The 144,179-nt window shown below is 43.8% G+C and overlaps 1 protein-coding gene across 1 annotated transcript; it reads right to left on the bottom strand.

Moving 5' to 3' along the window:
• Positions 1–38,029: 38,029 nt before the first annotated feature.
• OTOA (otoancorin) lies at positions 38,030–131,540 on the bottom strand. Its single transcript, XM_049788154.1, has 30 exons — positions 131,459–131,540; positions 131,115–131,143; positions 130,994–131,024; positions 130,851–130,878; positions 126,201–126,288; positions 121,021–121,152; positions 118,101–118,336; positions 112,914–113,029; positions 107,795–107,895; positions 105,986–106,125; positions 103,581–103,704; positions 98,242–98,457; positions 96,093–96,260; positions 93,978–94,118; positions 92,324–92,382; positions 92,042–92,159; positions 85,587–85,660; positions 82,651–82,786; positions 81,528–81,718; positions 79,452–79,545; positions 78,376–78,505; positions 75,171–75,358; positions 72,389–72,544; positions 62,830–62,972; positions 62,480–62,616; positions 61,920–62,017; positions 57,662–57,857; positions 56,213–56,273; positions 54,248–54,370; positions 38,030–38,102 (listed from the first exon to the last, which is right to left on the bottom strand). The coding sequence occupies exons 1-30, from the start codon at positions 131,538–131,540 to the stop codon at positions 38,030–38,032; spliced, it is 3,609 nt and encodes a 1,202-aa protein (XP_049644111.1).
• Positions 131,541–144,179: the final 12,639 nt, after the last annotated feature.

Below are 144,179 nucleotides of genomic sequence, written 5' to 3'. Positions count from 1 at the left end.
AGGAAGGCTGTAGTTTGCCTACTCTAAGTCCAAATAATCAAGGTGGAAGGTACTGGCTAAAATTCTTCAATGACTTTCCACAGGGAGGAAGATCTCTTCTACAATGCAAATTTATCTCAAAACCCCAGGTGCACATCAGTTTTCTGGAGCTCCAGATATTTATTTTCTCATCCACAGGGTGCTGAGGGCTAGAAGTCCCAGTGCCAGGAGAGAAACTAACTGTGTCTTCCTTTAGTCTTTTCTCTGCAGCAGGGAGGAGCTTCCTGCTGCCCTCCTCCACTGAGAAGAGCTTCTATCCTATTGGGTAAGGATTCCCTTTAGAATCTTGGCCATAATCACCTTGAAGAGTAGGAATTCACCATGAATTTGAAGACAGGATTCAGTCTGTATCCATAAGAACCAAACCCTTCACAGAAATCTGGTGGGACAAGCGAGAATATGAGGGTTCTCCACTGAGGAGGTCAAGTCAGAGATCACACCGTCCTCTCTTTCTCTCTGGCCTGGTCCTCTCCTCTGAGGAGCTACTCCTGGTTCTGTTCTGAGAAGACCATACATGGTACCCACGTTAAAAGTGGGATGATCTCATGCCAGCTCTACACCAATACTGCTCTACAATGTCTCTCTCCTTAGGCCATAAGTGTCTCTCTCTCTTCTCTCTCTCTCTCTCTCTCTCTCTCTCTCTCTCTCTCTCTCTCTCTCTCTCTCTCTCTCTCTCTCTCTCTGCGTGTGTGTGTCTCCCTCCCCCCCTTTCTCTACATGCTCTCCCCTCTCTCCATGCTCCTTCCCACATGCTGCCTTCTTTGTCAGAGGCACTAGAAGAGCTGGTGCTGTGAGAACACCACCACAATGGTGGATGGTCGTGATTCATAGAGGAACCCCACAATGGACCCAGCAGAGAACTGCTTCTCAACTTCCAATTTTGGAGGCCAAAAAGAAACACAAGCCAGACTAAAAGGTGAGAATTCCTTAGGCAGGAGAATAATGTGCAGCCTTTCCTACTTCTGTAGAGGGGAATTTATTTGACTTTCATTTAGTAAAAGCTGAATTCCCCTCCTCCATTAGAGGAAGAACAGAGATGAAGGATGTAGAAAAAGGGACCAGATCCCTCCTACACAAAATAAACCATCCAGTCCTGGTCCAGTGTCATCTCTTGGCATTCACATCTAAACCAGGAAGTCAGCAAGATGCCTTACCCAGCCACTTAGCAGCCACTTGTTATTTCAATGAGACCATGTCTCCTTTTATAAAGCAAGGTAGGTTTTCTGCCCCCTACTCCCAAAGACTTAACTGTAGGCCTCTTTCCTGCTGCATTTAGCCATCTCCCAAGAAGAATTTCTGATTAATAAAATTAATAGATGTCTGCATATTTTTTGAGGAACCTTTTTGCATTCTGTTCATATTTTAGGTTTCTTGATAAATGTACATTTCAGGAAGCTGACTGTCTGGCCAATTTTATAACCCAGCATTCAGGCACATATGGGATCAAAGAAGGAAGAAATGCCATCTCTCTTTCTCTCTTAACATCCCCCTCTAGGAATTTTACTAACCTGCTTTTTCTGGGGCCAACTCAGTTTGTCTGGGGTTCATCTTATTGATGAAAATCACTATTGCATTCTTAACATTCCACCCACTACCCCTCTTTGGAATAGTAATTTTCAAGTTTTATAGGTCTTGCTCTGTGACTCAGAGCATACCTTCTCTTCATCTAACAATAATAAAATGCTCCCAAGTGGGCCAGGGGGATAGTATAGCAGGATGGACTCTAGCCTTTCATGAGGAAACCCAGGTTCAATCCCCCGTACCTATATGATCTGTCAAGTACCACCAGGTGTGATTCTTGAGCACAGAGTCAGGAGTAAGCCCTGCGCATCACCAGGTGGGACCCCCAAATTTCTTCCAAAATAATTAAAATGCTCCCCTTCAGATTAGCCCTCCTAGTCAAGAACCTTGCTTAATTATTACACAGAATTCTATGGTCAAATGAGAAATCTAGAATAGCTTTGATATTACTGGTCTGGTTCTTATTATATGGGATGGAAAATATTAGGCGCCTGTCATAATTGGGGAAAGGTAAATGGTGGATATGAATTTTCAGTCATGAATTTAAAAGAGGAGACAAAACCCAGAACTTAATCCTAGAGAAAAAACTAAACTGAAAAAGTGGGCAAAGGAGCTGTTTAGTTAGTTCACAGGAAAGGAAAAACAATAGCTCTTACCTATATAGAAAGAGGTACAACATCATTCTTAATTGAGAAAAACAAAATAACTGCCTGAATATCAGTCCTCACCTATCATATGAAAAAGATCCAAAAGTTTGGGTTAAAATATTATATTTGGATAGTAGCCAGTCCAGACTACTATGGCATTCTCAGAAAGGGGAGGTGGTGGCAGGAACTACAGCAGCCTGATACCATTCCATACACCCTCCAACAGAAACAGCCCACCTCCACTACTTACCCTCATCAAACTTCCAAGTCACCGAATTTGTTTTAGATCTATAAATCCTGGACCATGCAGCCATATATGGCCGTGTGACACACCAATATCTTCTGTTTGTTTGTTTGTTTTGTTTTGTTTTTGTTTGGGGGTCACACCTGACAGCGTTCAGGAGTTACTCCTGACTCTACTCAGAAATTGCTCCTGGCAGGCATGGGGAGGATCATATGGGATGTTGGGATTCAAACCACCATCCTTCTGCATGTAAGGCAAATGCCCTACCTCCATGCTATCTCTCCGGCCTTACACACCAATATCTTAATGTAGTGTTATCCCAGTAAAATATGAAGATAATCTACCAACCTCAGTGAGCCTAGACAGTAAAACAGAAGGCTCCACTAGCACCAACCACAGCCCAGCTATCCTCTGACACTGACTTTAGTAAAACCACTGTGAGATAGAACAGTCATTTCTTTTTTTTCTTTATTTAAACATCTTGATTACATAAATGATTGTGATTAGATTTTAGTCATGTAAAGAACACCCCCTTCACCAGTGCAACATTCCCACCACCAATGTCCCAAATCTCCCTCCATCTCACCCCACCCCCACCTGTACTCCAGATAGGCTTTCCAGTTCCCTCATTCATTCACATGATTATGGTAGTTCTCTGTGTAGTTATTTCTATAACTGCACTCACCACTCTTTGTGGTGAGCTTCATGAAGTGAGCTGGAAGTTCCAGCCCTCCTCTCATTGTCTCTGAGGATAGTTGCAAAAATGACTTTTATTTTTCTTAAAACCCATAGATGAGTGAGACTATTCTGCGTCTCTCTCTCTCTCTCCCTCTGACTTATTTCACTCAGCATGATAGATTCCATGTACATCCATGTATAGGAAAATTTCATGACTTCATCTCTCCTGATGGCTGCATAATATTCCATTGTGCATATGTACCACAGTTTCTTTAGACATTCGTCTGTTGAAGGGCATCTTGGTTGTGTCCAGAGCCTGGCTATTGTGAATAGTGCTGCAATAAACAAAGGTGTGAGGAAGGGGTTTTTGTATTGTATTCTTGTGTTTTTAGGGTATATCCCTAGGAGTGGAATAGCTGGGTCGAATGGGAGCTCAATTTCCAGATTTTGGAGGAATCTCCATATCGCTTTCCACAGAGGTTGGACTAGACGGCATTCCCACCAGCAGTGGATAAGAGTTCCTTTCTCTCCACATCCCCGCCAGCGCTGATTGTTCTCATTCTTTGTGATGTGCGCCAATCTCTGTTGTGTGAGGTGGTATTGACCTGTGTTGATTTCAGTTTTAATAATTCCATTTGCCTTTATTCTGTACAGACAATATGAAGCATTTATTTGTGCCTGCATAAATACAAGCTATGATAGTGAGTGGAAAATTCGAGATACGGGTAAAGGGAAAATCACACTGAAGATGGGGTTAGTGTTTGTTTGAATATATAACACATGAAATGACTATATTATGAATATGTTGGTAAATCACTGTGTTATTATAAAATTAGAAAAATATAAATGTTATGTTTAATGACATATTACTGATAAGTGTTAGGGGAGACAGGCACTCCCCAATATGCCTGGGGAGAGTCTAACTTTGTATTATCACTCTGGTGAGCAATTTGGCACTCTGATATCATAACAGTGCATGAATTAGATTTGGGGAAATGTGAAAAATGTGTTTTTCAAGACTCCAACAGCTTGTATTGCTTGTATCTACTTCTGTACTTCCCTCTTTAGTGTGTCTTGCCTTAGCTGTCTTTATAAACCTGTGTGAGACCCAACTGGGGATTCAAGTTGGTGGAGACATTACTCCTTTCCACGTGCTGACACAAAAAAGTGCCTTTCTGACTTCTTAGTGGCATATTCTTCATCTGGAAATTTTCTATTAGGAATTTTCCACCAGACTTTTTTACTTCAAATTCTTTGTCTCTCCAATCCCACTTTGAGGAAAACTTATCCTAAGGGTATACATGCACATGTGTGAAATTACATTTTTATGAAGTGATTCATTACAAAGTTATTTGCAATGCAAGCCTATTAGCCAGGTTTCTCCAGAGGAACAAAACTTTTAGGGGAGAGAGAGAGATTTAGTAGAAGAAAGAGAGCATTTGCATAAAGAATTCTGTAATTATGGAAGTTGAGACATCAGGCTCTGTAGAGCAAATCGGTATAGTTCAACTCTGACTTTTAAGTCTGAATGAAGGAGAAAGTCTATGGCTCAACTCAAAGGCAGGCAGAGAGCTGTCTCTCTTATTCAGTCTGCTCAGGCAGTTCTTTTCCCTGGCCTCTCTCAATAACACACAAATACACACACACACACACACACACACACACACACACACACACACACACACACCTAGAAACAATGTTTGATCAAATAACTGGTACCTCATGGTACCATCAAGTTGACACATAAAATTAACCATCACAGCAAGTGATTAGAAACTCCTCAATGCCCGTGAGCAGGAGGCTGGTTAAGTAAACTCTGTGACTGCTAGGCAATGGGATACTCTGCAATTCTAAATTGGAAAAAGAAAAGACATGATGCATTTGTATGTACTGGCATGGAAAACTCTAAAATATATAGGAGTGGGGGATATCTGGCCCAAGGGCTATGTAAGGCCACGACATCATGGGAGTCTGGCCCTGGTGCATGATGGAACAGACACATGTGCTTCTCATCAGCTGTTCCCAGCCTGTCTGCCTGCATTGTGCAGCCCACAAATGCTGCTATAAATATCCAAATGGCCCTGGGCAGAAAATAAGGTTTGAGGGAGAAATTAGGTAAAGAAATAACTATACATTTGTAGTTTCTTGTATATGTATAAATAATCTCTGTCATGAATCCTTAAAAAATGAAGAGCAGTGACACCAAAAAGGCTACACCCAGAAGGAGATGATGAGAAATTTCACTCACTCTACAGTATGCTGATTATTTTCAATATAGTTCTTATTCAATTTTTTTAATAACAGAAAGGAAAAACAAGTGTTGGGCAGGTGGGAAGGAACAATTTGGAAGAGATTAGTTCCCAACCAACCTGTAATGGAAGCCACAAAAATACATATAGTTCAAGGAACCACTTTCCTGAGTGCATTATTTTGAGTTAAGGTCAGTTAACACTTTGTAGATGCAAGAGAAACTTTTTTGGGAGTTAGAAGGATGGTTTGGACCACACTCTGCAGTGCTTAGGTCTGGTTCTTAATTCTGTGCCCAGGGACTATTCCTGATGGGATCCTGGAAACCATATGGGATGTTAAGGTACAACCTGGATTGACCATATGGAAAGCAAATGCCTTATCTGCTATGCTGTCTCTGTGGCCCATTACTATTCCCTTAATTACTTTGAGAATAGAAATTTAGTCTGACTCAGATTTAGATTTATCTTCAGAAATGAACTTTCTATTTCTTGAGAAAACTCTCTAAATGGCAGAGCAAGCATGGCACACCAGAGCCCATTCCCATAGGTTAGCTCAGCTCTAGAGCCACAGTGGGAATGAATGTTAATCATAGCCTCATCAGCCCCACGAATCACGTGCTCTGGACCTGGTGCATGATGCAATAGACACACATGCTTCTCGCCAGTTGCCCACGATCCATCTGCCTATTGTATGACCCATAAATGATGTTATAAATATCCAAATGCCCCTTGGGAGAAAATAGTTTTCTCATCCCTGAAGAGACCTTTCATCTCCCATAACTCCCCTAGAAAACAGAACCTTCGTTCTCTAAATTGATTTGCTCTAAGTACATTCTTTTTTTTGGTTTTGGGGCCACACCCAGCGTTGCTCAGGGGTTACACCTGGCTGTCCTGGCTGTCTGCTCAGAAATAGCTCCTGGCAGGCACGGGGGACCATATGGGACACCAGGATTCGAACCAACCACCTTTGGTCCTGGATCGGCTGTTTGCAAGGCAAACACCACTGTGCTATCTCTCCAGGACCTCTAAGTACATTCTTTAAAAAAATTTTTTTTATTTAGCTAAAACACCATAGATACTCAGTTACAAGGTTGTTCTTGGATGCCAGATCGATAGATAGCACAGCTGGTAAGGCATTTGCCTTTCATGCAGCAGACCCAGGTTTGATCCCTGGCATCCCATAAGGTGCCCCAAGCCTGCCAGGTTTGATTTCTGAGTGCAAAGCTAGGAGTACCACAGCCCGAACACCAATGGGTGTTAGCCAAAAACAAAAACCAAACAAGAACAAACAAACAAACAAAAACAAAACCCAAAGTTGCTCTTAATTGAGTTTCAGTCATACAATGTTTCAACACCAATACACATTTCCCACCTCCGAAGTCCCCAATTTCTTCCAACCTCCCCTCACCCCAGTCCCTCTCTCATTCCCCACTTTTCTTTTTAGGCATTGTGGTTTGCAATACTGTTACTGAAAGGGTAGCAAGCATATCACTTTTCCTCCTTTCTTAAATTGAACCCTTTCTACTGCTAATTGTCTAGTGCTGATTTGTGTATGTGTGTGGTTTGGGGGCCATACCTAGTGGTGCTCAGGGATAGGACTCAGGGACCAGATGAGGAGACAGAGAACAAAACCTGGTCAACTGCATGCAAAGCAAAAACCCTATCTATGGCACTAGCCCCTGTCTGGTGCTGTTTGCATCAATTAACCAACCCAAGAAGAACTCCATGGGATGGAAATTTTTTTCTTCCCTCTCTCAAGATTTCTCAGATAGGTGCGACAAGGGAAGGAAACAAGGTCAGAGTTAGAGCCTGGGGAATATCCATATTTAAGGCAATGGGGAAGAGGCAGCATAGGGATCATCAGAAAGGTGGGGCACAGGAAAGGCAGGTGGTCTCAGAGGTAATATCACAGTGTCAAAGCAAGAATTATAAAGTGCAGACTTAAGCATTCAGCCCTGAGATCATTTCAGGGATGATATATTTAACCAGATAGTCTGTATTGTGTTTGTACCTTCTGTAGGAAATATATCATGTAGTTACATTTCTTCCCTGGAATTCCTTTCGCTCCTGTCAGCGCAACCTGATTTGAGATGTAAATAAAGTGCAGAGATAATGCCGGGATCTCTGCAGACTCCAAATTCTGTCACTAGCCCAAGACGAGAGCAATGATGGATGGTGCCAGGGCTGCTGCATAATCTCTTCTGTTTTAATACTCGATTATCAATGTCCCTCATCTTCCCCCAGAACCGCAACTCCCACATTAAAATCTCTTTGTTCCCTCCACAATGCTGGTATCTCCATCGCATCTCCAGGCTCCTTTAATATTGTTCATTATTGAAATGAACACAGAAAACCAATTACCCAGGTGGCAACATAAGTTGGTCATGTGTCCGCCCCCGCCCCCGAGTGCCTGGCTTCCTGTTGAAACAAGAATTTCCACACTACTGCCAAGCCCCTCGTCTGTCCTTTGGCTCGTAGGAAGGAGAGAGACACAGGACTTTAGATACTCGCCTTGGTGTTAAGTCTGTACCTAGTTGTGGTCTCCAGGTGTTGAGTGTCTGTCCTATCAGAGAAAGACATTGTGAATACTGTGCTTATGAGGATAGACTCCCCAAGTTCAAATGGTGACTATACTAATCAAGCTGGAGACTTTGAGCAGAGGCCTCTAATTTGGACCCACACTTATGAAGTGTAAAGAACAATGAAATCTGTTGTAGGTTAAATTGTACCCCACTCCAAAAAATAATAAAGATACATAGGCATCCTGACCTCTGGTTCCTATGAAAGAGACCTTTTAGAAAATAGAATCTTTGCAGATACAATGAAGATGATATAATGTATTAGTTGGCACAAAAAGGCAATGATGGGGTCCTTACAAAAAGAAACGTCAAGTCATATAGGCTCTTGGGGGACACTTGGGATTGGCAAGGTGGTAGTTTCATTCATACAATGTTTCAACTCCTATCCCTTCACCAGTACACATTTCCCACCTTCAATGTCCCCAATTTCTTCCACCACCCCCCATCCCAATCCCTCTCTCATTTCCCTCTTTTCTTTTTAGGCATTGTGGTTTGCAATACTGTTACTGAAAGGGTAGCAAGCATATCACTTTTCCTCCTTTCTTAAATTGAACCCTTTCTACTGCTAATTTGTCTAGTGCTGATTTGTGTATGTGTATGCTTTGGGGGCCATACCTAGTGGTGCTCAGGGATAGGACTCAGGGACCAGATGAGGAGACAGAGATCAAACCCTGGTCAACTTCATGCAAGGCAAAAACCCTATTCACTATACTATGGCACTAGTCCCTGCCTGGTGTTGTTTGCATCAATTAACCAACCCAAGAAGAACCCCATAGAATGGAAAATTTTTTCTTCCCTCCCTCAAGATTTCCCAGATAGGTGTGACAAGGGAAGAAAACAACGTCAAAGTTAGAGCCTGGGGAATATCCAGGTTTAAAGCAATGGGGAAGAGCCAGCATAGGGATCGTCAGAAAGGTGGGGCACAGGAAAGGTAGGTGGTCTCAGGGGTTCTATCACAGTGTCAAAGCAAGAATTATAAAGTGCAGACTTAAGCATTCAGCCCTGAGATCATTTCAGGGATGATATATTTAACCAGATAGCCTGTATTGTGTTTGTACCTTCTGTAGGAATATATATCATGTAGTTACATTTCTTCCCTGGAATTCTGCTCCCAGAAGATAGAACAGTGAAGGAAGAGTCCTCCCCTGAACCCTCAAAGGTATCGAGGTCCAGCATACACCACTAACTGACCTCGTTTCTTGGTGACTCAGAAAGAAGATATTTCTGTTGCTGGAAGTCAGCACAGGAAATAAAGGCAGCCCTGCATGACTCGCTATGATTAAGAATTAATTAAATGCACGTGCAGACAACAGTACTAGGTGCGTGTGAATCCCAGGGAAGTGTAGTGCACTTGTCCTTCCTAATTATCATTATAACTGTGAGCTCTTTAGACTATAAGTAGGCCAGGCCCCCTTGACATGCTGAGTAATATCTGACAATATCGGATCTGCCACCTCCACCTTCCCGGAAGCCAGGAGCTTCCTGGTGACAAGCAGGGCTCAGTGCATGGTTGGTATGTGTGTGAAGAAGCCACATGGTGTCCGTTACAGAGCTGGAGCTACTTCCGCAGGGGAAGTATATGAGTATTTGAGCTGGTTGGTCACTTGCCTCAAGTTTCTGTTATATAGAATCATACTGAAGTGAAGGATGGATAGTCAGAAGCATTGGATCTTGGACAATGTACTTTTGTTTTTGTTTTGGGTGGCACACCTCGAAGGATTTCTAATAAGTTTGAAGGACCATATAGGATGCCATGGATCAAACCCAGGTCAGCCACACTTGGGCCCAGATCTTGAAGTCAAGCTTGTGGGTCAAGCTGGGGTCAGGCATATAAGTGTCATACTCTAGCAGTCTGGTCCAAATCCCATTCTAATTGGCTCAATGACCTTTATTCCACTAATTGGCTCTGTGACCTTCAGCAGTTGCTTTATCTCTCTGGCCTCAAATTTCTCATCACTAAAATGGACAACTGGTTCACTCTTCAAGCCCGTGTTCCCCCTTGAGCATGCATACCACTTGTCTCTGTTTCTTCGCTCACTTATTTCTTCTCAGGAGAAGCCCATGTTCTCTGTTGAACATATACTTTTTCTCTTTCTCTCTCCTCACATCTTTCTAAGTAAGTATATTTTATAAAAACTTCTTACTTCACTGAAAAAATAATAATAGAATAAAGTAGATAACAACTGGCATTAAGTGCTTAATGATGTATAGCTGATTAATTCAGAAGGATACAGAAGGACAGTTTCTCCAGAACCAACACACACACACACACACACACACCAGTGGCACTTCTGAGGTTACTCTCAGAGATTATCTTGCTTCTCTTGGTCTCTCTGTGTAAACTGTGCTTGATCTAGAAGAAGAATATGCATTTCCAGCATTACGAATACAGAACCATGGAAAAAAGGACAAATATTAAACAAAGCAAAAGCTTCAACCATGGCCTCAATCATAAGTCAATTAGGATTTAGCTTTAGGTACCTGTTATCTTCATTTACTCCAGGAAGCCTTGTTTCAACAGACATTTCTCTTTAGTCAATGGTCAAAAAACACAGCCTACAGGTAAATCTGGCCACATTTATTCATGTACACCTTGTTTCTGGATGCTTTCATGCTACAAAAGCAGAACTGAGTCCTTCCAACAGAAACCATGTGTTCCACAAGACCAAGAAAGGTATTTTACAGAAACAGTGTGAGTGCTGCCATGAAGCAACACACTTAAGAATATAATGTGTTTCTTAAATCGGAAGCTTCCTAGAACAGAGTAATTAGAAACTAGCATTCCCTGCTATGGAGAGAAAGGAAGAAACAAATATGTCACTATCAAAATAAGCCACATGCCAGCTGAAAGTACCTGATGCTCCTCAGGAAGTCAGGTCACAGTGGAGAGGACAGAAGGTTGAGACAGGGCGTGACTACATACAGATGGTGAAAATGTGTAGCTGACTTCTTTACTTCTCTGTAAGGACAGATGGAGAGAGAGAGAGAGGTTAGAAAATGGAAGAAAATGTCAGTAAGTCAAAGAAGAAACAATAAGGGCAGCAGAGTATGGGAATGAGGAAGAGCACAGACAAGGGAGCTGTTAAAAAGTTGCTCTAGTTCGTCACAAATGCAAAGCAAAGGTGGAATGGAAAAAAGCAAACTGAAAACCACATAAAGGATTTCTTCTTAATGTCTGAAAGTAATAAGCATAATTTATAACTAGATTAGAAAAGAACATCTCAGCACATCTATAATGAAAACAGTGGATGCTAATGAGAACAATAACATTTAAATAGAAATCTGTTTACCTTTGGGAAATCCATGCATAACTCCAGTGATGCGCTGATTGATTTCAGGACCAGGGACTGGACTGATTAACCTTCCTGCTTTATAAAGGGTAGCTGGCTGGGGTACAAAGGCATGCTGAGAACTCAACAGCCGAACCAATGATTGGGAGTAATTGGAAGCAGGTGGAAGAGAGGTCAGAGCATCCAGCCTGGCCATATGCTACTGTTCTTTCCTTTATGAACAGCACAAACATGTTCAAAGCTGAAGCTCTACCCCTTTTTCTCAGAAAAAGGCACAGAGAGACAGTCACCAAAACCTTTGCATTTTTTTTTCAGTTAAAAGCAATCTTTTATATCTAAGTTTCATTTTATGACTTTTTTTTTAAGATCCAGGGTCTTTGTGAATGGTAGAGGGAATGGATCTAAAATTGCACATAAAACAAAACTTTTTTAATGGCTCCCCAAATCATGGTTTAATGAGATTGCTATGCTCGCCTAGCATGCAAAAAAAAGTCAAATTGGAAACCAGTTTTTGATATCAATACAAAATCAATTTCAAATTTTCTTTTAAATGGTACCAAGTGTCCAACAAGTATTACATGCAAGTGTGCATACTCTGATCATCACAAAAGCAAAAATGAAAGAAAGAGGGAGGGTTCTTAGCTCAGCCCACTACATTGTATGTCTTTCCTGAAAGAATTTTAGTTTTCTGTGTGTGAGCACACACACCTACATGCACACAGCTAGACTTTTAGCAATGTAGAAACTAAAACAAGATAAAGAAGTGAGGGGCCGGAGAGGTGGCGCTAGAGGTCAGGTGTCTGCCTTGCAAGCGCTAGCGTAGGACGGACCTCGGTTCGATCCCCCGGTGTCCCATATGGTCCCCCCAAGCCAGGAGCGATTTCTGAGTGCATAGATGGAGTAATCCCTGAGTGTCAAACGGGTATGGCCCAAAAACCAAAAATAAAAATTAAAAATTAAAAAATAAAGAGGTGAGAAAAAAAATTTCCACACTGCTTTTATTTTTATAAAAAATTATTTGAACTCAAAAATAAATATAAAAGTGTGGAAAATTTCTACCAGTTATTTAACCAACAGATTATACACCTATTCTTCCAGATAAAAACCTATTCTTTCAGGTTTTCATTTAGCCAACCATATTTTTTTAGTTCTATTATTTCTATTTGAAGTTTTATTATTTTACTCTCATATCCTCTGGCATCTTATTGGCTGTTCATTTCATGATTTCTTTGAGTTCCTTGAACATCCTCAACATTTTATTTCTTTTGAGAGGGGGCTGGACTGCAGCCAGCCGTGATCAGGGGTTACTCCTGGCTCTCCACTCAGAAATTGCTCCTGCAGGCTCAGGGGACCATATGCGATGGAGGGGATTCAACCCAGGCTCATCAGACAGGTTATATAGGTGGCTGATACTATTTGGGTCTTCAGAACTACCATAGTGGGGTTCTGTATTGTTTCCTCATTGTGGCCTTTTTACTATGGTGGTGTTTTTTATGTGTTATGGTGGGCTCACTGACTAAAAGAAATTTACAACCCTGTGTCAAAGCAGAGCAGCTGTGTTCTTCTTGGGGTGCACTGCTGAGGTAAAATGGTTCTTCTGAATCAAAGAGGACTCCACTGTTGGTCTCTCTGTCTGACTCTGTTTCTTCCAAATAGTTTTGAATTGAATTCTTGTCACTCTTTCCTTTGACCCTTGAGGAGACAGGCAGGTGAAGATGAAGATGGTATAAATATAAAGACTCTACAGGGCCAAAGCAATAGCACAGTGGTAGGGCATTTGTCTTGCACGCATCAACCCGGGACAGAACCATTTTCGATTCTTGGCATCTCATATGATCCTCTGAGCCTGACAGGAATGATTTCTGAGCACAGAACCAGGAGTAACAAGTGAGCACCCAGGTATGGCCCCAAAACCAAGAACAAAAAAAAAAAAAAAAAAAAAAAACGACTTTTCACTGACTTTTTTGGTGCTAGTAAGGCTTCTAACTTGAGCATCCCAAAATGAATAAGATTCTATATTTAGCTCCAGTATGGAAAAGCACTGTTCATCTTGTGAAGTATGGAGGATTGCCTATCTGCAGGGTAATTTGGCTGAATGAACACAGACTTTTTTTGCAATATGCATGGTGGTAAGTGAACGACCCTGAATAGGAAGATTTTTGTCACCCAGAAAATTCACTAAATCCCTCCTCATCAGATCTTAGTTGTGGGAAAAGAATTCATGACCTCAGCATCAGAGAGCTAGAGTGACAAAGATAGAGATAGTCTTAGAGAGTGTGTCAGAGAGATAGTACTTGCCTGACATAAGGCAGACCCTGGTTTGATCCCAAAGCAAAAGTGATCCTGAGCATAAAGCCAGAATTAAGCTTTAAGCATCAATGGGTGTTGGTTTCCCAAAGAAAAGCAGACTCCACAATGCAACTCTTCTACATAAAGTACTTTTATTCCTTCATAATAGTAAAAATTCTGCCCAATATTCAATCAAGAGCTTGGTGGAGAGTCTGTCTTCTGGTAAGATTATACAATTGGATGAGGGGGAGTAGGGGAGGAGAAGGAGGAGGTGGAGGAAGAGAAGGAGAAGGAAGAGGAGGAGGAAGAAGAAGAAGATGATGAAGAAGAAGAAAGATAAGGAGGTGGAGAAGAAGGAGAAATAATTAAGAATCCATTTTGTACCAACAGTTTTTCCAAAGGCTAGCTTTTATTGCTCTCAGCAAGTCTCCTTTCAAGATTTTGGCTGAGGCTTTGATGCCAATGTTGACGGTAATGAAGCATGTAATATCTTCACCAAATGCAAGAAGCCAGATGTGCTGCCAAGCCTGCCAGATGTTTTCTTTCAGGCACTGGCATCTTTGCCTAATTGAAATCGTTCCTTGAAAACAAAACAAAACTTTTTGTCTGTGAACATCTCCAAAAAGTTCCTGCCGAAAGACAACATTTCTTTTCATAGTATCTGAGTGCAATGTTGGCTTAAGAGTGGACAAAACTTCACTCTCCTGTGTAGAAAATATCAGGTACAGACTGAAGGCAAGAGCAATCACTGTGACTCCTGCTCTCAACTCTCAGGAAGAAAAGCTTGTCTCTTAGAGAATAGTTTATCTTTAGAGCCACTACTCCACATCGTAAGCCAACTTAATCACTACTAAGACAAAAGTCTCCTCCCCAAAATCCCTATCTCTGAGCAAGGTGAGAGATGTGGAGGATATTCCAAGATGGAGCTTTGGGGAAGGAGCAAAGGAAAGTATAGGTGAAATTCCATACAAATTCAAACTTCCTATTCTCAGGAAGCACATTGCAAGATACTGTATGAGGTTGCTGAGTTAGAAGGTCACCTTTGGCTTGTTTCCTGCTGCCATTGTGCGTAATCTGTTTTATAAGAACCAACTTGTCCTTAGGGACCAGTGGTGTTCAATGATGAAGGAAAACAGAGGGTTACATGAGTTGCCTTATGCTTTTATTTCTTGGTACTTCCCAGATGAGATGAGCTTATTTAGACAGGGAACTTCCTTGAATGACTATCCATGAGATAGTAATCTAAGCATTGACATACGATAGCCATAAACTTGGTTTAGTATCTCACCAAGCTAGCAACCCATTCCAAAGCACAGCTATTTGGAATGAAATAAAAACCTTAATTATATCAGTTGACAAAATTTTCTTCAGAAATGACTGTTGTTACTTCAGATTAACAAAGAAAATGAGAAAAGGGACATCAAGTGTATTCCAGAACATAACACTCTCCCACAGGGTTCACATCTGGCTGCCTCTCTTGTCCCACATCAAGAAATGCTACAATTAACATTGATGGAGGGGATATTTCTGGGGAGATGAAGATTAGGGTTATAGGAATAAGGGTACATGCAAGAAACCCTAAAATCAGGATCTATCCCACGACATGACCTTCTAAGCATCACTGGGTGTGACCATAGAGGCTCCCCAAAACCCAGCATAGTGGTCCTGGTGGTCCCTGGAACTGTAAATCCTGAAAAACACCATATTCTCAGATTCTGTCATGAAGAATCTGGCATGAAGAGACTGTGTGGGCAGGTACAATGTTGACTAGTCATTAGGCCAAGGTTTGACTCCCAGATCCCCTGGAAATTTTATTTCTTCAATAGTTCTGTGACACTTCTACTCCTCTTAGCTCTTGCCACATATGTTATGGAGAAATTGCAGGAGATAATGTATCTATAACATGTTTAATTCCCCTGTAAGCAAGAGGTTAACACCACAGGAAACCCTGGCATGAGGGTAAGAAGTCACAACCAATGACTCTATGCTAACCACCAGATAAAAAAGTTGATCTAAGAGCAGGTTGTCCTAACAGTAAGATGAAATCAGAAGACACAGTCACCCTTTGATCTGTGAAAAAAACCAAGATCGCCAACTACAGAAGACTGACTTTGACAGCCAAGACTGGGCAGTACTTACCCTGGAAGCAAAAAAAAAAAAAAAAACTTAGCTTAGGCCTCGGCCTAGGATCTGTACAAAAACCAAGATCTCAAATCCCAGAGGTCTGATTTTGACAGCTGTGACAGAACAGAACTTATAAAAAATAATGAAAAAGCTCTATCCCAGGCTTCGTCCTAGGATCAGTGCAACAAACAAGACCACCATTTATAAAATACTGAGTACAGCAACAGTGATAGAACAGAACTTTTAGAACTATAAAGATTCTATCCTAGGCTTTATCCTATGACCTGTGTAAATACCAAGATCTCTAGTTAGAGAGGCCTGACTTTTTCATCCACAACTGAGTGGAAAGTTGTCTGGCACCATAAAAAGATCTTGGGGTGTGAAAATGAGTGAGTATGGAGCCTGTTGTTGGTTCCATGACAGTATTCTTCAAGGGTGGAGAAAACCCGAAAAACTAGAAGCATTTCCACTAAAGTCAGGAAGTAGGCAAGGCTGTCCACTCTCTCCCCTCTTATTCAATATAATCTTAGAAGTCCTAGCAATAGCAATCCAACAAGAGACGGGAATCAAAGGAATCCAAATTGGGAAAGAGGAAATCAAACTATCTCTTTTTGCAGACGATATGATGATATACATCGAAAACCCTAAAGAATCCACAGTAAAACTCCTAGAAACAATTAACCAATACAGCAAAGTGGCTGGCTACAAAATCAATACACAAAAGACAGTAGCGTTTCTCTATACAAATAACAAAGTTGAGGAGCGAGAGATCAAAAATACAACTCTATTTAAAATAGTATCAAAAAATATAAGGTACCTAGGAATCAACCTTACAAGGGAAGTGAAGGACCTATACCAGGGAAACTTCAAAACACTCCAAAAAGAAATTGAAGAGGATCTAAGGAAATGGAAGAACATCCCATGCTCATGGGTAGGTAGAATCAACATAGTCAAAATGACTATCCTACCAAAACTACTATATAGATTCAATGCAATCCCAATCCAAATTCAGACATCATTCTTAAAATAATTAGAACAATCAATCATAAAATTTATCTGGAACCACAAAAGACCCAGGATAGCCAAACACATATTGAAAAACAAGAAGCTGGGTGGAATCTCCTTACCTAACTTAAAACTATACTATAAAGCCATAGTGATCAAAACAGCATGGTACTGGAACAAAGATAGGACCTCAGACCAGTGGGTTAGAACAGAATTTCCAGAGGAAACCCCCAGATATACAGCCAACTTATATTTGACAAAAGAGCCAAGAACTTGAAATGGAACAAAGAAATCTCTTCAACAAATGGTGTTGGTACAACTGGAAAACCACATGTAATAAATTCAAAATTGACCCATACCTCACTCCTTATACAAAAGTCAACTCAAAATGAATCAAAGACCTTGAAATCAGACCCAAATCTATAAAGTTTATTGAGGATAAAATAGGTAGAACACTCGAAGACCTATATATCAAAAAGGTCTTCGAAGATGGAGCACCAATGGCAAGAACTTTAGTGTCAAACATAAACAAATGGGACTACATCAAACTAAAAAGCTTCTGCATGGCAAAAGAAACCCTACTTAACACAAGACAGTTAACTGAATGGGAAAAAAATCTTTTCACTCAACATATCAGATAAAGGACTGATATATATACAAAGCACTCAGAAAGCTGAGCCCCCTAAAGTCAAATAAAGCCATAAAAAATGGGAAGATGAAACGAATAAACACTTCTCTGAGGAAGACCGAAAGATGGCCAACAAACACATGAAAACATGCTCACCTTTATTCATCATCAGAGAAATCGAAATCAAAACAACAATGAGGTACCATCTTACACCAGTAAGAATGGCTCACATAAAAAATAATGGGAACAGTCTCTGTTGGCAGGGATGTGGTATAAAGGCACTCTCATCCACTGCTGGTGGGAATGCCCCCTAATCCAACCCCTATGGAGAACAGTCTGGAGAGTGCTCAAGGAACTCAGAATTGAGCTGCCATTTGACACAGCAATTGCTCTCCTAGGTATCTACCCCCAAGTCGGAAGGACATTCATACCAAAGTATGTGTGCACCCCACTACTTATCGCAGCACTCAGTGTAATAGCCAAGTCTTGGAACCAATCTCAATGTCCAACAACAGTTGAGTGGATCATTAAGATGTGGTATCTATACACAATGGAATATTACATGGCAGTCAGAAATGATACAATCATGGACTTTGCAGCAACCTGGATAGACCTAGAACATATCATGTTAAACAAAGTAAGTCAGAAGATGAAAGATAAACACAAAATGATAGCACTATTCTGAAGCACCTATAACATACACCTTATACACAACTAATACTCAACAATCAAATAACAGGGTTTAATAGGGTAGAAACTCCAAAAACTGTAACAGTCAACATATACCGGGGAGCAGTGCCCAAAACACATGAAAGAGGAACAACAAAAACTCTTGACTACACATTATACCACAAAGAAACCAGTAAAAGCAGAAACAGCAACATAGAGAGAACAGGTATGTAATCTGCCTTCTCCTACAAAGACCCATAATAATCCCTTATGGATCTTATACAGGATTACAGGTAAAGAATACCATGGGAAATCACTGACTCCAACGGAAACATCTCATATGTTCTCAATATGTTCTAATGCCTTAATCTTTCTATATTTAAGATAACCTCTCAGCTTCTCTGTCCACAGGCATTCTTGGATACAAGGGGTGAACAAACTAAGATGGCATCTCGGGGCTCAGTCACACGAGATACCATACTCAGCTTGGACTACGAGAATGTCCCAAGAAAACTCCTTAACAGACAATTTATCTCTAGGTTATACTTTCTTTTAGGACCTGAAGCACGTGACCAGCCAGACCACTGAAGCAGCAACTGTGACCTACAGACTTATACTACAGGCCCTACTCATCGAACACATTCAAGCAAACTAGCATTCCTTTGCTCTTTTCTCCTCTCTTCTCACTACTTTCTTTTTTTCTTTTTTCTTCTCCTTTTCTTTTTGATGTATTTTCTCTTTTCTTCTTTCCTGCCCCTTCCATATATTTTCCCCCTTCCCCCCTTTAGAAATTCGACTACCCCTTCAATCCTCATTCTCATCCAGATTTCCCACCTTATTAAAACTCTTCACCCTTAGTTCTTAATCCATTAGGCATCAAGACTGACCTCCTACCCCAACAAACCAGTACCCAGCACCCAAGCGAAGGGACACCCTGACAAACCTCGTCCCCGGCAAGAAAAGGCAACCAACTCCCCTGCTGACACATGCTGCTCGACCCTGCTTACCAACTCTTCCTAACGTGGACTGTAACCTGAAACCGGACTTAGCTCTAAAAGTATCCCCAAAGCAGGAACTCTTCCCAAGACCTCCCTGCCACAAATCTTTTGCCAATCTCAAGAAGGTCAGGGTGTGTGATGAAAAAGCGCCTGGGAAACCACACACCATAAGAAAATCTCAAAAGACAATGGGGAAACCTATACTTCCATCGTAAGTATAAAACCTGTATTACACTACCTCTTTTTACCTGCTCTTCCTCAAATGGAAGGTAGTTTATTGCATCACTTTGTCCCTTTAATCACTTTGTTGTTTCATTTTTTTTAATTTTTGTTCTTTTTATATATATGTGAGCACATATATTTTTATTTATATTTTTATCTTTTTTGGGTGTGTGACCTGTTTCTGTTTTCTTCCCTTTCCATCTCCAAATACACCGGCAATATAATGTAGCACCATTTCCCCCTACAAAGGCACACTTAAAAAAGGGGAAATCTTACATATAAAAACAAGCTCTTATCTACTAGGGATAAGAACTCATACTTGTTTACAATACAGGGACATCTCCCACCTTGAAAATATGTCACGTGGACCCAACTTAGACCCAGATGATTAGACACCATCCGTCCAGCCTTGAACCCTGGGCCCCAGACACAGAAACAACACAGCTCTTCACAACAGCTACAGGAAACAAATCCCATCCAGGACATCCTTAATACTGCTAGGACACCAACAAGTGCCAGCTCTAATATGATATCCTGACAACGAGAAAAATGGGAACAACCTGACCTAAGAACAGGTTATCCTACCCCACCAGCTGATGATAAGACAAAATCAGAAGACTTGTCACCCTTTGGTCTGTCCAAAAGCCAAGATCGCGATTTACAGATGCCTGGCTGATAGAACCATGACCGGACCATATGTATCCTGGGATCAATAAAAAAAAAAAGCCCTAGTCTAGGGTTTGAACTACTACCTGCACAACAACCATGATCTCCAGTTCCAAAGGTCTGTCTGAGACTATTGCAATGGAATGGGTCTTCTGGAAACATAAAGACGCTATCCTAGACTCCATTCTAAGATCAGCGCAAAGACCAAGTCCACCAACCACAGAAGACAGATTAAAATGACACTGAGGGAACAGAACTTCTAGAACCACAAAGAAAGACTTTATCATAAGCTCCACTAATTGACATGTGCAGATACCGAGATCTCTAGATATAGAGGTCTGATTTTATCACCCAGGACGGAGCAGAAGTCTTCCAAACACCACGAATGCACCAAGGGGAGAGTAAATGAACCTGAACGAAGTCTATAGTTAACCCCATGACAATATATTCCAAGGGTGGAGAAACCCTGTATCTCTTAGGCCAAGGGAATTCCTTTTCGAATGACCCCAATATTTACTGTACCTATGCAGGAGGGAAAAAAAAAAGGCAAAAAGCACAAAACAATTTTTTTGTTTAGCTATCTAGCTTTTGTCAATTTCTTTGTTTTGGTGAGGTTATTGAAGTTGTTGTCTCCATTTATATTTATTTATTTTATTTTTTTCTTTCTTTATGTGCTCTGCCAGGTTTTTTTTGTTTTTTTGTTTTTATCTCAAGACCATAGCTTTTATGTGGTGCTTATCTTTATTGTTGGAGTGTTCATTAAATATTTTATTTGACACTTCTTTTTGTACTGTTGGGGTGTTTCACCTCTTTTTCCCCTTCGTCTCTCAAACCAATGATGAGAGCCTCTAGAAGGAATCTGCCCATTTTCGGCATATTTGATTTTTACCCCAGTTTATTACTTTTCTCTTCTTCAAACAAAACCACATAACTTGAACTATCTAGTCCCGCCTCCCAGTTAGAGGGGGAAATAAGGGAAGTACCAAGACCAAACAGGTGTAAGACCACTAAGTAGTAAGCTAGGCACAGAGGGGGCCATGTGTTTTAGCAGCCCCGGGGGTGAGGGAGGAGGATATGGGAGGTAGGACGGGAACGGAGGTGTAGGGAGGACAAATCGTTAATAGGAATCCCCAGATGTTATGTTGATATGTACCTAAAATATTATTGTCAACAATATGTAAGCCACTATGATCAAAATAAAAATTATATTAAAAATAAATAAAAAGAAAAGGGTAGAGAAACCCAATCTCTCTCTTTTTTTAATAATATATTATTTAAACACCTTTATTACAAACATGATTGTGGTTGGGTTTCAGTCATGTAAGAGGACACCTCCCCCATCACCAGTGCAACATTCCCACCATCAATGTCCCAAATATCCCTCCTCCCCTCTCTGTCCCCGCCTGTACTCTAGACAGGCTTTCTATTTCCCTCATACTTTCTCATTGTTAGGATAGTTTGCAATGTAGTTATTTCTCTAACTAAACTCATCACTCTTTGTGGTGAAGTTCATGAAGTGAGTTGTAACATCCAGCCCTCCTCTCTTTTGTCTCTGAAAATTATTGCAAGAATGTCTTTCATTTTACTCAAAACCCACAGATGAGTGAGACCATTCTTCATCTTTCTCTCTCCCTCTGACTTATTTCACTCAGCATAATAGATTCCATGTACATCCATGTATAGGAAAATTTCATGACTTCATCTCTCCTGATGGCTGCATAATATTCCATTGTGTATATGTACCACAGTTTCTTTAGCCATTCATCTGTTGAAGGGCATCTCGGTTGTTTCCATAGTCTTGCTATGGTAAATAGTGCTGTAATGGATATAGGTGTAAGGAAGGGATTTTTGTATTGTATTTTTGTGTTCCTAGTGTATATTCCTAGAAGTGGTATAGTTGGATTGTATGGGAGCTCAATTTTCAGTTTTTGGAGGAATCTCCAGAAACCTGATATCTCTTAGGCCAAGGGAATTCCCATTCTAATTTCCCCAAAACATATTGTGCCTTTGCACAAGAAAAGAAGAAGGAAGAAGAAGAAGAAGAAGAAGAAGAAGAAGAAGAAGAAGAAGAAGAAGAAGAAGAAGAAGAAGAAGAAGAAGAAGAAGAAGAAGAAGAAGAAGAAGGAAGAAGAAGAAGAAGAAGAAGAAGAAGAAGAAGAAGAAGAAGAAGAAGAAGAAGAAGAAGAAGAAGAAGAAGAAGAAGAAGAAGAAGAAGAAGAAGAAGAAGAAGAAGAAGAAACTCATACTTTTATGTAGTTGCTGTTTGGGTTTTTTGACTTTTTGGTTTTTATTTTGGTTTTGTTTTGGTTTGTTTGTTTTGTTTTTGTTGCTTTTTTTGTAGTTTTGGTTGTTTGTTCTTTGTTTTTTGTTTGTTCTTTGTTTTTTATTTTTGTTGTTGTTGCTTTGTTGTTTTTTGTTTTGTTTTGTTTTTTGTTTTGATTTGTTACCTTTTCTCCTTTTTTTCCTTGTTTCTTCTAAATTTATATTTATAATACCTAGACAGACTCCTCCCAGTGTTTTTTCTTTTTTTTTCTTTTTATGTCCAACAGAACCACATAACTTGAATCATCTTATTCAGCCTCATAAATTGAAGGGGAAAATGGATGATACCAGGACCAGACAGTTGTATGAACATTTAGTGGAGATAAAAATTATCAAACTTGAACACCAAACCCAAAGTCAACGACAACAGAATTGATACCCAATCTACAACAAGCTTTACAAGTGGGGACCAGTCACACTAGCATTCTGGGGGCTAAAAGAGGGAGATATGGGATGCATACTGGGAACAGGGGTGGTGGGAGGACAACAAAGGTGGTGGAATTGCCCCTCATTTATTGTCAATATGTACCTTAAATATCTCTGTGAAAGATTTGTAATTCACTTTTTATATATTTATATAATATATTTATATATTTATATTATTTATTTATTTTATTATTTATTTTTAATAAATTATTTTTAAATATTTTTTAAAAAAACATTGTACTTTCATTCTCTAATCAGGCACTCTGGACTTTCTAGGGAAGCCTGTTGTGCTCACCCAAAAAAGACTCATTATGAATGCGATAACCTTACCAGACAGGATCTGGGGTAGGATATACAGAATATGACTGATGTGAGTCCTTTTCTTGCTTTGGCCTGCTAACTGACCAGAGAGCATGCAGGAAGAACCATTGACTTACACTCTAAGCTGAGCTGCCTTTTTTGCATTTGCTGAGTACTTTCAAGTCTCTGTAACATTTAACCTATCTAAGATAAAAAATTTCAATACTGGGAATTGAGGAACAAAGAATGAGCCCTGGGTCAGGTGACCTCATCTGGACCCACAACTGTACATTGCTTCTAACACTAGTCAAGACTGTCACTGGGCTATGGTAGGGTGAGAGGTGTGTGTGACTCTGTAACTCTTAGTTGTCCTGCTCAATAAGACTTTGGGTCTCATTTGTGATAAGAGCATGCTAGGAAGACAGAGATCCTCTGCATTTTGTGTTCCATCATATAGAACAGCATCCTAAGGTCATGTGCCTAAAAGCACAAGGACTTTGCAATTGCTCATGCAAGAAAGATCTTGATCTTCCAGATCAGAGGGAGAGAAAATGCTCTTGAGTCCTCCCTTTAGTCTGAAAATTAATCCTAAAGCTAAATTTTTAATTCAAACACAATTTAATCTCAGGGTTCTAAAACCTAATAAAGAAGCCATTCCCCTTGGGAAAGCCCCTAAATCTGATGACATTAAGGTGAGGCTCTCTGGGGAAAAAATTCTAAGTATGAGCAGAAAAGAGAGAAGCCCTCACCTAAGTATATCTAGGAAATGTGACCAAGTAATAAGAATAATAATACCCATGATGATCTGGAAAGAAAAGGACAAGAAAGAGGGAAAAAAAGAGATCCAATCTGGCTCCATTGGAAATCCAAAATTATCTAAAAGTCAGCATAATAAAAATATAAAAGTATACAGATTGGTTTTTACAGTACATTAGCATAGGTTCTGAATTAACTTTGACATCTCTTGAGATAGACTACTTGACTTCATGGTTTAATCAATACTGAGGCTCAAATTATAGTTATTCCTGGAGAACCTACTCAGATTATAGTTATACCTGAAATCTCACTAACTGTAAAACAAGTGTTCTCTATAATCTTAGGGGAATTACTAACATGAAATGAAAACAAAAATCTTCCTCTCTCCTTAGTCATCAGAAATAGGTCTTACCTAAACTTCCCAGCGCCAAAGTGCCCTTTGCCTTCATGCATCCCACATAGGACATTGGATGCATTCATTCAAAACATGTTAAGTCCTTTGCACTAATAAAAACTTAACAAAAATGGGATCTCCCTTCCCCTGTTCCTTAAATTTTTTTTTAAAAAATCCTTTTTAACTTTATTTAAACACAGTGGTTTACAAAGTTGTGCATAAAGACAGTTGTTTCAGACATTCAATGTTCTGACACCAATCCCACCATCAATGTGACCCTCCCTCCACATTGTCCCCAGTATCCCAATCACTCCTCATAAAAAACCCTGACCTCTTCGCAAAAACAAAATAGTTTATTGTATAGTATTTTTATAACAAAATAGCTAGTGGAATTATAAAAAAAAGTATTAAAAGTATAGCACAAAAAATTTGTGAAAATTATTCAATCCCACATTGGGATCATTAAAGTCATTCTCTGAGGGTTCAATAATCTATTTGCTGCTAGCTGAACCTTCTGTATTATTTTTCTTGTTTATTGGGCTTAGTGAGCTTTTATGCTATGTTCCTATCTAATTTGATGTGATCCAACTGGGCTGTCGGTGGTGTGGAATTTGGAGGTGTCCAGTAACTGTGGGATATAGGTGAGACTCTTTCTTTTATATTTTTTACGACTTTTAAATTAACTTTTTATTTACAGCATGTGATTTACAGTTATTTATAGTTAAGTTTTATACATACAATGTGTCAACACCAATTCCACTACCCATGTCAACCTCTCTCCACCAATGTTCCCAGAGTCCATCCCATACCGACCACACACAATGCACTTCCATGCCCCAGTCTGTCATCTAAGCAGGTAACTTTTTAAGTTTGGTTGTTAAAAGTTTGGGTCTTGGGGCCGGGCGGTGGCGCTAAAGGTAAGGTGCCTGCCTTGCCTGCGCTAGCCTCGGACGGACCACGGTTCGATCCCCCGGCGTCCCATATGGTCCCCCAAGCCAGGAGCGACTTCTGAGCGCATAGCCAGGAGTAACCCCTGAGCGTCACCGGGTGTGGCCCAAAAAAACCAAAAAAAAAAAAAAAAAAAGTTTGGGTCTCGTGGTTTCTTTTTTTTTTTTTTTGACTTTATGATTTTGATATTTAATACTGTTCTTTCTTAACTAATACACATAAGTCCCCTTGACCCCTGTCCTCATTATTTAACTTCTATCTTTCTCCTCCACTCAAATTCTTTCCTCTCCTTATTGTATGCTGTGGCCAACAGCACAACCTCTATTTAAACCATTGTATTCCTTCATGCAGTTATTCTAAGTTTCTAATATATTCTAAGATATCCTTCCATGCTGCAGTAAATTGCATGACTGCATCATTCTTACAGCAAAGTAGTATTTTATTGTATATATGTACCATATCTTCATAATCCAATAATCATGGTTGGACATCTAGGTTGATTCCAACACTTACCTATTGTACTGAGTACTGCAATGAATAGTGGTTTGCATACATCCTTTTTAATGAATGTTTTTCTGTCATGAGGATATAGACCCAAAAGTGGAATTTCTGGGTAATAAGATAGCTCGATTCTGAATTTATTGAGAACTCTCTATACTGTTTTTCCTAGTGATTGACCCAGACATTTCCACCAGCAGTAGATGAGAATTCCTTTTCACCACATCCCCACCAACACAGACTATTTCCAGTATTTTTTTTCCTTTTTTGGTTTTTTGGGGCCACACTGATGACACTCAGGGGTTACTCTAGACTATGCACTCAGAAATCGCTCCTGGCTTGGAGACCATGATAGAACCAAGATCTGTCCTGGGTCAGTTGCATGCAAAGCAAATGCCCTACCACTGCACTATCACTTCTGCCCTTATTCCCAGTGTTTTTGATATGTGGGGTGTAGATGTTTTTTATATGTGAATATAGTAAGTATCTCTTCTTCTCCCCATCTGAGAGTCTAAATTTGCTTGTTTTAAAGAGTCCTTTAAAATCCTTCTTTGCATGTTGAAAAGAGGGAATGGTACCTTGCCATGGAAACCTCAACCTTTATTCCATATCCCAATCATTGAGGTACTCACTCAGTCCCAGGATTATTTAAACTACTGACTTCAAGCTGAAACTGGTAAAGTCATCACATTTATAGATTTGGTAAAAAAAAAAAAAATCTTTTCACTTTCCCATTTTAGCAGCTTCCCAGTTACAGTTTGTCTTCACTGTCGAAAGGACACCTCAACAGTCCTGCCATAGCATAGTCAAGATTGTAACCATATTCATAGAGGTGGAATATTCTAGAAAGCTGCTGCTATCTGTCTCTAAAAAGACATCTCAGAAAATGGAGGGGATCCAAGGGTCATCACAATTGACTGAGCTTCAGAAAGTTATCTTAGCACTGACTGCCCTGGCAAGTTATCAGCTCCACTTGCATACATTTATAGACTCCCAGACCCATTTCTAGTAGTCTGGCCATCTGGTCTTGCCAATGGCAGAAATAATTCCTTATGCAAGGTTGCCCCCTTTGGGTTAAAAAAAAAATACATGAATCTCTTGCCTCACAGAGCTTCAGACTCTAAGCCAAGGTCATGCGTGTCTCTGTTCCTCCTAAAATCGCAACAAGGCTTCACCAAGACACTTCTTACCCCCTTTGGGGATTTGACCAGAGCATTCATTTCATTTCTCAACATTCACAGTAATAGGCTCTTTAATGAGGCATTCACTGGAACCATCCTCTTCCTTACCTATCTCAAGATACAAGCCCATAGAGAACCATAATGGCTTAATTAAACAACTTCAAACTCAATTAAATGAAACATACCACATTTCAGTCATTAGTCAAACATCAAGGGTGAATTATAATAAAGTCTGCCTCCATTTTTGATGTTTAATTACTAACATCTTCCAAATCTACCCCCCCTTTCACATCTTCTAAATCTACTTTCCCTTCCCCTTCTGCTCACATATGAGCAAGCTGAAAAGAAAACCTAAACACATACTCCAACAAGAATTGTATTGCCTTAGTGCCCACTTAAGACCCTTCAGCCACCTCACCACCCTCTGAACGCCATTAATGCTCATGTAGTCTCCTTGACCTGCTCTCACAAGCCAACTTTAGGCATCAGTAATCTTCTCTGCTCTCCCTAGAAAGCTCCATTGTGTGAGCAAGAGACCTCCACCCCATCCATCCATATATATAGCTATAGATTCAGAGGTAAAAAATGATGAAGCCCCCCATATATATGTATATATATATATGTATATCATTTTTTACTCTCAAGCTATTAGCAAGGTAAGAGGACACATCCAAGTCACTTTTTCAGAATGTCAAGGCCTGTCATTTACATGCTTAATAAGGGTGTATAGGGCATTTGCCTTGCACAATGCCTATCCAGGTTCAACACTCAGTGTCCCATATAATTTCTGAGTGTAGAGCTAAGAGTAACCACCTGAGCCCTGGGTGTGGTTAAAAAAAAGTGCATGCTTAGTAAGTAGAAATCCCTAGAATTTTTTTATTTCAATGGATGGATATATATATACATATATATATATAGACTTGTTCATTTTCATGTTTATGGTGGATACAAATAAGGCAAGATATTAATCTAAGGGACACATTTGATGTCAGATTCAGAGATACCCTTCCTCACTGTGTCAACATCAGATACTTCACATTACATGTAAGAATGTAGAATGAATAAAAATATCTCCAAATATCTCAACGCATTGAGAAAGTTGGCACAGATTGTGCCTTCAATAGTTTAATTCATTAAGAAACCTAGTATGTATGGGGCCAGAGAGATAGCATGGAGGCAGGGTGTTTGTCTAGTACACAGAGGACAATGGTTCGAATCCTGGCATCCCATATGGTCCCCCAGGAGTGATTTCTGAGCATAGAGCCAGGTGTAACCCCAGAGCGCTGCCGGATGTGACCCAAAGAACAAAGAAACAAAACAAAACAAACAAACAAAAAGAGAAACCTAGTATGTGGGGCTTGAGAACTGCCAAAACAGAGAAAAGGAACAAGTAACAGTTCTTACATGAAAAGCTAGAGAGAGGGCCCGGAGAGATAGCACAGCGGTGTTTGCCTTGCAAGCAGCCGATCCAGGACCAAAGGTGGTTGGTTCGAATCCCGGTGTCCCATATGGTCCCCCGTGCCTGCCAGGAGCTATTTCTGAGCAGACAGCCAGGAGTAACCTCTGAGCAACGCCGGGTGTGGCCCAAAAAACCAAAAAAAAAAAAAGAAAAGAAAAAAAAAGAAAAGCTAGAGAGAGAGTACGGTGGGAAGGGCACTGCCTTGCTTGTGTCCCCAAGTTCAAGTGACTCAAGTTCAATCCCTGGCACTATAAATGATTCTCCAAGCCCCACCAAACATGACCCTTGAGCACAGAGCTCCTAGGAGTAAGCCTGATGTGTGATCCTATAACCAAAATCACAAACTTTCAGGTGTGACCCAAAACCAAACCACCACCACCCCCAAAGAAAACAATGTTTTGTTTGGTTTTAAAATCAGTAGTCAGACCTTCAGGAAAAACTATCAATGCTGGGGAAGCCTAGTTCTTTTCAGAATCCTGTGTAGAAATAATTCCAAATAGATTAAAATCAGGGTCAAAACCAAGGAACACTTTTTTTTCTATGCCATATTGATCATTCCAGTAGAACTGAGCTATCTAAGAAAAAATAGTGGTTCTGAATTGCTTTTGCCTCTAACGATGGACCTCTGTTCCTGGAGGATTGTTTCCTAAAGGAAAACATTCAACCAGAAAATTTTAGCACACCAGAATCTTTCTGAAGATTAGAAGTCTCTGTGAAGAACTGAATGTCTAAATTGAAAAGTTTTTTGCTGTCAGGCTCAGGTATAAGTAAAATAATGTTTCATACCCTCTTCCTTTCTTTTTGTAATTCACCTATGTAAACATTTTTTCTTAGAAATTAAATAAATTAAAGCTTATGACACTGAGTGTCAGTCATAGAGGGACAGATCCCCCAAGTTTTCCTTTATTGAAGTATTTTCACAGATGCCTGTCTCACAGGAAGCCTCGCTCAACTTCTTCCCTATTAATTTTCACATAATACCCAAGTCATAATTTTGATTCCATTTCCAATGGGGCAACCTCATTAGACCTGGCCACCTCTATAGCTGCTAAAAAGTCTTCTTTGAAGAATTCATCCCTCTCTCCAGTCTGTGTGGGTTGACTTCCTTCCCATCTGGGGTAGCTTGGCACAAAAATAACTACCTCAACTCCTTGTCACTAAAGGAAGAGGAGGTGGCTTTAGATTTCTCAAGACAAGATGTCAGTCAAGTTTTCCAGTCAGCAATAGGAAGATATATGTCAGACTGACCTAGCTAGCTACACAGTCTCTGCCTGTCTGTCGTTTGACTTCCAGAGTGTTGCCAATACAAAGGACTCAGGGTCCAGTCATGGAATAATGAAAGAACAGAGAGAGATTGACCCTCAATTACTGTGGTTCTACCAGTTTCTTTGGCTCCCTCTCAAAATGGCAGTCAGCCTTCTCTATATAGTTGATGTACTATAGTAGATAAAGCATCCTCCACATTCAACAGATTGACTGCTACTGACTGGAGTTCAGGTCCCAGGGAAAGGCTCAAATTCAGCTCCCCTGGTAACTTCACACACTAGTCTAGGAATGGGAGAGATTCAGGCCATCAGACCTCAATGACCTTTCTCTTTATTCTCTTTTGACTCTTTTTAGCAAACAAGGTGGTTTCCCCACTAATAGGACTATTTTGTTTGAATAGCAAGCAGACCTTCATTCATCCCTTTGAAACTTTCATTATTGCTTGCATAATAGTATTTGCTTGTTTGTTTCTCATCACTCTACACCTTGAGGCATCAAGGTCATGCACACACAACAGCATTGGAGAGTAAGTTCAGACCCTTATATTTGCCCTGAGTATTTTGTAAACCAGTTGGTCATCTTCTAAGTCCTTCCTCACAGCAAAGCTGTCAAGATTACATCAGCATGTACAGGAGACATCAAGGTTTAGATTTATAGTTTGAACTCATTAGTTCATGTACAATGCAAGTACTAGACGTCATTGAACCATCTCTGGGGCTTAGGCTTGCTACCCTTTTAGACAGCTAATTTTTCATTTATTCCATTTAATCTCAAGCCATTGTGTTGAATATGCTAAATGGCATATTATTTATTTTCACATACACATTATTCTAATATTCTCATTCAGATTATTTTTACTATTAAACTTAGTATAAGTTAAAAGAAATGTTTATCACTGACCTAACAGATAAGACCACAGAAATCACACAGATTTATCTTATCGTAATTTTTTAACAATATGAAAGAACTTAAAAATGTCAAAAAGCAATGCTGAGTTAACACAGAATATATATACATATATATAAAATATACAATATAGAAATACAAATTGTACTAAGGAGTTATCTTCTCAAAAGAACAGAGTCCAGATATAGGGGTCTGAGAGCATAGAGGATGGGAAGAATCCTCAGATCTAGGCCTCAGGCCTCTGAAAAAAATAATTTTGGACAAAGTCAAGTTTTGTGAGTAATGTGGAAGAAGAAACTTAGAACTGGAACAAGTACTAGAATAATGGAATGTCCCTCCTGGGGTAGAGAAGCATTGTTGGAGTGATGCTAACCTGAAGAACAAGTTAGTGTGAAAGAAAGTATTTCTGTTTCTTTCCAGTTTCTCTGACAGAACCTTCATAGAGAAAGGTGGAGGCTTCACAGAGTCTAAAAGATGTATCAGTGAGCTCTACCACTAGCACCACACTTCGTAAAATACTCCTCGAAAAGATGCTCTGAAGATAAATGCCAGTTGGGGTAAGCATGCCTATGTTGTGTGTGTGTGTGTGTGTGTGTGTGAGAGAGAGAGAGAGAGAGAGAGAGAGAGAGAGAGAGAGAGAGAGAGAGAGAGAGAGAGAGAGGTGGCAACAGGCTTTCCAGACCCCCTCCAGGCCCAACAAACAAATTATAATTTATGAAAATCTGGAACTCTTCACAGCTCAGCTTGTGGTGAGGGCATTAGCTTTGCAACTCCAAACAAGCTAAGCTGTCTTGACAAACCCTCTCCACAGCATCTCGCTGAGAAGCCTGCAGGCACCAAAGACCAGGAAGTTTATGGTTGTTTCCAGTCAAGGCAGCTGAACTGGCAGGTGGACACTATGTCCAGTTCTGGGAGCAAGACCACCACAGGTCTTGGATCCCAGTGCTCACAACCGACATGATAAAGGGACATGCTCTCAAAGGTTTCCATTACCACCATGTGTTAGCACAAATCACTTTGACCATATGCCCTGATTTAAAAAAAAAATTCTACTTTTTTTTTTTTTTTGGTTTTTGCTTGTTTGTTTGTTTGGGGCCACATCTGGTAGTGACGAGGACTTACTCCTGGCTCTGCACTCCTGATAGGATCTGGTGACCTTATGGGGTACTAGGGGTTAATTCCCATTGGGCAACCTGCAAGGCAAATGCTTTCCCCATTCTTCTATTGCTCCAGCCCTCTAGTTCCTACTTAAAAATCTCCTATATTTTTCAATCACACAAATTCCTTACTTAATTGTAAAAATTGCCTCAAGTGTCTCCTTTCCTGGATCTGCCCAACACAATGTGAATATTCAACTTGTTTCTTCAAGAACTGGAGTATATTTCTTCACCCCTTTCTTTGTCTGGCTGGGCAACCTGCCTTGACCAACAGAATGCTGCTAAAGTAAGAAAGTGGCTTTGAAGCCTGTCTCCTGAGGTCTGGCAGCTTCTACTTACTCTTAGAATTCTGCCACCATATGAGCTCACTACCTGAGCTAACCTTGTGGAGGAGAAAAACCAGGGGGAGAATAGAGCTTGAGTGCACCAGCCACCAGCTATCTACTCTCAGAAGCATAGGGAGAAGCAAAAGTGGGCTCATTCTAGAACTTAAAAATCATGCAGATAAGTTTAATGTAAATCTCAGAATTATTGGGGCCAGAGCAATAGTACAATAGGTAGGTCATTTGCCTTGTACATAACCCACTCTGATTTGATCCCTGGTATCCCATATGATCCCCTGGGCTGGCAAGAAGTAATTCTTGAGTGCATAATCAGGAGTAAGCCTGATTCTGCAGGAGTAAGCACTGCCAGGTATGGCACAAAAACAAAAAAATAAAGAAAAATAAATCTTTATGAACTTGCCAATCTGCTGACTCGTGAACCAATGAATTACTGTCATTTCAAGTCACTTCATTTGGGGACAGCTTTGCCAGTAACAGAAGCTGATGCAAAAGGCTTACAGCAGTATAAGCAATCTCCCCTACCTGTGCCCCTAGAGTTTCTCTCTTTCCTTCGTGGTCACCATTCTATTCTACCTTGAACACTATTTCCCTTTGCCTTTCATCAGCAACTATAAACATGTCTATTTTTTTTTTTAGATCTCAGCTTAAATTTCCTTCAAAATCTCCATCAATCCCTAATATAAATTAGACCCAAATGAATTTTTCTTCCTAGGAAAAATTTATGATCTAGCTATGAGGCTATTTAAAATCTGCTTCCTCTAAAGCCAGGTTTGCTTCTCTCAAAAAACAAAAACAAACAAACAAAAAATAAAACCCTGCCCACTCAAGCTCCTGGGACTCTAAGCATCCAGTACCCAGATGCCTAGCATGTAACAGATGCCATACTAATTATCTTCTGGATACAAAATAGCTCCCAAGTTAGATACAGATATATTCTGACAGAAGTTTCTAAGGAAAGAAAATGTATTGGAGGGGCCAGAGAGGTAGTACAGTGGATAGCACACTTGCCTTGCATGTGGCCAATATAGTTCAATCCAGAATATTTTCAAACCCCTCCAGCAGTGACTCCTGAGCTCAGAGCTGGGAGTAAACCCTGAATAATATCAGTTTGCTCCAAAACTCATAAAAGGAAAGATCAAAGAAAAAAAAGATGCCACCTCTTCTTCCTCTGTATTTTCCCATTCCTTCATTCAGTCAGAATGCTTAAAATAAGTACAAGTGATAGACAAGCAAAGAATTATTGCCTTTCCTGGACCATCATTTTTTTGGGTTCTGAACCATTTGATAGGGATAGCAAAATGTCCCCCAACATTTGTCCCTCTCTTTTTTTCCTTGTAGACTTCTTTTTTGTACTTCTTGATGGGATTTTTCACAAGACACATGGCCATCCTACCCGATTCTCACTTCTCTGCAACTGGGGATGGCCCTATGACTAAATTCTCACCAAAGAAGTGTGAGAGTAAATGATATAACTGCATCTTCCTCACTTTGCTTAAAAAAGAAATGGCTGGTCCAACGCCCTCTTGCTCACCCTTCCTGTGAGTCGGAACAAAGGTGCCATACAGATGAGTCAGCTCCCATCACATGAATAAAGACAACCTCCAGGGCTGACAAAGTGCTGAGACAGAAGATGCAAAACTCCTGGAACCGATGAACAAGCATCCAACTTGGGACCAAACTGACGTGGAATCCAGGGCAAATGTTTCAATCATGCTTTGGAGCCATTTCACTGAGGATTTCATTACAGCTCAATATCTAGGCTCACAACTATACCTCCCCAGATTCCCTCTTTCCCAGGCATCCAGAAAGGAAGATGAGTCTCAGAGCATCATTCAGATAGAATGGGAAAAACACATCAACCTGGGATCTGGGATCTGGGACCAAACCTTAAATCTGAATTTCTCTGCTTCCTCCCATACAGTCCTGTTATCAGACAAGACAAATTCCTCCTGGTCCTATTCCCCCAAAGCCATTAGATTAGAGATGAGAACTTGGTCCTCACTACAGAGTACATTTCAGAAATGGAGGATTTGGGACTATTTTCAGCACAAACCTTTATCTTGCTGAGGCTGAGTGTAATGGATGACAGGAATGACATTCTGACAACTAACTCATAAAACTAAATTATTTTAACTCATTGTTTATTCTAAAAGCATCCAGAGAGGTGAGTAAAAAAAAATAAACGCATCCAGAATGCCTTATCATAATCAGATTCAGTACTCAGTCAATTCCCTACACAGGTGGACATAATCTTCCCTGCATTGAAGAAAATCTCCCTTAGCTCATTGTGAGGGACTTTCTGTTCCAGTTTCCTGAACAGCAAAGGTACAGAGAATTGGTATCTAAAGATATCTGGGGACTTGGCACAAGGTCACCTTTGACAAACAGAGCTTTGTTTTCAAGCATTATTTTTTTTTCTTTAAATTCCAGGGTAAACTCTCTATATACACTACTGGTTTTAACCTGAAATAACATTTTCCTTTGCTAGCCATCATTTTGTTTGTTTTAAAGCCACCCCTGGTGATACTTAACTAGTTCTGCTCTCAAGAATCACTCCTAGTGTGCTCAGGGAACCTGGGTTGAGGATTGAACCTGAGTCAGCTGTAAGGCATGCTCCATAGCCATTATGCTATTGCTCTAGCCCAAACTTGCCTTCACTTTTTGTTTTGATTTGTGTCATACCTGGGTTACTTTTGGCTCTTTTCTCAGGAATCACTCCTGGCAGTGCTTGGGGGTCCATATTAGATGCCAGGGTTCAACCCGGGTTGTCTGTGTGCTAAACAAGCACCTTCAGCCCTGTTGCCACCATTTGTAAATCCATTGAAAATATGTTTAGCTTCATTCATAATAAATAGAATTCAATGACAATTTTTTCATATATAAAATTGGGAACATTTTGTTGTTGTTTGGGAAGATGGTTTTGGGCAGTGCTTAAAGGCTATTCCTAGCTCTCTCTCCCTCCCTCCCTCCCTCCTTCTCTCTCTCTCTCTCTCTCTCTCTCTCTCTCTCTCTCTCTCTCTCTCTCTCTCTCTCTGAGTTGCATAGTACTCGGGACCATGCAATGCCAAAGATTGAACCAGGACCTCCTGTATTCAATGGCTGTGCACTACTCTTTGAGCTGTCTCCAACCCAGGAATATTGTTCAATATGATCACATTCTCTGTCTGCAAGAATGTGGGAAAATAATTCCTTCCTCTCAATCTGGTCCAGTTCAAGACCCAGTACAGCCTCCTGGGAAGAGTCTGTAGTTAAGTGATGCACATTCATACTATTAAATTTAAACTGACTCCCCCAACTTGATCTCAGAGAGTCTAGCACATGTGTGTGAAGACATATGTGCAAGGATTTGCACTCAGTATTTTGTAATAGTAAAAATCAGGAGCTGCTATTGGAAGCAGCCTCAGTAGAGATCAATTAAAAATGAGTACATGAAATAAAGCATATGGAAATATGTTGAATAGATTTTCAAGAAGTAGATGCAGAGAAAAAGAAAGTGCGAAAGGTTTATCTGTGAAGGAAAGGAGGAGGGGGCAAGATTTAACAGGAGGATGCCATTAATGCAGAATTTAGAACTAAGCAGTATTGTACCCAGCCCAGAAAAAATAAAAATAAAAAGCCAAGATTGCCCATTAGAGAAATAGTTGGGTCTTGACACTGCCATCCTGTTTAGGCATGGTGGTGTGGGGAGAGAGCACTGTCACAGAAGTATCCCCAGTTCAACAGCTGAGTGACACCCTAAAAAAGTTCAGCAACTGGGCATCAAACTCTTCCTGAAAGGAGGATCTGAGAGCATTTCCAAGTCTGGTAGAAAGGGGAAGGAAAGAGGGAGAAAGAGAAAGAGGGAAGGAGGGAGGGAGAGGAGGGAGGGAGGGAGGGAGAGGAGGGAGGAAGGGAGGGAGGAAGGAAGGGAGGGAGGAAGGAAGGAAGGAAGGAAGGAAGGAAGGAAGGAAGGAAGGAAGGAAGGAAGGAAGGAAGGAAGGAAGGAAGGAAGGATGGGAGAAAGAAAGGGAGGAAGGAAGGAAGGAAGGAAGGAAGGAAGGAAGGAAGGAAGGAAGGAAGGAAGGAAGGAAGGAAGGAAGGAAGGAAGGAAGGAAGGAAGGAAGGAAGGATAGGAGAAAGGGAGGGAGGAAGGAAGGAAGGAAGGAAGGAAGGAAGGAAGGAAGGAAGGAAGGAAGGAAGGAAGGAAGGAAGGAAGGAAGGAAGGAAGGAAGGAAGGGAGGGAGGGAGGGAGGGAGGGAGGGAAGGGAGGGAGGGAGGGAGGGAGGGAGGGAGGGAGGGAGGGAGGGAGGGAGGGAGGGAGGGAGGGAGAGAATTGCCCCCCAGCTTCCCTGAGCTTTCCCGAATGTTCAAGTGCACCATGTGCCTTTTTGTGTGAAAAGTTATTCTTCACATTGAACTTTAATAAGTCAAAGTACAGGTCTAGACTTAATGATGATCATCTTCAAGCCATACTGAGGGTCTCAACTGTTTCCTCTCTAAAGCCAAATGTGGTTCAGATTTGTGAGAAGCGCTGTCAAGTCTCTGGCAGCAAGGAATAGGCAAAAGATGCCATGTTCAGAAGAACTGTTCATGATCTTCACTCAATGTTCTATTCATGTTCAGAAGAAATAGTTAAAACTGTTAATAATGACGTTTGAAGACTTTTTTTTTTGTGAAATCCCTTATGCGGCCCTGCCTCACCCCGACATTGCCTCCTGAGACCCCCCAGGTAAATTGAGTTTGAGACCCCTGGGCTAGAGGGAGGAAGAAAGGAAGGGTGGGAGGGACAGAGGGAGCCAGGCCATTTAACTTTCTTTTTTTCACCCCCCCCCATTTAACTTTCTACTGTGTAATCATCTCCAGGGTCTATTGTTAAGTGCAGAAAATAAAGACAGGGTGTAAGCACCATGTTTTGGTAACTTGTCAGAGGCGATGGCCACGCAGCAATATGAATCAACGAAATGCTGCTGAATTACAGGCTTTAACATGGTTAACTTTGTTTTGAGAATTTCACTTCCCAAAAAAAAGTCTTTGAAGGGAACACAGCGTGCTTACCGCGGTGTTGCTCTGAAAGGAACTGGATGTACACGCATGCAGGCCCAGAGAGGCATGGAAACCTCTGGAAGGAGCCTCGGAACACTGGCACGGTGCTTGCTGCTGAGGCGGCAGACCATTTTCACTGAACAAATTGGCGCCGCTTCCACTTTTACCATGTGCATGCAATTACATCTTTCTAAAAAGAGCATCATTAGAGTTGTTTAATTGTCCTGATGAATGAATAAATTCCCTGCCATCAGGAAAAACAAAATGAAATAAAAATTCCCTGAAAGAGTATCCTTAGCCAGACCCTGTGAGGGCGATGTCTCTGCACCAGAAAAGTTGGTTTCCGTCCAGGTGCCCGGGAATTGCACATCAGGCTCAGTTCTGTGCTCACCTTCGGGGTCAGAGTGCTTCCGGGGCACACGCAGTACATCTCTGGAACCAAGTGGTAAATGGGATGCTTGTTAGGCAAGGGACAAAATTCAATCTCATGGGAAAGGCCTTGGTTCATGGCCCCGCCACTGAACACTGAGCATCATGCCCCTTTTGACTCATAGAAGTTGAATAAACTGGTCCCCTTTATCAAAGGCCTGGATACCCTTACCCCAAATGTGCAGGTCCACGTTCCAAGCTTCATTGAGGTGCCTGCTCGCTTAACGGAGAGGGGGGTTGCTGGTTCAATTTGGCTGCCTCCTTCTGACCCAACATCATTTCAACCATTCCGGATTGCCTATGATTACAGTCACCTCTGCACTGTGATTCCGAACTGACCTTGAGTGAAGAAACAAGCCATTTTTTAAAATCTGTTTGTTTGATTGTCTGTCTCATTGTCCTGCTCCCGGCCAACACTTTTCTTTAGAGCTGCAAAAGAAAAGAAAACAAAACACTAGAGTTTTGCCTCCGAAGTCAACCAGTGATTTCCCAAAGTCTCCGTCGGGACTGGGTTTCCATCCCTCCCTGCCATCCTTTCTCAGACTTTGCTCCATGGAGAGCCATATGGCTCGGGCCCATTTTAGCAACTCCATAATAAAGCCAATTACAAAAATAAGCATCTAAGAATATCTCCGGCTTTGAAGATTGACGCTGCTGTTCACTGTTCAATTGCTAGTCGTGGCTGGCAGTGTTCTTGGCATCTTCAGGGTCAAGTCCGTGGTAGCAAACTCAGCAGCAATGCCACATCCCAGAGATCTCAGAACTCAGAAACATCAGGCACTGCAGGCCCTTCTTCGGGACATGGCATGTGCCACTAATTTCAAGTTTTCACCTCTGATTTTGATGCTTAAATGGGGAGGGGGTCTATACTCAGTGGCCTTCAGAAATCACTCCTAGCAGGCTGGGGGAACATATGGGATGCTGGGAATTGGAACTAGGTCTGCCACATACAAGACAAACGACTTCCCCACTGTACTATCACTCAGGCTCCTGATGTTGATGCCTTTGAGTTGAAAGTTCCTCATTGCCCTAAGAGCTCTTTAAGAAAGGAAATGTATAAACTAACCCTGAGCAACCAACAAACCTTTATATATGTATCTCTTTACTTATGTTGATTGAGAGCCTACTCACATGAAAGCCACTGTGAGGGTGGGGTCCTAGATATATCTTGGGGGACAATAAGGACAAGGTCCTGACCATGTGAAACTTTGGATCTCATTGAGAGATTCAGTTACTAAATCAATAATTATACAGGCACAGTGACATTTTTTGGGAAAAAAAATCCTTCCAAAGAAAAATATATCTCTTAACTTTTGGTGTTTAAAATTTGCTTTGTTTTCATTTATTAAGGTCATATACTATATTCTACGTGAGTCAGGAGAACTACTTAAATTTGGAGTATTTGAAAACTGATGCTTAAGGATAGGATCTGGCCTTAGACTATTCAGGTGGCTTATAATAAAATAGCGTAAACTAGGAGCCTTAAATGTGGCAGAAACGCATTTCCCAAAGTTCTGGTGCAGGAAACCTGTAAGCAGGGCAGGAGACCTGCATGGTTGCACTGTGGAATGGATCTGTTTTTTCAGGTTGTAGACAGCACCTTTCTCAGGGGGTGTTCAAAGGGCAGAGAGCAGGGAGAGGAAGAGAGCTTTCCTCTCAGGCCTATCACAGGACCTCAGCTGACTCATTCTAACTACCCCTCACAGTGTCATCTCTTGATGCTCTCCAATTGGGAGACAGGGCTTTAATCTGAATTTAGAGGGGACAGGGCAGTTCTGAAAGATACCTAATGTCCCTGGGACAAAATGGAAGATCAGTTCTCAATAGAGGAAACAAGGTAAGAGAGGAGCTTGTCCAAGAAGGAGAGGAGGTAGTCATGGAAACCACAGGTCAGCCTAGCTAAGGTAGAGGGATGAAGGTTTGAAGAAAGAAACCAAGATAGTGGCTGGGATGGCACCACCTGGGACTTAGGCAGGCAGAAAGGGTGGAATCTTGGGCCATGTGAGCATCTTTGAAGGTTGCAATAAAGGGATGCACTTTAACAGATAGAAATTGGCTTGGGGGGGCCGTGAAGGTGGCGCTAGAGGTAAGGGGTCTGCCTTGCAAGCGCTAGCGTAGGACGAACCACAGTTCGATCCACCGTTGCCCCATATGGTCCCCCTAAGCCAGGGGCGATTTCTGAGCGCATAGGCAGAAATAACCCCTGAGCGTCAAATGGATGTGCCCCCAAAACCAAACCCACCCCCCAAAAAAGAAAGAAATTGGCTTGAGGTTTCCTGAGACTGTGTTCAAAGAACAGGGGAGGTAGGAAGCAAACCAAGAAGTGGGGGATCGTGTGAGTCCTCTGCTATCTAGTAGGGAGAACAATTGGTTAAGAGGGAGGCCTAAGTGACACCAAAGAAGATATAAAAAAAAAAAAAGCAGCAAATGACCACCCTGGTTGGCTGAAAACTTTTCCAGATGCCACTGAGCACCGCTATTCCCTGCAAGAAACAGAGAGACAGACAGAGAGAGAGAGAGAGAGAGAGAGAGAGAGAGAGAGAGAGAGAGAGAGAGAGAGAGAGAGAGAGAGAGAGAGAAGCAGATGCATTAGAACTGGCTTTACTGGTCAAATAGACAATGCTGGGACTGAGAAAGAAGGGAGTCTGGAATGTGAAGAGAATCCCCCTTTTCAAGCCCTTGCTTCTGGTGTCTCCCACATCCCACAGAAGTCTTGGCCTTGAAGCCTGCTTTTACAAGTAGTGGGGTGACTGGAAGGGATAATGCCCGGAGACCAAGAACGGGTCACGTTGAACATAAAACTCAGGATTTTCTCCTTTGTGTACCACACCTTCAGCTCAACCCTTTATGGTTTTGCTATTGTCCCTCCACCTGTGCTGGACCTTTCTCTGCTTTTTGTGCCAGACAGTGTTTATTTCTTATCAGTCCACCAGGCCCTCGATTTCCATCAAATTTCTTGTCCTGGATAATTTTCTCTGCAAAGCTGAATAAAGAGCTGGGTCCCCTTCTGTTCTCTACAGGGCCTTTCATTCTGAGGGCTTATTTAGCAGTTCCTCATCTTTTATTAGTTTTGATGAGACAGAATATGCCAGGCAGGTTTTCACAGTTCCCATCATGGTTGCTGGTCCATTTGCACAAATAAATGGAGAATGAAGTTGCCCCTAGGAGTGAAGGCTACACTCGTTTTGATACAGGGTTTTCTCCCAGAGTCTCCATGAGGAAGAAACTCACGAATCTCATGTTGGCTTCTTACACTAAAAAGACAGCATCATGGAAAGTTCTAGAATAGAAGCTGTTGGTTCTTCTCCTAGCTTCTCACTGCAACTTCCTGGGCTATACATCCCAATGTGTGTGTTTTGTTCTGACAGTTTCTGAATAACTCCCTAAATCAATTAAGGGATTAGGAAATAAAGTTTTAAGATCCATTGGAATATTATTATGCCAAATGAGTTTCCTGAGACTGACCATGTAAATACATCACTGGGGATGCTGGAATGCTGAAAACATCTGTTCCATTTTGAGAGCTCGCCTGATTACTAGGTAAGGAGCCATTATAGGATGTTTCCTTCCTTCCTCTACCGCTTTGTTGCTCTTTCTATTATGATCATGAGTGATCCACACTCAGCTATGGCACTTGCATTCTTGGTTAGAGTGTTAACTGGGGGGGGTTGCACACCTTTGCTTGGAGTGCTGGTACACACTGGACCATGGTGCAACAGAGAGCACACTCTTTCTTCTGATATAAGGGATCCCAAGTAGAAGGACTGCCAAGGTCACACTAATGCATATGAGGGAGGAGGTGCTAGAAATTGAATTCCAAAGCCTTACTGGCTTCACTCATGCAAGATAGGTGGTATTTCTGTACTCTAAGGCCCAAGAGGTTATCACTTAAAAAATAAACATAAAAATGAATTAAGACAGATCGGAGAGATAGGACAGGGAATAAGGTGCTTGCCTACTATACATCTGACCTAGGTTTGAATCCTTGGTATTACATATGGTTGGTTCCCTGAGCACAGCCAGAAGTCACTCTTGAGCTCAGGGTAATAGTTAGTCCCTGAACATCCTAGGTGTGGTACCAAATCAAACAAACAAAACAAATTAATTAAGGCCATCCAATTTTAAAACTCTAATTGTATTTCTATTTACTTTAAGAAAGTATGATTTGCAAATTATTAAAATGCAAGTTCTATGAAAATCCAGAGATTGCTTTGTTCATAGCCAAACCATATGGACCCCCCCCCAAGAACTACAGAAGTAATTCCTAAAAGCAAAGCCAGGAGTAACCTCTGAACATTGCCAAGTGTGACCCAAAAACAAAAATAAAAGAAAGAAATAAAATCCCGAAAGACACAATACACATACTTTCATGCACAAATGGGGTGGAGTCAAACCCTCCTGCTGCCACCCACAACTGGAGACCTGGGCAGCCCCCGCCTACCTCCTCCATCTCCCTGCAGAAAAATGGCCCAGTTCTGTTCCAGAAGGAAAATGATGGCCACCAATACCACCCTGGTAGTCCAGTGCAGGCTGATAGCTTGGTAGTTTTCTCAGAAAGGAAGGAAGCAATTCTCTCCTCTTCTGCATGAACTACAGCAGCCCAACACCACCCCTTAACACCCTCTGACAGAAACAGCACCGCTTCTCTACTTAACCTTATCAAACTTCCAAGCCACCTAATTTGTTTTAGATCTATAATTCTTAGACTATACGGTTGCAAGCAGCAGAGTGACACCTCAATATCTTATAGTATCAGCCAGTAGTACCACAGGAAATCTGATAGGGGAATTACACAGTAATTTTCCCACCTCAGTGAGCCTAACCAGCAGCACAGAAGGTTCAACTAGCACCACAGCCCAGTAAATCCTTAGACATTAACTTTACTAACTCCATGAAGACAAATAACAATCACTTCAAATTGACCTGTGTTGATCTAATATTTGATCATTCCATTTGCCTTTGTTGTGACAAGAAATGTATATGTTTGTGTCTGCATGGAGGCAGCTATAGTAATAGGTGAGTGACTGGGGATACTGGTGAAGGGAAGGTCACACTGGAGGTGGGATTGGTATTTGAATACTTAATGCCTGAAATTACTTTATTATGAACAACATAATAGATGGATGATAGATCATGGTGTTATAATAAAAATTGGGGGAAAAAAACAATACCGTATTTGCCGGCGTATAAGACGACTGGGCATATAAAATGACCCCCTAATTTTGCAGTTAAAACATAGGGGTAGGCCTATATTCGCTGTATCAGACAGAACGTTCCTGTGCTGCAACTGTATGTACCACAGTGAGCCAATCACAACAAGCAAAGGTTCAAAGGTTATACTGTCATAGACTTCCTCTCTGACTCTGGCCAATCTGAGCAGGCTTTTGACAGTGTAGATCGGGTCCAGAACATTGTCTAATTTGCATGCATAAAAAGCCTGCTTGGATTGGCTGAGTTAGAGAGGTGGTCCGAGAAGCCTTGCAGTGATTGGTGCAGGATCGAGTTGGAAAATTCATTTTGTGGCAATATTCAGACAATTTTCATTTAGTGGCATATTGAAACATTTTTCGGGATATACTCGGCATATAAGACGACTCCCGATTTCGGTTGGCTTTTTTTTTGTTTGTTTTAAAAGTTGTCTTATACGCCAGAAAATATGGTAAATTTACAAAGAAAAGCAAGGAGTGAGAGTGGGAGATAGGCTATGATGGAGTATGATAACAATGATGTGGGAACTGACACTGGTGGTGGGATTGGTGCTGAAATATTTGTTTAAAACTCAACTATCAAGAATTTGCAAATCAAGTTTATTTAAATAAATTTTTATTTTAAAAAAGTTTCCATGCATAGATTGTGGGTTTCCATTCCTTTGCCCCAGAAACTAAATGGCACTACTCTTCCCTGGGTCTAGTGGCAAAGATTATCTGATACTCTGAGACATTCTACTCCACAGTAAGCACCTTCCATAAAGCTAACCAATCCCAGGACCTTCCCCCATGTTCCCAACCTAAATCATGAGATGTTCACTGAGGACCCAAAGGGCCACCACCCTTGTATTCTCCCATAGTTCTTGGCACAAAAGTCCTAAAACACATGCCTTAGTGAACCATCGTGCCTACTATACTGAGAGTTGCCTGCCAGAGCAGGCATTAACAGTTTAATTTTGGAGGGAGGTGGTCATGCCCGGCAATGCTGAGGGCTTAGTCCTGACCCTGCATTCAGGCTTCATTCCTGGCAGTGCTCCAGGAACCATATGGGATGCCGGGGACTGAATCAGACACAAACAAGCAAACACCCTTACCTCTTTACCATTACTCCAGTCCCAGGCAGGACACTTTGAGCCTTTATCTCCATCCTCCTCACATCAGGATCAAGCTCTCTGTTACAAGATCCACCACAAAGCCTGAAGTTCTACACCAGCCACTTTTCCAGATGTTCCCCTATATTAAAGCTTATCTCCGGGGCCGGAGAGATAGCATGGGGTAAGGCGTTTGCCTTTCATGCAGGAGGTCATCGGTTCGAATCCCGGCGTCCCATATGGTCCCCCGTGCCTGCCAGGAGCAATTTCTGAGCCTGGAGCCAGGAATAACCCCTGAGCACTGCCGGGTGTGACCCAAAAACCACAAAAAAAAAAAAAAAAGAAAAGAAAAAGAAAAAAAAAAAGCTTATCTCCCTAATTCCACCCCTTCCTTTCCCACCCTCCTGAAAGACCACTGGCCTAAAGCTTCTGAGGTCCTATCAGGTATTTATAAAAAATGGGCCCAGCTTTCTGAGCTGGAGAGGGAACAAGACAATCATTCCTGCTTTCTTCCAAGCAATGTGAGAAACTAAGCTTAGTCAGCCCTGAGATCAATGGTAAATGCCTTTGAAAGATGTCTAAGTCAAACAGGGTTTGTTCAGCTCTCTGCTCTGAGAAATTATCATGCATGCACCTGAGATTAAGTAAAGAAATCTCCTAAACAAATAAACCTAGCATCAAGACAATCCAGACCTAGAGATTGCTCCATTCACTCCAAGGGATGTCCAATTCCAAATCCTATTTTATCTTCAAAGCCCTCCCCAAGGTTCTTATCTTTGTTATCTTTCTGTACTGTTAACAAAAATATTACATCTTTGAAAAGAGGAAAAACATTATTCCCCAAGCTAAAACAGAAAAGGCTTTGAACTACTTAGGGATAAATCAACTCCTAGTTACCAATAAATCAAAAAGAAGAAAAGAGACTATTTCAAATCAAGTCAGTTTCTTTTCTATATTCCAGTGCTAATTTCCAAATCAGCCTTAAAATCCGCATATACACATTCAAATTCTGCTGGAATATCACACAAGACATTGTAGAAAGCATTTTTTTTTTATTTCTCTAAGGAAGAAAACAAGGTCATCAGAGACAAATCCTCAAGTAAAATGACTTGTCTCTAATTCAGATAAATAATACAAGTCCCCAATAACCTCTTCTGCCATAACAGCATTCCTTGCAAGTAGGTACAAAATTACCTCAAATTTATTTAAATATTAAGATCAGGCCTGTGACTCAATGGTCACCTATGTGCCTGGACGTGTGAAGCACAGGATGCAAGCACAGGATCCCAGCACTAAAAAACTAAAAAAAAAAAAAAATGTAAAGAAAGACACTGACTTGTGGAGAGAGTTGGGGGACTCCAGTCATCTAAGACCAAGCCATTCACCTGTAAAAGCTGATATTTCTCTGAGAAGACAATGATGGAACTGAGCTAATTATAAGTTGCCCATGGAGTCTGCAGCACTACCTAACAATGTGGAGAAAATGTACACAGAGATATCCACACACATACACATATATACTAGGATATCCGCCCCCCCCCCCACACACACACACACTCTCATGGGTTGCTAAAAATGCCATTGTGTGCTTCCTAGTTGTTAAGAACAGTTTTGTCTTGGATGTGCATTTATTCCTCCTGAAGACTAGGCAGGAACTGGATAATCCAATGATTCTTCAACTTCTTCATCCATGTGTTTGACAGCTGTAACTGAAATGTAGTTCTTCTACCCCACAATTCACTCATTTGGAGAGTGTCAGGTTCACCTACCACAAATTCACTCTTTTAGAGGGCAGTATGCCCATCAATGGATTTTCTCAGTTGGAACACAGATCTGTACAACCATTAGCACAAGTGTACATTTTCATTGTCCTCCCCAAAGAACTCCTCAACTCACAGACACTCCCCATTCCTCCAGCCCTAAAATCCTGATGACCACAAATCTCTCTTCTGCTCCTAAGAATTCTAGATATTTCCCATCAGTGGAACCATAAAAGCTTCTTGACTCTGGTTTCTTTCTCATGATATTTTCAAGATCTAACCAACCTGCAGCAGCATCTGTGTTTCATTCCTTTTTATGGGTGAGCCCCACTGGTTCAGCCATTCATCAGTAGATGGACACATGTGTTGCTTTTGGCTGTTCTAAGGAATGCTCCAACTTACCTTCTGAATATAGAATGGAAAACAGACCCATAAGAGACAAATCTGAGAGAGAAGATTTAGAAAATCCTAGTAAGGATCCAGCCAAGAGCTGTGTGTGGCCCCATCGGCATGGACATCAGCCATGGCCACATTCCCTTGTGTTTCTACATAACCCGTGGTCCTGGCATTTGCATTTTTAAAACCATTACTGCAATTATTTCAGAGTCCTTTTGCTGACATCTTGGATCTCACATTAAAGCCCCTGATGTAAACACGAACATTTTTTAAGTTCACTGAGTCTTAGCTTTCTTAGGATTTGGCCTGCATGAAGCAATTGAAACAGAAGCTGCAAAGCAAGAAATTCTTCTGCCTCTCTTCATGTTCCCTGAGATTATTTCACAGCCTCAGCCACTAAAATTATTTCAAGTTCAATGATACATGTTCTGGTGTTCTTTGCTAGCCCGTATTTTTTTCTAACAACACCGCTAACTATAATTCTGCTGCAGCCTTCTTGTCTAGCATAGAAATGTCAAAAAGCAGAGGGTTGGAAAAGCTTTTCTTCTGTGGAAGGCACTTCTTCATCACAAGGGACAAGTTTGTTTGATGTGAGCACTATCACAGGGGCATTGTCTTTGTTATATTAAATTATTGTCATGTCTTTATTTTTTCAAGAGTTTTAAGCTGTTGAATATCAATAGAGGCAAGAGGAAACAAAGATTTATGTAACTGTAACTGATTTTTATAGGTCTTTAACCTACACAGCTCCCCAGGGAAGGTAGCCTGGATAAACAAAGGAGTGCTTCTTTGTTTTGGGGCTTTTTTTTTTGTCAAATGATCACTGAAGTTGGGCAACCATTTGGAGTTGCAAACCTCAAAAGGATCTAGAATTGCCTGCAAAATGGACAGAGAGAACCAGAAACCTGGAGGAAAAAAAATAGCAAAGGAAATTGGGCATTACAAAATTGAAGAGGGATTTCAAAAGAGGATCCCCAAGTGTGAAGAAAGGTGAAGATGCAGAGAAATGATGAAAATTTGGTTTGTTAGTTCTTCCTTGGGAGCTGGTCCAGTCTCCTGCTCCAGAGCACCCCCTCGGAATCATCACTAAAATCTAGATCATTGCAGCCAAGTCTTAACGTCATTCACAGCTCTAGGAATCTGCACATTTGGTTTCTGAAGAATGTTGACATTTGTCAAGAAATAGGATTCTCCCTTCTGCCTTCTTTTCCCTTTGTGGTTGCCACCACTGTTTCATGTCCAGGGCACTTGTGACAGTGCTAGAACACTTGGCTGCAGTGCCCTCTGGTGTCACACACATGTGACACCCAGAATCACAACCTCAGTGCAGGACAAAAATCACGGCCTCACATGTGCAAGCCTAGGATTGATTATGCACAAAGCCATCTTCCTGGGCCTAACACTACAACTTTTATGAAATGACACATAACAAAAGTGAATAATGTGTTTCTTTTCACTTTGATGAGGATTGTTGGTGCTTTTTTTTTTTCCCTCTCTCTTTCTCTCATCAATATTATAATGTTGGGACTGGAAAGATAGTACAGCAAGGAACATACTTGCCTTTCATGAAGCTAACGGAGATTGAATCCCCAGGACGTATATGGTCCACTGAGCTTCACCAGGAGTGATTCCTGACTGCAGAGCCAGAAGTAAACCCTAATAATTGCCAGGTGTAGCCCCCCACTAAAAATAAACAATAATAATATAACAAAATAATGTTTCAAGAAATATTATATGAGCTTACTGTATTTGATATTTTTTGACATCTAACAGTTAATCCCCAGGCACAGGGAGGCGCAGCAGAACATTTGCCTTTATGTATGAGAACCCTAATTAGATCCTTGGCATCCAGATCTTCCCATTAAAGAAAAGAGAGACAAGAAAAAAGAGGGGAAATGGAAGAAAATCAATTACCCCAAGACCTGGCAGTGTATAACAACATATTTTTGAGGGTGAGAAAGTTGAGGCAAATGAACTCCATGAAAGAACACAAATTGCAATGCAGGTATTAGGTTCATCTCAAGAAGCCCTCTCAGCTGCACACACATCAGCCAGAGAGATAACATGGGAGAGAGGTCTTTACCCTGCACACAGCCACCTGATAAACCCAGGCTCCATTGCTACACCACTTATGGTCCCCCAAACAACTCCAAAGGACCTACTGAGCAGGACAAAGAATAGCCTCTGAGCAGCCCCTGAATATGTATCTTTATCTCTCAATCCCCCCAAAAAACAATTCAAATGTGCAGTAGTTAGCAGGATTCAGTCCCTGTGCATATCGGTAGAGGGTGCCCACAATAGCTTCCAACATGGAACTGGTTAACCCTGGGCAGGTAAGTGATAAGGCAATGGAAATTGTGAACCAGCAAGAAGGAAGGGCCCTCCTTTATCACTCTATTTCAGTCTCAGATGATGACAGCCATCTCTCTGGCTCTATTTTAGTTATTAAAAATAGGGGCTAGAGAGTATAGTAGTAGGGTTTGAGTTTGAGCCCATATGGTCAGTCCTCTGAACAGTGCCAGGAGTGTTCTCTTTCATAGTGCCAAGAGTAAGCCCAAGCATCCCCAGATGTGGCCCAAAACAAAACAAAGAAAAAGGTCTTTGGAGAACAGAGTGGTCAGGTGGTAGAGCACATCCCTTGATGTCCAAGACCTTAAGTTGAAGTTTCAGCACCACACACCCTGTTTCAGTACCTTCATATATAGTGCTGGTGGCCTCTCTTGGGAAAAAAAAAAGGGGGGGGTGGGGGAGTGATAGCACAGTGGTAGCACTTTTGCCTTGCATGCAGCCAATCCAGGACAGACCTTGGTTAGATCCCCAGTGTCCCATATGGTCCCGAGCCAGAAGCAATTTCTGAGCTCATAGTCAGGAGTAACCCCTGAGCATCACTGTGTGTGGCCCCAAAACAAAACAAAACAAAACAAAAAGAAACATTTGAATCCAGCCCAGACTCAGAAAAGAGGGCTGACTGGGGTGTGAATAGTAGGAATTGGGGATTGTGTGGTGATAGTCTTAGAAGCTGACACCCAATTCAGTGTGATAAATGTGTCTTGGATCTTGGACTATATGTGCATTTCCTGACTAGCTTGTTCAGAGCCAAAATAAGACTCATAGTCTCCATGTCTCCATGACATCAACTTCAACCCAGTCAGATCCAAGAGGGCAGTGTGGATGTCTCTGATTCAGCCGTAAGTGGTGTCTCCCCAAGTCAGGGCACTGGAGGAATTTCCCTGGGGTTCCCTTTGAAACTGGATGGCCTGCCAGTCCAATCAAGGCAGGGTTGGCCAGTACTTTTGCCTGGAGTCACTGAGGCCATGTCAGAAAGAGAATATAAATTTGGAGGCAGAAGAGAGGAAACAGTGAGGAGCCCTCACTCAGGCCAGGTCTAAGAGGTAAGAGAAGAAGCTTCTGGGTGCAGGGAGAGCTGTAGCCTAGAAGGTGCTTATACCCACCCGTTTGCCTGTGCACAATCATGAACAACTTTGTAATTAAATCTCACAGTGATTTAATTAAAAAGCTTATTTTGGGAGCCAGAGAGATAGCATGGAGGTAGAGCATTTGCCTTGCATGTAGAAGGATGGTGGTTTGAATCCTGGCATCCCATATGGTCTCCTAAGCCTGCCAGGAGCAAGTTCTGAGCGTAGAGCCAGGAGTAATCCCTGAGCTCTGCCGGGTGTGACCGAAAAAAAAAAAAAAAAAAAGCTTATTTTTATAAAATAAATAAATAAATAAAAATAAAATAGGGGCCAAACCAATAACACAACAGGTAGGGCATCCCTTATGGTCCTCTGAGCCTGTCAGGAGCAATTTCTGAGTGCAGAGGAGGAGTAACCCCTGAGCGCTACTAAGTGTGGCCCAAAAACAAGACAACAACAAAAATAAAATAAAATAAAATAAAATAAAATAGGGACTATACCCAGCTGGGCTGATAGGATTGGCATGTGGAATGAATAGATTTGTGCCTGGTAATGCAATGTTTGGGAGTGCCATATAATGCCAGGGTCCTCACTTGTTAGGCAAGAGCTCTATTACTTAAAAGATCTCTGTGGGCCATTGCTATTGTTTTGGGTGCAGGGGATTGAGTTGTTTCTTATACTCACAGACATGTGTTCTTCATTGAGTCCCAGCCCCAGTCACCACCTTTCTTCTCCCCTCTGTTTTACAGCCAGGGAACTACAAAGCGCAGGGTCCATCTGGCCTGCAGCCCTTCTCTCTAGGCACATTTTTATTGTAACTGGTTTGTGTCCTTATGTTCATTTGTGGATGGCCTATTTCTTCTTTGTTATATAGCAATGAAACTGTATAGTCTTGACAGAGATTAGATATAGCACATGAAGCTTAAAATGTTTCCTCTCTGGTCCTTGGCAGAAAGTTTATTGACACTGAAAACATGAGCTCTAAGCTGCAACTCTCCAACTTTGTGATGTGTGATGTGCAAATTGTCAGGGGGTGGGGTGGGGTGGGGGTTGGAGGGTGGGGATGACAACATCTGGGAGCACTAGTGATGGCAGTTGCCATTGGTGGTGGGATTGGTGTTTAAATGTCATATGCCTAAAATTCAACTCTCTAAAACCTGATGAATCACAGTTCCTGAACTAAATAAAAAAAAACTGTTTAATGTTTAAAAAAGAGCTGTTCAACGGCCTGAGAGAGCAGCTGCCCCACATGTAGCTGAGCCACTTCAGTTTCTGGCACTGCCCAGGGTCCTCCAGCACTGCCAGGAGTGATCTGAGTACAGAGCTAGGAGTAATCCCTAGATATTGCTGGGTGTGACCCCAAAACTCTTTCCCCACCTCAAAACAAAGAAAAAGCCATCCAGAGGTCTTCCTGGGGAGTCACAAGCACCCCCAGTCCTCAGACTATGAGAAGTAGTGCATGACTGTCACACCTCCACCTGTCAGAGTGGAAATGGGGGAGAGAGAGAGAGAGAGAGAGAGAGAGAGAGAGAGAGAGAGAGAGAGAGAGAGAGAAAGAGAGAGAGAGAAAGAGAGAGAAAGAGAGAGAGAGAGAAAGAGAGAGAGAGAGAGAGGGAGAGAGACTCAGGATGGGGACTGTCAGAGAGTCCAGGATATCAATCAGAAGCCAGGCGGCTTGATCTGAGCTTTAGAGAGCAGAAGTGAGAACAAATTTCTCCTGGGACAACAGCACCCCCCTGGGGCTCTGGGAACAGTGCTCTGATCTGCCCAAGAAGCTCTGGAGCTGCTAAAACAAAGACCTTGTCTGGGAGAGCAAGTCTGATGGCCTGCAGTCTACTAAGCAGGCTGGAAGGGACCCATCACACACACATACACACACACACACACACACACACACACACACACACATGTGCATACACAGATGAATGCACATACAGACACATGTATAGAAGACAGATACATGCACATATGTGCTCACACATTGCATGTATGCACAGGTGTACCCAGAGACACATGAACACACAGAAACAGACACACATGTACATGCATGCTCATATACAATGCACATGCACAATTCTCCAGAGTCTGGATAACAGTTTATTTTGGAGCCAGCAGAAGCACCTACAGCCACTACATACAGTTACTGGGAAGCGGATGGGTTTTGGGCAGTCCTTAACGATATGTAAGTGCTCTGAAAAAGAACCAACTTATGCAATTTGCAGGAACAGGGTTGAAACTAGAACATGCTGAGTGAGGTCAGTCAGGAGATAAACAGACACAAAATGATCTCATATATGCTGGACTAAAAGAGTCACAGCAAGAAAGCAGCAAAAGGCCAAAGGCAACACAAAGAGAAAACTGACCCACACAATTGAGTTGGGGAATTGAGAGGAAGGAGTGTTGAGGCCCTTGGGGAAAGGAAGTGGCTACCCTAGTGTTGGAATTATGAGCATTAAAAAAAATTAGTAATGATATTATAAACCACAAGATCTCAATTTAAAAAAGAAAAAGGTTTTCTTAAAGACTGCTGCAAGAATGCTGGGTTTTGGAGTAGAGATGGGAGGGGACAGAGGGAGGGAAACTCTAATGGCAGGTTCCCCAGGAATCAGGATTGGGCTCAGCCGTGATGCCTTTTGTCTGCCTTTTTATTCTTTCCTCTCCATGCCTGAGTATGGGCAGAAGGCATGCCAGTGTGCGGGGACAGGACTGTCGTGGACTCAACACTAACAATATGGAGCCAAGCCCCCTATCTGTGTGCCGGCCAGAGTGACCTTTAAACAAAATCTGTGACAAGGCACTACTGGATGCCACTTAAGAAACGGGGCTTGATAAGAGCAGGCTGTGGTGTGAGCAAAGCCAGACTACACGGCAGAGCCAATAATTCTGCAGCCTGGAATTGTTTTTTTTACTGATATTAAACTGGTGGCAGGAAAGTGGGAGGTGATCTCCACTGCCCAAGGGAACCAGTCATCAGTTCAGAGAATGGGGTATGGACACTTAGATAGTAGGCAGGTAGGTAGAATTTAGGTGCTTGGGGCCAAATTCCCAATAGGGCAGGCCCCCGGGGGTAGGAGGAACAAATCTCTGGGCTCTGAGGACAATCAACTACAGAACAAGCCCAGGGACCAGGGCAAAAACTTGAACACAATTTTGTTATTTTTCTCTGTGTTAATTAAGACAGTTTATAAAAACAAGAGCTCTGGGCCAGACAGTCTAGGGGTTAAGGTGCTTGCTTTGCATATGGCCATTCCCTGTTAGAATCTTGGTACCACATCTGGTCCCCTGAGCACTGCTAGGATTGATCTGAGCACAGACTCAAGTGAAAGCCCTGCACACTGTCAGGTGTGCACTCCCCACCCCACCAAAAAAAAAAAAAATCTCAGTGCTAGAAAGATAATGTAAGGGTAAGGTGCTTGCCTTGCTTGCAGCCTGCTAGGATTCAATCCCTGGCACCACATTACCACCTGAGCACAGAACCAGGTATAAGCCCCCAAAAATATGGGAAATAAATTAGTGCAGAAGTTAGGGGCAGGGTTAATCCTCAAGTGGTATAGGAGAAACACTTTGCAAAGAGGCTATTGTACATAATAAGAAGCTGGAGGAGGAAGAGAGGCAGAAAGCAAACCATCTTCCCTTTATTCAGATCAGCACTGAGCAGGACACTTGACTGAAGACTGTGTCAACTTTTACTGCTGTGATAAATAACCCCAAATCTCTGTAACTGGCCAGAGCACAACTATTTCTTGCTCAGGATACTTCTGGTTGGGTGTGGCACTGGCAGGATATGTAGCCCATCTCCTGCATAGAAAAGAAGCCACCAAGAGTTAGAAGTCATGAGAGCTCAGGGAACCTACGGCCATGGGTCATGTCAGCCAGCACAGAAGGAGTGCCTGTAAGAAGTGACCTTCTTATTTGGGCAAAGGCTTAGATGCATCATTGTAGACGAGGACATACACAGAGGTCCTGGGAAGAATGGCTTACCCTAGTCTGCAAATGAACTGGGGAGCGTGCTCAAAGGCTGAGGATATTTTTTTTCTGGGCCATACCAGGTAATGCTCATGGGGTTTCTCCTGGCTCTGTAATCAGGAATCACTCCTGAGCAGGCTCAGGTATACTGGGGAAAGAATCCAGATCAACTGCATGCAAGGTAAATGCCCTCCTCACTCAAGCCCTGGGTGAGGACACATTTTGCATGGACCCTGAGCTCCACCAGGAGCAACTCTGGCATCAAGAAAGTGGCCTTATGATCACCAGGTGTGACTCTCCAAACTAACCAAAAATTGAACAGTATTGATCAAGCTCCCCACACACACAGTAATGCCAGGATCAGGCCACCCTGGTTTCTTTCAGAAACTCTTGGGGCAGAAAGGCAGAGCAGAATGAAATGAACCACACACGTTGCAATCCAGGATCCAGGGATTACTGACTGCTCAGATGGAATCAGGGATTGGAACTCGTTCTGTATTGCTTCCAGACATGGCAGATCTGTCTGATCTTGCCACTCTGCAGTTTTTTAATACAGGGACAAGAGGGCAAGATGGATGTTGTTTTTTGATTATTGGGGTGGAGGGAGACAGTTTCCAGGTGGTGTTCAGATGCAACCCGGTGATATTCAGCTGAGCCAGACGTTCAACTGAGGGTGTGTGTGTCTGAGGATACAACACTGCTTAGGTCCAACCATGTCTGAAAATACCCAGAGTCAGTCAGGCGGTGCTGGGGGGCCTCTGGGACTGTACCCAAAGATGCTGGAGATGATGGAGTGCCAGGGACTGAACCCAGGTTGGGCGCCTGAACCTCTGTACCATCTCCTGATCCTGAAATGCTTGTAAAGACCCTCTAGAGGCAAAGACAGACAAAGAACTTTTAAGTTCAAAGAAATGCTTGATATGTAAATACTTAATATTGCTTACTGTGTTGGTCCTCTCTTCCAGAGCCTGTTTCTTGAAAAAAATTTGGATAAAAGTGCATCCATTGAGCCAGACTCAGCAGTACCTGGAATGGCCCTGTAGGCCAAAGCTTATGCAAAAGGACATTAGAGTGGGGGAAATTCAAAACAGTTTCTAAGCAGAACAGCTCAGGTCCAGACTGATTAGAAAACTGTGGCCAATGCACCATACCCACCAGTGCCTCGCAACACCAATAGGAGGGGTGACATTGAGAGGTGATGGGGAGCAGCTCTGCCCATGTGACCCGATGCTTTGCTGCATGCAGGAAACTGTGCCTTTGGCCAAGACCCCGAGGGTCCTGCAGGGCATAAGCTCGATTTGTCTTTACGCCTGAGGCAATCACCAATTATCCGTGCTGTGAGGAGACCAGGCCGCCCGCCAGAGGAGACCGGATGGGTTTGCAGAATCGTTCTCTGATCTAACTTTATCAGCTGAGCCAAAGGATTGCCTTCCCACAGGACTTCAAATCTCTGACTCACTCAGAGAGGCCTGACTAGAGCATCCAGAAGCTCTTGGGCTCAGCCCCCTCTTCTGGAAATTGGAAAAGAAGCAACAAGCACCTGGAGAGGTCTTGGGCCTGCTGAGAAGGTCTCAGCTATGAACCAGTTTTGGCATCAATATTCTCATCAAAGATGGGGTGGGGGATAGATTTGTAGTTGAAATAAAAAACTAAAGATAGAAGGGAAGAGGAAGCTCAAGAGCTCCTGTAGCATGGCAGGGCAAAGATTGACCCAGGGTAAATTGTTTTCTTTTATTTTCATTTTTCTCTCCGTTTGGGGGCCGCACCTGGTGGATCTCAGGGCTTACTCTTGGCTCTCTGCTCAGATATCATGCCTGGTAGTGCTGGGTGCTAGTTGACCAAGTATTATACTGGGTCTTTAACCCTTGTACTATCTCTCTAGACCTTGGTGAGGCAGTTTCATTGTCCTCTGCCTTCAGTTCCCTGACACAATACAAGAACCCCAAGAGAAGGGAATTAAAATAAGCTCCATAATCTTGAAAGGTTCCACCAGGGAACCTGCAAACCCATCAGCAGCCCCTTCCCCACCAGGAGGTAAAACAAACCAGACCAGACCCCAGCCCCATCTGTAAAGTGGTCCCTCCCAAAGATACAAGGCCACAGATTACTTCTCCCAATTTATCTCCAGATGAGACTGTGGCTTCAGGCCAGGAAAAGGGGAGCCTGGCCTTCCCATGGAGAAGAAGGTGGGACCCCTTTGCTGGGTCATGGCAATACCTCACATCAATGTGGCCCCCTTGCCTGAGTGCTTTCCGGAATGGACAGCCCAGGGCATGTCAGGGTGTTTCTAGAAGAATTGGCTACCCCACCCCTGCCTGGCCTCTCTAAGGCTGGGCCAGTAGCTCCCTGAGTTCACCTAGAGTCTGACTTCTCTGTGCTTTTTCTTTGATCTGGGCCTATCCCCAGTGCCCAGACCATCTGGGCAGGAGAGGTAGCACCAGCCCCATGTAAAAGGCTCCTTCTGGAAGCTCCAATGATAACTCCACGACCAGTCAGTCATCCATTCCATGGACCCGCCTGGAAATGAAAGGCATCTGGAAAATGTATTTAAAAATTGATTTAACGTTGAGCCATGTTAAATGTTTTAATTTCCAAGCAAGGCAGTGCCCAGCGCAACATCAATTAGCCCCAGCAATCAGCCTCGAATATTGGCTTGTGCGGAGGGATTCATTTATTTCAGCTCTGCTAAATATCTCAGAGGGGGGAAATCGATACAGCCTGGGGGCTCTGAGGAAGGGAAGGGGAGCCAGAACTGAGGCTGGGGCCTTTTCCTGTGCTTTTGGCTCCCCTAGCACCTCTCTCCAGAGGGAGGGAAGTTACTTTTCCAGAAGGTTCTCCGGATGCCCGCAGAAAATACATTTCCTCTTCACAGCCTTTCTGGTTTCACATGGAAAGAGTCAACTCGGGTAGAATGGATCCAAAAGAACTTGCAAGAACCATCATCATCATTCGCCTTCCTCCTGGGGCCTTTTCTACGTCAAGCCCCAGTCTCTCTGCTCTGGGGGAGACTCTGGGTCTGGGGGAGGGGTGGTGGTTCTCCCACTGTTCAAAGCATCCTGGTTCCTCACCCCTGGACCAGTTATGGTGCTGACACCAGGAGGATCCTGCTCCGATGCTCACCACGCAATCTTGGGCATCAGAGCCAGCAGCAGACAGCAGAACCTGAGGCAGGAGGAGAATCCTGCAAGGAAACAGCAGCAAGCCCAGTGCATGAGGCACCCTCAGATACCTGCAGAAGAGCAGGGGCTTAAGAGATTAAGAGATGTTGGGACAGGGACGCAGTAATAGTACAGTGGATAGGGCATTTGCCTTGTAGATGGCCAATCCGGTTCAATTCTCAGAACTCCATAAATTCTGGGGACCAGGTCAGGCAGGCCTAAAGGATCCATATTCAGCCTGCCATGCATGCTCAGGGGTGACATACTAGTCACATGCTGAAAAAATCTGGGGAGCTTTCAGAAAAGTGCAGAGACAACCTATAAAATTGTGGGTTCTTCTCCAGACACCCCTAAGGGGAACTGCCCAGACCCCTGATCACAGGGGGAACTTCTGGGGAAAGGAACTGAAGACTCTGAAATCACCAAAATTAGGGACATCCCTCTAAGTTCCTTTTTCTGACCACACATGTTTGAACTATGTGTCATCTATGATGCTTTTGAAAATATATAATGTTTAGGGGGGAAAGCTTTGAGAGGAGATATACTGCACTTTAATTAAAAGCTGAAAATCAGGGGCCGGCGAGGTAACATGGAGGTAAGGCATTTGCCTTGCATGCAGAAGGTCGGTGGTTCAAATCCCGGCATCCCATATGGTCTCCTGAGCCTGCCAGGAGCAATTTCTGAGGGTAGAGCCAGGAGTAACCCCTGAGCGCTGCCGGGTGTGACCCAAAAAACAAAACAAAACAAAAAAATGCTGAAAATCAGTGAAGCCAGAGAAACAGGAAAGTGAGCAAGGCATTTGCCTTGCACAGGCCTACCTGGGTTCAATCCTTGGCATCCCACAGGGTCTGCTGAGAGGGGGTGTGACCCCAAAACAAAACAAAACAAAAAAAACTGAAACATAGATCATTTCAAATGCAAATCAAAGGTCCGATTGGCAAATGCGACACAGCAGGGCTCCCAGTTTCTGCATCCAGAGTCAGGAATAAGCCAGGAGCACTGCTTGGTGTGGTCCAAAAACAAACAAACCCCCCATCCCACCCCCGCAGGTTTAGTACCTAATAGCACCGTGTGTGCGGGTCGCATAGATTGCTCAATTCTAGGCAGTGAGAAGGAGAGAGGATGCAAAGGAATAATGAAATAAATCAGTCCACAAGCACCCTGATTTGCTCAGTTCTGGGCGGGGTTCCCGGAACTAGCGGTTTTTAAAGGCTCCCATTGATTTTAAAGCTCAGCCCGTGTTGGGAATCGCTTACAAACACTTGGTAGGGTTTTGGTTTGTTCTCTGAGTGCAGTCTGACCCCTGTCAGAGACCCACCTTGAATCTTAGGAATCTTCAACCCAATGATCAGGACAGTAGACCAAAGGGCGGGGACAGGGGAGTAGGGGATCCCACCGCTGTCATGCTCACCTTGAAGAGAACCAGAATTAGGGGTCTCGGTGGGGCTGGCGCTCAAGGGTCCGTCCTGCCAGGAGCGAGTCCTGGCGCCATCTAGCGCCCTCTGGAGGCTCTGCAGCTGCAGCACGCTGAGTTGCCGGCGCTGGGTGGGGGTCACCGCGGCCGCGTTTTCTGGGCCCAAATAGGCGATTTGCTCTGGGGACAGCTCCTGCATAGACGAGAGGGGACAGGGCACACACACACTGCCACTCTCGGGTGCCATCTAGACTCCTCTTTAGCACTTTTCTTCCAGATAAGACCTCTCTTGGGCTGGAGAAATTGTACAGGGGGTCAATAAGGCATTTGCTTTACATGTGACTGATTCTGGTTAGATCCCAACACCCAAGACCCACCAAGACTGATATCCGAGCACGTCCAGTGCTAGGTGTGGTCCCCAAACAAAAATAAACGAATCAATAAAATGACTCATAACTCACAATTCATTTTAATAGAATATTTGCAGCCTGGGATAGAATGCAGGGTTTGGGGCATTTTTTTCTTGTATCAAGTTTGAACTAGGTGACCCAGAGCCCCCACACGCACCCTGATGAATTTTATATGGAAATTTCCAAAAATGGCAAAGCAGAATGACTTTCTATCCATAATAATAAAAATTAGATACACACAAAATTAATGAGTTTCAACTAGATTCATAGGCCAACAGCATCTGAAGATGTGGAATCTCTTTCAAAACAGGGCCAGAGAGATAGTATAGGGGTTAAAGCATTTGCCTTGCATTTATTTGACCCCTGAGCATAGACCCAGAACACAGATCCAAAGGTAGTCCTTGAACACTACAGGGCATGGCCCAATTACCTCACCATCAGCAAAAAAGAGGGGATGCTCTTTTTTAAAAAAAGGTGTTTTAGAAAGTGTTGGGGGGGGGGGCTTAAAAAACACCTTCACCTCACAATGAAACTTGCAACATCTTAAAAGAAGGTAGAAAAGAACCAACTGTGAGTTTCTCCCCATGTGATTTCAGGTGGGTGCTCTGCTTCGGGAGTCCCCTGCACAGGCCCCCCACTGAGGAAACACAAGCATAGAGGAGAGATGCCAAGCAGACGTGCCTCAGCCGCAACACTAGCCCCAAGAGCAGTGTGACCTTGTGCAAATAACTTCTCTGGGCTTTTTGCACTAGACAGGCAGGACAGCACTGAGAATTCTCTCCTGTGTGGATTCAGAACTTCTGTGTGGATGCCTGAACCCCAGGGGAGCATGCATCCTCTAAGGGCTCAGAGGAGGAAAGGGGGACTCAGTGTCTATGTGCAGTATCCTCCATGGACAACCAGGGGAACAAATAGTGCTGTGCACCAAGCTGTGTTTGAGATCTTGTATCAGACATTTCCTGGGTCTCATCTAGCCCATGGGGCTCAGTGACCAGCCAGGGGGTCTGGGATGTGAAAGGATGGCAAGATTTGTCAGGCAGCCTTTAAAGCTCCAGAGCAGAGGCAGCGGAGAGGAGAGCTGTGCTTCTCCATTCCTTCTACTCCTCTCCTGCACCCTTACCATCCCTGCCCAGAGCAGTGGGAGTCAAGTCCTTCTCCTGCTCTGAACCAGACCTGCATTGAATCCAGGTCACATCTTGAACCCCTGAACATGACAAGCGCTGGGTCCTGAGAGCTATGAGGCCCACTCACCTCTCTTTCTCCACCCCCTTCATCCCACTCCCCACCAGATTCTTTACAGGACACTGAGCTCCCCACTTGCCCAACCCATCACTCCATGCAGCATAGCTGCTATCATGCACCCTTGCTGGAACATAGCTCCTCCCTCCACACCTAGCTAGCAGGCCTGCATCATGAAGTTTCATCTTCTCCCTTTTTTGTTATTGTTTGTTTGTTTATTTATTTAGGGGGTTGGGGCCACACTCAACAGTGCTCAGGCATTAGTCCTGGCTCTGCACTTAGAAATCACTCCTAGCAGGCTCAGGGACCATATAGGATGCCAGGATTGAACCTGGGTCAGCCATGTGCAAGGCAAATGCCCTACCTGCTGTGTTATCCCTCTGGACCTTTTCATTTCCTTCCTTTACTAAGCATGCACGCACACATACATAACACACAGCCTACCAGTTCTCTGAGTTACACCAACCATGAATACAGTGTCTGCATCATACAGATTCTTTTGCCAATGGGGTTAACTAGCAACCCACAGGTCAGCCTGAATCTCAGGGCTTACTGCATCAGGGTTTCAAGAGATAAGTGGAAAGAGGTGCCAGTATTTCATTATCAGAGGATGCCTCGTGGGACTGGAGACTTCCGGTTTATCCTTATAGAAGGGAGGCGAAGGCCCTCAGGGTAGTGGATCCACAGTATGAATGTGCAAGAGATAGCACACAGGCTCCCCATAACTCAACCACCGGGTCACTTTTGCCGACACAGCCTATTGCTTCCTTGAAGCTATTATCTAAGCTCCTGAAAGGATGATGTTCTTCCGCCCCTCACTCTGCATTCTCTGATGCACAGAGCTCAGAGCTGACCAAAACACAGATGGTAAGGAGGAAGTTCTGAGTGCTAGGACTGCTCACAACACGGAAGCAGTTGGAGCCAGTGTCTGGAATCTAGCTACCTATTTTCAGGTCAGGGACCTATAGCCTCAGAACAGTAAACTGGACCTGTGACTAAAGTGATAGCACATTTGCCTTGCACATGGCCAACCCAGGTTCAATGTTTGCCATCCCATATGCTTCCCCCAAGGACTGCCAGAATAATTCAAGAGTGCAGAACCTTAAATAACCTCTGAGCAAAGTTGGATGTGGCCCAAAACCAAAACAAACAACAAACCAAAAAAAAAGTGACTGGCCCTAAATGGTGTGGGATCTGTCCTTGGTGCTGACCTGATTCAAAGCCTCAAACTCAAACCTGGGGGCCGCAGGAGGCAAATCCTTGAGTGCAAAGTCATCATAAGCCTTGAACATTGGGGGTTGTGATCCAAACAACTAAAACAAAACAAAAGATTCCTCTAGGGCAGGGCCACAAAATGTTGTACGGAGGGCCACAAATGGCCCTCGGGCCTCGAGTTTGAGACCCCTGGCCTATAGCATAGTCTATAGCAACTGATCTTGTCTCTATTGTCTGTTTGTTTGTTTGTTTGTTTGAGGCCACATCCAGCGGCACTCAGGGTTTACTCCTGGTTCTGTGCTCAGAAATCTTACTCCTGGTAATTTTGGGGGACCATATGGGATGCCAGGAATCAAATCCAGATCTGTCCCAGGTTGGCCACATGCAAGGCAAATGCCCTACTGCTGTGCTATCTCTCCATCCCCCTCTATTGTGTCTGAAGTAGTCATTGTGCTGGGGAAGTGTTCTGAGAAAGCTCTGGGGTCACTCCTCAGGCTGTTCCCTCCAGTCCCTCACAGGAACCAAAGTTCTCCCTAACTTCAGCTGATCTCAGGACAGTCTCTCATCTTTCCATACTTCATCACTGGTCCTAATTGTTCTTCCAAGCAACTAAAGCATTTGACTTGGTTTTTAAAAGATGATGTTATTCAGGCTTACAAGCCTTCCACCATGACTCTAAAGTCTGAGAACTGAAAGTTCATGCTGGAAGTTTAAGACACACTTATTGGCTGGTGAAATCTGACCTGACTCGCCGTGAGGCCATTTATAGTCTCTATTTATTCCAATTAGTGTTACTTGTCACCGAATTCTTTGCAGAAATATTAATGTGTCTGCTGACAAGGCGCTTCCCCAGACACTAAGTCACACACGGTCCGTTCACAGAGGGATCTTTTTAAAATCTGGGAAATGCTGAATTCTGAAATAGATCTGTCCCCAGCTGTTTGGGAGAAGGGGAGATAAACTTGTCATACCATCCCAAATTGAAAATCAGTACCGTGTGCTGGAAATGAAGGCAAATACAAAAGTTTATCTAGGGAGCTGGAGCAATAGTACATTGGAGAGCATTGCATATGCTTGCCTTGCATACAACTGGCCACCAGGAGTGATTCCTGAGTGCAGATCCAGCAGCAACCCCTGAGTATTGCTCAGTCCGCCCTCCCCCCACCCAAAAAAAGGAAAAAGACATAGAATTACAACATAAATTAAATTTTTAAATAAAAAAAAACACCTGTACCTTATAACTCAACCATCTTATGACCCCCCACATCTGCCCTCTGGCCCTGTTAGCAGAAACCTGATTGCAAGGCCCAAATCTGGGGCCAGCCATCTGCTTCCTGTGTGATCTGAAATGGGGTCAAGCTCTCATTATCCTTGAAGAACTGAGGACCTACTTTGAATATCTCATCAGGAAAGCGTTTGATTGCTGAGGGCTGGAAATGCGGCATCAAATCCTTGTCAAGGAGTTGGAGCTCTTCCTTCGTTAATCCAGCTGGGAAGAAAAAGGAACCATGAGGAGTTAATTCAAGCCCTAGGAACTCTGCTTGTTTTATTAATGACGCTGCCTAATGTACAGATCTGCCTGTTCCAGGCAAAGTCACACGGCAGAATCCAATGCTTTCATCAGCTCAGATCTTTGTCTAATATGGGTCACATTAGCCCCAATTCACCTCCTATGGTGAATGCATGCCCAGAAGGAGCTGCACTTGGCACAACTCAAACTCTTTTGGAGCCCATTTCATTATAGCCTCAACCACATTCATGGGACCCAGAATGAAATCCCAAGAAAACTTGTTTTGAGATTGAGATTTGCATATCCAACCCCCTGAGAGTAGGCATTGGGTTTAACCTAGAGACCTTCCCTCCTGGGAGTCTCCACACTTCCTGTTGGATTTTTGTCCCAGGACTGAAGGTTGGGAAGAGAGAGAAAATGTGAACTCTCTGTACTTCTTACCTGCGATTGTCCCAAGCTCTTGCAAGACAGAGCTGGACCACTCTGTGGGGTGCCCAAATACAACCTCTGCCTTCCTCTTCAATTCAGCCAGGACCTGAGTACTGCAGGGCAAGGTGCCAAGCCTGGCCACTACTAGCCTGGTTCAGAGAAAAGAATAGCATGTGAGCCTGAGAGACTCACCAGACAAAAAAGGGGAAAAATAAAAATAAAAGATGTGCAAAAGTAGGCTGTACACCAAGAAAGAAATCAGCTTAACCCACTCCCTAATTTTACCCAGAAAGGTGGCAGAGAATTTCTTAATGATGGCATTCATGAATCAGTTCATCATTGGCATGTCTACACTTGGTTACCTGAATTCTGAGGTCTTGATCAGTGAGATTTCAGTGGTGTTCATTGCACACAGGCATGTGCCAAGTCCTACTAAGTGGAAACTCTTCAAGTCCTGGATGCGACAACCAGAATTCTCCAGGAATCCTTGCAGGATGGATTTAGCCTAGAGGAGGAGGAAGGAGAGAGAGGAGATGATCTGTCCAGGGATGAAGGCTTAAGATCGAGAGGTTAACTGAGCCTCTGACTGATGCTCCACCCTAGTCCTCTGAATGAACATTCTAGTCACTGAATCAGACTGATGGCCCAAAGGCGCTGCCTTGAGTCAGTCAGTCCCTGGTCTATCGCATTGCCTTTCAATTGAAAAGCACCTGTGCCCTCACCAGCTTTAAAGGAGCTTCAGCCCTGCGTCTGTGTCCGTGTCTGCCGGTTTATCTCCTTCACGCACACATGACCTCCAGAGCCTTGGGCATTTAAGTTTTCTGCATTGGCAGCCAAACTTCACAACTTTTGTTATTTTTTTATACCCCATTGCCTTGCCTGCTCAACCCTGCAAATTTATTTTATTTTATCCCCAGGTAATCTTGTTTTTACTATTATTGTCCACTGGTTTGTCTCTCTGATTTGTCTGTTCACTGATTTTTATTCTTTTATTGTAAAAATAGATAGAATCTCCTGGTACTTAATTTGTTTTCTTCTGATTTGCTTTGCTTTACTGACTTCTCTTGTGCTTCTTCCATTTTGTTGCAAATGTGCATTTTCATCTTTTCTTAATAGCCTAGTAGTATTCTATTGTATAACTGTACCATGTAATCTTTAGCCAATCAATCATTTAATTAATTTTATCTTATTGATAGGCTGTCAGTGGCTTGTAAACAAGACTTCAAGAATAGAGCTGAAAAGATAATACATCAGGTAGAATGCTTGCTTTGCATATGGCCAACCAGGGTTGGGTTCCAGATTTCCATATAGTCTCTGAACACCCCACCAGAAAAAGTCCTAAGCACAGAGCAGGAGTAATCCCTGAACACCAACAGGTGTGGCCCAACACAAAATAAACACTGCCGAGGTTGGAAGTGTAACAGTTTGTATGAATATTTTTTTATTCTTTTGACAAATACTCAGAAGTGGGGTTTTTAGATCATATGGTAGGTATATGATAGTCAGTCTTTTGCTTCTTGAAGCACTTTAATGTCATTTTCAAAGCTATTGCACCAACTTCCATTCCTCCCAAGAGTACACATGAAATTATAATAGAAATATAGGGCATTAGAAGAGGCTATGATGAATAATTATATGCCTGCCAATCTGATGACCTAGAGAACCTAGATACATTTTCAGATCAATACTGTCTGCTGATATCAAAAATAAACAGAAAATCTGAAATGACCCATTACAAAAAAAAAAACTCACAAAAGTTCTAAATCAAACATCTTTCCCAGTTAGTTTTATCTAACTTTCAAAGAACATGTGCCTGTTCTAAGACTTCATGCCAGAACAAAACTGAAGAAGAAATGTTACTGATGCTTTTTATGAGGCCGACCGTACCTTATCCCCAAATCAGACCAAGATATCAGCAGAGAAAACTACAAGCTCTGTGCACCCCCAGGCAACACTCCTTAACCATGACTGAATTATTCGTGGTTTCTCTGATGTCCTATGACACTGATTTAACTTGTTTTAAATTCTTCTTGGGCAGACAGCTCAGTTCCTCTGACTTTGAACTTGCCCCAGGTTTTTGTTCTGCTCTATCACTTATGGCAAATGCCTCAGTTCACTAGAGTAGTTTAACATGTGGCTTTTCACACGCTGGCAAAGTGACTGTCACCTCCCAGCTCACTGTGCAGGCCTTGTACCCATATGTAGGCCTCTGGGTGTGATCCCAGGACACTTTCTATACTGACTCTCCTATACCTCCTTAGATGAGTGGTAGACTAGTCCCAAACTCAAGAAGAAGCAGATGCCACAGAGAGCATCTAGGTTCCTATCAGAGAGATACACAAAGTCATGGTCCCAAAAAGCAGCTGGTGTCACAGCTGAGAGAGACCTGCCTCTCCTTCCTCTCCTCCAGGCAGGCTCCACCTTAGCTGTTTCCCAGTCCTTTCAGATTCTGCTCTTTCTCCTGGGCATTTCCATCTTTCCCTGCAGGCTCTGCCACTCTCCTGAGAAGTGCATGTAGGATGATGATCTAAGAGAGGCAGGTTTGGACTGGGGTCAGGCCACCTTCTCAGTCACAGGAAGACACTGATTTCAATTGCATCAGAAGTATAAATCAAAAATAAATAAATAATTAAAAACTTGCCTCCCATTACCAGCTAGCTGGATGCAATTGCTGAGCCTAGAAGTAGGAAGCACCTTAACTAAAAAAGCCAGCCCAGGCATGGCTTTCTGTAGGTTTTCTGCAGAAGTCCAGGATGGATCCTGGCTTAGGGTATCATATCCTTCAGTCCCATAAAATTCCACCATCTAGACTCAATCCCAGCTGCCTGAGATCTGAGAGAGAATGTGAGGGTTAGGAGATTGCCTTACTCCCCTCCAATTCTGGTTTGATCCCTAGAGCCAGGAATCAACCATGAGGTGCAAACCAACAACCACAACAAGGAAACTTCAGATTCCAGCATCTCACCTGGACTCAGCTTTCAGTGCTCACACTCACAGTATGGGGGTTCCCTGCAGCAGGGGTAAATGTCTCTTCTGCAGGCCAATTCCTGTAGGCCAAAGGCTGGTTGGTGCCAGGGGTGTATGTCCCTGCACTTGGTCATGAATGTTTTGGGAGTATTCCCATTTTATTGAGCACCTGGTTTGTTCTGAAACACAGTTTGCCTCCCTTTTTCAAGTTCAAAGTCACATAGTACCCTGATACCTGGTGGCAGCATCTCTTGCCCATTTTGATGGTTCCAGGCCTTGCCTTGGCCAAGCACTGCTCCTCCCTAACTGGCTCACATTTAACTTCATTGATGCCTTAGTGGAAAATGCAAGAGGTGAGTCCAACATTTTGCTCATCTGCCACCTTGACAAAATCCTTGCAAACTTTCCATCACTTCCTTGCAAACACCTTCTGCCTTTGTATATCTGCTTCCTATATTCCTAACTGTTCAAATCTAACCCTTTTTTATTTCAGGGGTTCAAATCCAAGGTCATCTTCATGACAACTTATCTAGCTCCACAAATGGATTTCAGGTCCTGCAGTAAAAAATGAATTTCCTTCTCTCTTCTGTGTTAGTTCAGGTAAATGCATTCTAGGTTTGGGGGCTGATGGGTGCCATGACCCGATCCTACCTAGAGCAACAAGTCACCTCTCAACTGGGCTATAATGAATTATGCCTAAATTGGACATGAGACCCAGTAAAGGTCAAGCAGGACTGTGGCTGGAATAAGCAGGAAAGATCTTTCATTACAGAGGCCAGAAAGATAGCATGGAGTAAGGTATTTGCCTTGCATGCAGAAGGTCATTGGTTCAAATCCTGGCATCCCATTTGGTCCCCCGAGCCTGCCAGGAGTGATTTCTGAGCATGGAGCCAAAAGTAGCCCCTAAGTGCTGCCAAAAACAACTTTCTTTACTTTGCACTGATAATTGAGAGTCCCAGAGTAAAATAAAGCCCTCAATCTACTAGGACACAACAAAGGAGGGTGTGTGCCTCTGAATTAAAGAAACTGTAGTGAATAAAATGACCAGTGATGGTTTCTGACAACAGCCCCTGACTCCAGCTGTACCAAAATAATCAACTTTAGACTCTCAATTATGGGAGCCCATGACAAATTCCTATTTCTGACCAAGCCAGTTGGACTTGGGTTTTCTGCCATGTGTAACTAAATGAACCCTGATTTTTCAAAAATACCTATGTATACCTGAAAAAGGTTTAAAGTCCATTCCTGACATGGGACCTGTATAAAAATATGGATCCCAGGCCAGAGTGATAGCCCAGCAGGTAGGGCATTTGCCTTGCAGGCAGTCAACCCAGGTTCAATCCCCACCTGCCTTTCTTTCTAGTTCATCCTCATCACACAATATGGGTCAGAAGTGTTGGTGATGGTGAAGATGGTGAAAGAAATGTAACAGTGGGTCTATCTTCATGCCTACCCATTAGGACTATTCAGATATTGCCTCCTCAGAGAATAGTTCCAGAATCCCTCCAACTCAAAGTGCCACATCATGTTCACTATTTCCATGAGCAAATGGCCTTTTGTTCTATTTATCACTGATTGCTGCTTTTAAAATGAAAATGCAATGAAATTTGCTGCCATGTAGATAAGATTGGAGAGCATCATGCTGAGTGAAGTTGAGTCAAAAAGTTTGGACAGACACAGGATATGAAAGAAATAAAGAAACAGAATAGAGCCTGGAGTGATAGCATAGTGGGAGGGTGTTAGCCTTGCATGCAGTAGATCCAGGACAGACCTGGTTTGATCCCTGGCATCCCATATGGTCTCCCTATCCAAGAGCAATTTCTGAAAGCATAGCCAGGAGTAACCTCTGAGTGTCACCGGGTGTGGTCCAAAAAAAAAAAAAAAACAAATAAAAAAAGAAAAAAGAAAGAAACATAAAAAGAAATAACAAATGCTCAAAGACAATAGAAACCAAGAATGGTCTCTGACAGGAAACTTAGCACAGGGGAGGAAATAAGGGTGAGGGAGATGAACACACAGGTGGAGGGTGTGTTCCAGAACAATTCCTGTACAAATTCCTGCTAATAACAGTTTGTAAACCATGGTGCCCAAAGTTTAATAATAGTTAAAAAATAAAATAAAATCCTGCTCAAGTCTTCAAAAAGAAAGTTGATACTGTGACCACTCACTTTTTTGTTGATACTCTCAAGTGGACTCTCAAAGACAAAGAGTCTATCCAGCTAGTTCATTCTTTTTTTGTTTTTGTTTTTGTTTTTGTTTTTGGGCTACACCCGTTTGACGCTCAGGGGTTACTCCTGGCTATGCGCTCAGAAATCGCCTCTGGCTTGGGGGGACCATATGTGATGTTGGGGGATCGAACCGAGGTCCATCCTATGCTAGCGCTTGCAAGGCAGACACCTTACCTCTAACGCCACCTTCCCGGCCCTATCAGCTAGTTCATTCTTATAGGCCCCTAGAACCCAGCAAAAATGCCAAGTACTTGGTAGGTCTGTGATTTTGTTTGTTTGTTTTGTTGTTGTTGTTGTTGTTGGTTTGACTGCACCTGGCTGTACTCAGGCTTACTCCCGGCTCTGCACTCAGGGATCCCTCAGATTCCTCAGTCGCTCAAGTGACTACATGGAATGCCAAGCAAGTGCTTTAGCTGCTATAATATTGCAGCCCCTTGATGAGTACTTTGTGAATGAATGAATGATTGATCTACACTCAAGCTGATCTACACTCAATTTGAGTTGATCTACACTCAAGCAAGTGATCGTTCTCAGAAATCGAAAGGCATATATGCTTCTTTCCAATAACATCAAACCATGGTCTTCACATGATGAATTAGTTCTGGGAGTTTTCTGTGCTTCTGAGAATCAGCTGTTCTGTGTATTCCTAAAGTTGTTCTTTATCACTTATTACCAAGTTCACAGGTACTTTGGGATGGGATAGAGCTTATTTTGGGAGGGGGTTCACACCCTGTGATGCTCAGGGGTCACTCCCAACTATGCACTCAGAAATCGCTTCTGGCTTGGGGGACCATATGAGATGCCGGGGTATCGAACCATGGTCCCTCCTAGGTCAGCCATGTGCAAGGCAAATGCCCAACGGCTTTGCCACCGCTCCAGACCCAGGAGAGAGCTTTAATGACATCCTGATAGGAACCTGTCATTGAATAAAAATGGATAGCCCAAATGCTTTATATGAATTGAATGCTTATGTGTGACAATGGAGTTCTGAGCACTTTGCATGTACTATCTCATCTAACTCTCACAACAATACTCCAAAAAAAGTATTAATACATCCATTTCACTGATATGGACACCAAACTATATATTGCTAATAAAGAATGGTTCAAAGTTCAAATTAAACATTAAAGTCAGAGACTCTGACTTTAGAAGTGGTGAAGATGGTGGGAAGTGAAGAAAAGATGGAGACTCAAGTTATATAGACTTGGAACTTTCGTCATTAAGTCTTCTCAATCCACTTTCAATAGTTTCACTCAGAGCAATTTGTGTTCAGCAACTACTAAGCATGCCCACTTTAAAATGAAAGCGCAAAAATACAATTCAAATAAAATTACTTCAAAGATGCAATATTAAATTGTCCTTGCTGTTGGAACCTAGAAAATGCAAGCTCAGCCTGCAAAGTGATACACCAAAATATATTTCTTTAAAGGACTGGACCACTGTGCATGTAATGATTCCAAGACAATTAATACCAACACTTTTAGGCAATATTAACCTCTGAAAAATGAAAAGCTATAAGTTTCCAATCTCTCTGTTCATCTCTCTGGCTCCCTTAATAGTTTTCCCCCCTCACATTGGTTTTTAAGCTGAATATCTGTTAATATAGTTCCACCAGGTCTGACTATTAATCTAGAAACATGCACTTAAGGGTTTGATTGGGAGTTAAAGTTGAGAAACTAACTGTAAATGATATATGCAAATGTTAGGTTTTCATATCCTCCGCAAACATATTGATAAATCTCACTGCCATGCCTGGAAATTAAAATTGGTGCAAAAGCACAGGAGATAGTTTAGTTTTAAGTTAGATGTATTGTCCTGTTTTCTTCCAGGCTGCAAACTAAATGACTTTAACAGGAGGAGTTTGTTATGACACTTCTCAAACTAGTCAACCCCAGTTTCAGAATCAAGAACCCCCAGGATTACTGCATATCAGGGTCACAAGGAACCTCTGGTTTCTGGACTGTCCTCTTGCAAACAAGGAAAATATGAAACTTCAAGGAGAGAAAATGTGAAGTGATGGTGTTAATGAGGACAATGGCAGCAATGAAAAGAATTTGTTTGGGATAGGGGAGATAGATCAATAGGCTGATCTCTTGATCATGAGGATACCCAATGCATGTTCACCCAAATACCAAGTCAAGAGGAGCACCACAGTGCCATGGGGTATGAACCAAAACATAAAACCCAACAAACAGACTAGAGCAATACTACAGCAGCTAGGGAGTTTGCCTTGTACATGAACAACCCTAGTTTCATCCCCAGCACCACATAATGGTCTCTTAAGCCTCCCAGGAATGATTTTTAAGCACAAAGCTGGAAGGCAATTGCCTTCCCCAGCTTCTATCAGTTGGCTGCATTCCTGGGGCTCACAGCCCCATTCCCCATCAACCAACTCCAGCACAGACCCTTTAAATCTCTCTGTGTTCCTCGGCTTGTTGTGGTCTTTTCTCTCTGTGCCCTACTGCCTACCTCTGAAAAGACCTCCAGAGGGACCACCAAGGTAAATGCCCCTTTTCAAGATCCTCAGTCCTATCTTCAAAGATCTCTTTGCTACAAAAAGTATTTGATTGACAAATTCCAGGACCCTAATGTGAACATTCTTGGAGAAGTCATTCTGACCCCCAGTCCCATCTCTCAATTCCTGTAGTCATGGTGAGAAGGGCCCTCTACTTGACCATTCAACAAAGTCTCCCTGACCACAGAGATGATCTGAGTGGACAGTGACATGGTAAAGTTAATGTTGAGGTTTTTCCAAAAATTAATAAGAAAGGGACAGTTTATTCTTTGGGGGCCACATCCAGATATAGCCAATGGTTACACCTGATTCTGCACTCCTGAAAGTGCTCAGGGGGCTATATAGAATGCTAGGGACCAAACTGGGGTTGGCTGCATGCAAGGCAAATACCCTACCCTCTGTACTAGCACCCCAGACCCAAGGGGCATTTTTAATGTCATTGCTCATGAATTAGATCATATGAAAACGACTGAGGCAAGAAAATAGCTTGAGAATGCAGCCAGGACTCCCCTCTGGAGCAATACATAGCCGTGCTCTGCTTAATGGTGAGGAAATCTATTCGGAGAAATACATCATTAAGTGACTTCATCACTGCCAAGTGTCAACAAATAAAATTACACAGCCCCAATGGTGTGGCCCACTACACTCACAGGCTCAGTGAGAGCCTCTGGGGACCACCTGCAAGTAGGAGGTCCACCATTGACTGGAACATCATTAAGCAGCACATAGCTATGCAGTGATTAACCTCTTTCTTTATTGAAACCATTAAGTTCTAGAAAGCCTGTCTCTTATTTAACCGCCACCAGAATTGGCCTCAAAAACCCAAAAAAAAAGGCAAATGGAATGAAATAAATGCAACCACTGTCCTCAGACATGAGACAACAGGAGTTCAGAGCACTGATGCCAAAGTGAGGAGAGAAAAAATGGCGCGCTCTGCACTTGCCTTCACTTACATCTCAGAAACTTCCAGATTGTGGGACTGGAAAAGAATTCCACTGAGCAGGGCCGGAGAGATAGCATGGAGATAAGGCATTTGCCTTTCATGCAGAAGGTTGGTGGTTCGAATTCCGGCATCCCATGTGGTCCCCCGAGCCTGCCAGGAGCTATTTCTGAGTGTGGAGCCAGGAGTAAGCCCTGAGCGCTGCCGGGTGTGACCCAAAAAACAAACAAACAAAAAGAATTCCACTGAGCCTGGTGTGGACTGAGTTGGTCATACAGAGATTTATGTTCAAAAAACCAGGAGTACTGTCATCAAAGGGACTAAGTAACTAAGAGAAAGAACTACTATCACCTGAACAGAGAGAGAGGGAAAGAGAGAAAGAGAGAGGGGAGAGTTTGAGGGGGAGAGAGACAGATAGAGACAGAGAGAGATAGAGAGTGCTGAGAGCTACAGAAATTTGCAGCAGTTTGAAGAATAGAATGTGATGTGAGAATAGGCTGAGTATTGATATTAACATGCAAAGACTGAAATTTCACATAAATATAGAATATAAAGAAACAGAGGACTAAGAAATCCCTGGAGCTCCTACATAAGGATCTAGGAGTACCTAGGAGGAGTGATTGTCCTCCCTCCTTCAGAGAATTCCTAAAACACATGATGTGTTAAGTAAAGACAGTGAAAGAATCATGTCTCCATCGTGGGGATGAATTTACCATAGAAGAAATGTTACTCTGAGCCTCCCTAATTGAGTTCCAAAGGAAATTTCAAATGGACTGATCTGAGGGTAATTTATGTTTGTCAAATGTTTAAGCCTCCCCAAAGAACAACAAAACCAACTAATCAGCAATGTCAAAATCACAATATCCATCATTTGGCCAAAAACACTAGGTTTATGGGGTAACTTTATATATAGTCAATTCAGCTTCGATCCTCAGTACCCCATATGGTACCCTGAACCCCTCCAGGAGTGATCCCTGAATGCAGAGCCAGGAGCAAGCCCTGAAAACCAGTGGGTGTGGCCCAAAAAACAAACTCCCAAAAATGACTAAGTTTGCAGCTTGGCAAGACAATATGACCCATAGCTAGGAAACAAATGAGAAACCAGAAAGTGGCTCACAAATGGTGATGTTGATGGAATCAGCACAAGGATTTTTTAAAGCAGCTCCTACAGACTATGAGTACATTCAAAATACCAAAAAAAGAAAGAAAAATAAAAGATACTAAGTCAGAAAAGGAATTGAGCACATTGAAGATCCAGTGACATGGCCCACCTGTCCTATGGTCCAACCTGTCTGCTGGCTGAAGGAAGACACTGTGTCAATGGAACTGAGGTTCAGCTGCTTCAGCTCAGTCTCAGTAAGAGCCAGAGCAATGCGTCCTAGGGAGACTATCTGATGTTCTCTCCACGAAGAAGGCACATCCCAAACCTGCCAATGAAAACCAACAAGCAGAACATTAATGGAAATGTTTAAAACGGGTTTAAGGGGCTGAGAGATCACTTAAAGGAAACTGCAGCATTCGCCTTGTTTACAAGAGCTCCAGGGTACCATCTCTGACATCAAATGATCTCTTGAGCACCCTGGGTATGGCAAAAGGAAAACAAAACCAGAAAACAGAGGCCAGGAAATTAGTACAGGGTGATTGCTTGGCATATGCCTGACCCAGGTTCAATCGGCAGCACCACCAAATGTGGCTCTGGAAGCTCCCAAACACTGCCAGGGTGGCCCTAGTGGTGCCCAGAGGTGTGGAATCAGTGTATCATCCACCACTAGGCCTATGAACTGGACCCACTGGCCAGTCAGGTGACCAAAAGTCACTGAGAGTCACCCCAGGTGAAGCCAAAAGGTAAAAAGTAGACATAGAGTAAATCTTCCAAATAAAGTTCTCTTTTAAAAACAGATCAATGAGGAGGAAAAATGATCCTTCTTTTTCCCTAGAACAAGAGCCTCACAAAAGAAAATTATAAACCCATAGGGGGAAGTTCGATCTCAGTATAATTTTTAAAATGACAACACCAGGGACCGGAGAGATAGCACAGTGGTATGGCATTTGTCTTAGATGCAGAAGGATGGTGGTTCGAATCCCAGCATCCCATATGGTCCCCCAAGCCTGCCAGGAGCAATTTCTGAGCATAGAGCCAGGAGGAATCCTTGATCACTGCTGGGTGTGATCCAAAAACCACAAAAAAATAAGAATAATTACAACATCAATAATCAAAGAATATCAGGTTAGTGGATCATATTGACAATGATAAAAAATTATTATCTGTGGTGGTAGATAAAATAATTTATATTTTTGGTGGTAACAATAAAAATCTACTAACTGCTTTTCTAGAGAGCAATTGCTAGAGGTTTGAAAAGTTTTGTAATGATTTATCCCCCTTGACCAGAAATCTCAGCTCTGGTATTTCAGACTATGTATACAATTAGACAAGTACCAAATATATACATAATATATATGCACAAAGATATACCTGAGGCACTAAAAACATAGAAACAATCTAAATATTGAATAATCCACTAAAGAAACAAGGACAGTCATTAAATAAATATTATATAACTATACAAACTCCTGATCACCTGGTATGAAAAATCATGTATACTGTTGGATATAAAAACCAAGTTACTCAATACTAGAAAAGTGTAATTCAATTTTTGGTACATATATACATGAATATAAATGAAACACATGCATGAACTATATCCATGTATTTTATTAACACTAACAAAAGTCAGAAAACTATAGATCAATATGCCAAACTATTAACAAAACTTAAGTCTGGGTCAAGGTGGGGCCAAAATGGTAGTGCAGTGGTAGGGAATTTGCCTTGCACTTGGCTAACCCAGGTTCAATCCGTGGCAACCCATGTGGTCCCATGAGCCTGTCAGCAATGATTTTTGAGTGTAGTCAGGAGTAAACTTGGATGATCCCAAATACAAAACAAAATGATTTCTTTTGTTTTAAATTTAATATTACAATTTATTTCCTTCTTTCTTAGTTTCCAACTTTTCTACAATACACTGAGCTGCTTAAATGAAAAAAGAAAGTTCTAAATAAAATCTTAAGAAATTCAACACCAACTCCACAGGGAAAATTCTAGGACTCTCCTAACAAGCCACACAGAAGCACCTCGATGCTGGGGAGAGACTGTCCACCCTCTTTTGACTCAGCAAAATTTCAACCAAAAAAAACCTGTGAACAGCATAGTTGGGGTTATCAAGTGGAAAAGGAAAAGGCAAGAATCCAGGACAGCCTGTGAGTCACAGAGAAAACAGACTATGATTTCTGAAGTCAGAAGGACATGGTCAAATATGAGGCTGTCATGCACAGACACTAATCCATGGGATAGAGAATCACAGGTCTGGAGAATGATGGGTAGTAAATGGTGAGAAAGACACTGGCTCTAGTTTGCAGAGAGAGAGAGAGTGAGAGAGAGAGAGCGAGAAAGGGAAGGTGGGAGGGAGAGAGGGTGGGAGAGAGGGAGGGAGAGAGAGGGGAGGGAGGGAAGGAGGGAGAGAAAGAGGAGAGAAAGAGAGAGAGAGATGGAAAGGAAAGGAAGAAGGAAAGGCTTGGGAATAACAAAGTTAAATCTGTGGTGTGGCAGTGAAGTATCTGTATAGACTCAACCACTAGACCCAAGAATATGGTCAGCCTGGGACCAAAGGATAGTCAGATGGAGATAGTGAAGTCAATTTGGGGAGTGAGAGGGAATCTGGGGTCAGTGGCGAAGGAATGGAGACATGGATGATGGCACTGGGCTGAAATTCCATTGTAAACAACTATGTCATTCAGGGTGTGTAGATTTCTTCAAAAGTAGTCAAAAGTAGGAGGCTTCCTTCTCATCCATTAAGTGGCATGGTACATCTCATTCCTTAACAAGGGAGGTCTAGAAAAACTGAACAATGTTCCATTTTCAGACTGCACATCAAACTCTGCCAATGCCGAAATATCCACAAGGCTGAGGTGAGTAAATGCTAGCTCTGAGGCTCCCTGCAAAGATGCACTGAGGCCCTTCTGGGGCCCTATCTGGGGCCCTTCTTTACCAGGCTTTACCTGGATAGTCTTCTCCTTCAGGGCCATCAGCTGATCCTTGTTGAAAGCTCTGACAGCCCCCAGCAGCTCCACATTCCTGGAGAACACATCTGCTTCCATGCAGAGCAGGTCCTGGGGGGTCCAGCAGGCATTGGCTTCCCCCAACCTGAAGATGGCATCAGAGGACAGAGTCATGGCTTCATGACAGCCTGAAGAGCGGGGAGCTACAAGGAAAGAAAAGATGGAGAGACAGAGAGAGAGAATTTCAGAAAAGGGGGATTTTCCTTTGAAATGGGCAGCACAGCTTCTCCCATGAATGTCCTTTAGAATAAAGTCTGCATTCTAGAGCATTCGGATGGGTGACGAATGAACCAGCTTTAGGGTCAGATCCAAGTTTACTTCACTCTTCTGTGCTTTGGTTGCCTCATCATGAAGTGAAGATACAGTCTCTTTTAAGTTCTGGAAGGATTGTTGTCTTTACAGAGAACACCCTCAGGATTGTATAGGGTGTCTGAGCAATATTCTGATTATTTCTAGGACCTTCCACCATCCGTGTATTTGTGTTTCTAACACAGAATTAAAACTCCCAAGGTCTTGAGGAAGAAGCACTCCTAAGCCAGGGCAGAGAGGATGATTTAGCATCCATTCAAGATCTTAGTGGGGACACTGGCCTTCACTTCCCAGGAGGAACAAATGGCCCTGAAGCATTTTCCATGACAACAGGAGAAAACCAATCATTTCACTCTCTGAACCTGCTCTAGGTAAACCAGTGTTTATGGTCAAAGAGGGACTGTATTTGCCCATCTATGCAGGCCCCAATCAGAAACAAAACCCAAGGTTTCTTGTCCTAAGCACACTTTCAGTCTATTATCTTATCAACTAACCTCAGGGAGGCTAATAAGCTCAGCTCCTAATAAACTCTACTCCCATGCCCAACAGCTGAGACCTCCTCTGAGAACCTTCAATGAAAAGTCAATGCTGTCTAGTTAAAAAGCTCAAGTACACCAGGCCAAGGGTTTTTAACCATCAATATCATAGCCTATTTGAAGTGCATAAGACCCTCCCTCCTAGGCCCCCATCCTACTCCCATTTTCCTATGAAAACAGGATTCAGGGTGAAGAGAGAATCCAAGAGAATTAGGTAACTAAAGAGTGCAGTGGAGACTTGGCCTTATCACTGCTCTGTTCCTGGGCCTTAGATATAGTAGGTGCCGAAATAATTATATCTGCTAAAATAATTCACATACATACAAAAAGCTCACAAAAAGGAACCCAAGTGGTAAATCATCAATTATCAGAGGCTTACACTAATGCATGCAAGTCTTTACTACTGAGAACTCTGCACTGTAACAGAACCAGTCCCCCAAAGTGCAGACAGTCCTGAAAATGAACAATGCATGTTCCCCTGTAGAGCAGGATGGCACTGAAGAGAGTGACACTGGCAGGCTGTGAGGCCAGAGTGGAACACCACCAGCTTCAGGTACAAATCCAAGAGCTGCTGTGGATTAATTTGAAGACTCTGAAAAGTGTCTTTCTTGGGGTCAGAGTGAAAGTACAGCAAGAAGGTTGTTTTGCCTTATATACAGCCAATCTGGGCTCAATCCTCAACATCCCTTATGGTCCCCTAAGCACTACCAGGAGTAATTCCTGAATGCAGAGGAGCCAAGAGTAACATCTGAGCATCACAGAGTGTGACCCAAACAAACAAACAAAATTTTCTTTCTTGTTTCTGTTTTGTTTTGAGGTCACACCTGGCAGCTCTCTGGGGTTACTACTGGCAGGGCTCAGGGGACCATAAGCAGTTTCAAGGATCAAGGCAAGCACCCTATCCCCTGTACTATCTCTCTGGCCCCCTAAAATAATAATCTTTTTTGATTTCCATTTCCTTTATCAAGAAATAGGAAGATGAAACAGGCAGAGAGATAATACAGTGGGTAGGACATTTGTAATGTATGTGGTAAACCCATATTCCATCTTTAGCACGTTATATGGTCCTCTGAGCAGGCAAGAAGTGGTCCCTGAGAGCAGAGATAGAAGCCTTGAGCTCCACTGCGTGTGTCTCCCTACCAAAAAAAAGGAAAGGAAATAAGACAGGGACCACTGAGATAGTACAAAGATTATCACATGTGCCATTCATGTAACCACATCAAGTTTAATTCGGACACCACATCGGTTCCCTGAGCCATACCAGAAGTGACCCCTGAGCTCAGAGCCAGGAGTCATCCCTGAGCACTGTTGTGTATGACCCAATGCTGCTCCCAAAAGAGGAGAAATAATAAATTTTATCCCAACCCTCCTGACTGTTTCTTCCATATAGTATTTCTCCTTAGAATCCCACCACATTGGAAGCATTGTCCTTCCAGGCTGAACTGCAGGTAAGAGGAAACTTTGAAGGCAAGAATATCTGTCCAGTTCCCATAAATGGGCTCAAAATTACTTGCATGGGACAAGAACCAAGCATTGGACCATCAACTTTTATTATCATGTTTGTAATTGGGTCTGTTAGCTTTGTTTCCTCCAGCCCAACACAATTCTTGATAGGTGCATGAGAATAAGAACAGGAAGAAAAACAATGTCTGTCCATATTAAGCATTTCCTATATACCAGGACTGTTGTCTGCATACTTATAGTTTTTATCCATAAAGCCTCACACTAACTTCATGTGGTCCATCATTGTCCACAGTTCTCAAGAGAATGAAAACAGAGACATAGAGAACTTAAAGAACAAAGCCACAGCCAAAAACCAGCAGGCCCAGCTTCAAAACCAGCCCATCTGCTGTAAGCATAGCAACAGTCATGATACCATGTAGCTATGTAGGTTCTTTATTTCAAAATGCTGGTTACACATCTTTCCCTCTATAAATATAATGAGCCTGATAAATACACCTCGGTAAAGAGAATGGGATGTGATTCCATCAATTTACAAAAATGCACTTCTTTTTGTTGGGGGTGCTCAGGAGTTACTCCTATGTAACTGTATCTGTGCTGAGAAATTAATCCTTGCAGAACAATATAGGATAGTGAGGATTGAACCCAGGTTGTTGTGCAAAAGGTAAATGCCCTCCCTGCTATATTATCACTCTGAGCCTACAAAGATGCAATTCTTGGATCTGTGTGTCTTTGATATTCTTTGCCTTACAAACATTCCATCCAGTCCCCTGACAGAAGATGTCTTGGGTCCATTGATTACATCAGAGCATGGGCTTAGATTCCCCCCAAATACTCACCAGGATTAGGGTAAGACATGATGTTTCCATCGCTGCTGCTCTGAACAGATTCAAAGACAGCCCAAAGGAATTCCTGGGGAGGCAAGGTCCTTGTCATCATGGAAGCTGTCTGTTGAAGGGTATCTGGAAACTGGTGGAGAAGATGAAGGGGAAAGAAAGAGTAATATTAAAGCTCATTTGTTGGACTGTGGCCAGAAGCTGCTCAGAGGTAAAAGTGTCTGCCAGGCAAGCATAAAGCTTGTATGTGAGTTACATCCCTTGTGACCCACTCACTACCTATGAGTGTAATTCCCATGGTCCCTATCTTCTGGGACCCCTTGATGCTATGGTAGGGTGTTTGCCTTGCACGAAGCCAATTCAGAAGGTAGTTTGAATCCTGGCATCCCACATGGTTCCTGTGCCTGCCGGTGCTACTACTGAGTGCAGAACCAGGAGTAACTCCCGAGCACGGCCAGGTGTGATCCAAAAACAAACAAACAAACAAACAAAATCTGGTGAGAGTGTGAGATTAGGGATAACACAGCCAGAGGTATGTGACACCACAGCTAAAAAGTACAACTTCCAGTGGACAACATAACCAAGTGTGTGCAACCTCTGATCATCACAATAACCACAAAGGAAAAAGAAAAGGGGAGAGATATTATTTAAAGCACATTAAGCAGGGATTTAAACCACTGCCTTGGGGACATTTCCTTTGATCATTGCTTCTTATATCAATCTAAGCCCAAGCACAACTGTCCTTTGATTCTAGAAGTGCACAACACATGGCTGCTCACATTAGACCTGTGTTTCCATATGTGTGTATGACAGTGGAGGGATAAGGCCTCTCAAATGGACATGTTTGAAAAGCACAGAGATAACAGAGGAAGAGCACATGACAGCTTCCAGGCTTTGCACATCTGCCTGAGGACAGCCCAGGGTTCACCTTGCTGTTGTCACATTCTCTTCTCCTGAGCCTTAGGCGTCTCTCAATCTAAGTACTCACATCTAACCAAGCCCAACGGAGTATGATTTGACTATACCTTTGCTCCCTCTCAAATTCCTTCAACCTTCCAAAGACAGAACTCAAAGATTACCTTTGTGGCTATAGAGCTTAATTCATCCCTTGAGAAAAGCACTAGAAAGGGTGCTAAGTCCTTTGTAGTCTCCGATGTCCAGTTCTGTGGGGGTCTGAGTGGAGAGAATAAGCCATAAATTGCAAAAGTATGTTGTTGTCCTTGCCCCAACTCCAACATCTTTTTCATTAAGAAACAGACCCTCTGGAAATAAAAACTGGTCAGACCTAAATATCCAAACCAAAGTCAACGACAATAGAATCAAGAAACCCAAACGACAACAAGCTATACACAAAAGGGGCCTGTTACACTAGCAGTCCAGGGGGCTAAGGGTGGAGGTATGAGAGACATGCTGGGAACTACGGTGGAGGGAGGTCAACACTGGTGGTGAGAATGGCCCTAATTCACTGTTACTATGTACCTGAAATAAAACTGTGAAAGACTTGTAATTCCCATTGGTCTTAATAAAATTTTTAAAAAAAGAAAAGGAAATAGATTCTCTCTGCACCTGGAAAGGCTATCACTTGGTCCCACTTCTTTGACCAAGAAAATGGGCATGTGATGCAAGTTGACCAATCAGAGTCATGCCTGGGAATGTTGGTGGAACCACTAATGAAACCCTCTATCCTCAGCAAAGATCATATTGAAGCTTTACCTCTCACCAGGCAGAAAAAACATAGACCCCCACCAAGAAACACAGAACTGAACACATGTCAAATTCGATGACTGGAGCCTCTGGATCCATTCATGAATTTTCCATTAAATTTCATTTCTGAATGCAATAAGTTGTCATTTTAGCTTGAATTGAATTGAATTGATTAATTTCTGTAACTGTGTAAAGGTTACATCACAGAATATCCTTCCTTCCCTTCCTCAATGGAGCAGCAAACATAGACATTATTTATTATTTGTCACCGCATAGTATTCTCTTTCTTTGTGTTTTTGAGCCATATTCAGCGATGCTAAAGGCTTACTCCTGACTCTGTTCAGGGATCACTCCTGGTAGTACTAAGGGAAACCATATGGGATGCTGGGGATCAAATCCAGGTCAGCCACATGCAAAACAAGTTCCCTCTCCACTATACTATTGCTGTACAGCCTCCACTAGTCTTTTCTGATAAAATTTCCTCTTGGACTTAGTAGCTTGAGTCAGAATCCACTTTTGTTTTCATAGGGTCCACAAATCTTGATGGTGAAGGGGGTTCACTCTATCTGATGACATTGCTAATGCAATCTGCAGCCTGCACCCTATATCTTTGATTCAAGCTACTATCCCACTAACATCAGAACTCCATGTTGTCATGGGTTACATCTAACTGTATAAACCGACAGCTCTTCAATCTTCATGCTAAAGCATTTGTTTTCAAGCTCAGCTTTATGACAAGTGTCAGGGCAATTCCTTTACTCGCCTAAAGCTAATTTAATCATTAGGATAGGATACTTGCATTGAAATGGGCTGACCTGAGTTCAATTTCTGATACTCTATATGGTCCTCTGAGACTGTCAGGAGTGATCCCTGAAAACAGAGCCAGGAATAAGCCCTGAGCACCACCAGGTATGACTCTAAGATAAACAAACAGAAATTATCGCAAGACCCCTAATGGGACTCTTACTCTTTCCATTGGACTAAAGCAAAAATTAAAGTCTGAAAAGATCAAGCTGCTTCTCCAGTCAGTAGATGATACAGACATTTGAAGAGCTCCAGCCTCCAAGACTATACTCTTCAATGAGAACACAGCGTCCGAGGTGCAGTGCTCACTCCAGTCATTGATTAGCCCCTGACTGATGAATGACTGTCCCCGAGGTTCTGGCTCAGCTTCTGAACACTCTCCCACACTGTCCCCCAAGAAGCTCATATTATCCAGAGCCAACAGAAACTCCATTATTTATGTTCTTGGCATCATTTCAAAACCAAAAATAGTAGTGACGCCTCCACTGCCAAGGAAGGTGCCATCTTGTCAAACCTTGCTCCCTTTCCATCTGCCTCAAGGTTCTAGTAACAAGCAGGTGAGAGTCTTACAGAACAACCATTTCTGCTGTCACCTTAAGGTGACCCTATGTTGGAGGGCAGGAGAGCCCATTCCAGTCCCTCCTCACCCAAACTGCTCCAGGAGCTTGATCCTCAGTGCCACCTTCTGCTCAGGGCCCAGGTCTGTACAGTGTCTGAAGCCATGCAGGGCTGTACTCCAAGCCCTGGGAGCCACCCCCCGGTGGATGATGGCTGCTGGCAGGTGACAGAGCAGGTTGCCCACGATGTCCACATCATACTCATCAGCAATAGACTGATTCTGAAATCAAAAGGGCAGCTGACAGAAAGATGCAGCCAGCTCAGTTCAAGACCCCCTAATAATGCTTCCAACCTTGAACCTCATCAGGGTTCTAGGACTCGAAGTTCTGGCCCAGCCATAAATAGGAAAGAGGTACAGGGCCTGATTCTACCCCAAGGGCACAAACAGAAGTCAGAGATCCACATGGGGGTGTGGGCATGACAACAAAGAAAAGGGATTTGGTCATCTTGGCCATTGTTATTGTAAAGAGGAGAAACTAGAATTTATTGGCTATTCTAGTCAAAAAAAGTAAAATAAATAAATAAGAACCACATTGGAGCATCTATCTGACCCTCAAAAGGCTTGAAAGTTTTTGTTACAAAAGGACAAATTAGTTAATATTTATTAAGTGCTTACTGCCCACAGGGTCTGATTTGGGTATTCACAGGTCACTGTCCATCTCTAACAATGAATGAGTGCAGGCAGTGCCCACAGTGATCCCTGTTTACAGACACACTGCCAGCTGGCAATAGGGCTGGGCCTGAGGACCATCTGATCTTACCTACTGAGTGACTTGGATAATTCTCTTTGGGAAATGCTATCAGAGCCACATTACAGATGAGGAGACTGAGTCTCAGAGGAGAAGTGACCTTCCTGGAACCACAGAGTCCATCATTATCAGAAATGTGTCTAAAACCCAGGCCCTGTACATACAGCACTTTCCAGATCCCCAAAAGTGGCCTCTTCTCACCTGTGCCCTGGGCTGGCATGTTCATAACGAATGACAGGGTTGCCCCAGATAATGGCCACAGAATCAGCTTTGAGACCCACAAGTCAGAGTTCTTGGCATTGCAGGTATAAGACTTCAAGATCTCCTGAGGGCTCTGTAAAAGGGCCAATAGCCAGGACAGGGAAGGGACACAGGAAAGTGTCACCAGGAAGCATTTCCTTACCAGGCACTGCTGCACTTTCCTGAGGACCAAATTCTTCTTGTGGGGATCTAAGACCAAGGAGTTCAAATCCCTCTTTCCCAGACTGATCAGTAAAGGCACACAGTGGGAGGCAGCGACAGAAGCCAAGTAGCGAGCACTAGAGGGAGATGGGACGACAAGGAAAGGATTCTGTAATCAGGCCTGAAATCAGGTGTGCATGGCAAAGAGTTCAAGAGAGAAATATTCCTCAAAGGACAGTCTTCCCAGTGAGTCTATGGCTCCTTTAAACAAGTGGTAAACCTAGGACTCATCATTCTCTTCTATGAGTGGGGAAACAAACTTCCTATCATGCTCTTCTTCTTTGAGAAAGGAAGAAACTTCGCATCATGCCTTTCTTTGAGAAAGGAACAAACTTCCCATCATGCTCTTCTTTATGGGAACAAACTTCCCATCATGCTTTCTCCAATGGGAAAGGAACAAATTTCCCATCATGCTCCTCTTTCTTGAATGGGAAACAAACTTCCCATCATGCTTTTCTTTTATGGGTGAGGAACAAGCTTTCCATCATGCTTTTTTGAGTTGGAAGAACCTTTCCTTCATGCTCCCTTTGGCAGGAAACAAACTTTTGTTCTCAATAAGAATAATCAAAGAATGAAATCTCATAAATCATGTTAGCTAAAGGACAGGTGAAAGGAAGAGAGGAGAAAGAAAAAGAAATATTGAAAGATACAAACAAAAGAGAAAAATGTAAAGTGATAAAGAAAGATGAGGTGAAATCCAGAGAGTAAGAGAAATGACTCTCAATTCCGTCTTTGGACCAGAACCTAAATTTTTAACCTTATATTCTCACAAGGGTCAATATCATATGTTTTTGCTCCCTCCCTCTATCTCTCTGATGAACTTGTTGCTCTGACTAGGGATGATTTCTGACCCACCAAAACAGTCCTACTCAGCAAAATCTTACTACTGCGATAGCTCACATTAGAGGAAATTATGCTTTCCCTCCCTGGATACAGTGATAAAGTATGGACTAACAAGAACCACTCGACCCACAAGGTAGCTTGGCTGAGTTGAGATCTTCTTGCCCTCATTGTCCTCCTGCGAGTTCTTTAAAGACACTGACACTGCTGGGTCATTATCTGCCATTGCTCTCCTACTAGTAGTACTCAAAGTCTACTCCTGTTTCTCCATTCCTGACACCACTTATTTATTTCTTCATTCATCCTGCAAGTATTTACAGAGCCTCCACTATCTGAGTAGTATATGTGGCTGTAAAGAAAGCAAAAGGGCCAGGTCCTGAGCTCAGGGTACTTTGTTCTCTTAGATAGGACACACACACACACACACACACACACACACACACACACACACACACACACACACACACACACTTCTAAGGCTGAGCTATTCAGCTGAGACAAATGAGCAGAAACATAGCACCAGGCCAGTCCACAGACATCAGCTCCCGTCTCCCTCTTCCTCTTTCTGTAGTATCTGTGGTGATGTTGCTCCCAAAATAAAGGAAGAGAGTGGAGCCCAGAGCAACAAAGAGCTGGTCTAGGGCCTCAGGAAAGTCTCCCTGAGCTGCCTGAATCTTCCCTGTGAGCCTCTCTCCTCAGCAACTTTGCCGATGTCCACCTCCACCACCACCAATTACTTTCCTAGAGCTCATCAATCTCCTCACTACAACACAGAGGACCCAACCAAGAGGGTCCACTTGAATTCTCAGCCCAGCTCATTCATTTTTTTGAGCTTTAGTTCAGTGCCCTCAGAACCCCTGATGGTGATGTGCCACGTGTTCATGCTCATTACCCAGATCATGCAAATAGCACCTGCATTTTATGGAGAGTCCCCCACGAATTTCCCTACTCTGGTATGAGGTGGAACCTGTTTCACTTCTAGCCCCAGGTGGGTGATACAGACCTAAACCCATAGAAGTGACTCATCTTTCTCACCTCATGAATTGGTTCAAGAAGAACAAATCAACTGGGCCAATGTGAACCTGCCCAGAACTGACACTGAGAAAACAAAGAGGGTCTCTTTCTTTGTCCTAGAAAATATAACCATGCTACCAGGGGCCACATCTAGGAAAAGAAGCATGCCTGAAGGGAGGTTAAAGAGGAAAGCTGGCCAAAGGACAAACAGAATATGTCATCTGAGTCCCTGGATTCATCCATGCCTAAAGCCCTTTCCTGAACTTTCCAGTTAGCTATACCTTAATTTCCTTTTTAACAAGTTTAAGTTCTATTGTTTTCAATCAAATATTAATTTTATATCACAGTTGTCTTGTGAAACCACCCTCCTAGGAGATTGGCATACATGGCTTATTATCTCTGACAACAGTATACAGACCACACTCGACAAATATGTTTTAAATGAATGAAGACAATTGCATCAAGAGAAAGAAGAGGGAAAGGAAGATAAAAGGATAGAAAATGTTGGGTCATATTAGAAAAGCAGGGTGTTCTCCTCCCCCATACAATGTTGACATATCCCAGGATAGTCCCCATGGTCCCAGTACCCTTGATCCTCCTGAAAGCTGGGCATGGCAAGTCCAGACAGGAAGAGTTTCACTGGGTCCACTCAGATTCCAGTTTCTTTGGTATGGGTTTAAGATATCTGATTATCTGGTCTGGAGCACCAGAATATCAGGTAGGGCGCTTGCCTTGCAGGTGGTTGACTTGGCTTGGGTTCAATCCTCAGCACCCAAAATGGTTCCCAAGGAGTGATCCCTAAGCAATACTGGTATGACTCAATAAAAACAAAAATCAAAATTTAATTTAAAAATAAATATGTAAGTATCTGCGTGGGGCTGAGAATCTCAGTCCTGGCTCTTATAGAATTAATATATTTCACATTGCTGCCTGTTATTCACCAAAACCTAGCAGGGAGACAATCACCAACTCAGGGGGATTCCCCCCCCCCCACTCTGACTGGGGGGTCCCATGTTCACTCACGGAAGTACAGCCAAGAGGAAAGGCGGCATCGAGAGCCTGGCAACATCCCAGTATTTCCAGGCCAGACAGTTCACCTAAAATTTTAAGCAGATGTGGGCAGTTAGTGCTGGTAGGAAAAGCAAACACAGATGTACTTTCTGTGCACAGATGGTGGTGAAGGGCTGAGGACAGGAGCAAGACAATGATAATATATGTGTGTGTGTGTGTGTGTGTGTGTGTGTGTGTGTGTGTGTGTGTGTGTGTGTGTGTAGGCTGGGGCTGGAAAGAGCACAGGGGTTAAGGTTAGTGAAGGGATAAGCATTGCCTCTATGAAATCAACCTCAGTTTAATTGTCAGCACTGCAGAAGGTCCCAGAGCACTGCCAAGAATGGTCCCTGAGCATAGAGTCAGTCCCTGAGCACTGCCTATTGTGGCCCATTTAACTAGATAGATTGATGGATAGATATAGATAGATAGTAGATAGGTAGGTACGTAGGTAGAGACAGAGAGAGATAATAGATAGAGATAGAGTATAAATATATCACAAATGTGTATGTATGTGATGTATGCATATATAAGTAAGCTAATCTCTCCACAGGTTTGTTTATAATCACAGTCCAGGAGGTTCACACACTGAGAAATATTCATTAAATGTACAACCAATTCACTGGATGGAGTTGGCAAATGTCAGGGGCCCTTGTAAGCCTAGAAATGCCCCAAGTAGCTAGGGACAAACAGCCAATTGGGCTTTCAGCCAGAAAAAAAATAAATCCTGATTTTTTTTTTATACAGATGATCTCCTTTATCGTATGACATAGATTTAAAGGACAAGCGGTTGTAAGGTAATAAGTGGAGAAATCTTGGTTATCCTTTGCCTAATGTATAGGATGGAGGAGAGGGCCAGAAAGGAATGGAAGGACAATGAGAAAAGGCAGATCGGGCACATGCTGGAGGAGCACTGAAATGGATCTCCGACCAACACCTCAGAGGCTGTGGTGGATCCCAGACCAATACCTCAGAGCCTGAGAGCTGTTAGCAGCAAGGAGACCCAAACTACAAACTTAAACAAACTTAAAATGTGTCTGTCAGGCTGACATGATAACAAGAGCCCTGGCCAACCTGGGTTCAATTCCTGGGATCCCGTTTGGTCCCCCAAACACCCCTAGGAGTAATTCCTTAGTACAGAGTCAGGACTTACACACTCAGCATTACTGAGTGTGGTCCCCCCCCCAAAAAAAATTTTTAATGTTTGTCAGAGCTGGAGAGATAGCATGGAGGCAGGGTGTTTGCCTTGCATTCAGAAGGATGATGGTTCGAATCCTGGCATCCCATATGGTCCCCCAAGCCCACCAGGAGCGATTTCTGAGCATAGAGCCAGGAGTAACGCCTGAGCACTGACAGGTGTGACCCAAAAAAATAATGGTTGTCAAGGAGGCCAATTGGAATGTAGGAGGGAACCAGGGGACACAGTGAAGGGAAACTGATGCTGGTGGTAAGATTGGTGCTGGGACATTATGTATTTTATATTATGTTTGAAACTCTACTATGAATAACTTTGTAAAAAAAAAAGTTTTAACTGTACTTTTTCTTGGCTGGGGAGATAACTCATGTGATAGGGTGCATTCCTAACATACGCTAAGAAGGCCATAACATCCATCCCCAGTGCTGTATGCCCCCTGAGAATTCTAACTCTAATGATCCCCAAATACCAGCCATCCCAGTATCACTCGGGGTGGCACCATATCTAAAAAAGTTAAAAGAATAATTTCTTATTTGTTTCTTTCTTGTTGTTTTTTTTTTGTGGGGGGAGAGGGAGCCACACCCAGTGATGCTCAGTGGTTACTCCTGGCTGTGCGATCAGAAATCGCTCCTGGTTTGGGGGACCATATGGGACGCCAGGGGAACAAATCACAGTCCATCCTAGGTCAGCACATGTAAGGCAAATGCCTTACCGCTTGCACCACTGCTCCGGTCCCTTCTTCTTCATTTTTATACTTTTTCTCTGCAAGTACTCCTAACTGCTTCTGTTCAAACACAGCACACGTGTAGCTGATTTTTGCTCAAGTCAATTTTAAAAATTCAGGACCAGCGAGATAGCACAGGGATTAGGGCACTAGTCCTGGCATGTAGCTAACCTGGGTTCCATTCCCCAATACCCCGTATGATCCCTCAAACCCTGCCATGAGTGATCCCTGAGCACCACTAGATGAAACACACAAAAAATAAATAAATAAAAAGTGCTTATTATTGTCTTTTAATCCAGATAGATGCCCCAAATGGGGATTTGTTGGGCAGGCAAGATATAGTACATCTAAACACTGTACGAAGTGACAATTTTGTTTCAACAAGAGATATACAGAATATGATATATTATATAAGTTCATATATATAAACAGGTGGCCAAACTCTCTTCATATGAACTCACTTATTACTTACAAGTTAATAAGCATCTAAGTCAATAGCAAACTTTCCCCTGCAGTGTGGTAAAGATCGCATCTCAGCATTGTGGTCAGCAGGGGCTAAATAACCATGGTTGGGGGACTATATTCAGCCTGCATGGGTATTAAGCTGCATCCCAGCCTCTGCATGCCAGTTTCCAGGACCCCCAATTCTAGCAACCTGTTTTGGACTGCTATTCTGCAAAATTGTTTGCAGATCCAGCCCAAAGGTCCCTGTGGAGAACTGTGCTAGGGAAAATTTTACTCTGCTTTATGTTTTATGATAATGTATTTTCAACAGACCTGTGAGGTGTGAAGGTGGAGGTACCCACTAATGTGCTGACAGATTTAAAGGAACTAAGGAGAGCCTGGAAAAAGTCATATTCTAGGGGGCAACTCCTGGAGGAACCTGGAGTTCCTCTCAGGGACTCTGGCTCCAGCCCTATGGTCAGTCACAAACTGAATTTGTTCAATAGTTCTCGCTAGGAATCGAGGTAGTGATGCAAATGATCACTCCAAACCTGCTTTCAAGAAAATTCCACACAGAGAGGAAGGCAGTATGCAAGCTCTTTCTGAGCTGATGTGGTGAGAAGAAAGGCCCAGCACAGCCTTAAGGAAGTCTGGGCATGTCCATACACCTGCTTCATTCAGCCATATTCCCTGCTAAATAACCATGGTTGGGGGACTATATTCAGCCTGCATGGGTATTAAGCTGCATCCCAGCCTCTGCATGCCAGTTTCCAGGACCCCCAATTCTAGCAACCTGTTTTGGACTGCTATTCTGCAAAATTGTTTGCAGATCCAGCCCAAAGGTCCCTGTGGAGAACTGTACTAGGGGAAATTTTACTCTGACTTTTTGCTTTTTGGGGTTTTTTGTTTGTTTGTTTGTTATTTGTTTGTTTGCCACATCTAGCAGTGCCAGGGTTTACTCCTGGTAGCCAATGCCAGAGAGCAGGGGTGGGTGCAGAGGGGAACCACAGGTGGTGCCTGGGTTCAAATTCCCATCTAACACCCCTGTGCAAGACCAGGACTCTGCCCATTGTACTTTGTCCTATCACTCTGGCCCCTGGCTCTTTGCTTTTGTTTTCATGCTCAAACACAGCCTGAGGACTGTGCTCCTTACACATCAGGAATACTGACTGGATACACAGTTTATCTCAAACTTACTCATCTGGCAGAAAGGAACTCTTCCTACCCTTGAGCCCCACCAGGCTCATTGCCAACTTTGTGCACATCTGCCCCACCACTCAATGAGCTGCAACAATTTGATGTCCTAGCTGTCTGCTTCCTGGGGTCTAGGGTTGGGGGTAAGAATTCTTCACTGAGAAACTGATTTTTTTTTTACTTTTTTTTTTTAATGTAATTTTTATTTTGATCATAGTGGCTTACATATTGTTGACAATAATATTTTAGGTATATATTTACATAAAATCAGGGGGGATTCCCATCCCTAAATTGTCCTCCCTACACCTCCGTTTTTGTCCTACCTCCCATTTCCTCTTCCCTCTCCCCCAGGGCGTCTAGAATATGTGGTCCCCTCTGTATCTAACCTACTACTTAGTAGTCTTGCATCAGTTTGGTCTTGATGCCTCCCTGATTTCCCCCTCTAAGTGGGGGCAGGGCTAGCTAGTTCAAGTTGCGTGGTTTTGCCTGAAAAGGTGAAAATATATAAACTGGGGGTAAAAGTCTAATACCCCGAAGATGGGCAGAATCCTTCTAGAGGTTCTCATCATCGATTTGGGAAATGAGTGAGGGAAAGAATGTGAAACACTCCACCAGTACCAAAAGAAGTGTCAAATATCCAGTGAGGACTCCAGCTATATCGATAAGCACCACAAAAGATAGATAAACAAAATAAAACAAAACAAACAAAAACAAAAAACAAACAAAAAACAAAAAACAAAACAAAAAAAAACACGCCGTGGTCTTGAAATAAGAAACATGGCGTAGCCCCTCTCGAAAGAAAAGGAAGAGAGAAAAGAAAAAAAGTAAATAAATAAATAAGGATATCTGGGGACAACGATTTCAATAATCACATCCAAACAGAGAAATCGACCAAAATAGCTAGGTAAATAAAAATAATAATAACAATAATAAATGAAGGTAATATATATATACATATACATATACATATACATATACATATACATATACATATACATATATATATAAATGTCCAAGGTTTTGTGTGTTTTTTTTTTCCCTTCTGCCCTGGCACAGTAAATATTGGGGTCATTCGAAAAGGAATTCACTTGCTCTATGCGATATGGGGTTTCTCCGTCCTTGGAGTATACTGTCATGGGATCAACTCTAGTCTTTGCTCAGGATCATTACTCTCCCGGTGGTGGGTTTTTTTATTATTTTTTATTTATTTATTTTTTTTGGTGTGTGGAAGACTTCTGCTCTGTCCAGGGTGATGCAAGAAACTGATTTATTTTTTATTTGGGGCCACATCCCGCAGTGCTCAAGGATGACTCCTGACTGCTGCTTTCAGGAATCACTCCTAACCATGTGGGGGACCATATGGGATTCTGGGGATCAAACCCAGGTCAGCTACATGCATGTCATAAAAGAAAGCATTTCCATAAGATTATTATCTCTGCCTGTTGACCCACCTATTGCCCTCCAGATGGGGGTGCTGTTGAGAGCCTAATAAATAGTTTGGGGGCGAGGTGCTGGGGTCTTTTGGGAGAGTTTATTAGCTGGCTCTAGGTTTTTGGAGCTGGTAGTAAGGTGACAAAGGACTCTGTATCCAACCTTCTTACCCTTTTACCCTCTTGTCTATGTGGATTATTTGCTGCAGGTAAATATTACCAAGATCTCTTCCCCCTTCAAGGGGTTAGGTGATTGAGGATCAATTTCTCATTCTCGGAGCTCTTTGAGGATCCATCAATAACCAGTCAAGGAGTAAATGGGACCCAACACATGCAAGCTAAATGTTTTACCTACTGTGCTGTGGCTCCAGTGTCCCCTGGGAGAGTGAAGCCTCTGCTTCCCTCTCACCTGCTCAGGGCACAATACAGCTGACTAGAGAAACTTGCAAGTCCAAATACTGTCTCCCAGGCTTGTTGAACTTGCTGCAATCCTCAGAAAAGTTCATTTCCACCTCTGGTTCCCCAAAGGGTTAAAACATCTCCATGACCATTTGAAAAAAAGAAAGTTTTTTGTGAAAATAAAACCATTCTCTCAGAGTACTGTTTCCAGCCCAGGCAGCCTGGGGAGGGATCAAAAAATTTGAAGGGACCCATCAGCCTCTGGGAGTAGAGTCTTAAGCACACAGAAATGAGCATTCTACCTTACAGACTTATTTCCAGGTCCAGGCCAATTGGGATCAGCTGAAAGCTGAAAGTAATATACTACTACTTAGTAGTATACTAAGTAGATACTAAGTATACTTAGTATACTTACATACTTACATAGTATACATACAGCCTACCTAAGTATCAGACCTCGGTACCCCATATGGTCTCCCAAGCCTCACCAGGAGTGATCCCTAAGTGCAAAGCCAGTAATAATCCTGAGTACCACTGGGTGTGCCCTCTAAAACAAACAAACAAACAAACAAACAAAGATGTGGCCAAAGCAATAGCACAGCAGGTAGGGCATTTGCCTTGTACACTGCTGCTAAGTTCTATCCCTGGCATCCTATATGGTCTCCCAAGCCTGCCAGGAGTAATTTCTGAGCACAGATCCAGGATTAATCCCTGAGCACTGCCACGTGTTGCCCAAGAACCAACAAAGCAAAGAAAAGAATTTGAGGACTAAAGCGGCAGTACAGTAGGTAAGGTGATTGGCAGCCTTGCACGTGGCTGATTCTACATGAATCCCTAGCATCATATATTAGATGGTTCTCCCAAGCACCTCTAGGGGGCATTCCTGAGCACAGAGCCAGGAATAGCCTTGAGCATCCAGTGTTCTTGAGCACATCATTACTGCATCAAAATCATCAGGTAACAGTATCTGCAGACTAGGGCCATCAGAGCTTGGCGGAGCAGCTAAGGAGAGAGAAACAACAGAAGACACATGCTTTATCAATACCTGATGTGGAGACAGCAGTGAAAAGTTGTTCTCAAAATCCTGAAAATGGGCCAGAAATGAGTCCTTGCTCATGGCCGCCAGTTGGGAGCATGTCAGGCCTTTGATCAGCTGCCCCGAGCTGGAAGAGAGGAGGGAGCCGTAGGAGAGGAGGGAGAGAAGAGGCAGATGAGGCAGATCTGCTCTCACACAGGCTGCACTCAGGACTCACCACTTTTCTCAACTCAGAAACAGGGCCACTCAGACCCCAAAGGACTCAGAATCTCCAGGCTGGTCTCTGCCTACCTGAGGAGCTCCTCGTGCCTTCCTGTGGTGCTTGACAGGAGCTCGTACAGGAACAAGGCCTGAAGGAACAAAACATCATGACAGGACCTTGTGGGGAATGGGCTATAACCCTATTTTATAGATGGGAAGACTGAAGCTTGCTGATGCTGCCAAGGTAGGACTACATTATATGGGCACACGACCTGACCTGAGGTTCTGTCTTAGTGAGAACAGCAAAATCATTGCTGTTCTTGAAGATGCAGACAGCAGGTGACAGACTGACAGAGAGACAGTCATGGGAGGGGTCCCGGAGCAGAGATTATCCAGAGGCCTCTGTGGCCTGAGGTGGCTCCTACTGTAAGCAGTCAGAGCAGGCCATTCATCACCAACTCACAAAAACAGATTCTGCCCCCCCCCCAGAAAAGAGTTCAGAAGCAAAGTGTCCCCCAGTTGAGCCTCTGGTGAAAAGCACAGCCCGAGCTCAGGAGGCAGCTCAGTGATAAAGTCCATGTCACATGTGAGGCACTTGCATGGGCTGAGTTTCAATCATGCACATGGAAAAACAATAAAATCATGGGCTAAAGATATGACTCAGGATATAGAGCATATCCCTGGCATGATAGGCCCTGGGCTCAATCCAGCACCCAGGGGTGGTCTCACATTTGATTCCTGGAGAGTTCCACACAAGGACCACAAATCTGGTGGCTAAAAACAATAGAAATGTGGGCCAGGGAAATGGTGCAGAGGGCTAGAGTGCAGACTTTGCAGGCTAGAGTGCAGAATTTGCATGCAGGAACCCTCACTGCAGGTGCTTCCTCACCAGGAACAGCCCCTGAGCAACCCCCGAAAAAGCATTGGTGTTCCCCTCGGATCTGAGGGCTGGGATCCTAAATCAAGGTTGAGCAAGGCCAGTCTCCCCCAGAGGCTCCTCACCCCCTCCAGACTTTGTCAGTTCCAAGCACACCTGGCCCGATGTCTGTCTGCCTTTCTGCCTTCTCTGACAGTCTCAGATCTCTCATAGCCACATGCACCCTTGTTGTCTGAGTCTCGTCTCAAAGAAAGACTTGATACTTATGTCAGGACCAGTCAGAAAATCAAGAGTGGCCAGCTCTTTAAGCTGCAAAGAGCTCTTCTGTCAAATGAGATCACATTCCTACCCAGGGGGGTGGAGCCTGGGATGGAAATCATAGTTATAACATCACTTACCACCCAGGCAGATGGGTCTCAGGCAGTGGGGTGGGAGAGAGTTAAGCATTTGTCCTCTCATGCACCAGGGCTGGGCCTCACGGTTCCACACATCTTAGACAGCCCCTGGAGGGGTGGTCCCCAGCCCTGCTCCCAGGCAATGTACCCCTCAACTCCTCCTAAACTGGCACTGCAGTCTAACATGGGTAATTCTGTGCCCAGCATAGTGCCTGGTCTCTGAAGCTACATTTCCTATCACTGATCCTATTAGAAAATGACCCTGATTTTCCACATGTCAACACTAAGGCTAAGGGAGAAGTAGACCCCCAAAAATTAACAAAAGAAGCTTCCCAAATATATGTCAAGCCATTCCACCTTCTGAGTTTACTTGCCCCAGAATTAACCTCTTAGCAGTGTGACCTTCAGACAAAACTCTCCAGAAACCAGGCACCAACTGTTAGAACCCTGGTGCAGAGCACCCCACCAGTACCTGACTCCTCCTAAGCTCCTTTTCCTTCAGGACTGTGGCATTGAGTCCAGGTTCCCTCCATAAATCGAAGAGAGACACTTGCTTGAAGAGAGCCCCTGGGATCTCCACAATGCCTGAAGGTCTGTCTCCTGCTTCCAGTATCTGCCCAAAGAGAGAAGAAACAGAATGAGAAGCGTGGAAGTGGTATACCGGCTGAAGAAAGGCCCAACACAGACCAGGAAACTTAGCAGGTCTGCACAGCAGCCTTCAAAGGTAGGGACAGTCTTCAACCACTGTCCTCTAAGCAAGAAAACTGAGGCTCAATAATTCAATCATTCCAAGTTAGGAAGTGGACTCAATAGAAATAATGTCTTAGAAGTGCAGTGAGGACAGAGAAAGGACCATTATGATCATCATAGTTGGAAATGATCACTCTGGACAAGAATTCAGTGCTGAAAGGAAGTAAAATGATATGGAGGAGGAGGAGGAGAAAAAGTATTGCCATTAGAGGCAGGAAAGGAGGTGGGGATGGAACAACAGGAGAGATGCTAGGGACATTGGTGATGGGAAATGAACATTGTGAAGAGTGTTGGAACACTATAATTGAAGTTCAACTATCAACAACTGTTTGACTCTGTGTCTCATGGTGATTTAATAAAAAAAAATAAATAAGTTAAATAAATAGGAAAAAAAGAGGTTCCCAAGCCTGCATCTCAGTCCTGAACCCCACATTAGTTGGTTTAACCGCACCCTCTGTGTGGTGTCAGCCTTTTCAGGTGAGTCTTTTGTATTTTTTTGTTTGTTTGCTTTGGGGCCTCATCCAGTGATGTTCAGGGGTTACTTCTGGCTAGACACTCAGAAATTGCTCCTGGCTCGAGGGACCATATGGGATCCTGGGGATTGAACCCAGGTCTGTCCTGAGTTGCAAGACAAATGCCTTACCACTGTGCTAACACTCCGGCTCTCAGGTGAGTCTTTTGTGAATCAACTCATAACAATTGTTCACTGGGCACAGCTGGCCTGTATGACCAGAAGACTCGAAGGCCCAAGTGAGAACATAAGGCAATGGAATGTGGCAGTGACTTGGGGCTGATAGCCGGGCTCTCAGAAATGTGTTGAAACTTTAGGATTTGATTAGATTTGGGGGGTGAAGCAGCTTTGAAGTGATGTTCAGGAGGTCCGGAAGACCCACCTGAGAGTTTTAGTCAACCAGGTTATCTGTTCAATGTAGGGGACTGGGGATGTGATGCTGTTTAGATCCTGGAGTGATGGGAATGGCTAGTCACCCCAGCTGTGTTGGGGGGGTCTGCAGGGATGCTTTGGGGGCCTCACAAATGGAACTTGGATCCAGCATATGGAAGCTTTGCACTCTAGCTGTTGTACTAGTTCATGAATTTTTGTTGTTTTGGGTCACACCCGGCAGTGCTCAGGGGTTACTCCTGGCTCTACGCTCAGAAATCGCTCCTGGCAGGCTCAGGGGACTATATGGGATGCCAAAATTCGAACCACCGTCCTTCTGCATGCAAGGCAAATGCCCTACCTCCATGCTATTTCTCCAGCTCCTAGTTCCATGAATTTTAAAATCATTTTTAGTTCAAAAAATAGCAAATGTTGGGGCCGAAGCGGTATGGAGTTTTACACACAGCTGACCTAGGATTGACCGTGGTTCGATTCCCCAGCATCCCACATGGATCCCCAAGCCAGGAGTGATTTCTGAGTGCATAGCCAGGATTAACCCCTGAGAGTCACTGGGTGTGGCCCAAAAATAAGAAAAAAATAAAAAAAGCAAATGTTCAGGAACCAGGTGTGACAATTCCAGTGGTGCCTGTCAGAAGTAAGGCCCTGAGTTCTCAAGACAGCACCATGTAGTCATTAAACACCCCCTTGGTAGCCCTCGGAGCTCCTTTGTGCTGAGCACCACACCATCAGGTCATACCATTGGGCTGATCACCAACAAAAATGTCCCCCCCTTTTTTTTAAGTTCAAAAATGATTCTTTTGTGAATCTGATCTGATGTGATCTGAATGCTGATCTGATGTGCTAGTGTTGAGGAGAACTATGACATGAGTCAAGGGGTGCAGGTTCATAAGATGCCTCCCCCAGTCCCATCATCGAAGCCCAGGGTCTAACTCTCACCTTGCTGAAGATACCCAGTTGCTGCGCAGAAGATAGGGCAGACAGATGCAGGGAGCTGGTGCTCCGAAGCAGCTGCGCGAGGTCTCTGCGTTCCATGGTGTGGAGGGCCTGGGTGCCCACCCCGGGCAGCAGCACACCCAGCTGGCTCACATTGTGGAAGGACAGGACCTGGGGAGGCCCAGCACTGAGGCTCAGCTCCATGCCCTGGACGCTCCCCAAAGCTCTCCCAAGCAGGGGACACTAGTGTGCTCAGTCTCCCTCTACCAGCAGGGGCGCTGGTGCGCTCAGATGCTTCCTCCCTTTCCCAGTAGGGGGTGCTGGTGCTCTTAGACTCTCCCTCCCTCTTCCAGGCACCAAGCCTCTGAGGAAAACTAGGCCCCACCCCTTCTCCTGAAGGGAGATGCCCCCCTTTAAGAAAGAGAAGGCAGAAAAGGAGATCTGAAAGGCCCCTTGGCAAGGCTACCTGGACACAAAGAGAAAATATTTATAGCAAATATCCATGTCACCACTGAGCAGGTGGGCTTTCTGGTGGTCATTCTGAACTCAACCTTTTCAAGTGGGAGGAACCCCATTTTTAAATTCCAGGTTTACCCAATACCCATCAGGTAAGGGGCTAATATTAAAGATATAGAAGGTCCTGATAGAACTTTACAAGAAAAACCATCTAACCCCATCAAAAAATGGGGTGAAGAAATAAACAGACACTTCCTCAAAGAAGAAATACAAATGTCCAAAAGGCACATGAAAAAATATTCCACATCACTAATCAACAGGGAGATGCAAATCGAAACAACAATGAGGTAGCATCTCACGCAACAGAGACTGGCACACATCACAGAGAACAAGAACAATCAGTGCTGGAGGGGGTGTGGGGAGAAAGGTACTCTAGTCAAGCCTTTGTGAAAAACAATATGGAGATTAAAAACTGGAAATTGAGCTCCCATATGATCCAGCTATACCACTCATAGGGATATACATTAGGAACACAAAAACACAATGCAAAAATGCCCTCTGCACACCTATGTTCATTGCAGTTCTATTCACAATAGCCAGAATCTGGAAACAACCCAGATGGCTGACAACAGATGAGTGTCTAAAGAAACTGTGGTACATATACACAATGGAATACTATGCAGCCATCAGGAAAAATGAAGCCATGAAATTTTCCTATACATGATGGACATGGAAACTATTATGCTGAATGAAATAAGTCAGAGGGAGAGAGATAGAATAAATCTCACTCATGTGTAAGATTTAATAAAAATAAGACAATATGATAATAATAATAATACCCAGAGATAATAAAGATGAGGGCTGGAAGGACCAGCGCATGATATGAAGCTTACCACAAAGATTGGTGAATGCAATTTGAGAAATAACTACACTAACAAGTATCATGACAATGGTAGTGAGTGAGAGAAATAGAATGCCTGTCTTAAAGACAGGTGGGGAAGGAAGAAGATGAGGGGCATTGGTGGTGGGAAGGTTCACTGGCAAAGGAGATATACTGAAACCCAACTACAAACATGTTTATAATCATGGTCTTTAAATAAAGATATTATTAAAAAAATAAATAAAAATTTACATTTAAGCGTTGGAGACATAGTGATCCCTGAACACAGACCCAGAGTGACCCATGAGCATAGAGTTAGAGTGAAGGTTTTAAGGGAATTTCTGTTTACTAGGGACATTCCTTAGGTCTACATAAAAAGGACAGTGGAAAGCTGGAGAGATCCTACAAGGCTTCATGCACTTGCCTTCCTGTCCCAGGTTCATATCCCTATATGAGTATGTTCCCAGGAGAACAGCCAGGGGTCACTCCTGAGCACAGTGCCAAGAATCACCCCGAAGCATCATTAAGGGTGTCCCTACCAACAAAGACAATGATAATGCTTTTGTTCTGTAGGACAGAGAGCCTCTGAGGGTCCCCAAAGAAGGCAAAGCCTTCCTTCATGTGTTGGCTTCTTAGCAAAAGTCCTCTCACCCCACTGCCAGGAAAGTTGGATCACTGTATCTGGGATTGTGGTGGAGAAAACCTCCTTTCTTAGCACCTCCATCATATGTATGTGAGTGCATGCACATGTGTATAAAAATTGCTCCCACCTTGGATCTCAGGGCATGTACAGAAGAGTCCCACACCCTCACTGACCTTGTCATAGTCTAAGTACTTGGCAGACAAGATGACGACTTGGCCCTTGGCCCAGCCAGAGACCTGGTTGAGGGTAGAGATGGCAGCGTGCACAGCCTCGGGAGAGAGAGACTCGAGCTGTGCATGGGTCAAGCCTACCACAGCATCCGACAAAGAGCCCAGGGTCTCGTTGAGGGTCTGGTTCTCCATAGCAATGTCCAGGAGGTCTGCTTTGAGCTAGAGGGAAAGCAAACTGGCATGAGGTGGCTGGCACAAGAGAGAAACATATAAGGGGCACCCCTGCTGAACCCAGACACTGGGTCTGATGGCTGAGAATATTGCCTCATGCTGCACATTCACTTTGGGCCTCAACTAAATGTCTGAAGTTTGGTCTGAAATTGTCCTAAAACATGGTGGAAGAAAACCTGTTTGTTTGACCCCTAATTTCATATGCTCTCTTTGCACCCATTTTTCTTGGTGCATATAGCTAGAAATGCGGATGTTTACTGTCATGAACTATCCAGAATTTATAAGTAGCCCATTTATAATCTGTAAAAATAATGCTCGATTGCAACCAGAAAGCTTATGAAAGTCTCTTGAACTGCTTACCTCCTAACATCAACCATGATTCATAATCAGTGCAAATCCTCCTAAGACTTCTTCTGCCTCTGCCAATAAGCATTTACTCTGTGTATCATTTATGTGTGGGTGTCATGCAGACAGGAGTGCAATTTTCTGTGCTAACATAAAGTTGCCTGTTGTGTTTCCTCGAACACTTTAACTAGCATAATTACTAGGCTATGCCTGTTTAGATGGAGTTTGGTGCATTTCCTGGCTGCTTTCAGCATAGGGAACACTACACCCTCTTTGTACTATAAACCAAAATGGGCCAGAGAGATAGCACAGTAGCAGGGCATTTGCCTTGCACACAGCTGTCCAGGACAGACAGTGGTTTGAATCCTGGCACCCCATATGCTCTCCCGCCTACCAGCAGCGATTTCTGAACACAGAGCCAGGAGTAACTCCTGAGTGCTGCTGGGTGTGATCCAAAATGGAAGGAAGGAAGGAAGGAAGGAAGGAAGGAAGGAAGGAAGGAAGGAAGGAAGGAAGGAAGGAAGGAAGGAAGGAAGGAAGGAAGGAAGGAAGGAAGGAAGGAAGGAAGGAAGGAAGGAAGGAAGGGAGGGAGGGAGGGAGGGAGGGAGGGAGGGAGAAAGGGAGGGAGGGAGGGAGAAAGGGAGGGAGGAAGGGAGAAAGGGAGGGAGGGAGGGAGAAAGGAAGGGAGGAAGGAAGAGAGAAAGGAAGGAAGGGAGGGAGGGAGGAAGGGAGGGAGGGAGGGAGGGAGGGAGAAAGGGAGGGAGGGAGGGAGGGAGAAAGGAAGGGAGGAAGGAAGAGAGAAAGGAAGGAAGGGAGGAAGAGAGAAAGGAAGGAAGGGAGGGAGGAAGGGAGGGAGGGAGGGAGAGAGGGAGGGAGAGAGAAAAGAAGAAAGGAAGGGAGGAAGGAAGAGAGAAAGGAAGGAAGGAAGAGAGAGAGGGAGGAAGGGAGGGAGGGAGAGAGGGAGGGAGATAGGGAGGAAGGAAGAAAGGAAGGGAGGGAGAAAGGAAGGGAGGGAGGAAGAAAGGAAGGAAGGAGGGAGGAAGGGAGGAGGAAGGAAGGAAAAGAAAAAAGAAAGGAAGGGGCCAGAGAAATAGCATAGAGGATAGTTCATTTGCCTTGCATGCAGAAGGTCGGTGGTTCGAATCCCAGCATCCCATATGATCCCCCAAGTCTGCCAGGAGTGATTTCTGAGCGTAGAGCCAGGAGGAACCCCTGAGCGCTGCTGGGTGCAACGAAAGAAAGAAAGAAAGAAAGAAAGAAAGAAAGAAAGAAAGAAAGAAAGAAAGAAAGAAAGAAAGAAAGAAAGAAAGAAAGAAAGAGAGAGAGAGAGAGAGAGAGAGAAAGAAAGAAAGAAAGAAAGAAAGAAAGAAAGAAAGAAAGAAAGAAAGAAGAAAGAAAGAAAGAAAAGAAAGAAAGAAAGAAAGAAAGAGAAGGAAAGAGAAAGAAGGAAGGAAGAAAGGAAAGGAGAAAAAGAAAGAAGAAAGAAAGAAAGAAGGAGGGGAGGGAAGAAAGAAGGAGGGGAGGGAAGAAAGAAGGAGGGGAGGGAAGGAGAGAAGGAGGGGAGGGAAGGAGAGAAGGAGGGGAGGGAAGGAGAGAAGAGGAGAGGAGAGGAAGGGAGGGGAGGGGAGAAGAGAAGAGAGGCAAAGCAGGAGAGGAAGGGAGGGGAGGGGAGGGGAGGAGAGAAGAGAGAAGAGAAGAGAAGAGAAGAGAAGAGAAGAGAAGAGAAGAGAAGAGAAGAGAAGAGAGAAGAAAAGAGATGAGAAGAGAAGAGAGAAGAGAAGAGAGAAGAGAGAAGAGAGAAGAGGAGAGAAGAGAAGAGAGAAGAGAAGAGAGAAGAGAAGAGAGAAGAGAAGAGAGGAGAAGAGAGAAGAGAAGAGATGAGAAGAGAGAAGAGAAGAGAAGAGAGAAGAGAGAAGAGAGAAGAGAAGAGAGAAGAGAAGAGATGAGAAGAGAGAAGAGAAGAGAAGAGAAGAGAAGAGAAGAGAAGCGAAGCGAAGAGAAGAGAAGAGAAGAGAAGAGAAGAGAGAAGAGAAGAGATGAGAAGAGAGAAGAGAAGAGAAGAGAAGAGAGAAGAGAAGAGAGAAGAGGAGAGAAGAGAAGAGAGAAGAGAAGAGAGAAGAGAAGAGAGGAGAAGAGAGAAGAGAAGCGAAGCGAAGCGAAGAGAAGCGAAGCGAAGAGAAGAGAAGAGAAGAGAAGAGAAGAGAAGAGAAGAGAAGAGAAGAGAAGAGAAGAGAAGAGAAGAGAAGAGAAGAGAAGAGAGAGAAGAGAAGAGAAGAGAAGAGAAGAGAAGAGAAGAGAAGAGAAGAGAAGAGAAGAGAAGAGAAGAGAGGCAAAGTAGAACCAAGTATCCATTTCAGGGGAGCGCGCTCAAGCGCTCCAGGCAATGCTGAATTGACCACAGGAGGGCAGCAGAGGGAAGTAAAAGAAGTCACTGAACCACCAGCGCTTGGAGATTCCAAAGTCAACTATAGGGGTGCAAGCTGAGCCCCTTCCCCAAGCTCAGCTTATACCCCTGCCCCGCCAAGAGAACCGCGAAGACAGTTTCTTCAACTTCCACTCACCACTCCCTTTTACAACAAATAAATGGGACAAGATCAGCAAGAGCCGCCAGAAACACACGGCGAATTTTTAATTCGTGTGTGTGTGTGTGTGTGTGTGTGTGTGTGTGTGTGTGTGTGTGTGTGTGTGTGTGTGTGTGTGTGTGTGTGTGTGTGTGCGCGCGCGCGCGCGCGTTCAGAAATCGTTGGGGCCAATTTTCACGTCCTAGTTCTGCGATTGCGACCCCCGTGGTTTAAGAAGTTCAACCATGAATCAGGGACTCTGGGATTCTGGGACGGGGATGCAGTGATCAGTGCTTTAACAAGCGGGGGGGGGGGGCTTTGATAACCCACCCACCCACCCCAAATTCCAGAACTCCTGTGACTAAAAGATTCCATTTCTCACTTGTCTCTAACTTTTCTTTCTTTTCTTTTTGTCAAGGCAATCACATCTCTCTCTGTGATCTTAAATTTCAGTTATTTTCTTATTTTTGCTTGAGTTGATGTGAGGATTGTTCTGGAATAGCAAAGCTCTGCATTGACCAACTTCTGGCCACTATGCCAGGTGTCCTGTGTCACTAGGGTTTCGAGAGTGACCTGGGAATCCCACAGCAGTTACAGATGGGAGGATCAAGATGTTCTTTCTTTGGAGGGATCACACACAGCGGTGCTCAGGTATTACTCTTGGCTCTTCAATCAGACATCCTTCCTGGCAGGCTCTGGAGACCACATGGGATGCCGGCGATTGAATCCACATGCAAGGCAAAAGCCCTATCCCCTGTGCTATTGCTCTGGTCCACCAGATGTTCTTTAACAATATTTCATATAAAGGTATGTTCTCTGATGTGAATTTTAATACTTATAGCACCAACTAAATAATGCTGGGTATTATTCCTTTTGCCGCTGAGGAAATTCAAAAAAAAGGCAGAACTGACGCTTTATAGGAAGCCGAGAGGTAGAAGGAGAATGGAGAGCACAATGGGCAGGGTGTTTGCCTTGCATGTAGCTGACCCCAGTTTCGATCTCTGCCATCCCATATAGTCCCCTGAGAACCACTAGGAGTGATTCCTGAGCGCACAGCCAGGAGTAACCTGAGCTTTGCTGGGTATATCCCAAAAGCAGGAGAGAGACAGACATAGAGAGAAGACAGACACAGAGAGAAGACAGGGACAGAGAGAAGACAGGGACAGATTGAAGACAGGGACAGAGAGAAGACAGGGACAGAGATAGGGCAAGAATGGGTCCTATGCCCATTTGTCTGAGCCTTGGCCCAGAAAGCTTGACAGTCTGTTCAGTGCTCCCAGCCCTGGCTGCAATGGGATTCATGTGGAGTCTCTTCTGTGGGAGTGAGGAGGGAAGATGCGGGGAGGCCCCCAAGCAGTGTCCATGGTGCCTTGGTACCACTCAGCCAACCGGCCATATGGTTCAGTGCTTAGGCTGCCCAGCACCACAGTGCTCAGAAAGCCAGAAGACTCCCACCCAGAATGCACTGGGGCCTGCAGTCCCAGGGACCCACCCCAAGGCCTCTGCATAATGCCTCTTGCCTTGTGCTGTACCTAAACTCCATAGGAGGGACTTTGGGGGAAGTTGGGCCATACCCGGGGGTGCTCAAGGATTACTCTTGGCTCTGCACTCAGGAATCACTCCTGGTGATGCCTGGGGGACCATAAGAGATGCAGAGGCTAGAACCCAGCAGCACCATGTGCAAGGAAAGCGTCCACCCCACTGTACTATTTCTTCCATCCCAAAGGGCATTTCAAAATCCCCCCACCCAGACCTACAGCCAAGGGCCGGAGGATGGGGTGGTCAGAAGGGGAGATTTCACAGCTCCCTGGGAGAAGGCCTTTATCTCTTGACTGCTCTACACTTCTGTCATCTGCTGGAATGTGCTGGAACTGCAGCTCCCAGCCCCTCGCTGACCTGCAATTCAGAGGCCTGGTGATGCCTGGCACCATCAAGCCTGAGGCAGCTGTTCTGATAGGATTTTGCTGTACACACGGTATGTTCTGACACTCCTCTGTCACCTCGCCCCTGTCCTTCTGTGCTGGAGACCCAGGCCCATCTCTGAGCCTGTGTTCTGCCGCTCTTTCCTCCCTATTTATTCTCCTCGGAGCATCTGCGATTCCCTCTGCTCTCACCGGCCCCAATGCTAATTCACCTCCTGCATTTCCCGCTTTTTCGGGCTAGTGAACCTGCAGTAGGGCCTGAGTCTGGGCCACCTGTCTGCACCTTCTGGACACTGGCCTGGAAGCCCCTCAGGCGACTGCACTTGATCATCTGATGAAGGAGGACTTGGGCCACGGCGGCATCCAGCAGCTCCCTGGCGTCGTAGAAACACACAAGCAGTCCTAGCCTGCGGGGTGGGGGAAAGGAAGGTTGGCAGGGGGGACAAAACTGGGGTACCACCCAGACTCTACTGCAGCTAGAACCAATGGGCAGCGATCACAATCCTACTACGGACCCTGTACCACACCCTTCGTTTGATCACCACAAGCCTAGTTGATAGGGGAGCACTACAGACCCATTTCCCAGGTGAGCAAACTGAGAGCCACCATAGGAATAGTAGGGCTGGGACTATCTCAGATCCAAAGGCAACTTAGATTCCTAGCTGGTAAAAGAGGGCCGGGTCCCTCAGAAGTTTCCTCCAGTCTCCTAGGCTCAGATCAGGGCTTCTGCAAAGAGGCTGAGCTTTGGGTGCAGGATTCACAGCTGCACCACTGACCTCAACCACGTTCAAGGTCCAACGATAAAACAGACAAGTAGCGCATCAACCCAGGGACAGGGAGGGCATGAGGCTCCTTCAGTAACAAGCCCAAGGTGAGGAGTAGATGCAGGCTGGAAGCAAGGTCCTTCTAGGAGTCCTTGAGCTCCAACAATAGCCCTCTCCAAACATTTGGGGGTCATGGTTGTACAATGCATGTCCTGAGCTACTGTCTGGAGAGTCCGTGTTGCTCCAAGTCTGGACCCAGAACCAGTCTGTTCTCACACCTCCTAATACATGTGCCAAGTGAAGGTGCAAATGAAGGCCCAAGCAACTTGGTGAGAGCCAAATGAGAAGGGTATGAGCACCCCTCTGGGCAGCAGACTTCCAGTGGGCTCCTCTGCACTCCTGCCCTGATGAGAGCTCTGTGGGTCCCTCTCTGCTCAGCTGGTCCTGCCCCTCAGAAAAATGCTGACACCATCACACCCATCCACAGGAGAGCAGAGAGGGCTTGAGAGGGCTCTGGTGATGCCTGATGAAAAAAGTCCAGTTGGGGCAGTAAAAAACATATTACTTATCACGTTGTTGTAGGGATTGGAGTTCAGTGAGAGCTCTGTGGGTAGGGCTCTTGTCCTTCATGCAGCCAACCTAAGTTCAGTCCTCGGCATCCCATATAATTTTCCTGAGCACTGCCTGGAGTTATTCCTGAGTGCAGAGCCAGAAGTAAGCCCTGTGTACCACTAAGTATGGCTCAAAAACCAAAACATATAACTAATCATATTGTTACTAATATCTTCCGAGCAGCCCCCAAGGTCCACAAGGAGGCAGATCTGCTCCTACTCCCCAGTGTTCCTTGCTGTCTATTGGGCACGTTAGGTCCTGATGGGCACCACAGTGAGGCATTCAGTTATTACCCCATTTTACAGACAGGAAATGGCCATGGTCACACAACTTAGTACAAGTATTAGGACAGAACCTGGGAGTCTGGCTCCAGGCTCCATGTCCCTGACTTTGAGGTCCTTCCCTGTGCAACGCAGGGACACAGGGGTCCATCCCCATGGTTGGGGAATCCCCAGGAGATCTGGGGAGACATGATGACCAACTGCTTTTTGTGAGAACATCACCAGGGACTCAGCAGAAAACAGATGAAAGATAGGGTGGGGGCCCGGAGAGATAGTAAAGCGGCGTTTGCTTGCAAGTAGCCAATCCAGGACCAAAGGTGGTTGGTTCGAATCCCGGTGTCCCATATGGTCCCCCATGCCTGCCAGGAGCAATTTCTGAGCAGACAGCCAGGAGTAACCCCTGACACTGCTGGGTGTGGCCCAAAAAACAAAAACAAAAACAAAAAAAAAAAAGAAAGATAGGATGGGAAGCAGTCATGTGGCAGGCTGAAGAATTGGGGGCAAGTGCTTCCACTGCCCCGACTGTCTAACCCTTTCTGGGGGACCTCAGGCAAAGTTTCTGGCCCTGTAGCAATTCTTGGAGGGTGTGGGGGAAGGTCACAAACACTAAACTAGAGAAGCTCTCTCCCAGGGATCCCCACCTGAGAATCCAGATAACAAGGGGTTCACAAATATAAAACCCATCAATGAGTTCCAATAATGGCTTCTATCACTTGGAACATATATGCTTGGTTTGGGGTGCAGAATTCTAGGAGGGCCAAAAATGCCTTGTTTCTGGACTCAGGGCTGGAATCTTAGCACAAGACAAGGGAAGCGAAGAAGTACACCCAGTAGTAGCTCAGAAATTGTGGTTCCTGCCCCTCCTGAGTCCCCATGGGATTTTTGAGAACAGTGCATCTCTCATGCACAGAGATATGAGAATCATTTAAAGTCATGCACAAGCAACCTCTATCTTGGCATTAGGCAATGCAGATATTGGCACTTGGATCACCCCAGGGAAAATGGGGTGCATTCAGAGCCTGCACACCTACCGGTGGATGGTCGAGGTGTTCCTCATGTCAAAGCCAGATGAGCTAATCCTCTCCAGAAACACCTGCGCCAGAGCTGGGGTGATGTCATAAACCATGTCCAGCTGCTTCGTGGCATTGTCATAGCTGATGAACAGCCCCATCTGGGGATTGAGGATGGGGAGACAGTGAGGACAGCTGGAGGTACCCGGCCAACCTATCCTGGGTATCAGGAAAAGTCCAAGTACCTGGTCCTTCCTTTCACCATAATTTCCCTCTCTCCAACTGTTCTCAAAAGTATACTTGTCTTTTAACAGTTGAGCTCTGGCACTTTTTAAAAGTTACTTTATTTATAGATATCTTGTTTCTGAAAGCTCATTTCTTTCTAGATGTGTTATATGGAGATCAGAGAAAGTGACCCGCAAACCTTAAGGAATCTGTTTCTTAAATAGAAGGAGTTTGTTTACAAATGGCCTTCAGGTGAGAAAAAGATAGATGTTTAATATTTATTTACATTTAAGTGTGTAACTGTACATATACACATCTATTCAACTTTATTAAACATATTTAGATTACTTTCTATTCTTGGCCATTTGGCTTAACTGTCCAATGGTGTCTTGCTTTAGGCTGAAAGTCCTACATTTCAGGGCAGACATTCTGGGCTAAGAAAGTAGACTGCCCTTTGTGAATTTTACTGTCCATTTTAAAAAATAGCCCTGGATAATGGTACTCTGCTACCTTCATTCTTAGATGATAAAGAAAACTTGCAATTGACCCCCTCCTTTAAAGATTCCCCATGAGCAATTCAGCTTCCTATGAATTGAACCACTATTTTCTTCCTAAAATGCAACCCCCACCTCAGGAGAATAAAATGTAGATTCACTGGTTACAAAACTCAAAATTGTCCCATTTTTCTAGGTTAAAAGACAGTTGAATAGCTACTGGATGGATATCAACTCTTCTCTCACTTTCATGTACACAGGATAAAAGTGAGAGGTGGGAGGGACAAGGCGTAGGAAATAGTCCAAAGGGCTGGAACATGTGTCTTGTACGTAGAAGCCTTAAGTTCAATACATAATATAGCGTGACTCCTGGATCACTGTCTATGTAGTTCCAGTGTTTCCCAGCATCACTGAGTCCCAGCAGCACCATATTGCCAGATCTGAACATTTGAGGCCCATATAGTCAGGCCAAATATTATAGCAGTGGCCCCTAGGCCCCATGAATTCTTCTTTGGAGATGCCTCCAAATTATTGGCCAAAAAATAAATTAAATAAATACAAGAAGCAAGTCCAAAACACATGGACAGCATTCTTTGGAGTCTATATTGCAGACGAGGATATCCAAAGAGGAGCCTTCAAATCTGTACATTTTCCACTGTTAGCTCTCCTTGCAGGCACAGGGGACCATATGGGATGCTGGGGATCGAACTTAGGTTGGTTATATGCAAGGCTAGCATTTTACCCACTGTACTATCACTCTGGCTCCCTGTCCTTGGCTTGGCTTGAACTCAAAAAAATTAGCCTTCCATGACTTTTATTTCTTAGCCATCATTACCTTTATCTCATGCTCATTCCCATCAGAGCAATCTTGGCTGTCTTAATGCTTTTACTTGTCATTGTTATTCTATCACTAGATCAAAGCTTAATGACCAACCACCTACAGCCTTATTTCAAGAATTCTCTTGAGAAACTCAAGGTTATCTATGCTGAGGTTAAGAGTCCAATTTCAAATGCCTTCATCACTGGCTATTGAAACATGGAAGGTCGAGAAGATACCTTAATGCCATATGTATGAATGATAGGAACAGAGAAAGACACTTTTCCAACTTACTTCTATGGGACTGATTTTTGTAATTTCTTCGAGTGAGAGGTGAACCATGTATCTGCCCAAAATCCATAAGCTTTCTGCACTGACCCATGAAACCGAGTCATCTGCAAAATAATATAGGCATCAATAAATACAAGCTTTTCTTCTGCCATGGGTGATCAAAAGAACCTTTGACTGAAGGAACTCCTAATTAGCTCAGTTAAGAACCATGTTCAGAGTTTTTCAACCACCAGACACTGTACCCCACTCAGGACCTCAGTAAGCATTTTCTCAGTGACCCCACCTAGACACTTTGGAACTCAGTGGGTGCTCAGTTCCAGAATCAGTGGCATCAACATTTCATGGAAATGTGTTAGAAATTCTAATTATTTTTAACATAGAGAACCATAAAAACCAGCCTTGCCTTAAGCTTACATCACTAATATCCCTTACTAGTTTATCTGCCAACTTAAAATGTTTGGATTTTTTTTTTAATTTTTGCTTCACTTTTTTTTTTCATTTTTGGTCAGATCTTTCCTCTGGCTCTGCACTCAGGTGTCATCCTGGTGGATTTGGGGGATCATATGGGGTACTGTGGGTCAAACCCAGGATGACTGTATGCAAAGCAAGTGCCCTACCTACTGGACTATTTCTCAGCCCTGAAATGTTTAATTCCATAGTCATGAACATTCATGTTCACTTGTACAATGTGACTATAGCACTGAGTCATCCATCCTGGTAGGAGTCCCAGATAACCCCCAAATCTTTATTCACTGATTTTCCTCAGCTAAAATTTATTTCTTTTCACCTTTCTGCTCCTAACTCTTGCCTTCAAAATTGAGCCCAAATGTCTCCTCTTCCTAAAAAGCCATCTCTTGTTTTCTCATTTCTACATTCTCTGAATTCCTAGAAGATAAACTCTGCCACACCTTGAAAACTCCCCATCAATAGAGAAGTCAGTGGACCATGTCCAGAACCCAAGTTCATTGAGCTAGATTTAACCTCCAATTGCCCCTATACTTTGGTTCAAGAGCTTCTCACACCCACATTGCTTTAGGCATTTAGGAGAGATGAAAGAGAAAGAGGGAGCATTTGCAATGACTTGGTCACTAAGAGCACAAGCTAGAAGCCTGGGGAATGGCTAAGCCCAAGCAAGATGGTCAAGTCAGCCACTATTTAAGTTGACCCAAGAAACATCACTGTGGGGTGAACACTAGTAGATCCTTTAGGATTTAGGATATAAATGAGATTTCAGAAATTTTATTTGACTGTTAGAAAATAAAGTGACCCTTATTTGTCTGGGCACATCTATCTGAACACAGATGACTGGATAAAGAAGTTGTGGGGCCGGAGAGACAGCATGGAGGTAAGGCATTTGCCTTTCATGCAGAAAGTCATTGGTTCGAATCCCAGCATCCCATATGGTCCCCCAAGTCTGCCAGGAGCGATTTCTGAGCCTAGAGCCAGAAGTAACCCCTGAGCACTGCCGGGTGTGACCCAAAAACCAAAAAAAAAAAGAAAAGAAATTATGGTTATGTACACAAAATAATACTAGGCTGCAGATAGGGAGCTTATCTTGCATGCAGCTGACCCAGGTTCACTTCCTGGGGCCCCATATGGTTTCCCAAAGAGAGCCAAGAGTGATCCATGAGCATAGAGCCAGGACTGATTTCTAATTTCAGAGCTAGGAGTAGTAAGCCCTGAGCATTGTTGAGTGTAGTCAAAAGAAAAGAATTAAAAAAAAAAAACATAATGGGGCTTCAGAGATCATAAAGCAGGTAGGGCACTTGCTTGAATGTATCTGATCCAGATTTGAGCACCAGAACCCCATATGGTTCTTCATGCACCAGCAGGAGTAATTTTTGAATAATCCCTAAGCATCACTGGTGTGGCCAAAAACTACTATGAAACTATAAGATAAGATGCAATTGTTGTTCAATTCAACTTGGGCAGAATTGCAAAGTTCCAATTTTTTTTTATGTGAAGTGAAATAAGTCAGAAGTAAGACAAATACTGGATGATCTCACCTATGGAACAGAGAGAAACAACAGAAGGGGAAAGACAGTATTAAATTATAAGAAACCCTTGACCTTGGATTACAAAACAAAATAACAAGCAGTAGGGAAAGCAAAGGGGAAAAGAAATCTAGTTCAAGAGGAGAACTAGATGTGATGTACTGTCATTGACCGGGGGTATCAGGCATCTGGGTGAGGACGAGATGCAGCAACTACATAGCACAACCTCAGTCATTGATATTATTATAAACATGGTACCTTATCTACAGTGACAATTTTTTAAGAAGAAGAAAAAAGACTTCAGGAATTGAGGGCAAGGCAATAATCCATTCATTAAGAATCCAGTTGGCTTGTTTGTTTTTAGTTAATTCTTTTAATTAATTATAAATCATGAATTGCATTTCTGTAGATCCAGGACCCCAAGCTGTGCAAGCTTTTTAACACGCAAAGTAGTTCCTGCTTCCTCAAGGAATTTTGTGAAAACAAACACTTGAAATCAAATAGAATTCATTTCAATTCACTTCCATTCCATCACAAAACATAAAGGAACTTTAGAAGCACATTTGTCTCTCGAAAAGTCCTGGCAAAAAGCAGACAGACAAGTGGAGCCATTGAATGGTTTTCTCAGGGCTATGGAGCACGAGAGACTTTCAATTCCTAGAGGCCAGAATTATGCAGCAGGCCATGGGCATTCTGCCACACACCAAAGACAGTGTTTGTTTGGTTGTTCAATGCCCCTTATCTACAAATCTCAGAGCTTAACTGCATAAAAATACTGTTGGCACAGTCGACAATCCAACCTCACTGGCTTCCTTTCAATTTACTCAACTCACTGGGCACATGTCCCAGAGGGCCTTCTTACTTGCTTGCTCCTCCAGTAGCAGTGCTCTTCCTCTAGAGCCTCCCATGATTGACTCACTTTCTCATCTTGGTTTCAATTCATATGTCACCGGCTCAGGGAAATATCTGAAAGGCTGGCAAGTCTGAGCCCAAAGACTGAACAAAGTTCAATGTTTTCAGTGTCTAAGTTCCTTCCTTGTCTGAAACTTTTTTTCCCCCAAAGAGAACAATAGTTCCATGAGAGCAAAGGCTCACTTCCATGACCATATTCCTTGCAGCTGACACACAGTTTTCTTTTAAGATGAAAAGGTCTGTTCTGTGTGCTCACGTTTCTGACATTAAACATTGGACAAGTTGAACATCTTCAGATTGTTGTTAGCAAGGCTGATCTATATAGCCATTCCTTTTTGCCTAGTCTTCCTTTTCGTTTTTTGATGGAAAACACACAAAACCTTAGACTTGTCTCCCAAATGGTTTCTAGGCGCACAGATTAGTGTGGGATGTGTGTCCTGGTAACAGGCCAACATGTCCATCGTGCATTTTTGGAACTTCTTCCGTCTTTCAACACTGAACCTCTGACCCCATTAAAAATTAACTCCTGGGACTAGAGCAATAATACAGTGGATAGGGTGTTTGCCTTGCATACAGCTGATTCAGGTTTGATCCCTGACATGCCATTGTGGTCCCCTGAATCTGCCAGGAGTCATTTCTGAAAGCAGAGCCAGGAGTAATTTTTGAGTGCCACTGGGTATGGCCCAAAATCAAACAAACAAAAAATCCACTAACTCCCCATTTCTCAACACTACCGCCCAGCCTCTGGCAATCACATTACTCTATTTTGGTCTAAAGCTCAAAACAAAATTTAAAACCCAACTGAGAGGTATAGTATAAGGGCCTTGGGCATGAACAAAGGTAAACAAAATTCTTTTCTTTTTCCCAAATGTCACTGTTAGCAAAGTCCTGATGGGATGCTACCGAGATTGTAGTTGCTGTTCTTTCCTAGGTAACGTGAAACTTGATAAATAAAGGGTGGCCAGGAAGGGAAAAAATTATGAGACCAAAACGAATTGCATTGCCTCCACCAGCTACTAAAAAGCGAGTGTCTAATCAGAGTCATCAAATGTGGTCCTAAGCTCTGTTCGCACCTAGAAATGATTTCTTTGGATATAATGAGATTTTCATCAACAGCTGTGAAGTTAAGAAATCCTGGGCCAGGAGATACTCCCAAAAAGCCTCAACAATACTCTGCAGGCAACAGGTCTCAGTGCCATGTTTAGGACCACATGGTCTCTTGGAATACAGCCAGGAATGAGCCCTACACACTAAATAAGGGGCAGCCCCTTAAAGACCACTGGGTGTGACCCTCCAAACAGCAGCAATTAAATAAATACTCAGATAATAAAGGAATCCTCAGGGGCCAGAGCAGTGGTGCATTGGTAAGGTATTTGCCTTGCAAGAGTCTGACCTACGATGAACCACTGTTCAATCCCCCGGTGTCCCATGTGGTCCCCCAAGCCAAGAGCAATTTCTGAGCATATAGCCAGGAGTAACATCTGAGCATCACTGGATGTAGCCCAAAATAAAAATTAAATAAAAGAAATCCTCAATGTGATCTTCCTCCTTTTGTTCTTCTCCCCCCTCCCACTGATTGCCAGAAAGCTCAGTGCTAATGTGTGTGTGTGTGTGTGTGTGTGTGTGTGTGTGTGTTTTATTGATTAGATGGTTTCCCTCTCCTCCTTCCCAAACGATCATGTTTTTTTAAACCATTCATATTTTGAACTTGTAATCTCTTTGTCCAGGGCATCAAAAATCCCAGGGATTTTATTACTGGCCTTTTCCTGAGTCACAAGTTCATGCCACCACTTGGGAGCTCCAGAGCATGCTAGTTCTTTAGATCCCAATTTCAGTGTGAAAACTGCATTCAGGCAGTGGGAGTGCCTGTATTATTCCACAAGCCACATCTTTCTTGGAAATTGGGGTTGGGAGTGAGGTGGGGGGGTGTTCATGGTTAAAAAACCTAAGTGGGTTGAAGCAATAGTAGATCAGGTAGGGCACTTGCCTTTCACAAAGCCACCCCTGATCCCTGGATGCCAGATTTGATCTCTGGCATCCCATAGTGTCCCCTGAGCACTGCCAGGAGTGATTCCTGAGTGCAGAACCAAGGATAAACCCTGAATATTGCAGGGTGTGGCCCCAAAACAAAAAGCATCCAACACTTTCTCCAAGATGATGTCCTCTTTGGAGCCTGGACTGCCCTTAAAGGTGACCCCACTCAAAGCTAGTCTCACCCGTGGTGTTGGCATTGGCATTAGCATGGCTGCGCAGCACCCGTGTCATCCAGCTGTGGACCGATCTCTGCATGTGCACTGACGTGAGGTCGTAGCACTCCTTGAACACGGCTGATCTGGAATACAGGTGGTGGCGGGTCAGTGGGCGCCCCTAGATGCCAGGTTCAAGCAGCAAACCTGTCTCTGGCTCACTGAATGCTCTTCATTTCACCCAGTGGTGGTCGATACAAGGCCAAGACGCAGAATACCAAAATTCAAAGGCAGTAAGAACACACTCGTGATTAACAGAGGGGAAGGCAAGAAGGGTCTTAAGGAAGGGTAGAAACCAGACTTTTGGTGATGGCCCTAATGGGATATAGATAGAGTTGGTTTCTAAAGCTGATGAGCAGCAGTCTATATTAGGAAATCCCTCCACCTTCTCACCTTACATGATTATTTTCCCATTCATCCTCTTGCTCCCATACTCAGTACCTTCCAAAACAGGGTCTTTGTTTTGTATATGGTTGACCTGCATTCACTCTCAGAATCCCACTTGGTCCCCAAAGAAGAAGGAGAAGAAGGAGGAGGAGAAGAAGGTGGCTGACCTGAGTCCAATTCCTGGCACCTTATATGGCTCCTTGAGCCCACCAGGAGTGATCCCTGAGTACAGGGCCAGAAATAAGCCCTGAGCATCTCTAAATGTGGCCCCAAAACAAACCCCCCAATTCTAATTTTTCTGGGTTGTCTGTCTAGCAGGGGTCTCAAACTAATGGCCCACGGGCCGCAAATGGCCCCCTGTACAACATTTTGTGGACTGGCCCTAAAGGAATCTTTTTTTGTTTTGTTTTGTTTTAGTTGTTTGAGTCACACCTCCCAATGTTCAAGGCTTACTACTGACTTTGCACTCAAGGATCACCCCGACTTTGCCTACTGCAGCCCGCAGGTAAATTGAGTTTGAGACCCAGAAGTACCTTTGCTGAGTTGTATGGTAGATCTTTGTTTAGTTTGAGGAACCTCCATGGCTCCCCGCAGGGGAGTAGGTTGATGCTTCCCCTGCAAGGCTTTTCAAAGCAGCCATATCAACTTCTATTCACCAGTCATGCAAGGGGGCTCATCCCCAATACTCAGGTCTATCTAGCATTTTCATAACCTACTATTTTCAGGACAGGAAGTGTCTTATTCACTTTTTAAGCCACCAATCAGATTTCCCATCACCACAATGTAGTCAATACCCAATGACCAAAAGATCCCATCGCCAAAAGTTTCATTTCTTCAAATAAGACCGAAATTTTCCTATATATGGGACTGACCACCTGCTCTTTCATCCTGCAAAATAGCTGCCTCTCCTCAAGTCACCAAATGGCCAAGGGGGCAAATTTGTTCTTAAATCTATCTTAATATTTTTGGGGCCAGAGAGATAGCACAGCAGTAAGGCATTTGCCTTGCATGCTAAAGGACAGTGGTTCAAATCCCAGCATCCCATATGGTCCCCAGAGCCTGCCCAGGGCGATTTCTGAGCATAGAGCCAGAAGTAACCCCTGAGCGCTGCTGGGTGTGACCTAAAAAATTTTTTTTCTTGCTGTATTTTTCACTTTTGCAGAACATGATAGATGGAAGAAACAGGATGCAGTGATTCAAATAAAATAGTAAACCTCAGGGCCAGAGTGATAGCAAAGCACATGGATGACCCAGGATGGACCCAACTTCTATCCCCGGCATCCCATACGGTCCCCTGAGCCTGCCAGGAGCTATTTCTTAGTGCAGAGCCAGGAGTAACCCCTGAGCATGGCTGGATGTGGCCCAAAAGCCAAAAAAAAAAAAAAAGTAAACCTCATTTAAGAGTAAACTGGCTCATTTGCAAAAATTCTTTCAGGCCTTGTGAGCTGAGCCCTAGGCAAGTTATACTATTTGTGTGGGTCTCAAGTTCCTCGTCTGAAAAAGGGATGTGAGATTAATGAAGGGACACTCTCATAGGAAAAGATCATTGGTAGCTTAGAGTATAAGTGAACAAAACTGGGGCTCAGGCCATGATGTGTACCCACAATGAATTGCTATTTATTTCTGAGAAGAGATGACATTCTGCAATTTACTGCAATTTGGATGGAATAAAAGGACTTCAAAGTCAAAGGCAAGTACCAGATGACCTGCCTCAGATGTGTGGTATAAAGAAATAAAGAAAGAGGAAATGAAGTTTCTCAGGCCCTGCAATGCTGGGAATTCCTAGGGGCACCCCAATAGTGTTGGGGACCTCCAGAGCCACACTCAATGATGCTCAGAGGACTATGTAGCCACAACTGAACCCAGGTAGGCATATTCCAGGCATGTACCCGAACTACTACTCTACCTCCTGGCCCCCTACCATGCATGTTTTTATGAACACTTTTACCTAAGCTAAAGGATATAGGCTTTCCACCTACAGTGATGCAGTCTTTGGTCAGTCAAAGAGTGTAGCCCTGTATGTGCCCCAGGGGTGACATTAGCTCATATATTTAACAGGTTCTAGAATTTAGGAGCATGAAAATACACTCATGATGGTCACACAATGACAAAATCACCTAACATTCTTGGATCTTACTCTCATCATACAGTAATGCTCTCATTGTCTTTGTAATATTAAACTTATTTCTGTGGTCTTGATTGAGGTTGCAACACCCAGTGGAACACCCTGTCAGTAATCAGATGCACATGTGGTGTACTTGCCAGAAATCAATCCCAGGCCTCCAGTATATAAAATATATGCTCCACCCACTGAGTTATGCCTCTAGTCCCCAAAAGAGTTAAGTAAAAAAGAATAAGTATTAAGTTTTTTAAAAACAAATTATGGGGATGTTGGGGGCTCTGGGCAGGACAGCTAGCCACAGGCCCCCTGGGCTGAACACCTAGTCCAGGGGACCAAGATCCCCCCAAACCTGGTGGGTCTTCAGGGCCACGCCTGGTTAATCGGGCCCTGGGGGGAGGGGGAGAAATCCCTCCCTATGCATCCAAAAACTACAGAGGCACAGCTGGGCTCAGAACACTCCACATGCCAGGATTTCTGGGTCTTTGACTGGTATATTGGGGGCTATGGGCAGGACAGCTAGCCACAGGCCCCCTGGGCTGAACACCTAGTCCAGGGGACCAAGATCCCCCCAAACCTGGTGGGTCTTCAGGGCCACGCCTGGTTAATCGGGCCCTGGGGGGAGGGGGGAGAAATTCCTCCCTATGCATCCAAAAACTACAGAACCGCGCGGGGGCGTGCCCCGCGCGTACTTCATGTATTAAGAGTATTCCTTACTGTTATGTTACGGTTTACGTATCCAGAATCTTTATTTTGTATTGTGCCCTTTCCCACATCCCTACAAAGCTCTTTTTTTATTCCTTTACTCTCTATCCCCCCCCCAAACATCTCTAATCTACATTACTCTTTTTAATCAGTAGTGTACAAGCCTTATCACAGACCAAAGCCGTGTATTGTGTGTAACAACCCCAAACTGTTTCAAGATACATAAAATGGACACGTATTTCTTTAGAATATTTTGTGTTTTTTCTCTGACAGCTATAATTCTTACTAAATGTTGTCTTATATAGTGATGATTCTAACCACTTTTCATCTTCTCTTTTTGAGCTGTTTAACAAGGAATCTTAGAGAAAGAGTCCCCCAGATTAATGCTTATGATTGAACCATAATTGTTCTTATCACCCCCATATGCGCCAAGAACACCACGTGGCATTGCTCCTTTTTTGCATAGGCACATTAAAATGGGAAAATACTATACATATAAATAAGATCCTATCTAATAGAGATTGGTACAGACAAATCTTATCGTGCAAAGGGACCTTACACCCTGAACATTGACATAACGACCTGGCACAGATCTTAGAAGAAAGGACATTTCCCTGAACCAGGGAAGCCATCCACAAAACATCCAGGCTGGTCTATAGCATCACCTGGAAGCAATCCTCTACCAAGGAAGACTCTACACTGCTCAGACATTGTCCTGCTCAAAAGAGACTTCCATTAACACTGAGAAGACTTAACAACAACAACGACCTGCTTACAGGACAGGGCTCCCTGTGTTGCACTTTGACTGTGAGGTGAAACCAGAGGACGCTCCACATCCTGACTTCAATGTTGGATATACAGATTCCAGGATCTTTAATACAGAAGCTTGATACCAACAACAGAGACTGTGTGAAAAATATAAGTGTGTTGGCACTACAGACAATGTCTTGGATTGGACGATCTAGCTTGCCTGGAGCCTAGAGTTGGTCTTGTGCCAGGAACCTTCAGGGGTCGGGTCTTTTTGTATTTAGACCAAGGTTATTTCTTTCTATGTCCCTCATATTTTGGTGGGCCTATGCAAACAACAATTGCCACTCTAACACCATTTTTGCTGTGCTCCTTTGACTCTAATCTTTAAAAAGAACCCACTTAAGATTTGAGGTTAACTTAAGCTAATATGCATGAATATGGAAATGTAAAAAAAAATGCTATGCCTGTAATGTTTAAGGAGTTATGTAAGTTTTATGGCTTTAGATTGCCTTGTGTGCTGTTAAGAAATATTACAGTGTGTTACAATCTTAATGTTCTTTGGATGAAATTTCAAAGTTGGGATATCAGCAAGGGGACTTCTGAGAATTATGTTATGTATTGTCCTTCCATTGTAACTTTACCTTGTCCTCTTTCTTTGCATCCTTGTTCTCATAATTAAAAATAAAAAAAATTTTAAAAAAATTTAAAAAAAATTATGGGGCCAGAGAGGTACAACAGGTAAAGCACTTGCCTTGCATATGGCCTACCCAAGTTCCATCCATGGTACCATATAGGATCCCTCAAAGCCCCACCAGGAGTGAGTGATGCCTGAGCACAGCTGAGTGTGGTCCAAACATTTGCACACCCAAAACTCAAAATAAATTTTAAAAAGTCACTATCAAGAAAAACACAAAGTACATAATACTATAGATAGAGCACTGAGGGGGTAAAAATTCTGAGGAAGGTACCAGAAGAAAGTTTCCATCAACCCATCTAAAATCAATATTAGAAAGTTTGAAACCTTTGCTCCAGACCTTCTCCCCTCTGCTGGTCTGCCTCCCTGAATGCTCTCACGATGTTCAGCCTCCCCAAATGTTCTCATGACATTCTGCCTCCCCAAATGCTCTCGAGATGTTCTGCCTCCCCAAATTCTCACCCCCAAGCTCCCAGGGGCTTGGGACAAGCCCAGCACTCACAGGTTCTTGAAGGCATCTTCCCGCAGGTCCAGGGGTAGCATCTCTGTGATGTCCGGCTGGAGGAAGCTGCCTGAGGAGCCCCGAAGCAGCTGGCCCAAGATCTCCACACACTCCAGGGAGTTCATCACCTGGAAGCACCTCTCCAGGGTGACAAGAAAGAGGCTGCGATTCACACCTGGGCTCTGCAAGGCTTGCTTTCTAGCGTCCCCAAAGTCAATAGTGATGTCTTCCAGCACCTGTGTGAAATCAGAAAAGGCTGGGTTGTGTTGAGAGCCGCATCTTATATTGAAGCCCTGAAAAAAAATCTCAAATGGCAGCAGTGGGGAAATTCAGGACCGTGCTTCTAAGTGAAACGTTCTAGAACTTGCCATCATCAAATGAACAAAGTCAAGGCCTTCACCTGTTTCCTCCACAACTGAGAAGTGTCTCTCTGCATATGCCCCATCAGTGCCACCTCAGGCCTTTGCTTTAGCTGCATTTTCTCTTCCCACCTCTCTCTCTAAGCAAAATTTTGTTTATCCTCTGAGTCCACACTCAACCAATACCTATCAACCTCTTGGTGATGGTTTCTCTGATGTTCTCTTACTTTGATCAAATCAAACCTCCAGTATTGCTCCCAAGAGCATCTTTTTTTTTTTTTTTTTTTTTTTTTTTTTTTTTTTTTTTGGGCCACACCCAGCGGTGCTCAGGGGTTACTCCTGGCTGTCTGCTCAGAAATAGCTCCTGGCAGGCACGGGGGACCATATGGGACACCGGGATTCGAACCAACCACCTTTGGTCCTGGATCGGCTGCTTGCAAGGCAAACGCCGCTGTGCTATCTCTCCGGGCCCTCCCAAGAGCATCTTGAACCAAGCTCTATGATATATTAAAAAATATTTAGATGCCTGAATTTCTTTCAAGCCAGTTTATTCTCAACCTTGACTACATATTAGAATCACTGGGAGGTGATCTTCAGCCCCGCCAGATAATCTTATTTCTTCTTAAGTCTGGTGGGAAGCCCAGGCATTGGGGCAGAGCCAGGAAAGTCCTTGAGGCCAATCAACATGCTTCACGAAGTGCCTAGGACCTAGAAAACATGGATAACTTTCCTGTCAGATGTGTGAATGAGTGAGTGAGTGAGTGAGTGAGTGAGTGAGTGAGTGAGTGAGTGAGTGAAAAACTAAAGATTTGAATTTTTTTAACCAGAGTCCAAAAGCCAACCTGGATTCAATCCCCAGGATGACATACAGTCCCCAGAGTTTCACCAGAAGTGATCTTTAAATGCAGAGTCAGTACCACACAGAGACCACTCCCACAAAATCCTGCCTGGCACCAGTCAAACTGCAATGAGCATTCATGAATATCACCTATTTCTGTCAAATATTTGCACTGCCTTTACTGCCTTTACTTCATTTTTTTACTTTGATTTTTTGTTTTTGGGTCACACCCAGCAGCGCTCAGGGGTTACTCTGGGCTCTACGCTCAGATATCGCTCCTGGCAGGCCCGGGGGACCATATGGGATGCCGGGATTCGAACCACCATCCTTCTGCATGAAAGGCAAATGCCTTACCTCCATGCTATCTCTCCGGCCCCATTACTTCATATTTTCATTTAAGTTTTCCCCCTTTCTGAGCTTTGCCTTACACATGGCACCCTCTTGTTCAATCCCTGGTATCCCATATGGTTTCTCTGAGCCTGCCAGGAGTGATTCCTGAGTGAAAAGCCAGGAGTAACCCCTGAGCACCACTATGTGTGGCCCAAAAATAATCCTTCAAATGAACATTACGTGCAACCAAACTCTCGGGTTCTACTTAAATAGCAAATATTAGGGGTCATAGAGATAACACAGGGATAAAAACATTTGTCTTCTATGTGATTGATGTTTGTTCAATCCCTGAAACTACATATGGTCCCCTGAGAACTGCCAGAAATAAACCCTGAGGGCCGGCGTGGTGGCACTAGAGGTAAGGTGTCTGCCCTGCAAGCGCTAGCCAAGGAAGGACCGCGGTTCGATCCCCCGGCATCCCATATGGTCCCCCCCAAGCCAGGGGCAATTTCTGAGTGCTTAGTCAGGAGCAACCCTAAGCATTAAACGGGTGTGGCCAAAAAAAAAAAAAAAGAAGTAAACCCTGGCCATAGATTCAGTAGTAGCCCCTAAGTACTGGTGGGTATGGCCCCCAAACCCAATAATAATAAGGAAAATTATGAAATAAAAACTTAAAAATAAGAATCTTTGGGGCTGGAGAGATGGTACAGTAGGTAGGATGGTACAGTAGATAGAATTATTTTGCATATAGTTGACTTTGGCTTGGTCCTGGGCACCACATATGATCCCATGAGTATAGCCAGAAGCTATTGCTGAGTACAGAGCTGGAATAAACTCTTGATCACATCAGGTATGACCCCAAACCCCAAAATCAAATCTATCCTTAAATGTTTAAACAGTTCAGCTCCTTCTGGGTAGTACCATTCAGAATCACCTGTCTCCAATGAAGGAGACACAGTCCTATAGCATCTGTGTGCACCTCAGAAGCCTGGCTTGTGCTTTGTACTTTGTGCTTTGTGAGACTTATTAATCAGAAACCTCTGGTGCAGAAATTATACTTCTGGTTTTTCACTTCCCTCCTAGAGGGAACCAACCATCTTTTACCTCCAAACCCAAAGTGCACTAGTATTAAATTACCATTCATGGTTGGTTATGCTGCCAAACTGTTGGAAGATATTCACTACCCTCATTTCTTAGAAGATAGAATTAGAATATATGTAAGAATATGCATCATAATTTTTATCATTTGAGTTTAGGAGAAAGTTGGTGAGAAAATTCAAGTCCCAAGCTCCCAGGAAGGAAGAGATCAAGAAGGACCCAGATTGAAGTTAGGCTCAGGTCAACCAATGCTGGCCCTGGTGTTCCTCATTTTCCAAAGCTGAAAGCAGCTCACCCAACGATCCTTCTTGTCCTCTAAGAGGCATTTCATGGCTGTGTAGAACTGCTGTGCATCTGTCTCCCAGAGTTCCTCCAGCAGTTTTCGAGGCTGGTACAAACGTTGCTTCAGATGGTTTCCCATGGTTGCCTAGATGTGGAGAAATGAGACCAGAGAAACAGGGCAGCAGGGAGGGTGTTTGCTTTGCAGGTGTCAACCCAAGTTCCATTTCTAGCACCCAATTTGGTCCCCTGAAAACCAGCAGGAATGATCCCTGAGTACAGAGCCAGGAGTAAGCCTTGAGCATCACCAGGTGTGGCTCAAAAAGAAAACAAACAAACAAACAAACAAAAAAGAACAGGAAAGAAGCATGTGATCAGCACCATGGCCAGCGACTCAATCAAGGCCCCTTTCCTGTAGATACCATAAAAAGTCAGCCAGCACACATTGGCTTCAGCCTCCTCACTTACCAACATTTAAAAATTAGGGCTCAAGACTGGAGAGACAGGACAGTGTGAAGGCTGTTTGCCTTGCATAAGGCTGACCCAGTTTCAACCCCTGGCATCCCCTTGAGCACCACCAAGTGATCCCTGATTGAGGAGCCAGGAGTAAGCACTTCCTCAGCATTGCCAGGTATGGCCCCAAAACATAAATAAAATAAAAGTTGCAACTTAATGTAATGTAACTCAGTATGAAGAACTCTCAAATTTTTTTATCAAGTTAATTGTTTACAATCTCTCCGGGTCCCAGTGAGAGTATCTGCTTGCTGGCTTGAGGCTGGGAGTTTGGTTCCAGCACCAAACCATATGTCCAGCCTAATTCCAGCAGCCTTTGGAGGTCCCAGACCACAACTGATTGTGCAATCTCTGGTGTGCACTGCACACATCTGGGTTTGTGTGAATACTGCAACCAAGTGTGAGATTATCAGTCATCACAAGAACTGTGAAAGAAAGTTTAAAAAATAAAGAACTTGGGTCAGAGCAATAGCACAGCCTGTAGGGCGTGTGCTTTGCACATGGGCCAGGTTTGATCCCTGAAATCTTATCTGATTTCCTGAGTTTCCAGACTTAATTTTTGAGTGCAGATCCAGGAGTAACTCCTGAGCAATGCCAGGTGTGGCCCAAAAACCAAATATATAAATAAAATGAAAATAGACTAGAAGGGGAGAGAGAAATATTTCAATGGATTGAGCACAATAGGTTGAGCATATACTTTGCATGATCTCCAGCACCATATACATGGTCCTCCAAGCACTGCCAGCCATATCCTCTAAGCACAGAGCTGGGAGAAGTCCCCAAATATCACTGATTTGTGGTCCAAATCCAAATATAAGAAATAGGGGCTGGAGCAATAGCACAGCAATAGGGCATTTGTCTTGCATGCGGTCGACCTGGGACAGATCCGGGTTCGATCTCCAGGATCCCATATGGTCCCCCAAGCCAGGAGCAATTTCTGAATGCAAAGCCAGGAGTAGCCCCTGAGCACCACCAGGTGTGGCCCAAAAACAAAAAAAAAAAAAAAAACCACCAAATATAAGAAATATCCAAAATAAAAAAAATTTTTTTTTGGTTTTTGGGCCACACCCATTTGACGCTCAGGGGTTACTCCTGGCTATGTGCTCAGAAATCGCCCCTGGCTTGGGGGGACCATATGGGACGCCGGGGGATCAAACCGCGGTCCGTTCCTTGGCTAGCGCTTGTAAGGCAGACACCTTACCTCTAGCGCCACCTTCCCGGCCTCCAAAATAAATAGTTAAATGAATCTACTATACGATCTATCCATTCCACCTCAAGATATTTATCCAGAGAACATAGAAATACTCATTTGAAAAAAACATAAAGGAACACACTAACACTTATTGTAGGATTATTGATAAGAGCCAAGATTTGGAAACATCTCAGTTGTCCAATGACAGATGAACAGCTAGATTTTTGTGCTCACTGCTCCAGGCAGTCCTGCTCGGCTATTAAGAAAGATGAAATCTTGCCTTTTGTGACAACTTGGAGGAAACCAGAAGGGATCATGTAGGTAAAAGGAGAAAAATACCAGAGGCTCTCACTCATATGTGGAACATAAGGAAGCCAAACAGGATAGCTGCAAAACTCAGACAAGATTGAACATATCAGGGGGTGAGGGAGGCCCCCTCCTAAGATTAGTCTAGCTGACTGTACAAGGGTGTTGGTGATCTGGCAATGAATACTTTGAAAAGATATGATATTGTATCTCTAAGGCACATTTATTTATCCATATAAATTAGTGCTAACTCTGCTGAAAAAATAGAGACATGAGTCAAACCAGAGAGTTACAAAAACTAAGTAAGGTGTACGATTGTTCAGTCATGCCTGGCACATGGTGAGTGGCTGATTCATAATTCTCTCTCCTGAGTCAGTTGAATATTTATTGTCCCTTCTTCCCATAGAATCAGTGGCCCATGTTGGAATCACAGGAACTACCCATTCTTTGAGTCTTCCTAGATCTAGTACTGTGTATGGCAGAAAAATAGACACTATAGAAGTCATTATTAAGTGAGTGATTATGAAGTTATGAAGAGAAGTGGTATAGACACTTCATGGGTTTCTCTTATGTTAGAGAGAAATGGGCAGACATTGCTTCTCCTTAGGATATCGAACAACAGAAGAAAGAATGCAGCTTGTGGGGGTCTCTGGGAAAGGATAAGTCACCAGCATTCTTACTTAGTCCAGCTCTTCCCTGAATGGTGACTAACTGATCTCATTTTCATTACACATTAAGTGAAGATTGAAACACTACCCTGCACATCAGAGCTACATGTATCAATAGTATGACCTCTCAGCTGAATTGAAAAATCATTCTGGAATCAATGTATCCTCAGGGTTCTATACTGTTCATAGTGTCAAAGCTAAGGCAGGGTAGAACACTCTAATCAAGGGTCATTCAAATGAGTCTGTTGTTTCCAAGGGCCAAAGTCACCACCAAGCCCCCGTGATCTCCCAAGCAGATACCCACCACCATTTGCTAAGATGCTAGTACCCTGGTTTGTTTATGGTACAACTGAACCAGGAGATAGTTATTTCTTGACTAATCCATAATAATCATACTGCCAGGTGCACTCTAGAGTGATTTCCTCCACCCGTGTGGCATCTGGGTGCAGCCTTCTTAGAAAATCTCTCCTCTGATTCCTCTGTGCTATGCTGTGATCACATGCTAGCAGCCATGGAAATGAAAGCATGCGACACATTCTGCAAAGGGAAGTCACCAAACTTCACTTCCCCTTTCCCACTGTCCCTGCCCTGCCTTGGAGAACACATGAGCTGTTGCAACCATGTGTGTACAACATCCTCGATGTTGACTAAGCAACCCAAGCACAAGGAACTGGGCCCCTGGGGGACCTTTGGCAACAATTTCCTCTCCTCTCTAAATTCCCCCTCCCCTCATTGGGGCTCTGACTGAGAAATAACCCAAATGTTTTGAGTTGTTGTGTGAGTGTTTATTTCCTGTAACAGCCTCTCTTCTAAAATACCACCTCTCCGCCTAAGAGCCCTAACTGAAAGTAGCCAGGGGTACTTTCAAAAACTGGAGAGGGGCCTGGAGCAATAGTATAGCAGGTAGGAAATTGACTTGGGCTTGATTCCCAGCAATCCATATTGTGCCCCAGGCACTGCAAGGAATGATTACTGAGTGCAGAGCCAGGAATAATCCCTGAGAACCACTTAGAGTGGCCCCAAAACAAAACTAAACTAAAGAACTGGAGAGGGACCAAAGTGACAGCACAACAGTTATGGTACTGGCCTTGCATATAGCTGACCCAAGTTTGATTCCCAACATCCCATAGAGTCCCCTGAACCTTTCCGAGGAATAATCCCTGAGTACAGGGCCAGGAGTAAGCCTGGCTTACTTACAGTAAGCACTACAGGGTGTGGCAAAAAAAAAGAAAAGAAAAGAGAGAAGAAAGAAAGAAAAGAAAGAAAGAAAAAGAGGGCCGGGTAGGTGGCGCTGGAGGTAAGGTGTCTGCCTTGCAAGCGCTAGCCAAGGAAGGACCGCGGTTTGATCCCCCGGCGTCCCATATGGTCCCCCCAAGCCAGGGGCGATTTCTGAGCACATAGCCAGGAGTAACCCCTGAGCGTCAAAACGGGTGTGGCCCAAAAACCAAAAAAAAAAAAAAAGAAAAAGAAAAAGAAAGAAAAAGAAAGAAAAAGAAAGAAAGAAAGAAAGAAAGAAAGAAAGAAAGAAAGAAAGAAAGAAAGAAAGAAAGAAAGAAAGAAAGAAAGAAAGAAAGAAAGAAAGAAAAAGAGAAAGAAAGAGAGAGAAGAGAAAGAAAGAAAGAAGAAAGAAAGAAAGAAAGAAAGAAAGAAAGAGAGAGAGAGAGAGAGAAAGAAAGAAAGAAAGAAAGAAAGAAAGAAAGAAAGAAAGAAAGAAAGAAAGAAAAAAGAAAGAAAGAAAAAGAAAGAAAGAAGAGAGAGAGAGAGAGAAAGAAAGAAAAAAGAAAGAAAGAAAGAAAGAAAGAAAGAAAGAAAGAAAGAAAGAAAGAAAGAAAGAAAGGAAGGAAGGAAGGAAGGAAGGAAGGAAGGAAAGAAAGAAAGAAAGAAAGAAAGAAAGAAAGAAAGAAAAAAGAAAGAAAGAAAGAAAGAAAGAAAGAAAGAAAGAAAGAAAGAAAAAAGAAAGAAGAAAGAAAGAAAGAAAGAGAGAGAGAGAGAGAAGAAGAAAGAAAGAAAGAAAGAAAGAAAGAAAGAAAGAAGAGAGAGAGAGAAAGAAAGAAAGGAGAGAAAAAAAGAAAGAAAGAAAGAAAGAAAGAAAGAAAGAAAGAAAGAAAGAAAGAAAGAAAGAAAGAAAGAAAGAAAGAAAGAAAAAGAAAAGAAAGAAAGTGAGAAAGAAAGAAAGAAAGAAAGAAAGAAAGAAAGAAAGAAAGAAAGAAAGAAAGAAAAAAGAAAAGAAAGAAAGAGAAAGAAGAAAGAAAGAAAGAAAGAAAGAAAGAAAGAAAGAAAGAAAGAAAGAAAGAAAGAAGAAAGAAAGAAAGAAAGAAGAAAGAAAGAAAGAAAGAAAGAAAGAAAGAAAGAAAGAAAGAAAGAAAGAAAGAAAGAAAGAAAGAAAGAAAGAAAGAAAGAAAGAAAAAGAAAAAGAGGAAAACTGAAGAGAACACATCATACATTTCTTCTAGGTCTCATTTCCCTGAGCTTACATCCCTGAGCACTGAGAAGAGAGCCTGAAGGTCTGGAACACACCTGGAGGCTGGAGATGGTGAAGACCACATCACGTGAATTTAGATAGTCCAGGACTCTGTGGGTCAGCTCTGCCGTCCATTCCTGGGAGCTTCGATCAAAGACAGACAAAGTCAGGGAGCCAGGGTCCCCTAGGCCGCCCAACAGCTGAGTCCCAGAGATGTCGGTGACCCTAAGCATGCAGGCTAGGGGCTCAGTGTGCAGGGGAGAAATGGTGCTTGACCTGCAGAAAGGCAAGCAAGATTCTGATTCTGCCCTCAAGTATCAGAAACTATTACCTTTCCAGTTGGGTGCAATATTTAAATTCCCGTAACACTTCACCGAGATGAACCACCCTCCACACAGATAGGATTGGGGAGGAAGTCCTTGCTGTACAAAGTTTAATAAGTAGATTTATGGGAGAGTTGGTGACACAAGACAGGGGTTAGAGCAGGAGTCTCAAACTCGCGGCCCGCAGGCCGTTTGCGGCCCTTCGTACAACATTTTGTGGCCCGCGGCTGGCATTCAAATATCGCAGTATTCGCGATTATTCGCTTACCGAATAATCGCAATAAAAATCGCATTAGTAAGAAAAAAATCGCATTAAACATTCGCATACCCCGAGCAGTTCCATTCGGGGTAAGCAAATGTATAATGCGATTTTTTGCGATTTTTTTCTTACTAATGCGATATTTTATTGCGAATATTCAGTAAGCAAAATCCCTATGCGCCCCTGCCTTACCCCGACTTTGCCTCCTGCGGCCCCCAGGTAAATTGAGTATGAGACCCCTGGGTTAGAGCATTTGCCTTTTCCACAGTCAACTGCAGTTCGAATTCCAACATTGCACCCTATGCACCACAGGAAATGATCCCCAAGCACTGGCCTAGGAGTAGTCCCTGAGCACTGTTGGGAATGACCCAAAATCTCCACCCAAAAATATTAAAAAGCAGATTTATAGGCAAAAAGGGAACCTGACTTTGGGAACAAGTTTAAAACTGAGTTGGGGATCCTAGTTTTCTACCACTAAGTTTGAGACTGCCGGAAATCCACTGCATTTTAGTGTGCCTCAGTTTCTCTTTCCTTATCATTTGGCTAATAATTGTGAGACTTTAATTTGTTTCCACATGTCAAGTAAATCAGTGTCCATAGTGTCATAATTATCACATAAGTTTAACACACATGTCAAGTGCTTAAAATCATCCCCAACATATAGAAAGTGTAGTTTCATTCCTAACAGTCTCAAATTGGAAATGAATCCAAAGGCCAATGACACATGAGAGATTTAACAAATATGGGATATCCAATCAACACTATAGTACTTATCATGAAAAAGGTAATAAGTTGATCTTTTGCTTAGAGTGATGACAGATAAGATAAACCCTCTTGCCATAAACAAATACATGGCCTTCTTCAATCCTGTTGTCTTTATAAATAAATAAATACTAAAATGGGTTAACAAGTAGATAACTGGTGGATAAGTAACTAATATGCTTAACCTGAAAAACTATATAGCCCTAAGACTCAACTGGAATTTTCTTAGAAAAATTTTCTTAGAATGTGGGGGGGGGGGGGGGGGGGGGCGGAGAGATAGCATGGAGGTAAGGCGTTTGCCATTCATACAGAAGGTCATTGGTTCGAATCCCAGCATCCCATATGGTCCCCCTAGCCTGCCAGGAGCGATTTCTTTTTTTTTTTCTTTTTTTTTTCTTTTTTTTTTGTGGTTTTTGGGTCACACCCGGCAGTGCTCAGGGGTTATTTCTGGCTCCAGGCTCAGAAATTGCTCCTGGCAGGCACAGGGGACCATATGGGACTCCGGGATTCGAACCGATGACCTCCTGCATGAAAGGCAAATGCCTTACCTCCATGCTATCTCTCCAGCCCCCAGGAGCGATTTCTGAGCCTAGAGCTAGGAGTAACCCCTGAGCGTTGCCGGATGTGACCCCCCCCCAAAATGTGTGTGGGAAACTCTAAATTTTCTTCAAGTGTGTATGGGAAATCTTTCATTTGAGCTTGATTGGATGTCTTTCTCATGAGATCCCATGACCACTGATGCTTCTCCTTCTTAAAACTTAACACATTTCTCTTAGCCACTGTCCTTCTACACCACCACTACCTTGCCCCAGAGCCCCAGAACTAGTCCTGGTCTGTCTATGTAGAGAAACATGACACTGAGAGCCAGGCTGTTTTACACACACCTAGCTCCATCACTTTCCTTCCTGTGAGCCTGATTCACTCCCTGTGCCTCAGTTTCATTTTTCTGTCCAGTGAGATAACAGAAGATTCTACCTCAAGGAACTTATGAAGATGAGTGTGTTTCTAGACCTGATTTTTCCCTTTAAATTAAGACATTGATTTACTATTATTATTATTATTATTATTAGCATACAATATTCCAACACCTATCCCACCAGCAGCTATGTCCTTCTCTCCACCAATGCTCCCATGTTCCTTCCCACCCCTAGCCTACCCCCTTAACAAGCATGTGGCAAATTTTTTTCAGGTTACTTGTTCCAACAAAATTTAAAAGAATTCCAAATGGAATTATCAAAAATATGTTCATTGGGGCCGGAGAGATAGCATGGAGGTAAGGCATTTGCCTTTCATGCAGGACAGTGGTTCAAGTCCCGGCATCCCATATGGTCCCCTGTGCCTGCCAGGGGCGATTTCTGAGCATAGAGCCAGGAGTAATCCCTGAGCGCTGCCGGGTGTGACCCAAAAAACAAAAAAAAAATTATTATTATTATAAATATGTCCATTAAAGTCAATTTCTTTTTTTGTTGTTGTTGTTTTTTTTGTTTTGTTTTGTTTTTGTTTGTTTTTGGGCCACACCCTGCGGTGCTCAGGGGTTACTCCTGGCTGTCTGCTCAGAAATAGCTCCTGGCAGGCAAGGGGGACCATATGGGACACCGGGATTCGAACCAACCACCTTTTGGTCCTGGATTGGCTGCTTGCAAGGCAAACACCGCTGTGCTATCTCTCCGGGCCCAAAGTCAATTTCTGATGATTGATTGCTATGTGATTTTAACCAATGTAAATAAATTCAAATTATATAATACAATATAATATGCCTATGCTCAGTTACTTAAGTGACTTTTCAGTTCTGGCATTGAATTTTTTTCAGTATTGTATCTTTTTGTGGTCATTATCACGTCTTCTCTAGTCCTGCTTTTATAAGAGTTACTGTCACAGCATAATAGATTATTAAGTGACCACTTAATTGTGGGAGGCAAGAGGAATGAAAATTGGGAGAAAATATACAGAGATAATGGAGATGAGAGTTGGAAGGACCGGCCCACAACATGAAGCTTACCACAAAGAGTGGTGAGTACAGTTAGAGAAATAACTATACTGACAACTATCATGACAATAATAGTGAGAGAAATAGAATGCCTGTCTCGAATACAGGCAAGGGGTGGGGAGGGAGTATGGGGGCATTGGTGGTACGACTGTTGCACTGGTGAAGGAGAGTGTTCTTTTTATAACTAAAACCCAACTACAAACATGTTTGTAATCATGGTGCTTAAATAAAAATATTAACCACTTGGAAAAAAAAAAGAAAGAAAATTGGGAGAACAAATGGATCCACTACATATAGCCCAGACAGCCTAAAAACTGGTCTACAGAACTTAGCTTAAACTAGAGGGGAGGATGACTCTGGTGGAGAATATGGTGTTGGAAAAATGTGGGTGTGAAACCCTGTGATTATCAGTATTATAAACCATTGTGCCTAAAATAAAATAAAAAATAAAACCCGTGGGCCAGAGAGATAGCACAGCGGTAAGGCATTTGCCTTGCATGCGGAAGGTCGCTGGTTCGAATCCCGGCATCCCATATGATCCCCCGAGCCTGCCAGGGGTGATTTCTGAGCATAGAGCCGGGTATAACCCCTGAGCGTTGCCAGGTGAGACCCAAAAACCAAAAAATAAAATAAAATAAAACCCACATAACTTAATTGACCCCCCCTTAATTTTTTTTTTTTTTTTTGGTTTTTGGGCCACACCCGGCGGTGCTCAGGGGTTACTCCTGGCTGTCTGCTCAGAAATAGCTCCTGGCAGGCACAGGGGACCATATGGGACACCGGGATTCGAACCAACCACCTTTGGTCCTGGATCGGCTGCTTGCAAGGCAAACGCCACTGTGCTATCTCTCCGGGCTCCCCCCTTAATTTTTTAATAAAGAACATGTAAGACTTGTTAACAATTGAAAGGCTTCAATTACCAATGTCTAGAAGGATTGGGATGTGAGTCTGCATGGCAGAAAAAAATGCCAAGCATATGTGAGGCCCTGAGTTTGTTCCCAACCAACATTGCATGGATCCCCAAGCACTGCCAGATATAGTACCAGTGGCCCCCAACACTACCATGTCTGAACAATAACCTGGACGTTGTTGGGGGTGTCCTTCTAATATACCACTGGGTACAATCCCTATAAAAATTTTTTCTTGGGGCCAGAGAAATGTCATGGAGGTAAGGCATTTGCCTTGCATGCAAAAGGACAGTGGTTTGAATCACGGCATCCATATGGTCACTTGAGCCTGCCAGGAGCGATTTCTGAGCATAGAGCCAGGAGTAACCCCTGAGCACTGCCAGGTGTGATCCAAAAATAAAAAAAAAAAAAACAAAGTTTCTTATAAACCTACCCCTTCCCTTTCCTCCCCTCCCAGAGTGGGTTACCTTTGAAAGTGCAGGAAATCCAGTAATGCTACAACAGGAATGAAATGAAAAGACAAAGAAATAATTTTAAAAAAGAATCATTCCAGCGAGATCACAAATGCATCCTGTTTAAAATTCTTAGTGGCAGAGAGGGAGGACATTACCATTCAGATAGCTTCCATCTATTATTTCTTCCTAAAAGGCAAAGAGATAACATCAAGTATAACATGCAAGGCTGGCAGCCACAGGAGAGGGATGTTTGATTAAAAGAACAGGAATACTCACGGCCATTTTTTGCAACAATGGGGGTAAATCTGGAAGAAAGTCATCATTGTATGGAGTTAGTATTGTGTGCCCTTCAAAAATGGAAATGGGGTGAGGAAAAAAGGTAGCCCCTCTTTCCAAAGGAAGCCAACATGTAGGTAAATTAGAATCTTAATTATACTCAGGGCCACACAGGCTCAGTAGAAGACAATCTTACTTGGGAATTCTGTTAGAATACTAAAAGTCCTACATAGGCACATATGTGCCCCTGCCTCACAGAACTCACCCACTGAGCCCCACCAACAGTCTTTGAGATTCAAGCAAGCAGGGCCAGTTGTGACTTGTGGTTCCTACCTCAGACTTACCCTGTGTGGATGGTGGGACCTCAGGACTGGCCACTGCATAGCTCAGGAAAATGAGCAAATGTGTCCTCAGCAACTGAGACATTTTCTTGTCATTAGTGTCAGCACAGAAGCGATTTCAGTTGTATCTTTAAAATATATTTAACAACATTCAGAAAATAAAACAAAAGGGAGAGATAATTGAACAAGAATTTGGTAAGGTATTTTTAAAATAAACTTTTTTGTTGTAGTTTTGATTTGGGGCTACACCCACCAGTGTTCAGGGAATATTCTTGGCAGAATCAGGGAAGGAGGGAGACCGTATAGGATGCCAAGGATCAAACCTAGGCCATTCGCATGAAAGGCCAACACTTTACCTGCTGTGCAATCACTCCAGCTCTTTAATTTAATTCCTAAATTCTATCTACTTTGCTTACTCAAGACCACAAGACTAGTCTAAGATGCCACTATTTCAGAGCTGAAAGATAGTACAGTGGTTTAGGCAGAGGCCTGGCATGTGCTCAACCCAGGTTCTTTTCTTAGCGCTACATGGTTCTCCCAGCACCACTGGGTGTGACCCTAGAAACCCCAAACACTGTCTTGATGGCCCAAGTACTCCTCCACCCCTGACTTCCACACAGGAGCTGGAGCAACATAAAATCCACTGGTCAGTCCTGGCACTGAACCAATTGCCCATTTGGCTATGAAGCTGCCACGGGGCCCCAGAACATCCTGAGTTTAGCTTTAGCATACAGTGCTTTGCTCCTATACAAGGAAATGGACAATTACTTCTCTCATAAACAATAACCTGGCATAACATAACATAACATAATAACATAACAATGACCTCATTATATTCTCACATCTCTCCAGTTTCCCTCAACCCAGCAAAAAGAAGTCATGAAAAGCATGAAGTTGGAGGCCAGAACTATAGCACAGTGGGAGGGCATTTGCCTTACATGAGGCCAACCCAGGTTCAATCCCTTGAATCCTATATGGTCCCCCAAGCCTGCCAGGAGTAACCTCTGAGCACCACCTAATGTGGCCCCAAAATCAAAACAACAACAACAACAACAAAGCATGAACGTGGGAGCCAAGGATAACTCAAAGATATGAAGCACATGCTTTGAAGACAGACAGAAATTCTGGTCTCAAGTAGTAGAATCAGAGATCCCTGAAACCTGGACTCTGGAACATGGAAGGGCAGGCATAGGGCTCAAGAGGGTGGTTTCCATGCCAGGCCTTGTATTTGATCTCCAACACTGTTGTATTCCCCTGAGTACCACCAGGAGTGGCCCATATTTAAAAAAAAAAAAAACACTCATAACAAGTACTTTTATATATTTTTCTTTTCTTTTTTTTTTTTTTTTTTTTGGTTTTTCGGGCCACACTCGTTAGATGCTCAGGGGTTACTCCTGGCTAAGAGCTCAGAAATTTCCCCTGGCTTGCGGGGACCATATGGGACGCCGGGAGATCGAACCAAGGTTCTTCCTTGGCTAGCGCTTGCAAGGCAGACACCTTACCTCTAGCGCCACCTCACCAGCCCCTATATATTTTTCTATTGACAATCAAAATCTTAAAAAGAACTTCTATTGGTCAGTAATAATAAAATAAACAATCCATATGTGGGAGGGGAAGAAACCACAAATTACGTAAATTTCAATTTCAGTGAAATTTGTATAATTAGTATAGTGACCCTGTTTGTAACAGGATCACAAGTCAGAAAATTTGGCAATAATAATAGGTTTACAACACACAAAGCACCAACATGGGTTCAAAATCGACCACATAATGAATCCAAGAGTTTCTCGCAGTGCTTGCTATGGGGCATTTCTTGAACAAGAAGGGGGTAGCAAATGGGAAAAGTTTAAGAAGTTCCATAGGGAAAGCCTGTCTAGAGTACAGGCAGGGGTGGGGTGGGGAGGAGGGAGATATGGGACATTGGTAATGGGAATGTTGCACTGGTGAAGGGGGGTGTTCTTTACATAACTGAAACCCAACCACAATTATGTTTGTAAACAAGGTGTTTAAATAAAGATATTAATTTAAAAAAAGAAGTTCCATAGGAGGCCAGTGGCTTCCAGCCGTTTTACACTTTAGCTGGTCCATCAGCTGGTGCAACATCAGTTAAAAACTATATTAGAGGGCCCGGAGAGATAGCACAGCGGCGTTTGCCTTGCAAGCAGCCAATCCAGGACCAAAGGTGGTTGGTTCGAATCCTGGTGTCCCATATGGTCCCCTGTGCTTGCCAGGAGCTATTTCTGAGCAGATAGCCAGGAGTAACCCCTGAGCACTGCCAGGTATGACCCCCCCCAAAAAAAAAACTCTATTAGAATGACGGGAAATTAAAAAGGCTGAGATGAAAGAAATTAAAAGCGATGAATCTTTTGCATGAAGGAGGTCTGGGTTCAAACCTTGGTCCCTCAGCATAGCCAGAACCAATCCTCATGCACATTGCTAGAAGTGCCGCCAAGTAGCACTGGGTGTGTCCTCCAGAAAAACCAAAAAGGCTGGTATGGGTCATGCTAAAGAACAATGATAACTCTTATGCACTGTTGGTACAGCCACCTCAGAAACCTCTAAGGCAAGAAGATCTTATAAAGTGAAATACATAGATCTCTGTGATCAAGGAATTCTGCTCATAGGTATTACACCCAGAGATGTTAAAAGAAATACCCATGTAAAGGCTGCGTGTTTCCAATCTTAATAGCGGGAGACAGGCCATACGTCAATAACATATGAGAGGTTAACACATGTCGCAGTTAGACAAGTATATCTATTGTCTAGCAAGTCACTCATCAATAAAGACAGAACAAGTGGAAAAATGTTGCTCCTACGTATAAGGGAGTAATTGGTAGTAGACCAACTCTCCTGCTTAAACAATGAGAGGACTGGTGGGGCCTGAGAGAGTAGCAGGGAGGACACTTGCCTTATGTGCAGTCAATCCAGGTTCAATTCTTAACATTCTCTATGGTCCCTCAAGCCCCACCAGAAATGATTCCTGCCTGACAGAGAGCCAGATATAAGCCCTGAAAACTACAGGTTCTACCAAACAATAACAACAAAGCCTAAATAATGAGAAAACAAGACATAAGAAACAAAGGTTTTGGAACTCCTAAGGGAAGGAAAACAAACAAGCATATATTCATTACCATCTGAACTGGCTAATTCCAGCACAGGGAGGACCATGCAGATATTGTTGGGGGGGAGAGTAGTGGGGAATTTAGGGAAATAAAATTCCCTAAATTTGAGTTTAGTGAAGCTCAAATTCGCTAGCAAGAATACTTTGGAGAGGGCCAGAACGCTAGCAAGGCAGATAGGGCATTTGCCTTGCACACAGTCTATCCAGGTTCGATCCCCAGAATCCCATATGGTCCCCTGAGCTTGACAGGGATGATTCTGAGCACAGAGTCACGAATAACACCTGAGCACTGCCAGGTGTGACTCAAAAACAAAAACAAAGAGAGGGGAGAAAAAAGAAAATAGAATTTATTGGAGAACTAGAGAGATAGTACAAAGAGTAAGGTGCTTGCCTTGCATAAGGCCAACCTTAGATCGATCCCAGTACCTTATATGCCCCCCTAATCACTGCCAGGAGTTATTCCTGAGTGCAGAGCCATAAGTAACTCCTGAGCATTCCAGGTGTACCCCCTCCCTAAAAACGACTGCTTTAGAGAGAAGGAAGTTGACAGAAATAAAGTTCTGGAGATTTTAAGGACCCCTTTCCTCTTTTGGCTGAATAGCCGAAAGTTATGCATCTAAGAAACCATCTGAGACTAGAGGAAGACCCACCACTAGAAAGAATTAGGCCTGTAGCTCATGTGGGCCAGAGGACTATACTCAGCCTGAGTGCAAACATCTCGATTTACAGGAAGTAGTAAGCTCAATCCTTGGCCAAGTATCCCTCAGTAACTGGAATACATCCCAGAACAAAGCCCAGCAATACTTAAAAGACTATAGAAAGAGAGGGAGGGAAAAAAAGGAAGGAAGGAAGGGAGGGAGGGAGGGAGAGAGAGAGGAAGAAAGGGAGGGAGGGAGAGAAGAAGGAAGGAAGGGAGGGAGAGAGGAAGGAAGGGAGGGAGGGAGGAAGAAAGGTAGGAAGGAAGGAAGGAAGGAAGGAAGGAAGGAAGGAAGGAAGGAAGGAAGGAAGGAAGGAAGGAAGGAAGGAAGGAAGGGAGGGAGAGAGGAAGGGAGGGAGGGAGGGAAGAAGGGAGGAAGGGAAGGAGGGAGGGAGGGAGGAAGGAAGGGAGGGAGGGAGGGAAGGAGGGAGGGAGGGAAGGAGGGAGGAAAAGGAAGGGAGGGAGGGAGGGAAGGAGGGAGGGAGGAAGGAAGAAAGGAAGGAAGGGAGGGAGGGAAGGAGGGAGGGAGGGAGGGAAGAAGAAAGGTAGGAAGGAAGGAAGAGAGGGAGGGAGGGAGGGAAGGAGGGAGGGAGGAAGAAAGGTAGGAAGGAAGGAAGGAAGGAAGGAAGGAAGGAAGGAAGGAAGGAAGGGAGAGAGGGAGGAAGGAAGAGAGAAAGAGAGGGAGGGAGGAAGGAAGGGAGAAAGAGAGGGAGGGAGGAAGGAAGGGAGGAAGGAAGGAAAGAAGGAAGGAAGGGAGGGAGAGAGGGAGGGAGGAAGAAAGGTAGGAAGGAAGGAAGGAAGGAAGGAAGGAAGGAAGGAAGGAAGGAAGGAAGGAAGGAAGGAAGGAAGGAAGGAAGGAAGGAAGGAAGGAAGGAAAGGAGGGAGGGAAGGAAAATATTTTGAAGCAAGCACGATACAGAATCACCAGATCTCCAAGTAAGTACATGGCATAAGAAAGTAATACGCGGGCCCAGAGAGCTAGCACAGTGGCGTTTGCCTTGCAAGCAGCTGATCCAGGACCAAATCCCGGTTCGAATTCCGGTGTCCCATATGGTCCCCCGTGCCTGCCAGGAGCTATTTCTGAGCAGAGAGCCAGGAGTAACCCCTGAGCACCGCCGGGTGTGGCCCAAAAACAAAACAAAACAAAAAAAAAAAAAAAAAAGAAAGTAATACGCACTCCAGAGAACAGCTCGAGAGAGAAATTACAATATGTGGGAGTGTGAGCAAGGAATACCCCAAAAGATGAAACTGAAGCACACACCTGAGTGAGATGTTTCCGTCAGAATTGAGGGAGGAACCATGCAATGGCTAGAATCATGCAAAAAGGGGATTCGAATGTTAAAGTAAAGGGAAATTGCAAATGTAAAGAGCTTAAGAATGTCATTAGTTCGGGGCCGGGAAGGTGGAGCTAGAGGTAAGGTGTCTGCCTTGCAAGCGCTAGCAGAGGATGGACCTCGGTTCGACCCCCCCCCCCCCGTGTCCCATATGGTCCCCCCCCCAAGCCAGGGGCGATTTCTGAGCGCATAGCCAGAAGTAACTCCTGAACGTCAAATGGGTGTGGCCCCAAAAAAACAAAAAAACAAAAGAATGTCATTTATATATTAAATGTGTCTCTATTTTATTTGGTTTGGGTTTGGGGCCACATATAGCTGTGCTCAGGGATTGTCGATGTAATAGTAATTGGACCTGAATGTGCCCCCCGGACACGCCCTTGAAATTGGACTTGGGCACGCCTCTTGGTCACACAGCCCCCTGTATTGGCAGTTGGACTGGGACACGTCACCACCCTGCAACTGACAATTGTCCCTAAAGTATAAAAGGCAGGGTCTGGGGGCCGAAGTGGTGGTGCAAGCGGTAAGGCGTCAGCCTTGCGAGTGCTAGCCTAGGATGGACCGTGGTTCAATCCCCCAGTGTCCCATATGATCTCCAAAGCCAGGAACGATTTCTGAGCACATAGCCAGGAGTAATTTCTGAGTGTCACTGGGTGTGGCCCAAAAACAAAAAGAAAATGGAGGGAGAGTCTGGTAGTTACTGGGAGACCAACCCAAAAAAAAGACCAGAGCAGAGCCTGTGGGCCCACTGATGCTAGGGTCTGGACCCAAGATGCTGCCTGCTCCGCCTCTATCCTTCATCCCTTCATTCCTTCATTCTCTGTTCTCTCCCCACCCCACAGAGACAGATTTCAGACTGCAATACAGTAAAAGGATACTTAGTTTCTACCTCTCTCTCCTTTCTTTCTCTCCTGAGCAGCTACATGTTGGGGTCCCTGGGTGGGCACTTCACCCCACCCCGCAGCCGGGTCTTCCCACCCCTTGCAGCTTTGCAGGCTTTGCGAGCCTTGCAGCTAACTGCAGTAATTTTCAAGAGCTGACTCCTGGCTCTATGGTCAGGAATCACTCCTGGAATTTAGGGAATCATATAGGATGATGAAGAGCAGAAGCAGATTGGATGCATGCAAGACAAAACAGCCTACTGTGGAGCTGACATGGTGAGACCAGTCTGGGTTTGAGAAGCCACAGGGAGGACTGAATGATAGAAGAGGCAGAGTTCACAGATGGAGTGTGAGAAATCAAAGAACTAAAAGGTCCTAGATGGCTCCAAGGTTTGCTTATGAGTTGGGGGGGGGGGGGAGAAAAGTGATGCACAAAACCATAGGAGTCACAGGGATGGGGTTGGGGGCAGCCCTGAGTTCCAAAGGGCCCACATTAAGCTGGAAATCCCAAATCTCCATCTCAATGGGGAGAGTCAAGGGGAGTTTAGTTTCTGCCTCTAGGAAGAGAGTTCCAAGGGGAGCATCAGTACAGAATAAGTCCTGGATGAAAGTACAAAAGCAGGAAAGTTTTCTCTTTTTTTGTTTTGTTTTGTTTTGTTTTGGGGTTATATCCAGCAGTGCTCAGGAACCACCCTTGGCTCTGAACTCAGAAGTCACTCCTGGTAGGCTCAGGGTCCATATGGGATGCTGGGAATCAAACCACTATGAGACTATGAGTCCTGGGTCAGCAAATACCCTACTCGGTGCTATCTCTCTGGCCCAATAAAAAAGTTTTAAAGCTGGACACCCTGGGCCTTAAATTTTCCATCTAAATAACTATTTTAAAAGCACAAGATCCAAAGAGAAAGCATAAGTCTGTCCTGTCTACTTTGCATGTATGAGTCCGGGATTCATCTCACCAAACATAGAGTAGTAAATGGGAAGCAACCCCAAGCATTGCCAGGTATGAAACCCCCCAAAAAGAGAGAGAGAGAGACAGCTCTATGACAACTGGAACCCAACTGTGTGACTGGACCCAAGGATATTCAGCTGATACTTAGCTGTGTGCATCAGTGTGTGGGGATGGCCATGCAATACTGCTTGGGCCAAGTGTGATCAGGCTTCCAGTGTAACACTGACAAAGGGAGAAGTCCATGTTTGGAAGGTCCAGAGACAATGGGAGAAGGTTCATTCAAACACTGTTCCTAGGTCAAGAGGAAGAAAGAGGGGCTGAAGTGATAGCACAATAGGTAGGGCATTTGCCTTGCATGCAGCCAACTTGGCTTTGATCCTCAGCACCCTGAGCACCACCAGGAGTAATTCCTAAGCACAATAACTCATGAGCCAGGAGTAAGCCCTGAGCATCACCAGGAATGGTCCAAAACACCCCCCAAAAGGTGGGGGGAAGGAAGCAGGTAACCTGCAAAGTATTTTTGCCATTATAAGTGACCTGTCACAGAACACCTGATAAAGATAGCACAGGGGCTAAGGCACTTGCCTCAGATGTGGCCAAACCTCGTTCAGTCCCTAGCATCCCATGATCCCCTGAGCACTACGAGGAGTAATCCTTAAGTACTGACTCAGGAGCAGCCACTCCACGTTTGGACAAAGTGTGTCATCCATCCCTCCCCCAAACAAAACAAATAAATGAAATGAGAGGATGCCAACCTCTAACTTGATGGGAATCCCACAAAGCACAACTGCAGTTTCTCACGATTCCTTTATCGTCACTGTAAAACAATCAAGTTTCCCTGCCTAGCTTGTTGTGTAGATGATTCTTCCCCAGTTCCACATGGCAACTTCCATAACCAGCTCTGGAAACAGTGATATCCATTAGTAGGACAGAAAGAAAAAAAATTTCAAAAGTTCCAAATGCACTGACAGTTCTATATTTGAACAGGTTTCGAGCTAACCTGATCCCACAGCACCAAGTGAGTGCCTACTGCCCTCACAAAGCTGCTGTTGGACTCCAATAATAAGACATACTGGCTTTGTGGTTTGGGGGCCACTTTTGGCCCATTTTTTTCTGCTACCCCCTTTGGCCAGCTGCCCTGGGGCCTCATTCACAACTCTCCAGTTTCCCAGACAAGGAGGTTTCTTGTGCTTTCAGCTGCCCTCTCCCTGTTAATTCTACCGAGAGGTTTACTATTACTGAAACAGATGCCCACTTTCTGCAAAACCTAATGTCTTCATTCCAAAAAAAAAAATTTACCCAGCCTATTGCCAGTAAAAGTTTTGGTTTTAATTAAAAGTCCTTTGGGTCATTTTCTTTCAGGGGCTTGGCCAAATGGGATAAAAAGGGCAGAGCAAGATAAGGACAAATAGGAGGTCGATACCCTTTTCCTTTCCTGTGGAAATGAGGCGGGCAAGGACTGCTTGGAGAAATCCAAAATAAAAACAAGCTACACTTGGCCACAAACCTGAGATGAAGGTGGTTGCCTGAGAAACAGCCTTGAGGCCTGCACAAAGCCCACCTATCCTGATTGCCTATGATTCAGGGCTTCTTCCAGCTAGTTTTCGTTTGGAAATGGGAAATGGCAATGGGAACAGGAGGCATTGGTGACCCCATGTGTGAGAGATATCTCAGCTTTAGGGCAATTTGCAAAGCTGCTGGGATATTCCCCCAACACTGGGGCATCCCATCTCAGACAGAAGGAGTTCATTAGGACCTGGACTTGTCCTCTCTGCAGAGCAACTGAGTTCTGGGTCTTTGCCTGAGTCTGAAGGGTATGATGTGGCAGTCACCCACCATCCATGTGCATTGTTATGGAAGACAAGGGGCTCACACGGCAGTCGTGCAGAAGAAAACCTAGGCTGCTTGAACTGGTTTAGGATTTTCTTCTTTTTCTCCTCGAAACTCTGGTGCTGGGATGACCAGGCTCTTGAAGGTTCTGGGAGTCCAGACAACAAGCACTTCGTGGACCAAGACATGGCGCTCTTGGCCCCGAACAGGCAAGATTCTAGGCATTGCTGGATCTTCTTTTCTGTTAGTCTCAGGAGAGCAGAAAGGGGAGGGAGGCCTGGGCTTCCATCTCACCACATCTTCCACTGTCTCCCTCAGCCAGCCCTCTCAGTCCTCGGTACTGAAAGTGTTCTTGTTCTCAGATGAGTGTAGTAATCACGTGGATCACACACAGTAAGCAAAGGGTATTAAAGGGGTTCTCTGCCCTCTGCCCCTGCAACCTGACACGCCCAAACCCATCTGAATTCTAGTAGTTATGAAAGGAAATAAAATCCACTTAACCCGTGATCAACCCACATTCAATATCCGGCACCCCATTTGCTTCTCTGAATCCCACCACGAGTGATCCCTGAGCATAGAGTCAGGAGTAAGCCCTGAGCACTGCTATGTGTGACCAAAAAAAGTCTAGTGACAAATCGAGGTCCCATAGGAAAGGACAGGGCCGGTAAACATGCCAATGCCTTTGCACTTGGCCCTGAGCAGATGGCCCAGGAGGGGTTTGACCTCAGGAGATGGAACCCCAGTGTCCACCCAGACCCTCTACCCACCCATCCCATGGTGCACCTGGGCATTTGCTGACCATCTCTGCTCCCTGCAAAGGGGAGGGATAGTGTGCCAACAGCTCGCCTCCACAGACTAGGATTTTAAATACATTCTTCCATTTACCTCAAGCAGCCTGAGTCATTGACTGGCAAGGCAAGTTCCACTTGAAGCAGTTGTGAAGTGGGAAATGGGGCAGAAACTGTCCTGACAGGTGAGCTCCAAGATGACCTGGAGAATGCTCTAGAATAAAGCCTTCCTCAAAGTTGTCTCCCCACACCAGCCCAGGCACATCTGTTCCCCCCCCCCCGCCCGTGACCCCCCGGGGGCACAGCCAGGGCTACTCCCGAGACACATCCCAGGGGCACCTTCTTCGCGCGCCCCTTCAGCCTCACCTGCACCTCGCAGCCTGGGTACTTTGAACCCCGCGGATCTCACTTGCTCCCGGATACTTTGCACCCCGCGAATCTCACCTGCTACCGGGCACCCTGCGCCCTGCGGATCTCACCTGCTCCCCGGTACCCGGGGGTGCGGCGCGGGGCGGGGCAATCCAACACTCCGGGCGGGGCGGGCAGCGCTGCCCACACTCCCCCCCACCCCGCGGTGACCGCTTGCCCCCCGCCCTCGACCCAGCGCCCACTTGGGGTTCCTGCTTCGGACTCGCGGCGTGGCTGGAGGGTCGTAAGCGGACAAAAGCGCCCCAGCCCAGACCCTCTCCTTCTCCCTCTCCCGACGCGAAGGCTCACCCACCAGGTAGACTGCCAGGCAGCGGCGGGATGGGACCTGGAGAGGAACCACTCAAGGGTGTAAGACAAGAGTAGGTAATTCATGGTTAGGCTTCCTAGGGGCAATTCATTTCATGTTAACTTAGCTTGATATTAGAGTTACTCTTGGTACTGTCAGGTCTACCGGGTTCTGACCGGATCCCACCGCCAGTGTCCCTGCTTTCTTCCTCACTAGCACTCAGCTTTGCAGTCAGTCGTGGGGTCTCCTGTTGGCTGCGTGGTTCTGATCTCTAGATACTTGCATCTCTGCGCCCCCAGAGTGGAGACTCTTTCGGGCCTCCCAACCTTCCCAGAAGCCGACAGCATAAGAGACCCCGGGTTTGCTTTGAAATAATGGGGCCAAAAAGTGGCAGATTGCATGAGTGTGTTACAACTGCTGGAATTGAGAGGGGAGAGTGATTATTTCTTTATTCTGCATGGAATGTCCCTACTGAAGCATTTTCAATAAGGATTTAAAGGCAGCTCTTTTGATCAAAACCTGTGGCCACATATAGAAAGAAGAAACTAGGGGCCGAAGAGATAACATGGAGGTAGGGCACTCGCCTTTCATGCAGGTCATTGGTTCGAATCCCCGCATCCCATATGGTCCCCCAAGCCTGCCAGGAGCGATTTCTGAGCATGGAACCAGGAGTAACCCCTGAGCGCTGCCGGGTGTGACCCAAAAACCGAAAAGCAAACAAACAAAAAAGAAAGAAGAAATTCCTGAGAAATGAGAAAGTTTGCTTTATTTGGTTTTGTTTCTGGGCTATACCTGGCAGTTATCATCAGAGTTACTTCCTGGCTCTGTATTCAGGGATCACCCCTGGTGGTGCTTAGGGGACCATATGGAATGCCAAGGATCGAACTCTGGTCGGCCACGTGCAAGAAATGTCCTCCCCCTGCTGTAATATCCCTCTAGGCCCAGAAGTGAGAAAGTTTTGTGCAATAAAATATTCCCTGCGGAGCTGGAGAGACAGTGCAGGGGGGAAGTCATATATTGCCATGCATACAGCTGACCTGGCTCTTAATTGTCAAGCACCAATTATGATCTCCAAAGCCTTGCCAAGAGTGACCCCTGAGCACAGAGGCAGTAGTAAGGCCTGAGAAGGTGTGGCTCCCCAGAAACTAAAAACACACCACAGCAGCACTACATACTAGCTGGGAAAAGGGACAATGGTGGGGAAAATGGGTGCACTCCTGTAAAGAAATGGCTACATAAAATAAACCTTGTCACATTATCTCTAATGCTCAATGAAATGAGCATTAGCCATGGCCAGAAAATGCCAGCACAATATTTATATCCACCCCAAAGTCAAACCGGAATACATGTGAAATTGAAAGGCAGGCTCAAGAGAGTGGGGTATGGGGCCGGGCGGTGGCGCTGGAGGTAAGGTGCCTGCCTTGCCTGCGCTAGCCTAGGACGGACCGAGGTTCGATCCCCCGGCGTCCCATATGGTCCCCCAAGAAGCCAGGAGCAACTTCTGAGCGCATAGCCAGGAGTAACCCCTGAGCGTCACAGGGTGTGGCCCAAAAACCAAAAACCAAAAAAAAAAAAAAAAAAAGAGAGTGGGGTATGAGCTCATATGCCCAGCCTTGTGGGCAGCACATCCCCCGACACCCCAAGTATAATCCTGGCTACCCCAACAGTCGATGAGCAGTATTCCATTTCTAGTTTGACTCCAGCTGGAAAGCCCCAGTTTTTTTGTTTTATTAAAAGAAGGAAACAAAAGAGTTAAGTTTATACAGGAAGTTATACATAACAGTGATTCCATCGCTTTAATAAAAATGCCACTATAAACCCCAGAGGTTTCCTGGCCATCCTTCACATTAATGAAACCCATATCAATTTTTAAACCTGATCACTTTTTAAGCAGTAACAAATGTCTCGTGCTGACATTATTCTGCCTGTGGTGAAATGAGGCCTTCTCTTTAGAAAGAGCTCCTCGGGTGATTATTTATAGACTACAAATTCTCAACATGCTCCAAAATGCCTTGAAATGGCCTTTCATCAAGAACCTTTTTCTTCAGCCATAAAGGGTGAGCCATATCATCCATCCTTGGTCAGTGTTTATTTAGAAAATAAGTGCTTGGGGCCAGTGATAGCACAGCGGTAGGCCATACGCCTTGCAAGTGGCCGACCTGGGAGGGACCTGGTTAGATTCCCAGCATCCCATATGGTTCCTCAGCTTGCTAGGGACAATTTCTGAGTGCAGAGCTAGGAGTAACTCCTGAGCACCGCTGGGTGTGGCCCAAAAACCAATTAATCGAGTTTGAAAAAAATAAAAACAAGAAAAAGAAAGGCCCGTGAATTTCACATAACTCCTCTTGGAAGGATCAAGGCATTTTCATTTTTGTGTTAAAAGTCTGTCAATATGGGGGCCGGCGAGGT

This window comes from Suncus etruscus, chromosome 15 (genome assembly GCF_024139225.1).
Source record: "Suncus etruscus isolate mSunEtr1 chromosome 15, mSunEtr1.pri.cur, whole genome shotgun sequence".
Taxonomy (NCBI): Eukaryota; Metazoa; Chordata; class Mammalia; order Eulipotyphla; family Soricidae; genus Suncus; species Suncus etruscus.
This window is presented reverse-complemented; position numbering and strand designations above follow the sequence as displayed.

What these genes read in the sequence shown, in the direction of transcription:
- OTOA (XM_049788154.1), bottom strand. Translation starts at nt 131,540, where the DNA reads ATGTCTCAGTTGCTGAGGACACATTTGCTCATTTTCCTGAGCTATGCA. An exon ending in AGATGGAAGCTATCTGAATG is followed by an intron (nt 130,879 to 130,993) that starts GTAATGTCCTCC and finishes TTCCTGTTGTAG; the next exon opens with CATTACTGGATTTCCTGCAC. An exon ending in AGGCACGAGGAGCTCCTCAG is followed by an intron (nt 92,160 to 92,323) that starts GTAGGCAGAGAC and finishes CCTCTCTTCCAG; the next exon opens with CTCGGGGCAGCTGATCAAAG.